General features: G+C 40.0%; 2 protein-coding genes and 2 long non-coding RNA genes across 4 annotated transcripts; 3 read left to right on the forward strand and 1 right to left on the reverse strand.

Annotated features, from left to right (window-relative positions):
- Positions 1–2842: 2842 nt before the first annotated feature.
- Positions 2843–11803, reverse strand: Bcl2a1 (BCL2 related protein A1). Its single transcript, XM_075965030.1, is given in 3 exon segments — positions 2843–3009; positions 3011–3094; positions 11225–11803. Coding segments are annotated over 3 exon segments (528 nt in total). The 5' UTR covers positions 11645–11803; the 3' UTR covers positions 2843–2985.
- Positions 11804–14785: 2982 nt separating this feature from the next.
- On the forward strand, positions 14786–61367 carry LOC142846974 (uncharacterized). The gene is made up of 3 exons (XR_012910102.1): positions 14786–14851; positions 15128–15268; positions 61278–61367. It is a non-coding gene; the product is annotated as an uncharacterized LOC142846974 (long non-coding RNA).
- A 1408-nt stretch (positions 61368–62775) lies between these two features.
- Positions 62776–65059, forward strand: LOC142846975 (uncharacterized). Its single transcript, XR_012910103.1, has 3 exons — positions 62776–62836; positions 63523–63547; positions 64961–65059. It is a non-coding gene; the product is annotated as an uncharacterized LOC142846975 (long non-coding RNA).
- A 3187-nt stretch (positions 65060–68246) lies between these two features.
- LOC142846732 (uncharacterized) lies at positions 68247–103189 on the forward strand. The gene is made up of 15 exons (XM_075967558.1): positions 68247–68255; positions 68899–68923; positions 70321–70434; positions 72974–73044; positions 73731–73755; positions 75171–75275; positions 78427–78500; positions 79144–79168; positions 80566–80679; positions 83086–83156; positions 83795–83819; positions 91711–91824; positions 96437–96550; positions 100627–100685; positions 103001–103189. Exons 1-15 carry the CDS (start codon positions 68247–68249, stop codon positions 103187–103189), a joined length of 1134 nt encoding a protein of 377 aa, XP_075823673.1.
- Positions 103190–122925: the final 19736 nt, after the last annotated feature.

The raw sequence follows: 122925 nt of genomic DNA on the forward strand, positions 1-122925 counted from the left end.
CCTTAACGTGGAGTGCAGGGTTGAAGAGGCCTCCGAAGGGCGACGCAAGCCAGATGGGTGCACATCATTGCCGGTGGACACTCGGCTCCTCCTGGTCAAAGGATAAAACATTCTGCTTTACCACAAAGTGCCTTTCTCCCCCTTTTTCAGTCATTGGTTCATTACTGATAGGCTGATACAACAAATGGCAGGCCGGTTCTGGAGAAGGACGTTCCTTCCCTGGGGAACTCAGGACTCAGTCACCCTGTTCATTATTATTGAAGAGTTTGCCAGCTGTTGCTGCTGTTGGAACCTGCCTTTCTCTAATGGCCTTTGACTGAGTGGGGAGCAGAGTAAAGTAAGTAGGTGTGAGAAGCGCGGACTCAGATTTATAGCACCCCCACCCCCATGTTACCCACGCCATAGCTGGGTACTGATTTTTTTAACACTTAATTCTCCAGAGCTGGGGAGAATTTTAGTTGGTAAAAATGCTTTCTACACAAGCATGAGGAGTCGAGTTCAGGTCTCCAGCACCCACGTAAAAAGGCATTTCAGTAAGATCTAAAGTGCCTGGAGATAATGCAAGGTGGGAGAGGGAGAACAAAGATGAACAGAATTCGTATGGACAGTAAAACAAGCACTGAATTCACTCACATCTCCTCTTTATGCTACCGACTCAAGTCAGTGTGGCCATGTCATCTATCCATATTAATGTTTGAGAATCACTACCATAAATCAATGTGTGTAGCAGGTATTAATCTGCAGGAAGAAATTCAAAACTTAGCGTGCAGGTGGTCCTAGGTTTTTATCACAGGCACCACACACACAGAATTGTACATGTTACTATTGATAAATTGCTGTTGCTGAATTCAGGTAAATTGCCTGCCTAGCATTCACAAGGCTCTTGGTTTGATCACCAGTGGTGCAAAAATGTTAATAGCTTTGTCCAGTGTGGCAGAGGAGAAAGAATTTTCTTCATTCCAGTCTTTGACACACACACACAAAAAAAAATACTTTAGTTCCATATGTTCATCTTCATCAAGGATATATTTGCACCTGTAAATGCATGCAACCTTAGGTGTAAAGCTCTTTAGAGTTATGAATCCTCAAAAGATTTCTGCATGTCCTCCACAGGTAAGGCTCCATGACAGAATCACTCATGTCTCCATTTCACCCATGCTTTCAATCCTCTGGAGCCTTTATGGCCAGCAGAAATCAAAATCACAGGAAGACTCAATAACATAAAGGTGGCAGACACTAAGGGAAGATGTTATACTTGGCACTGTAGGGTAGCTGACGCGAAAGAAGAGATCAAGCGTTCATGTAGGAAACAGGTTCTTAAAGATCTTGTAGAATATCTGAACCTTGAAGATTCTAGGCCATTTTGAGCTACATAGGTACATAGGAAGACCCTGACTCAAAATAAAGCAAAGCCAAAGAAGCCTCACATAGGACGTCTTAAAAGTGGTGGCACACACACATTCGAAGACTAAGGCAGAAGGATTGTGCTTCCAGGATCACCCTAAGCTACACACGGAGCCTGTCTTAAAACAAACACAGTTTCATGTTTAAATGTGAAATTCCCCCACCCACAGTCTCTTGTGTCTGAACACCTAGTCTTCATTTGGTGGAACTGCTTTGGGGTGCTTTGGAACATTTCTAACAAGTCAGTCACTGTGGGCAGCAGAGCTCAACGGTGCTATCTTGGTCTAACTCACCTCAATAGGATTTTAAGTAACTTCCTCCCTGGTCTTCAAACTTATTCCTTTTCCCTTCCTCAGTTTAACGGTGGAAATAATATAAATGTCCATGCTGTTTAGGATGAAGCGCCACTGCTAGAGTACTTGCCTTGCATGCACAAAGCCTGGGGTGTTGGTACTCTAGGACCACACCACAGGAACTGAACTGAACGTGTTGATGAGGCGTCTGTAATCCTAGCCCTTGGGATGTGGAGGCAGAAGGATCAGGCGGTACGGTCCTTGGTGACTTGTCCCAGTGTCTTTATTCCCTCAGTTAAGAATCACACCGCAGTAGTGTTGATAACTGAGGTCGCCTGTAAAGACATGCCTGGCCTTGAGAAAAGGGGCTCTGTCTTTATTGGATCTATTAATAGACTCAAGGGACGTGTAATGCTTATGCTCTAGACCAAAGCAGAGGATTTCTGTATTGCCATCAAACTTGATTTAAAAATTGAAGCATGGGCTAACAAAAGACAGTTTTCACACACACACACACACACACACACACACGTTTAAAAATGGCTTGATATTCATTTAATTGTTTTTGTTCAAACCGCTCCAGGTTCCTGCTGTAGGAGCAGGAAGAGAAGCAAATTCTTCCTAACTACTAGAAAGGCGGACTGATCATGTATAGTCTGACTATTGACTTGGTTTGGGGAAAGTGAATTCTGCTTTTTGTGTCTTGCCTGGGCAAAAATGGAGTGGGGGGTGCTGAAAGAAGAGAAGATCAGAGAGAAAAATGATTTGAGGCTGTGCTTTTAGGGCATCATTTTTGACCCCAACACTGTGTATCTGACTGCCCTATCCATTGAAGCCCAAATGAAAGGCCAGAGAGTAAAGGTTGGGGTGAGTACATCAATGAGAAACTAAGCAACCAGGACCTCTGAGGATAGAGGAAGTGTGGACTCGGGAATTGTTAGGAAGCAGATTTTAGCCCCCATATGGTTTAGCCTAGAATAACTTTGAATAACAAGCATCCTTGTATGGAAGTCTCTCCCTCAAGGAAGAGGTAGAAAAGACACTACCCTCCAGATCATCATCAGTCCTTACTTCAGTACCTGTCCCTGTGTTGAGTATTGTTGAAGTTCCAGGCAGACTCAAAACTTTAAAACATGAAGCACAAAAAGAAACAAATATCAGTAATTTATTCCATAAAGTGAGAACAAAACATCTGCAACTCCGGAAAGTCAAGTCTCGTCTGAGTTGTGTGTACATGGAAGTACTAAGTGCTGGTCACCATTGTCACAGGAGCCAGGGTTCTCTCTGGTCAATAGTGTTGCTTGAGAAGAAAAGAACATTTTCCAGATCTGTCCTGTCATTTCCAGAAGAGTCAGCCAGCCAGATTTAGGTTCAAATTTCTTCATGAAGCCATCTTCCTATGAGAACAAAGCAAAGATTTAAGAATCAGTGAAATAATCTTCTCTATATACTCTCCCTATGTGTAGTCATTTTATTCTCAGCATTGTTCACTACTCCAAAGCTAAACTCCTTTAGAAACTCTGCCCAATAGAAATACAGTTTGAGCTCTATATGTCTGTTTCAAGGGGTTTTGAAGCCATATATTAATGTGTCGTTGTAAACCTTCTGTTGCTTTGAAGAGACCATGACCAAGGTAGCTCTTAATTTCCTTGGAGGCCGGCTTACAGTTCCATTCTCATCGTGGCAGGGAGCATGGTGGCATGCAGTAGCTGCTCAAGAGCGACAACCTGATTTGATGCATAAGCACAGAGAGAGACTCTAGGGGGTTGGCATGGGCTTTGGAAACCCCAGTGACATATTTCTTCCAACAAGGCCATACCTCCTAATCCTTATCAATCCTTTCAAATAGTGCCACTCCCTTGTTAGTAAGCATTCAAGTACATGAGCCTATGGAATCATTCTTATTCAAAGCACCACAGAAGGAAAAAAGGAGAAAGAATTTGAACACATATCTAGTTCAATGTGTATTTAGTATATGAATATCTTTCAGGGTATAGACAGTATGAAGCCATTATTGAGATATACTAGACTTCCAAAGGGTAGGACTTTCATCTTCATTCAAATTAGCCTTGTTTCTGTTGCTCACTAGTTATAAGCTCCAGGGAAAGAAATTCTCTGGGGGTTTTTTTTTGTTTTATTTTTCTCTCTTTTTCTTTCAGTTGCATAGCACTAAAAAAATGAATTTATATTTATATTTATAAATTGTATTATGCTAAAAATTGTTATTATTATTTTGTTTGCTTTGTTTTCCAGACAGGATTTTTTCATATAACAGCTATGGCTACCCTAGAACTCACTTTGTAAACCAGGTGGCTTTAAATTCATAGAGATCTGCCTGCCTCTGCCTCCCAAGTGCTAGAATTAAAGTACCACTGCCCAGCTGTATGAGAATTATAAGGACTCATAGTAAATCCAGATTAAACCAATGTTCTTGATTCTAAGAGAATGTTGTGTATTTCCACCATAATTACTTTTGAAGCTGGTCTTTTTTTTTAATTAAGAAAATCCAGGCTGGTATAAATGCCTGTCTATGATATATGAATTCCTAAATTCAAGCTACAGAATACACACACACACACACACACACACACACACACACACCAAAAAAAAAACAATGAACTATAGCACACTGTAACAATATTTTAGCAACTTGAAATCTATAATTATATCTTCATTAGATATTGCTTCTAGCCTCATACTAACTTTTATTATCTAATGAGAATACTGACACTTGGGGAAAAGGTAGCTAAGATAATACAACTCATGGTGAGTAACAGTACATACTGTGTTCTCAATTCTTGGGAGATGGAGACAGGAGGATTACTGTAAGCAAGCCTTGACTACACAGTGAGTTTCAAGCCACCATGGGCTACACAGCAAGATGCTATACCAAAAAAATAAATAAATAAAAGATAATATAGTTTTTTGCCTGGACCAGCGTTAGGATGCAAACATTGTACTCTTTTCACTCCGTTTATTTCAAAACAAGCTCAAATGACAAACTGCTCGAAACACTTCTTTTATTTGTTTATTTATTTTTATTTATACCCATTTTATTGACGAGAACTTACAAAGTAGCCAGAGATACCCTTGAACTTTTGAATCTTGCGTCTCTATCTCCTAGCACTGGAGTTATAGCCATGCCCCATCATGCCTGGTTCAGGCAGTGCTAGGGATAGACACCAGAACCTTGTGCATGCTAGGCAGGCAACCTGCCAGCTGAGTTATATCCCCTGACTGTGCTCACACACTCTCTGTACCACCATCCCTGATAATTTTTTTTTGTTCATCTAAGTAAACATTTGCTTTGCATCTTGTAAGTTCCAGGATTACAATGTCTCCAAATGTTTATGTCATAATAGGACTAATACCGAAAAAGTGAATCAGGTGTAGCTTCTTGGGAGTCAGAGGACTCTGAAAATTTCTGCAGATCTTGAAATTAATAGTCGTGGAATCATCACCAAACCAGGCAGCCACCAGAGGGGAAAGTGTCTGTGTGTAGTGTGCAGAGTCAGCTGTGAGACACATGATGTCATGTTCCACCAGAAAAAATAAATTGCTCACTTCCCTGTTTCCTCTTCTTCTAACCTTATATTCTCACATAGTATCCACAGTGTTGGTATTTAGACATTTCTTGTTCCTCTTCCAAGAATAGATGTAATTTTATAGCAGATAGGCAAGTAATAATTTTTAAAATGTCCTTTTATTAACAGGAAAACTGATCATTTCTTGGCAGTTAACATGCTAACTTCTTACATATTTTCAACTTATAAGGTAAAGAAAGTAAAAGAAAAAGCTAAATGAAAATATAAAATAGTTACAAATCTATAAAAAACTAAAATTAAAAGAACTGACCAACCAGAAAAATATATTTATTAGGAAAGAGTTCATTCAAATATAAGAAAAATTAATCAGGCCGTAACAGTTAAAAAGAGAACTTCACTGAGACTTAAGTTATGAATAATACATAGGAAAACACTTTAAAATTATGAGCAATTAAAGAGCTTTACATTACAACAGAATCAGTTTTTTATAGCTATAAAAATATTTTTCTCAACAGGTTCTTTTAAAACTATTTCCTTTAGTGATGCAATTTGAATCTTAAGGGCATTACATAAAAATAAATATACAAATAAGAATTCATTATCACATCCGTAATGTAGTAATAAACAAAAAATGCCCATGTCTGGTTATTTCTTGGAGTAGTGAAATTTTGCTAAATTGGGTTACTCTGATTTTGAGAAACCCTAAAGCGTAAAGTAATATACCAAGTTGCCATGGTTTGTTCGTACTTTCCAAAACTCATGTTGAGTCTTAATTGCTATTTTGATAATATTAAAGTTGGAATCTTTAAGAAATGGTTTGGTCATGGAAGCACCCCCTCCATGACTATATCAAGACTATTATCCAAGGAGTGGATTTGTTAGCAAAAGATGTGTTCAGCCCTTTCCTTCCTCCTTCTATCCCTGCCTTTCTTCCTGAAGCCCTTCAATGCTGGTACCCTTCCGTGCTGGAGCCCTTGGATGCTGGTACTCTCATACTCCCCAAACAACTTCTTTTTTGTTATTATTTACTGTGTGATATTCTATTATAGTATTACAAAGCAGACTAACACATATTGTACCAATAACCCAAAGAAAATTAAAACCCCTGACTTCTTTTTAAAGATATAAGTGGGTATCATGGTCACTCCTCTAGAGACTATTAATTCAGTTATTCATTTGACAGCTGCTTCGGTGGGCTGGGGGTATCGCTTTATGGTGGAGTATGTGCCTAACATTTACAGGGCTTGGCTATTTAGACCTTTGGAAATGCCTTTCCTGAGAAGAATGATGAATCAATCACCTATACATCTCTGTGCATCTATCCACTCTGCCCATTCACTTTGTTACCAAACTTACTACACCATTAGAGCAAGAGGAAGAAGGTGGGAGGGGAGGAAGGGGAAGAAAAGAGGAGAGGATGGCTTAGCTTAACTCTTACTAATCTTACTATTCTGGTTACTTGAAAGGGGCCAATTCAGTATATCCCCACTTAAAAAAGGGATTTTTTTTTGTAGTTAAAGCAGTTTTTAAAACTGTATATTTAAATTTTTGGAATTTCCCACATAATCCCTCTATTTACATATTCATGATGTACTTTTACAAGAAGACTTTCTGGTTCTTTACATATAGGTGTTGTCTTAATTTTTATTATGTTTATTCAACATTATTATTATTATATTACATAAATTACATAATTATGCTATATTATGTTGTTACACATATGGCACAGGCAACCTGAAACTTGGAGTACTTCTTAGGTGACCTAACCTAAGCCATGCCTCTAATAAGCAGGTAATTTGGAGTTCAGTCCTCAGATTTCATTGTCAATTCCTGAGATATATAATTATTTGTCAGGTGCCTTCCGTGCAATAGACACTATGCTAAGCATAAGGACATAGTGATGTGAATAGTAGATGCAGTCCCCCTCTGTGGGACTAATGACCAAATATTCTTCTCTATTATACAAGTCTGGACACAGAAAAGTACTCATTCAAGAATATGGAAATAGGAAAGTAACCTGAATCAAACTAAAGTATGATTCCCAAGGGGTGAGCCGTTGAGTTCCATCTTAAGCACACTCTTTGTTTCACAGACAGGGTCTTGCTATATTACCCACACTGGCCTTGAAATTTTCCTGTGCTCAAGCAGTGTTCCTTTAGCCTTTGCCCTGTGTAGCTGAGACTAGAGACACCAGCCCCTAAAATCTATGCTAATAGCTTTAGGAACTATCTTTTCCTCCCAAATGCTCATGATAACTTAAAAAAAATCTCATTAAATATTTTACCACCTACTATGAGTCCAACTGTGCACATCAAACTGGTAGAGGGAACTAGAGAAAATAGAAAAAGTCTAGAGGATGAAGAAAAACGGGCGACAGGTTGAAAACTAAAGGGGATATGGAAGAGAAGGAAAGAACAGAGGAAGGGTGAGGGGGAAGGGACGAGATAGAAGAGTGAGGAGGGGAGGGAAGGAGGAAAGGTTCAAACTGATTTTTAAAAAAAGGAGGAATGAGTTTATGCATCCCATGATTAATACATTAGTCTCATGGTCTTCCCTTTAGTGGCGGAGGCCCATAGTGACTAATATCTAACTGAAGTGCACCATACGACTTTTGGTGTTGAAATATACTTGGGTTTGATAAATGGAAGCTACCCAATATTAGTATTTATTAGTAATAACAATAGTCTTGGAATTGAACTGAGTGCTCACTTGTAGGAATTGCTCTGGATGTTTGGTGTGTGTGTAAATCATGTGATCCTTGTGCCAGCCCCAGCTGATAGGCTGCAAGATGGCTTATTTTTACAAACAAGGAAGCAAAGTATAGAGAAGTTATGTAAGTTGTTCCAGTCACACGGAAGCACTGAGCCCTGAAATAAGCTCAGCCCTGCTTGAATTGGAGTTGGTGCTCCTAATATCTACGCTGTACTTCTCTATCACAACTTAATCTGAAACTTCTCATAGAGTTTCAGGCATATTTCAAGTGTGACAAAATCATAGGTTTCGTGTTTTGTGATCATTTTAGAGGTTTCTCTTTCAGAAAAGGAAAAAAGTGTAAAATACCCACTTCCCCTTTCTCCTAGGATCTCTGGATACTAGCATACACATAAGCATTTTCTACAAAATGAATCATTCAGAGTAAACTCATTCATCAGAGCAAATTTGTCAATAGCACTGTGGGGAAAAAAGGTATTTGTTTGCTATGCCTGTGTGTACTGGCTCACTATAACACTATTTGCCATGAGCAGAATCAGTGATTTCTCTAGGCTGGAATACAGTATTGAGATTGCTTAAAAGAATCTTAAAGAGAACTTCTATCATACCTACAGCATAAGATAAAAATAAAACCAATCTGTGAATTCACATAGGAGCTTTATGAAGGGTGAGGTGTGTGTGTGTGTGTGTGTGTGTGTGTGTGTGCATGTGTGTGTTGCATGAGATGTACTTTTGTATCTCCATTAAGATAAGTTTTTCCTACTGTATATCTGCTAATACCTTTATGATTCCCAGGCAAACACATTTCTAGAAATTCTAAGAGACCATTCCATACACTTCATTCATTTTTGAACTCTAAGAATTCACATAATATGATATATTAACATATATTTAAGTGACACATATTTTGTGTCTTCCTATGTGCTAGACAGTGGGAACATAGAGTAAACCTATAAAGCTTGTAAGATGATTCTCAGCGGACTTCTTTGTGGTCTCTATGCTAAAAGACGCTTGCCTTCACTTAAGGTGTACACAGTGCAGTGGAGATTTTTCTGAGTCCTTCCCACAGCCAACCAGAAGAAATATAACCAAACATCTGACATGCTTCACCTAGACCCAAATCAAGATCAATTAAGAAGAAGAGTTACAGGTAGTTGAAGGCAATTGAAAAGGAGGACTGCTTTACAGTAAGACATAGCACTGAGCAAGCAGACTTTGAACAAAAAGTAGAAATGGAACAAAGTCTAAGTTCAATAAAGTCAATTGCATCAAATGTTTAAACACTTGTAATTATTGAAAACATCTACAGTTTTAGAAGGTAATCAACAAACTAAAAGAAGTTTACCACATAAAAATAATTTGCATTCAGATTGTTCAAAGAATTCCTTTGTTAATAAAAAATAATTGGAAACTGAGCAAAAGAAATAAACAGTAAGAATCAGTCATTGAACACGGACTTGAGCTCAGCATGAAGGGAACTTTAATTGTACTAGTAACCAAGGGCAAAATTAATTAACATAAGAACACTAAGTATATGTTTGTATTTAGTACAACAACATGGCGAAATTACAGCTAATACCTCCTTGGACCAAGGAAATGTTGGATACTCTAACATGCTGCTGGCAGAACCACTATGGTGCCAAAAAAATCTAGTAATTTCAAAATGAATACACATCATAGAGTTTTCAACTCTATGGCCAAATATCCACCCTAGAAAAATCCTACACAAAGGAAGGATAGATATTGGTATATTCAAAGAAACATTGCTTGTGACAGAAAACTCTGGAAATAACCCAAATAAAAAACCAGCTCTTTGACAGCATGTACATTCAACAGAAAATATCAAGAACTCTCTTAATTTTTATTTATTTAATGTACTAGGAATTGTATTAGGGGCCTTGTTCATGCAACACAGGAGTTCCACAAAAAAAATTGATCCAGTCCCTAAAGTACTCTTTAAAGTGCTATTTTTAGTGCCCCGGGTTAAAAAGAAACAGTTACAGAATAAGTCCATATACTGTTTGAGGTGGGGGTTAAGCAGGACTTCCTATGGGCAGATCTGGCTTTCTACTGACTCTCTATGGAGTTGAAGATGACCCTGACCTTTTGGTCCTCTTCCGTTTTGTTCCTGAGCTCTGGGATTATAGATGGGCACTGCCGTGTGTAGCCCAAATACTAGTTTGTAAACTGTTTTTCAGAAAGACTATCATGAGCCTGAGGATACAGTGCAGTGATAGAGCATGTGCTCAGATTGTGTTAGGTTCTAGGTTTGGTCCCTGTGACAAAGGGCTGGGGGCAGGGTGGGGGTGGGGAGTCTTGCTAGCCAAGCCTGATGGTGTACATCTAGAATCCCAGATAAGAGGAAGGCCAAGGGTGGTAGAATCACTGTACTCTGGGGGTTGGAGGCCAGCCTGGGCAACATGGTGAGATCTCTCAAATGGGGGTGTTAGATGCGACAAGTATTTTCTTTGGGTGTGTTCAATAAACATGCCTTGTATATACAATAGTAACAGTGGACATTGCTTGAGAGAGATAAAAACTGGGGCTGGGAGAGAGACTACATGGGGATAGAAATGGTTTCCAACTCCGTGGTAAGCATATTAAGACACAAAGTTAAGCATCTAAGACATGCCAGGAAGGGCTTCCCAATAACCCAAGCTCCAAAACCTTGGCATAGTCTTGGCTTTCTGAGATACTGATTAGAAAATAAAAGCAAATTTTTATATTTGAATATGCTTTAAAAGGATTTCTTCCAGTGAGGCAACACATTATTTTATCATGAAACTTGAATAGCCTGTAATTTGTATATTATAGATGAGGACATGTCAGTGTGTAAGTAATGAATGTACAAAACCATGCAGCTGACTACTACCATACAGCAAAGTACAAATAACAAGATCTAACATCAGCTCTTTCTGTGCTAATTCTCCATTGGCGTGAGAATCCTAGCAAAAGGCAGACGCTTGGGGGTCTGCGCTGCTGATTCTAAAGATTCAGCAAAATGCTGCTGCTTTCAGGCCCAGACCTCATGAATGTAGTTCACAAGGTGAGAAGAAAAGCTGGAGACGCAAATGTTTGTCAACTATAAAGTTGTAGGGTCCACTGGAAATGACCCAGGAGGTTTTTGTTTTGTTTACTTTTAATTAAAAGCATCTAAAATAAGATATACAGACTGCAATCTTTTAGTTAGAATTTTCTCATTTGTTTTAACTAGTAAGGAAACTATTCCAATTTTGCAGAGAAATGTAAAAAGAATGTCATCACACATACCCAGCCTCCATTCTGACGTATCCATTCTCCTGTGTTATTCATTATGAATTCAGCCACAAAACTGGAAACTTGCTTGTAAGTGTCCACATCCAAGTCAATCTGCTCTTGTGGAAGTTTTTTAAGGAGAACACCCCCAAAAGCAAATATAGTCACAATCCTTCCCCAGTTGATGATGCCATCTTCAAATTCTTTTTCCATTACTTGATTGAATATTGTTCTGGCAGTATCTATGGATTCCACGTCAAAATCATCCAAGTATAATTTCAGATTCTTTTCGACTTTTTTCTGAACTGAGAAAGCAACTCTTTGTAGCACCCTGGATGTTTTGCTTGGAGCCGATTCAAAAGCAGGAACTTGCAGTACATACTGAAGATAGTCCTCAGCCAGTGAGTGGATATACATGAACTCACAGTCAGTCATCTTCCCTGGCAGAGCTAACTGGAACGGTCCACCCGAAGGCCAAGGCAGCAACTAATACAAAGACAAGGTTGGGCAGCGGATGGGGTGATCATATTTGAACACTGCTGGAATTTCTCTTTACGTATGTGGGCTGTGTGTGAAAGCAAAAGTTTGAACTGTGAAAGAGAAAAAAATGTTTCAGAGAAACACCACTTCCTCTTCCTCTTATGATTCAATTTAAGCATCAAGAATGAGAGGATGTAGAGAATCAGATCCCTGTAAGCTCCTGGGAACCAGAGGCCCTTCAGAGTGCCTGTGACAATACTACACTTGAAATGTAGATACACTAGGTTGAGAGGAGAAAAAAGTTAGCTCCTTTCTTCTCATATTTATAATTTCTGATAGCAAACAACCTAGCTTTATGCCCAACTTAGTAATATTCTCTTTAAAGTATCTACTTTTGTTTTATCCTGTGCCTGAGTTTATGCATGTGCAGCAAGCACTTGCAGTGTCTGTGGAAACTGGAAGAGGGTGTTGGGCTCCTTAGAACTGGAGTTGCAGGCTATGGGTGCTGGGATCTGAACCTGAGATACATTGAAACAGCAGAAAGTGCTCTTATCTACTGAGCCCCCTTTCTAGTCCTTCATACATATTCTTCAATCATATGTATTACCCTGTATCTGGGTCAGAAATCATGGGAGAAATTAGAAGGAGCAATGATGTTAGAGTCACAGTGCCTGGTATCAGGTGTAGACAAGTCGTTCTTCCTGTTTCCTGTGGTTTGGCTGGGACCTGTACTTGGAAAAAGGAAGCCATCTAGAATGACTTTAGAGGGTTGAAGTAACACTGAAGGAGATGGCCTAGATAACATGACTGCCACCGTGTCTGGTGAGATGTAGGGGCTCAGTGGTGTTGCCCTTCATTCTCTGATGAACTGGTAATGGCTCGGCTTCTCGGTTGGCCCCTGACCCAGTGAGTACAGAACTCCAGAGGTCCACCATTTCAAGTTAAGAGCAAATCTCGCATTTTGTTGAGCTTTGGTAGCGATTTGGAGAGAAGCTTGGTGGAGGTGGTGAAATCGGTGACTAAAGCAACGTTGCAGACTTTGGGTTGGAGCTTAAGTCTCCTCACCTAAGTATGTGTGTAGCAGTGAAGGCAGCTGCTGAATGCATGGAGGTGAGGAGCTGTGCTGACCTGACAGCTTCAAACTAAAGAGCCAGTGGTGGAGAAATAGAGACAATTATATCCCGGGAAAAATCAAATGTGTTTCTCACTCTCCCTCCATATATGCTGTAATTTTAATTCTTTGCAGCAGATTGTTATGAGCAACTGCAAACATGGAAGAAAAATACATTTGCAACTTGTATTTATGATCAGTCAATAGAGTTGAGGAGGAAGGGAGAGAGGTTGCTTAGGGTGCTCAGAAATAGAAATATGTGGTAGCCATGGAAACATAGGAGCTATCAGAGCCCCAGCTGATCTGTTTTAAACTTACCACCAACTTTGCCACAGGTCCCATAGTCTGTTTCTAGCCAGTGACATCAAGGCAGGACTGTGAAGCCACACTCCTATACAACAGGTTACACAACTTTCCCATACGACATGTACATTATATTATTCTACTTTCCTAGTGCTCTCAGAGCCTGAGCCTACTTCTTATACTTTGCTTCCTTCCTCACAAGGATCAGTCCTGGATTACTCTCTTGCAGCTTTGCCAGTTTCTTCTGGCTCCGTCCCCACCTCCTCTCACAGCATTTTCCTCGGCTATCTCCTCACATCTACTTAACATAAAGTCTTCTTTTTGGAGTACCATGAATTTTGGAACAATTCATGGTTATAGGGCCATTATATTTCTATAAAATTTTACCATGCAAAATTCTTCTGTGACTATTTCTGTTAGCCCACAGAATCACAAGGCCAAGGGCAAACTCCTTTCTGGCTTCTAATCAGGTTTGAGTAGCCTAAGGACCACTAAAATGATACAAGGTTTGTTTCCACCCCCCACATTCCTGTGATGCTCAGAATTTCTGACAAAGTAATGGAGGAATGTTGCTTAATAATTTCAATAAGTCTTCTGTGGTCAAGGGTACCTTTTGCATCTCTTATTGCTTATTGCTCCATCTATTGCCCAAGTCTGGACCCAGGAAAGGCAAGCGGTGGATATTTGTTGAATAAGTGAAATAGACTTACTTCAAAACTATAGGACTATTTAGATTTTATATTTCTAAAAAAAATTGATCAAAAATGAGCTATTTTTAATGTTTCTAAAAATGTTGTGCTTTATTTAATTTATTTTGGAGGGTTTCCAAATAATTGCATTTTAAGACTTGATAAAAAAGAGAAAGAAAAATTTTTACCATCCCCACCAAAAAAAAGAAGAAAAAGGAAGTTTATATATCAATAAAGTATAATATAAAAAGCCTAGGGGGCAGAGTAGCACCCAGAGGGCAATGAGGGTAAGAGGCATGTAGCTGACAGGAAGCACATACAAGAACATGGAAAATATTTTCCACTAACCACTACAGTCTGTGGCCATGAGTCTTCATTCCTTGCCGGGTCTATATGTAGGATTTTGTGTAAAATAGATCCTACCGCAATACACTCTGAGCAGGTCAGACATAACAGGTGGAAACTGAAAACCGTATGTTTATTGTATTACTCCATAAATTTAGACTAAGGAACAATGTACCAGGACTGTTGTGTACTAGATTAAACAACAACAAAACTTTCCAGCCTACAAGGAGTTTTATAGTCCAGGAAAAACTATAGCACGCCATGCATAGTCCAAGGATCTGTTGAATGAAGAAGCCACTCTAGTAGGTTCAAATATAGAGATACTTCCCAAATTAAAAGCTAAGGCAGCTGGACTCTGAAGCTGTGCGACAGTTGTGAAGCTCTGAATTTTATTCATTGTGAATTAAGTGGGGTAGGCTAATTGGGGAGATAGAGATGATAGGGAAAGATTTGCCAATATTTCCATATTTAATTCCTTTGACTTAGGACCTGGGATTTGTCATATCGGTAGGGCAGCTGGTTAGCATGCTTGCCTGGGTTCAATCTCCAACAACACAAATATGAAAGAAAAGCATCGATGGCCTGACTAAGTCTTTCTTTGTGCATATTTTATCTAGAAGCTTCTATTGGAGAAGTTTGAGAGCCCAGACAGGACTGAATGAACTACTAGTGATGGCCACGAAAACAGCAAGGAGAATATGTGTCATCTTAATAGTGAGTTAAGAACTTCATCTTTTTGCATGGTTTCTTTTTTTTTTTGCTGTTAGTGTTTTATTAGTGTGTTCATCCTTGTATATTTCCATTGTACTTGCAAAAGTACTCCTATGTCCAATTGTCTATGCTTATAATAAGCCACCCTCTCAATACTCATGGTTTAAAATAGTAATCAGGTGGCTTTCTACGTGTGTGGGGGTGTGGGGGTGTTTCTCGTGGCCCTGACATTTGAGAGGACCCAATAGGGCTAACTAGTATTTGTTCCTTAATGTCTAGGACTTGGCTGAAATGACCTAACAGTTGGGACTCTTTTCTGTTCTGACCAAGAAGAAGCGACGATTGTGATAGGAGACAAGAGGACAGAACTCTAAGATCCCAAGTGATGAGTATCCACGATGATACAAGCTGCATGACAAGGTAGGTGGGACAAGTGGTTTCAAAAGAAACTGCTGAGGTCAACTTCACTTTTCCCCAAAGGAGGAACCTGAAATTTTGCTGGGCTTTTTGCTGCTTCTTTGGAGATCGCATGGGGGAGTTCTCACTCTGTTTGGCTCGTTAACTCCTCTGAATTTAGCTACTTCCCTATTTTGAAAGCCTGACCAAGGCAGAGTCTCTGTCCAGAACAATAGTCTTTCATTATATAAAATGAGGACATGACGGCCTCTCCAAGGTATGGTTGAGGAAAAGTTTTGGGTTTATTATTATTATTATTATTATTATTGTAGATATGAGGGAGAGTACAGTAAAAAGTTTATGCACCTCGGTAAGCCTCTCCACCAAATCAGACAAAATCTTGCTCTGCAAATGAGACCAAATCAAACTAAATTAGAAAAAGCCCAGGTTTAATAGATACAATATTCCTGGATGGCTTTCCACCCCCTCTCTCCCAGAGATGAGAGGGGAAAGATGGGGAAACCACATGTCTGTTTTCTCGGGGGCGGGGTAGTTTGAATACCTTGTGGGAGTAGTCTTGAGCATCTCTGCGAGAGGGGTCATCGTTTGGTGGGCTTTTTGAGATGCAACAGGGTTTGGAGAGAGATGGGGAGGTGGCTTGGAGTGGAGCTTCCACCCCAACATTCCAGACTCTTTTGTTATATGGATGCCAGGGGCTGGGGTGAGGCTTTCCCCAGAACATCCCAGACTCTGGGTATATGGACACAGGTTCATGTCTGGCTGCTTCTTGCAGGCATAGGGTGACAGGGGAGAGAGGAGTTGGGATTTGGTGCTTTGGTGAGCTCACGCTCAGCAGGGGGTGTAGGTGGAGAAGCATCTGGTTAACTACCATTGTGGAGACCTCAGGCATCTTCTTTTGGGGGAGAACTGAGAAGGCAGGTTGCTAGGAGAAAAATTAGACTGTTATTATCAGTCCTAGGAATGGGGATAGCCGTGAGAAGGGTGATTACCTTCCAGAAAGAATGGAACGGAGGAGTACCCTGGTTGTACAGGAGAGCCATGGGTGACTAAGTGAGACAATAGAGAAGATATGCCCTTTAAAACCAGATTCTAGTTACTAGGAGGTGCCCATTGAGCCTAGAGAGGTGGTACCAATGGTGAAGTCTCAGGAACTGGTGCAGGTGCTGGCATATCTGGAGAACCCTCTGCAGGTTGGTCTTGGCCTAAATAGCAGGAGTGACCTGTAAAATACGCTCAAAAATGGGTGGGATCAAAATAGCCTCTGGAGACTGATAGAGTTTACCAGACCAGATTTCTTGATATAGCAGCAGAACTTCTCCCAGGAATCTGCAGGTATCTATCTGTAAGACAGCTGAAACAGAGTTACATCTTTGTGTCATAGCAAATGGCTATGGCTTTAGGTTAAAAGGCATGAACATTTTAGAAGACAAAGGAAATTTTAAAAGTCTGAATCTCTGAAGTTACATCTGAAATCTGTTAATCCTGGGCTATGAAACCTGTGAAAGAGGCACACCTGCCTTTATTTTTAGCAGGAAACTTAACTAATAAACTGAAGGGTCGTCCAAGAATAAGAATATAAAATGTAGATTCCAGAAATAGGAATGTAGAAATAAAGAAATATAAAGTTGTAAGCCTAGGAGAATGAGAACAGACTGTCAGCAGCTGTCTCAGCAGCTTGAGGGTTAACTCTTAACCATGGGTTATTTCATTTTATAACCCATAGCTCTATTTACAAGGCCGAAGCATCTCTCTGCAAACTGAGAGCTTAACACCCCAGGCCATCCTTGATTAATGACGGATATGAGCTGAGTTAAGTTTTAGGAGATGGATATATGACCTCTAGGTTACACAGTATCCCTGCTATATGAAACTGGCAGCATCAAAGGGGAGACCATAGGGCTTCAGTAATACTTTCTGGAGGTACCAAGGAAGACAATAGATTAAGTACAAACACTAGTTTAACTAAGAAACTCTGTTAATGGAGATTGTAAAGTAAAGCAATATGAGTTTTACCTTGAGATTATAAAAATTCCTTTGTTTAGACCTAATGCCTGGTTCCCCTACTATAAAAACGTGGAATCAGAAACCAGCCTTCGCCACAGCCTTACAAAATCTATCTCTGGCTGTGGTCTCTGCTAGCTGATAAGCTTTTTGTGCCCCATGGAGATTTTTTTTTATTTTTTATTTTTTTCCTGGATTCTGGTTTCTGGAATAAAGTTTGCTTCTGTTTATTAGACTTTCGTGGTCTGTCCCCATCTTCGTGCGACCCCCATGGACCCAACATAAACTAATGCGCTACCAGAACCCTTGGTCAGACGCCATCAGACAGATCTGAGAGGGATACGTAAATGAAAAGAAGTGACACAGTTTTTCCAGTTACCCAGGCAATCCCAAGTCTCTCCATGCTCCTGGCTAACACCAGTCTCAGAAGGGACTTGCCTTTAGCGGTTGAGCCCAGGAGGCCTGACAGGTTTTCCTGTGAGGGTAGGGTGTGGTCTACCTGTCTTTGCAGGATGAGGCAATCAAATTCCCAGTGTCCTGTTGTCTGCTCCAGGCAGGCTCCAGGCAGGCTCCAGGCAGGCTCCAGGCAGCTAATGAGATAAAAGGCAGGTGTTTTCTGTGTGACTGAATTTGTCACATCCAAAGCAAGCCTCCAGGAGGAAGTTCTTTTGCAGCCATGTGTCTTCTTAGAGGAGCTACAGGATACTGCAGGAGCTGGCATGTCTCTCTCACATAAGACGCTTTTTAAAAATTTAATGCCATACTCTCAGATCTGTAAAGGCAGTTGAGGATCAGGGCACCTTTACTTGTTGGGTATATCTAAATTAGACACATAAGTTAATTTGGACATACACTTTACCCAATCAGTTACAGCTTACCAATTTTAGTAAAGACAGGAGATTACAAGGAATATTTTAGTCTCTAGTTTTTAGCTGTAGTACTGAGATCCAGAGTATAATCCTAATCTGTAGAAAGCAGAAACAAGTTTTTTTTATTATTATTTATTTAAAAATTTCCACCTCCTCCCTTCCTCCCATTTCCCTCCCACTCCCTCCACTCCCCCTCCCTCTCCAGTTCTAAGAGCAGTCAGGATTCCCTGCCCTGTGGGAAGTCCAAGGTCCTCCCCCCTCCATCCAGGTGGAAGGTGAGCATCCAAATAGACTAGGATCCCACAAGGCCAGTCCATGCAGTAGAATCAAAACTCAGTGCCATTGTCTTTGGCTTCTCAGTCAGCCCTTATTGTCAGCCACATTCAGAGAGTCTAGTTTGATCACCTGCTCCATCAGTCCCAGTCCAGCTGGCCTTAGTGATCTCCCATTAGATCAGTGATCTCCCACCGTCTCAGTGGGTGGGTGCATCCCTCGTGGTCCTGACTTCCTTGCTCATGTTCTCCCTCCTTCTTCTCCTCATTTGTACCTTGGGAGCTCAGTCCAGTGCTCCAATGTGGGTCTCTGTCTCTATCTCGATCCATCGCTGGATAAAGGTTCTATGGTGATATGCAAGATATTCATCGGTGTGGCTATAGGATAAGGCCATTTCAGGCACCCTCTCCTCTGCTGCCAAAGGAACAAGCTGGGGACATCTCCTTGGACACCTGGGAACCCCTCTAGAGGCAAGTCTCTTGCCAACCCTAAAATGGCTCCCTTAATTAAGATATCTACTTCCCTGCTCCCATATCTACCCTTCCTTCATCCCAATCATCCCATTCCCCCAAGCTCTCACCAATCCTCCCCTTCTCCCTTCTCTCTCCCTTACCCCCACCCCACCCCCACCCCCGTGCTCCCAACTTTTGCCTGGCAATCTTGTCTACTTCCAATATCCAGGAGGATAACTATGTTTTTCTTTGGGTTCACCTTCTTATTTAGCTTTTCTGGGATCACTAATTATAGGCTCAATGTCCTTTATTTATGGCTAGAATCCACTTATGAGTGAGTACATACCATATTCTTCTTTTTGGGTCTGGGTTATCTCACTCAGTAAAGCATTTTCTATTTCCATCCATTTGCATGCAAAATTCAAGATGTCATTGTTTTTTACCGTTGAGTAAAACTCTAAAGTGTATATGTGCCACACCTTTTTTATCCATTCTTCTATTGAGGGGCACCTAGGTTGTTTCCTGGTTTTGGCTATTACAAATAGTGCTGCTATGAACATAGTTGAACAAATGCTTTTATAGTATGATTGGGCATCTCTTGGGCATATTCCCAAGAGTGGAATTGCTGGGTCCTGAGGTAGGTTGACTCCCAGTTTCCTAAGAAACCTCCACATTGATTTCCCAAGTGGTTGCACAAGTTTGCATTCCCACCAACAATGGATGAGCCTGGGGACCAACATGTGCTTTGATATGCTTAGAGGTACCACAGTTAGTCATTTGTCCCCAGTTTCTTTTGGACGTGACACGCTAACACTAATAACACTGTTGAAGCACAAAAGGAGTAAGAGAAATACACACAGAACCCCATCAGTGTGTCTCCCATGCCCTCCTTCAGTCTTGTGGGGTCAGGCCTGCATGGTCGGAAAAATCCACTGGAGAAAAACCAGTTCCCTGGGTTATTTTTTGCTTTGTTTGTTGAAGGGTCCAAGGATAAGAATATAAAAATGTAAATTACAGAAAAAGTAATGTAAAAATTGTAAAAATTCCTTTGTTCAGACCAAATGCTTGGTGCCCCTAAAACCCATAAAAAGATGGGTTCCAAAACCAGCCTCGGCCACAGCCTTACAAAAAAAAACCCATCTCTGGCTGTAGTCTCAGCTAGCTGAAAAGCTTTTTGTGCTCTATGGAGATTTTTTTATTATTTTATTTTATTTGGATTCTGGTTTCTGGAATAAAGTTTGCTTCTGGTTTATTAAACTTTGGTGGTCTGTCCCCATCTTTGCGCGAACCCCCTGGACCCAACATTTTGTTTAAACAAAAATTTTTTAAACATTTTTTGTTTTAAAAAATTTATTTTAAACAAATCAAAACAACACTAAACAAAATGTTGTTTTGATTTTGTTTAAAACAAAAACTAGAGGCTCAGAGTGACAAGGTTTCTGGTGGGAGCTGCTTTTCTCACTGAGGAGACTGAACTTCAGGCTATCTAATGAGCACAATTGCAAGCAGGAGTTCCCCTTATTTTCTTCCTGTGTTCAGGGGAAAGACTCAAGAGGGTTCTGGAGAGACCCAACTAGTTGTGAATTCAGTGAGTGGATTGATACCTGAGAAAGAGAAGTGTCATGCCACCTGGCTAGTGGGGTGGAGTGTTATCTAAGGATATAGAGGTGCAAGGGAATGGAACGGGAAAGGATAGGGGAAGTGAACCAAGGAGTAGGAAGCCAGGGGTGAGATTACCTTTGAGGATACAGTCCGGAAACCTCTGTTGTTGTACCATCAGCTTAGCAGCTGCATCTGAATCTATTGCTATTTTAACTACCGTCCGCAGCCCCACAGTCAATGCCCCTCTGCTCAAGCCGCAGCCTAGTGGGACTCTCCGCTTCCATTGGCACCAGTTTGGCCACTGCCACGAAATGTAGTTTTCAAACTAAGTCTCTATCACTCTATTTACCAATAAAGACCCAGGAGTCAGACACTGGGGTGAAAACCTACTAGCTCAGAGAGGCCTAAAAGCAACCAATTGGCCTTCATCTTTGGTTGGCGACCCAGCAAGAGAGTGTTTCTCCAGTTGTTCTAAACCAAAGAGAATGACAAAACTCCAAGTCTCCCTACTACTTCCTATGTGTCTCTCTATCTGTCTTCCTGGCTCCTTCATATTCTTTATGGCTAATTCCTGTCATCTAGTTGCTGGCTCTGTCTCCTGACCCAAGATCGATTTTATTAACACAATCTCCAGGTTCACAGTGCAACCAAATATCCCACAACAAACCAACAAACCTCTTTATATGTTCTGGATGAAAGCAGGTGTGCAGATAGCAAGTGCCACGATCTGTCTTATGCTGTGGTTACTGCACACTTTGACCTGAGATACAAGCTCATAGCTGGAAGACCTGGCTTAGAGACTGGTACATACAAAATACAAAATAAATATTCACTGGATTCTATAGTATGGTTGAGTATTTCATGTCCTGATATAAACTCAGGTTGATATTGTACCCAAAGCTATATTAGCTTTTCTGTTAAGTTTTGCTCAACAAAGCAAAAGGAAAATGCTCTTTTCCTCCAAATATCATCTCAGGGGAAGTACAAGGGGAAGGCCTCATTGAAGAGGACCTTTAAGTCATTGTGGTAGAGAGCCTTGGGGTTTCCACTGCCCAGAATGGAATGGCAAAAGGCACACATAACCAAAGAAGCAGAAGTGCCTGGTGACAGCAACTGAAACTGGGTCTCTCGAGGGCAATTTTCTACAAGGGTCAAGGCCTAAACATTCACAGAGGGGCAAAATACAGAGAATTGACAGCTGTGCACCAAGCCGTTTGTTGCCTACTGAGTACTTGCCACGTATCAGGTCCTGAGCTGGGCTCCGGGAACCTGACTCCTGGAGTCATTAACACAGTTCTCAGAATGTGAACCAACAAAAAATGCAACTGCAGAGTGTCACCGTACAATATAATACAAAAGACAAAGGTGGGGAATCTGAGAAGACTGGAGTTAAGTTGGCTTTTACAGATAAACAAGATGCCACCAGTCAGACAGTGCAGCGCTGTGAAGTGTGTAAGTGTGCTTCAACAAGAGTGCTTTGCACTGAGCTAACGTGTGGACTCTAGTGTACAGGGGGTTGTGTTAAGAGAAGAGGGCAATTCAGACCACAGTAGCCTTGAGGACCAGGTTATAAGCTTTGAGCACTGGGTTGTGAGCTGAAAATAAAAGGGACATTTGAAAGGCTTAAAATAGGACAGCAACGTGGTTAAATCTATATTTTGGGACTGCTAGTTGGACGATATTGTTTCTAGTGGTTTAGGTCCTAGAGAAGTTGGTGTCATGAGAAACAGATTTATGTGAGTCCTGCATACGAAAGTGTGGTACTGGGCTTTCAACTTGGAGTTCAACTTGTTTCACATCATGATTTCAGTTGTACCTGTTTTCCTGACAAATGCCATGATTTCATTTTTTATTTATAGAATCATAAAATTCTACTGTGACTATGTATCATGTTTCCTTTATCCATTTATTGTTGCCTGGTTCTATTTCAGGCAATTATAAATAGTACAGAAATAAATGTGGATGTGTAGGTAAGGTACTCTATGCTATGTTAACTTAGTCTTCTCCAAATATACACAAGAGCGGCATAGGAGGTGGAAATGATCATTCTATTTTTAGTTTTCTGGGAAGCCTCCGTACTTATTTCCACAGTGGCGGCACAGGTTTGATTTCCCACCAGGGTTTTCCTCCCTGGCCCATCCTCTTCTACATTTGTTTTCTTGATCATTGTCATTCTGGCTGGACTGAAATGGAATTTCGAAACAGTTTTGTATCTCTTTGATGATTTTGAACACTTTCCAAGTAGTTATTGTCCATTTGTATTTCTTCGTTTGGGAATAGTCTATTTAGTTCATTGACACATTTATTGATTTAGGTGCTTCATTTTTACACATTCCATTTTTGCAGTTCCTTATATATCTTAGAAATTAATGACTTGTCTTTTGTGAATTGATAAATTTTCCCCATTTAGTAGTTTATCTCTTCATTCTAGTGTTGTTTCCTTTGCTGTGAATTAGATGTTTTAATTTCACGTAATCTCCCATTTGTTACTTCTTAGAACTATTTCTTATATATTAAAGTCGTTTTCCAAAAATGCATATGCCTGTATCCTCAGGTGTTTTACTCAGAGTTTCTTCTAACAGTTGCAGACTTTCTCATATCATCTTGATGTCTTTGATTCATTTTGGATTGATCGTGTAGAGGGTGAGAAATAGAGATCTAGTTGTGTCCTTTTACATGTAAATCATTTCCCCCAAATCACTTTTAAAGGAGCTATTTTGTCTCCAATTTATATTTTGGACAGCTTTTCCAAAATGAGATGACTGTAACTATATGGCTTTATTTCCAAGTCATCTATTCTAGTCCACTGATCTACATATCTGGCTTTGTGGCAGTGCAATGCTATTTCTGTCACAATAACTGTGTAATACCATTTGAGATTGGATATTGTGACATTCTGCATTACTCTTTCTGCTAAGAGCTACAGTAATTATCAGGAGTTCCAGGCTTCCATATGAGCTTTAGGATTGTCTTGTTCTGTGAAGAATGCCATTTTGACAGGATATGTGCATTGCTTTCAGTAATATAGCCAATATACACAATATTCTGCCTATCCGAAAGAACAAGAAGTAGTTCCATCTTCTGGTATCTTCATCAATTTCTTTCTTTAGTTTCTTAAATTTTCCTCATTGGTCTTTTACTTTTATGGTTGGGCTTATTCCCAACTATTTCTTAAAAGCAATTATGAATGGGATTTCCCCTAACTTCCTTCCCAGTGAGTTTACTATTGATATATAGAAAGGGTACTATTTTGTGTGTTAATTTCTATATCCTGCTCCTCTACTGAAAGTGTTTGTCAGAGCTTGTAGTTTCCTGGTGAAGCGTTAGGGTCTGTTAAGTGTAAGGTGGTGCTGTCTGCAGATGGCAGGAATCCACCTGCCTTACAGTCTGTTTCCTCTTTCTCAATTCTCTGTCTTAATCTCTAAGATTTTGTATTTAATAACAACAGAAGGAATGTGCATCCCTTTTTCATTATAGATATTAGAGGAAATTCTCCCAGTTTTCCCAAATTAGTACAACAGTGATACTTGTATTCTACCTTTATTATCTTGAAATCATCATTTCTTCTGTTCCTAGTCTCTTTGGGGTTTTTTCATGAAGGGATGATGGACTTTTTCCAAGACCATTTTTTTTGATTACTTTGATTATGTGGTTTCTATCTCTTAGTCTACTTATGTTCTAAATTATACTTATTTACTCATGTTGAAACATTCATGCATCCTTGGTGTGAAACCAACTTGGTCTTGTATACGATTTTCTTTTTTTTTTTTTGTGGGTTTTTTTTTTCTGCCTGGGATCCTGTATTTCTTTCTTTCTTTCTTACTTATTTATTTATTTATGATTTCTGTCTCTTCCCTGCCACCGCCTCCCATTTCCCTCCCCCTACCCCAGTCAACTCCCCCTCCCTCATCAGCCCAAAGAGCAGTCAGGGTTCCCTGCCCTGTGGGGAGTCCAAGGACCTCCCACCTCCTTCCAGGTCTAGAAGGTGAACATCCAAACAGCCTAGGCTCCCACAAAGCCAGTACGTGCAATAGGATCAAAACCCAGTACCACTGTTCTTGACTTCTCAGCAGTCCTCATTGTCTGCTATGTTCAGCGAGTCCGGTTTTATCCCATGCTTTTTCAGACCCAGTCCAGCTGGCCTTGGTGAGTTCCCGATAGAAAATCCCCATTGTCTCAGTGTGTGGGTGCACCCCTCGCGGTTCTGAGTTCCTTGCTCATGCTCTCTCTCCTTCTGCTCCTGATTTGGACCTTGAGATTGCAGTCTGGTGCTCCAATGTGGGACTCTGTCTCTGTCTCCTTTCATCGCCTGATGAAGGTTAATATCCAGGAGGATGTCTATATGTTTTTCTTTGGGTTCACCTTCTTATTTAGCTTCTCTAGGATCACGAATTTCTTAATATGTTCTTCATTTTGGCTTGCAAGAATTTTATTGAAGCTACTTGGATCAATATTCATCAAAGAAATTGACTCGTAATTATTATTATGATTCTGTTTAAGTTCTATATAACTTCTTGTTTGGCTTTTGGTAGGTAATTTGTCTCCAAATTTATCCATTTTTCTATATTTCTCAGTTTGGGAAGGTATATACGTTTTCAATGTACCACTTAATGATTCTTGCATTTTACCTAATTTTTTAGTTTGAGTCTTTTCTCTTTTTTGAAAAGTTTGGTAGGGATTTGACAATCTTTTTTTTTCAGGCTTTTTATTGGTTCTCTATAATATTCCTTTCATCTCTGTTTCCTTATTTTCTGCCTTAATATTAATTATTTATTGCCATAGACTACTTTAGAGTTTGGACTTTCCTTGTTTTCTAAGACCTTGATGTATATCCTTAAGTTATATATTCTAGATTTTTCTGTTTTTTTAAAGTACTCAAAACTATATTTTCTGCATAAAACTGCCTTAGTTATATCCCAGAAGTTCTGATCTAATGTAGTTTCATTTTCATTTGGTTATAGGGCTTTTTGAATTCTTCAAAAGGCCTGCTGGTCATTCAAGAATGTTCTGTTCATTTTCTTTGTATTTGTGTCATTTTTTATTTGCCCTTGCTACTTTACTATAGGTTTTTCTTTTTTGCCCTGTAATCTGGTAAGACACAAGATATTATGTTGGTAATTTTATTTCTGCTAAGACTTGATTTATGGTCTAGAATGTAGTCTGAGTTAGAGAAGGCTAACAAACTCCTGAGAAGAATGTTTATACTGTCTGTTGATGAAATGTTCTATATACACCTGTGAAGTCCATTTACTTTAAGTATGGTTTAACTCAGAATTTTTTTAACCTTTAGTTTGAATGACTTACCTTGAAATAAAACTGGGGCATTGAAATTACCCAATATTATTGTATTGGGTTCCACCTGACCTTTTATGTCTATTAGACTTTGTTTTATGAATTTGGGGACACCAATATTTAATGCATATATTTTTACATTGCCATATTTTAATAAGTGTTCCATTTTTTACTATGAAGTAGTTTTCATTATCCTTTGTAAATTCGAATTTAATTACTTCATTTGGTAGAAGAGTGGCTGTGTCAGATTCATTTGTTTCCATTAACTTGATTGTTTTCTATCTTTTGGTTATTTGTCTGTGGTTATCTTATCAAATAAGTGTGTAAGTGTGTGTTTTTCCTAGTAAGGTGTGTTTCTTAGGGATAACAGAAAGTTGGATCTAGTTGGTTTTTTAAAAACTCAGTCAACCAGTCTTTTCTCTTCATTGGTGAACTGAATCCACTTGCATTTAATGTTATTACTAAACTATATTTATTCAGTCTGATAATTGTGTTAGCTGTTTATTTGATGGAGGAAGGTCATTGGTTATTAAAGAAACTGCTTGGCCTGATAGGTTAGAACATAGGTGGGTGGAGTAAACAGAACAGAATGCTGGGAGGAAGAAGAAGTGATGTAATTGCTATGCCTCTCCGCTCTGGGTCAGACGTAATGAAGCAAGCTGCCAGGTCAGACATGCTGAATCTTTCCCGGTAAGACTGGTGCTACACAGATTATTAGAAATGGGTTAGTCAAAATATGAGAATTAGCCAGTTAGAGGCTAGAGCTAGTGGGCCAAGCAGTGTTTAAATGGATGCAATTTGTGTGTTGTTATTTAGGGGCATAAGCTAGCCAGGTGGCCAGGAGCCGGGCGGCGGAACACAGCCCATAGCTCCTTCAACATTTATTGTTTGATTTTCTCCCTACTAATTATTTTAGGGGTTTCTGATTTATTGTGCTAGATATGATGAACTCTTTCTCAGCTCTTCTTTGTTTAGGTATTTTCCCTTGAAAAGCATTTCCTGTGCTCTTGTATTTGAGGCTGTCTTCCCTTCTCTGCCGTTTATGGTATTCCTCTATGTATCTTCTACAAAGATGAGGTTGGTGTTATAAACTGCTTTGGTGTGTGTTATATGTATATATGATTCTGCTCTTGATTAAGGTATTATGATTGTGTAGTCCATTTAAAAATGTAATGTATAATTAGGAAATATAGGTTGTTAATGGATAATCATTGATAATAATCATGTTAGTTAGATTTTCTAGATATATAGAGATATATTTCAGTTAAATAGGCATTCTCCGTATCTTTCAAAGACTACAGAATATGACATTTAATGTTTTAATAAGTTAGGGCTTTTCATGACAATGAGACACATCTGCTCCTGACAGCACCAATTTACTTCAAGAAGATGGGCATCGAAGAGGCTCCTTATGGAGTTTGATAGCCATTTGGGCAAGAAACTGCTCTTTCCTGGACTGATGCATGAACTGGACACAAAGAACCCACAGAAAGAGGACTGCTGAACTTGCCTAAAGGTGAGATGATCTTTTGGGGTTCCTGACTTATGAAAGAGTCTGCAAGACACAGCAGATAGTGACTGAACTGCCTTTGAAATGTTTTGATTCGTGGAAATGTCTCTGGCTACTATGGGCCTGTAGGCCAAAGATGGATGCCCCAACTGTACAAAGGAACTTTGGGTGATTGTTTAGGCAGCAAGATGTCTCTGTCATTTCTAGAGTTTGGAAGTTGTTTATTTCTTGTTTGCTTAGGTAATATTGTATCCTTCTGGAGTCTTTGATGGAGTTGAAGAATAGATAGTTAGTTATAGTTATAGTTGTATTCTTTTGTTATGATAAAAGATAAAATAGATATAAATATTGTAACTGTAATTCTTGCTTGATAACTGTTTTGTTATATGTAATTTTACTATGTTAAAGTAAAAGCCTTTCTTTCTTGTTTAAACAGAAAAAAAGGGGAAATGATGGAGGAAATGATGATCTGTCTATGTGTTACTCTCATTGGTTAATAAAGAAACTGCCTTGGCCCATTTGATAGGGCAGAACATAGGTGGGTGGAGTAGACAGAATAGAATGCTAGGAAGAAGGGAAGTGAGGTCAGACGCCATGGATCCTGCCACCAGATCAAACATGCTGAATCTTTCCCTGTAAGACATCACTTCGTGGTGCTACACAGATTATTAGAAATGGGTTAAGAAAGATATGAGAGTTATCCAAGAAGAGGATAGATATAATGGGCCAGGCAGTGTTTAAAAGAATACAATTTGTGTTTTGTTATTTCGGGCGTAAAGCTAGCCGTGCGGGAGCCTGGTGGGACAAAAAGCAGGCCCGCAGCTCCTTCTACACTATGGAGCATCACATCGAGCAGATGTCATATGCTGGATTCTCAGTAAGTACGCTGCCAGTGTTTTCTCCATCCAAATCCCCCTGTTCTCTTCTATCAGTGGTTAGAACTGAACTATACCTGAAGTTGCAATTCCCTATGGCCTAGGTGGGACTACCCTTGGAATTCCCTTCTTATTCTTATGTTCACAAAGTGAAGACATTGGATCCTTGCTGTTTTGCCCATGACTTGTTGGGTAATTTCTATAATTTACTGAACTGAACATTTTTCCTTTACTACTGAGACATCTTCACTAGTAAGATCAGTATTTTATAATTCATCTCATGTTAAAAAAAATAATTTCCCCTTGATTTGTAACCTCCTATAGCTTCACTGCATTTTCAAACTTGTCACAATAATTTTCTATATCATTTAATCTTCATGCTCCCATTTCTTCACATTCACTTTTTCTTTGAATTCTCACTTTGAAGCACCTTATATCCACCTACTCATCAATACTGCACTCAGGAAGGTGTGGCTGGCCAATGGTGAAATGAGAGGCAACAAAGAAAGTTCTTGGCTTCTAGCAATACAGATGTAGAAGGTAGAGAATGGGGAGGTTTGGTCCAAAAATGTGCTGAATTCTGGGTTTCCTATCCTTACCATTTCTCTAGTATTTGCTTCTCACAGACTCTATAATCATATATCCAGTTTGCTACCTGGATTTTCTACTTACATATGTAACAAGCATCTTAGACTTAAAGATCTTCAAATGAAATTAAACTTCCTATCTGTCTGTTCCCATAGTGTTCCTTATCTTATGAAAAGCATCACCCTCCATTTCATCCAAAATATTTAGAACATTTGTCTTTCTTTCCTATTAACCACATGCCCAAAGCTTGGGCTTAGAAAAACGGGAGAGAGAACTATGTCTCACAGAATAACATTCCCCATGGGCTGACACCATAGCCTCAGCCATTTCTTTCTGCCATGATATTCCAAAGGAAATTCCAATTTATAGGCTATCATTGTTTTGATGGTAAGAAAGCCAAAGGAAAGAAAGCAAAATTTTATTTAGAATATTTTTACTTTTGAAAGAATGGTTACATATAAAGTCTCTGCTTTCTATTACACTTGGGGGACAGCTTTCTACCCCCTTCCTTTGTCATTCTTGACATCTCAGGCACCAACCCTAGTTGCAGATAGCGTTAACAGCCATATGTCTTCACCTCCAGAAATTCTTGGGGGGTTTCCAGAATCTCTTTTTCCCACTTCCTATTTCTCAAGCCACCTTAACTCTCACATGTTTTTTAAGCAGGGAGGATAGACATAAAGCAGAAGTCTTAAACACTTGGCCAACCCTTCCACTGAGAGCAAAGTCACATCCTTAGATCTGAGTTCCCCTTGTAGATCTTAGTTTAGATGTAGGATTAATGATGCGTGGTATATTCTGTCATTTCATTGTGTGTGTTCTACTGTGCCATATGTGGAAACTATAGAGGAAGGAGGAAGTGTAAGGGCTCAAAGCAGTGGTTCCTAGTCACAAAGCATCATCTACTTCTATAATCATCCTGGCAGGCATGAAATAATGTAAAGAGACATGCTTAGTCCTCCCTTTGGTATAAGACAGCTGATACTGTTGATACCAAGAATCTCATGATGGGATAAAGGAACAAGCTAAGACCCTCGAGTAAGCCAAAAGAAGGACTTATTTTTTGGAAAGAAACTTAAAATCTGTCATATCACTTTCCAGGAGAGACTGAAGCTCAGACAATGGTAATGGGGGTCAGGAGGGAGGGAATACCTTGACCAGCACTGCTGAGATATGGACTCTTGACTTTGTTTAACACTAAACCTCATGATACCTGAAGATGGCCTTGGTGGAGGAGTCAATAAACCTCTTTGTTCCTCTTCCCGATGTACTATCATAAGTCAACATCAACAGGCCTTCATATGCTGGAAATGGCAAAGCATAGCCCCCTTCCATGTGCAGTTCCTGAAATACAGGAAGCAATTCCCTTCAGGCAACCCAGTGGCAGCTAAACACGCTTGTTACTTGAGTACTAGTGAGAAAACATCTACATGCCCCGAGGACTGTTTCTATAGCATCTGCATATGCATTTGGCAATGTTACAGATGATTCTGGTTATAGCAATTCTACCAGTGTACTTGTTCTTTATGTTCCACACCAGTGGCTTCTGAAAATATGGCTGTGCTCTACAATAGTTATGAGTCTTCCTGATCTGATAGGGTGGGCAGGCATTACGGCTGTAAAGCAGGTTTATGGGGGGGAAATCTGCCTGATGAAAGAATTGGGAAAAATGCAGAAATTGTTGTTGGCCCGATTATAAAACTTGGCAAAAGAATTATACTGAAACAGAAAAGAACTTAGCTATGATGAATTAAGTTTCTGAGATCCTAGGGCTTTAGGGCTGACTGCCTATGGCCTTATAAATCAAAAATTGGAATTGTGAGGAACACAATGGGAAAGATATGACAACGGAGTAAAACCCACTGAACTGTGCTTCTGTAAACTGCAAGCAGTTAGCCTCTGAGGTGCAAGCCTCAGAAGTTGTTTTATGATTAACTCAGCTAAGAATTGGGAACTGGCAAAATGTCATGATGAATACTGATGTTCTGATTTCAAAGAATCTTTATACTTCGTGTGAACTGCTTTGCCCATGTAATGATTAACCTGTGGCAAGAAAAAAAATAATCATTTTCCTTGTGTAAAATTTACAATAAAAGTCTGAGGTTTGAAGCTCAGGGGAGAAGAAGAACCTTCCCTGACGCTGATATCCTGTCAGCTTACATCAGAACCCTGTGTTTCTGTACTCATTTTGCCTTCCATACATCCCAGATTGGAGACCCACTTCTCTGCTGAGCTGGTCACCGCATTCATAGGGTGCCATCTTGTGTTGTTTAGTGGGACTACAGCAGAGCAGTCACGGCAGAATTCATGGAAAGTGATCTGAGGGACTGAAGCAAAGAGTTGATCTATCAATCTTTCTTTCCTGCTTTTCACTATTGGTTGTGTCTTTAATTTGTTAGGGAGTGTATTATTCTTCTATTTCTGTATTAAAGTATCATTTCCAAGGCAACTTATAAGAGAAAATGTTTAATTTGGGTCTTAAAGTTTCAGAGGGTACATGACCATCATGGCAGGAACCATGGCAGCAAGCAGGCAGGCGTGGTGCTGTAGCAGTAACTGAGAGCTCACATTTTGGTTCACAAGTAGGAAGAATACACACACACAAACACGAGAGGCACACACACACACACACACACACACACACACACACAGAATGGCAAAAGTCTTTTGAAACCTCAAAGCTTGCTCCAAGTAATAGCACCTCATCAAATAAGGCCACATCTCTTAATTTTTCTCAAGCAGTTCCAACAACTGTAGATGAAGTATTCAAATATATGAGCCTATGGAAACTATTCTCATTTGAACTATCACAGTGGGATTCAGAGCCATGGTTTTTAGATCCAAATGTAGCTACCACTTATATGTCAAGTATAGGAATTGTACATGAGGAATTGTTTGTAGATGAGGAAACCCTAAACAAATTGTCCTTTAATCTATTCTATTCCTCTGTTACAGCCTGTGTGTGAGTGGAGGGAGTGTTAGCAATTCTAAAGAGCTATACTGATCACCCTACACTTAGGAAAAGCCTCTTGAGGATATTACAGTCTTGTTCTCCGAGAAACAAGAGGTGCTGAACTCCAATACTTAAGACAGTCTAATCAAGAGACTAGCACTTCTAGCCATATGAGCACTGTCTAGAATATCTGCACTCTTGCCAGGATGGCTCACTACATGCCATGTGTAAACAAACCTTTGGGGTCATGGAGAACAAAAAGACCAGTCCAAGTTTTTAGCAGACTTTTCTCCCCTTTTGTGTTCAAAGAAAAAAAAACATGAAAACCTTCACCCTGACTTTGCCTCTTTTCCCTGGTCTTTAGTACCACTGTCAAGAGAATTCTGATGAGACAGCTAGAGTATAATACAGGAGGTAGACAGTCCTTACTACAGAGGAAAGTGTCATTTACTTTACCACTCTCAATAGGGGTAAGTGAACAGTGACTACAGATACTGTTATGCCAATTTATATTTTAAGAAGCCTTTATTTCAAAGCTCCCTGAGGGTGTTTTCCTGTGTGGGTTATCTCCAAGACCATTTTGACTCTTATGGGATGAGAATATGGTGTCTTTCATTATAAGAAGTCCTTTCGCTAGATAGTCTTTAAAAGATTTTTTGTAGCAGGTTGGGTGTTCAGCCACTACAGCAGCAGGGAAGGTTTGAATGTAGAGTTAACAAGTTCACTCTTTAGCCCAGAACAGGAATAATAGCTTATCAGTAGACTGCAGAGGACAGCCGAAGACTGAGAAGTAACCACAGTATCACCTATAGCACAGGGCAGTGGGCTGTGAGGCAGGTGGGGGGGGGGCATTCCTCCATTTGAGCAAAGTACTTTTATAGTAAGCTTGACTTTCTCCGTGTGTAGTTTCCTGGCATACGGTTCACCTCATGCACTGAAATGCAGTTCAGATTACCCCGTCTAGTATAAGCCGCAGTCTACACAGTCCTCAATAATACATTACTGGCCATGTGAATAGGGATTATACAAATCAGAGTCAAGCAAATAAGGGCAGTCCTGGTTGATTAAAATTTGGTTCTGGTTAAAGGGTGGGTCACAGAGCAACAGGCTGCAGCCCTATGATGCTAAATTGCAGCAATCTGTGGCTGGCAGTTTGAGATTTCAGGACCATGTTTTTGAAGATTCCCTAATGGGGATTAGATTGTCATCATCATTATCATTATTAATTACTATTATTAAGGTCATTTTCTCCCAAACCAGGTTTTGATAGTTACCAGGTTTCTCCAGAATCAGGTTTTGACAGTTATCAATTGAAGATTTCTTTAGCAGTTACTTTCCAGGATCAGAGTCATGACTCAGGTCCCATTCTTCCTGACCATTGATTAGCTGACTCTAGTTCTAGTCCCTGGTTTTAAACATTGTTAATTATGATAACCTTTAAGCTTGCCAATACTATAGTAGCTACACGACACTTAGGCCTGAGTAACTCAGCTTTCTCTCCCACTTCATAAAGGTTTTGGAAGTTAGAGTGTGGAGAAGGTGCCAATATGAGCTGTACGCATTTATCATTGTCTAACTGGAAGTTTTTTTAATGCACTGCTGCTAGGTTATGACTACTGACCTGAGTGATACAGAAAGGCAAGTCTGTGTGCCAGGAAGTCATACCAGGATGAGCAACAAGCTGTGTGCCGAAGCTTTGATTATGCACAGAATAGTAAGCAGTGTGATCAGTGCAGTCTATAATATACATAAGGACTTAAGGCAAGAACTCTGTGAATGCCATCCATTTTCCATGAATCTTGCTCTGACTCCTCTGCTGTATACCCACTGAACAACACAAGCTGGAACCTATGAAGATCTGTTGATACTAACTGGAGACAGTTTTTCTGGACAGGCTAACCCAGCCCAGAAGCACAAAGTCCTATGGGACTGGAGCTAAGAAAAGATATCTTTAGGTATTGATTGATAATCATTAAAATATTTGCGACCCTGCAGGGTTTTTTTTAACTTTCTTTTTTTTTTTATTGAGAAAAAAACAATTTCCGCCTCCTCCCAGCCTCCCACTCCTCCCCCCCACCTCTCCCCGTCCCCCCACTCCTCTCCCCCTCCCCCCACTCCTCTCCCCCTCCCTCTCAAGTCTGAAGAGCAGTCAGGGTTCCCTGCCCTGTGGAAAGTCCAAAGTCCTCCCCCCTCCATCCTGGTCTAGGAAGGTGAACATCCAAACTGGCTAGGCTCCCACACAGCCAGAACATGAAGTAGGATCAAAACCCAGTGCCATTGTCCTTGGCTTCTCAGCAGCCCTCATTGCCCGCCATATTCAGAGAGTCCGATTTTATCCCCTGCTTTTTCAGTCTCAGTCCAGCTGGCCTTGGCGAGCTCCCAATAGATCAGCCCCACTGTATCCGTGGGTGGGTGCATCCCTCTTGGTCCTGACTTCCTTGCTCATCTTCTCCTTCCTTCTGTTCCTCATTGGGACTTTGGGAGCTCAGTCCAGTACTCCAGTGTGGCGACCCTGCAGTTTTGAAGGAAGTTGGAAATAAAACATTGAGAAGAGGTAGAAGGACTAGTATTGTTTACCTATTTCCTCCAAAGCTCATCTGGAAAGAAGACTCGCAAGACTCTGGAACTAAATGAAACTTGCAAGGCTCAGGAAACTCCTGAAACTTAAAAGAGTCATTAAGCTTCCATGAAGTTATGTAAACAGTAATGATTGCCAAAAGAAGAGGCTTCCACAAGCCAAGATGCCTTCAAGATGAACAGAGAGCTCCAGGGATAGTTTTATGAGTTGTCACTCATGCTAGGATAGTTTTTCTGGTAATATAACTGCTTCTGAATTACCCACACTCATGTTAGTAACCCCTCACGTGCACTCCTACAAATAACTCCAGTAATCTCACTCACTCACTAAACTAAACTTGGGTAGAATTGTATTTCTGGTCTGTCACTGTTGCCCTCTCAAGGGTGAAAATATGTTTTTTCTATGACTCCTTTGGTGGCCCTACAGCAACCATACATGAGGAGTATAACAACTCCTGATGTTTTCTTTAAACTTCTGGAAAGTAGAACCTGAACAAGAAGGCAGGCCAAAAAACTTAGGAGTAAAAAAAAGGTATAGTATACAAGTAGAATATATATATCTAAGGGGAATAAAATTTCTCAAAGATAATCAGCTACAGAGCTTTGAGGGAATTTGTGCAGTTATTTTCTAAATATAATTGATATTTGAGTGAGCTACTATTTGAAGGTTTGAGCTGGCAGTTTTCTTTACTGGTGTCCTCTTTTATAATCCATGGTCTCCCACAATGGTGAATTGCTCCAAATGTATGAAACACTCTAAGGTGTGAAAATAAAGCATAGGTGGGGGTATTGGGAAAATTACTAGGTATCAGCCACGTGGTTGGCTTGATAGAGCTAATCCAGAGGTTGAAAGTATAGCTTCATGGTAGAACATTTGCTACTATTAAGAGACCTTGGGTTCAGTCCCCTGTAGTAATAGGGGCAGCGGCGGGGTTGCGTCCCCAAACACCCCAGCCGCCTGCCCTGCCCGGCTAGCTTAGCTTATGCCCGAAATAATTACACAGACACTGTATTCTTTTAAACACTGCTTGGCCCTTAGCTCTAGCCCTTACTGGCTAATTCTCACACCTGGACTAGCCCATTTCTAATCATCTGTGTAGCGCCCCTAGGTGCGCTTACCGGGAAGATTCTAGCCTAAGTCCATCCTGGGTCGGAGCTGGGGCATGGTGTGCGTCTTCCCTGGAGCAGGTAGCATGGCGTCTCTCCTGAGGCGTCTGCTCCGGAGAGGAGAGCTGCGGAGTCTGACCTCACTTCCTCTTCCTCCCAGCCTTCCCTTCTGTTTACTCCACCCACCTAAGGGTGGGCCTATCAAATGGGCAGTTTCTTTATTGCTTAAACAATGAAATCAACAGATTGATATATGACACTCCCACATCACTTCCCCTTTTTCTGTTTAAACAAAAAAAGGCTTTAACTTTAACATAGCAAAATTACATATAACAAAACAGTTATAAGTAAAAGTTACATCAGAAACATTTATACATATAACAAAATTGACCTTAAATCTCTATCAATGCAAATTATTCATACCTATATCATTTCCCCCTTTAAATGTAAAAGAACATTTATAAACAATATTTTGGGAACATGGGCGCAGTTTTTTCTCTCCAAACTGCTTCCTGCTGAATGGGGGCGTCGTTAATGATTTTAGGGTGTAACCTGTGTGTCAGGTTTATCTCAGTTGGCAGTTGAGCAAGGCAATTTTCTGAAGATGTTCACAGCAACCCTTCAGGAGGACGTGGTCCATCATACCAAATCGGAATTGAAGAAATGAACAGGGTCTCATCCTCTGTGAAAACAAAATAAGAAACTCCTTTCCAAAGCATCATGTCCTTAAACCCAAATTCTGAAATCATAATACCCTTATATCCATTCTGGTTTAGCTTGGCAGCCCAGGTAATGAAATGTCTCTCTGTACTTAGCTCCTTCACAGTCAAAAATTTTAAAGAAAACACAATGTACATAATCCAGACTCTCTGTGAATTTTCCATCTTTACGCGGCTTATTTTTATTTATATCTATAACTATCTGTACTCTGTCTCTTTAAAGACTTTACTTTTTTCTTTTTAAACCATTAACTTTATTCTCTATATTCTTTTTCTTCTCTCTTCCAAGCCTACGTACATTCATCCAACAGTGTGACTCATACAGTGGTCTGAATCTGTCCTATTGTGAATCTGCAATTTTTTACTATCCAGGAGCACTTTTGATTTGCGCCTTTAAATCACTAGGCGCTTAAGAATCTAAGCTGTGACATTTCTAGGTTAACTTTTTGCTTTTTGAGCGTACATCTTTGACCAGGCTGTCTTTGAACTCTCAGAGATCCGCCTGTCTCTGCCTCCCAGGCATTGGGATTAAAGGTGTTTGCTACTACACCTTGAACTCACAGAGACTCTGCCTTCTAGGCACTGGGATTAAAGGCGTGTGCTGCCACACCTTGAAGTCACAGATGTTTGCTTTAAGAATTTTAACTTTTAGTCTGCATATATTTTAACACTGTAAATCATTTAAAATTTTTTTTTGTCTTTGAATCTCTCTTTACTGTATATCTCTCTCTTTTTCTGACCACAAGAGCCTTTAAATTGCCAAGCAATATCAGTAGGACTAAAGGCGTGGCTTTGCCAGCTAGATCCAGTCCCTTCCTTAGCTTTCCAGCCTCATGGCTGAGGTATTGGCTGCAAGGTCCCTGCCAGCCAGCGAGCTACAACAGACAACACTCAAGTCCTCTCTCTGTAGCCGGCCCTCCTGCCTCAAACAGTCAGTTTTTGCCCTTGCAGGATGGCCCAGAAAGCTGGCATTTTAAAACGGCGCAGCTTTTTTCTTGCTAAGGCTGAAAACCGAAAAGCATGCGTTCAGCTTTTCGTCAACACCGTTTAAGTGTTTCGTGGCAGGACCTCTTAATGAGCTGCAGGGTTTTGCAGCTGAAGCTGAGTCAGGAAGCCTCTTGGGGCTACCAGGTAGGAGCGGCACTCAGCACTTTAATTCTGAGACTGAGCGTGCAGCACAGAAATTCTTTTCATCCAAGTAACATCCAAATCTGACAGGCAGAGCACTGCGCAGTCTAAAAACACGTCTCTGTATGGCGGCAGGAATCCGCCATGCTCTTCCGCCTGCCTAAGCCTGATTCTGCCTTCTGCCCAGGAGCAGGCGGGAAGCTCTGAGTTATCGCACCTTCTCAGAGCACTCTCCTTCCGATCCCAAGCGGGAACACAAACATAAAGCCAGAGTTTGCACTGGCGGCACAGCCCCAGGAAGCCACGCTTTGAAATGACACAGCGTTTTTTCTACTGCTGTTGCCGAATCAGGAAATCTCTCTACATCACGCCACCAACAAACAGCAAAAATCTGTGTTAAACTCTCTCTCCCTTATTTTTAAGCCTTCTCAGGTTTTTTAAGTGGATTTAGTTAGCCACACGTCTGGGCGTCATTTGTAGTAATAGGGGCAGCGGCGGGGTTGCGTCCCCAAACACCCCAGCCGCCTGCCCTGCCCGGCTAGCTTAGCTTATGCCCGAAATAATTACACAGACACTGTATTCTTTTAAACACTGCTTGGCCCTTAGCTCTAGCCCTTACTGGCTAATTCTCACACCTGGACTAGCCCATTTCTAATCATCTGTGTAGCGCCCCTAGGTGCGCTTACCGGGAAGATTCTAGCCTAAGTCCATCCTGGGTCGGAGCTGGGGCATGGTGTGCGTCTTCCCTGGAGCAGGTAGCATGGCGTCTCTCCTGAGGCGTCTGCTCCGGAGAGGAGAGCTGCGGAGTCTGACCTCACTTCCTCTTCCTCCCAGCCTTCCCTTCTGTTTACTCCACCCACCTAAGGGTGGGCCTATCAAATGGGCAGTTTCTTTATTGCTTAAACAATGAAATCAACAGATTGATATATGACACTCCCACATCAGTCCCCAGCACTGCAAATGATAATAGTAACAAAAAAAATCACCTGATGGTAATTTAAATTAGTTTTTTGGGAAAGTAAGGGTACTTTCTGTTTTGGTCTTTTTAGAAAGGATTTCACTAGTTAGCTCTGGTTGGACTAAAACTCTTTATAGACTGGGCTAGCCTCAATCCCATGGAGACTTATATGAAAGGAGTCTACAAAATTGCTATTGAGTGTATTATGTGCTGGCCAACCACTTCTGGGCATGGGGCCAGCCCTGATGTATAGTTACTATACCCAGGGATACACCATTGCAGACTTGGTTATGAATAGGAACCCTTTGCACTTCCCTCTCTCAGAGTTGACATCCTGTCTGACTTGCACCTATGAAGTCACTGTGTGTGCTGCTATAGGCTCTGTGACTTCATATGTGCATCAATCCTGTTCTATCTGGAGGGCAGTGTTTCTTTGGAGTCATTTGTCACTTCTGGTTCTAGACATCTTTCTACCTCCTCTTCTGCATAGGTCCCTTGTAGTAATAGGAGTGGCGGGGCTGTGTCCCCAGCACCCCGGCCGCCTGCTAGCTTATGCCCGAAATAACAACACACAAACTGTATTCATTTAAACACTGCTTGGCCCATTTCTATCTAGCCTCTTCTAGGCTAACTCTCACACCTGGACTAGCCCATTTCTAATAATCTGCTGTAGCACAGCTAGGTGTGCTTACCAGGAAGATTCTAGCCTACGTCCATCCTGGGTCGGAGCTTCATCGCATGTGTCTGCCCTGGAGACTGGAGCATGGCATCTCTCTGAGACGTCTGCTCCCGAGAGGAGAGCTGTCGAGTCTGAGCTCACTTCCTCTTCCTCCCAGCATTCTGTTCTGTTTACTCCTCCCACCTATGTTTTAACCTATGAGGGCCAACCAAGCAGTTTCTATATTTTTTTAACCAATGACCTTCCTCCATCAGTCCCTGAGCCACAAGGGGCAGGTTTGATGAGGACATTTTGTTGAGGATGAGTGTCCAAAAAATCCCTCTCCCTCTTCACATTGTCTAGTTGTGGTTCTATGTTTTAGTTCCCAAATACTTCAAAAATAAGCTTCTGTGATGATGGTTGAACAAGGCACTGATCTATTAGTACAGCAGAATGCCATTAGAGTGCATTCTAGTGTTGTGTTGCTTTAGCATAAGAATAGTATTTTGTTTTTTTTCTATAGCCATGGCCTATCCAGTCTCATGTTCTTGGCCACCTTCCACAGTGGTATCAGGCATGAGTTGCATCTCATAGGATGGGCCTTAAATCTGTCAGAGTAGTTGATTATTTCCACAATGTTTGTGCCACTATTATACCCGCATATCTCACAGGCAGATTAACATTATAAATCTCAGGGTTTGGAACTGGGTTGATAATTGGCTTCTAGTAATATGATTGCTATTTTTAGGGATGAAGCTTCTAGTTAGGAAAAAGTTTGACTTCTGTCTGCATGTCCAGTGAGATTTATAAATGTTATCTTTAACAGTAGGGCCTTACCATCAGTTTGTATAGAATAAGCCCAAAATGTTAGCAATAGCCTGAGAGCTTTGAGGATTTCTTTGTGACCCTCTTTGTCAGTGACTCAGCTGTATGTAACTTATTTGTGGCCCTAGAGATTTCATTTGGTGATGAACAATGTGTACTTTGCCTCCCCTATTATTTGGTGACTCCATTTATATTTCTTTCATATATGTAATGGTTTAAGAAACTTATATAATATTGGGTTTCCATACAACCCCTCACATAATCATTAGTTTTAGTTTTTCCCTCTTGTATTCGTTCGTTACCACCCCTTTCTATTTAATTCCCCCATTTAATATGTAAGCACTTGCTAGTAATATGCTATAGTGATTGGCCAAGCAGTGATTTAACTACTACAGTTTCTATGTGGTTATTTTGGGTCTGGGCATTTGGAAAAAAAACAAGCAGCCTTCTACAACAAATTAGTGCACCTATATGAGCCAGCTAAATTCACATAAAACCTGGGAAATCTTGGAAAGGAATTCTAGACACAAAAGAACAGAGTTAAGCATAGCTCAGTGCCATGGCTCCTTTAAGAGAGGTTTTCTTGATTTGGTAGTAGCAGGGGAAAAAAGCTGTGCTTGGTTTCAAACCAGCAGCACAAACCACTCTGGTTCTTTCAGGAGGCTGAGAACTTGAAAGGCATTTATAGGCCCAGGTGCATGTATGCCAACTCAGGGTCAGGAGGAAAGTAGATGAGACCATGCCCATGGCTCAGTGCTCCCTGCCTGGGTAGGCAGCAGAATCAGGTCTACTAGGCATGCACAAGCAGGAGAGCATGGCAGATTCCTGCTGCCATATACAGAGATATTTCTAGGCTGTGCAGTGCACTGCATAGCAGATTAGCTATTACTCAGATAAAAAGAGTTCATGTGCTGCATGCTCATTCTCAGAGTTAAAGTGGTGAGCACAACTCCTAGCTGGCAGTAATGGTACCCCTGCCATTTTGAAAAGCAGAGAGAGGTGGGGCCAGCATCCAGGGCCACTGTGACCAAGCTGCTTACCATTTTAAAAGCTCTCCAGGACATAAAAGGGTTACAGATATACAATAGGACAGATTCAGACATAAAAAAAATCTCTAAATAAGACAATGTGTTTTTAAAATGTACATAGGCTTGGGAGAGAGAAGAAAACGAGTAAAGAAACAATAAATGTAATATGAAAGAGTACAGACAGTCATAGATTAAAAGAGTAAAGACCATAAAATAAATATTAAACTTGTAGAAAAAGTAATAGAGTAAGAAAAATAAGCCATGTAAAGATGGAATATACACAGAGAGCCTGGATTATGTATATCATTGTGTTTTCTTTGAATATTTTGACTATGAAGGAGCTAAGTACAGAGAGATATTTCATTGTACAGGCTGCTAAGCTAAACCAAACTATATATCTTAAAGGTATCTTGTCTTCAAAATATTGGTCTAAGGATATGTTGCTTTGGAAAAGAGGTTCTGCTTTTGTTTCCTCAGAGAATGGAAACCTGTGGATTTTTTCCAGACTAATATGGTTTGATGGATCATGACCCCCCTGAAAGTGTGCTATGTACTCTTCCAAAAATACTTCACCCAACAAAGAGCAGGAAGCAGTTTGGAGAGAACTATCCCCATATTCCTAAATATTGTTTATAAATGTCTGTTTACATTTAAAGGGGGATATGCTATAGAGATTTGCATTAGCATGGATCTTTGTCTATTTATACAAATTTAAGGTCAGTTTTTTTATATGTGTATTTCTGCTCTTGATTAAGGTATTGTGTGTGTGCAGCTCATTTAAAATGTAATGTATAATTAAGAAATATAAGTTAATAGAGAATCATCTATAATAGTCAAACTTGTAGTCATGTTAGGTTTCTAGATTTTTGATGATAATATATTTTAGTTGGCTAATCCTCAAACCTTTCAAAGACCTACAGAATATAGCATTTAAAATGTTTTAATAACTTAGGACTTTTTATAACATGAGGCACCTGTGCTCCTGACAGCACCAATCTGCCTCAGGAGGATGATGGGCATTGAAGAGGCTCTTTATAGAGTTAGTTAGCCTTTGGGGCAAGAAACTGGTCTTGTTTGGACTCCTTGATGCTATGCTGTGTGAATTGGACATGCAGGACCCACAGAGAAATGACTTCTGAACTTGCCTAAAGGTGAGACAATCTTTCAGGATTCCTGCTTTATGAAAGAATCTATTAGAAATTCTTTAGGACTCAGAGAAAAGTAACTGACAAACTGCCAATATAGGCAGAACTGTCTTTGAAATTTTATCCTTTGTGAAAAAGTCTGCTGGACAATATGGGTCTGTAGGCTGAAGATGGATGCCCCAACAGTACAGAAGACCTTTGGGTGACTGTCCAGGCAGTGAGATGTCTCTGTCAATTCTAGAGTTTTGGAAGTTGCTTACAATGCACTGCCTGTTTACTTAGGTAATATTATTTCCTTCTTGGGTCTTTGATGGAGTTGAAGAATAGATAGTTACAATTGAAGTTTTTCTTAATATGATAAAAGATAAAATATATATAAATATACCTGTTTTGTTATATGTAATTTTACTATGTTAAAGTTAAAACCTTCCTTTTTATTTAAACAGAAAATGAGAGATAATATAGGAAGTCCCTCTTTATATGTGTTGCCTTTATTGATTAATGAATAAAGAAACTACTTTGAACCTATAGCATTGAAGAACAGAGATAGGCAGGAAAAATTAAACTGAATGCTGGGAGAAAGAAGGTAGAATCAAAGAGATGCCATATAGCCACCAGAGGGAAAAGATGTGAGCTGCCAGCAGGAACTGTGCTGGTAGGCCACAAGCCTCATGGTAAAATATAAAATAATAGAAATTGGTTAATTTAATATGTAAGAGCTTGCTAGGAATATGCTATAGTGATTGGCCAAGCAGTGATTTAATCAATACAGTTTCTGTGTTGTTATTTTGGGGCTGAGCAGCCAAAGAAAAGCAAGCAATCTCTTAAAACACCCCCTTCAGTCTTCCTTCTGTCTCACTATTACTATGTATTTCTCCTTCCTTGGGATATTGTCTATTCCTCTTAGTCCCTTACTAAGTACCTAACATCTGCTTATCTGTATTATAATTTGAACATGTAATGCTTAAAAACTGACATGCACATGTAAGAAGAAACATACAATATTTGTCTTTGGGATATAGATTACCTCATTTTGGATGATTTTTTAGCTCTATTCAATTAACTGAAAATTTCTAATTTTGTGTTTTTTTAATCTGAATAAAATTCCATTGTGTAAATATCCCCTCCTCAGTTCATGGACATCTAGCCTGTTCCCAGTTTATGATCAGCAGAATAGAACAGCAATGAATGTGGATGAGCAAGTGTCTCTGTAGGAAAATGTGGTTTCCTTTGGGTATATGCCCAAGAGTGATACATTTTGATCTTGAGGTTGTTCTTTCCCAAATTCCTCAGGAACTACCACACTGATTGACATTGTGGCTGTGCAAACTTGCACTCCCACCACCAAAGAAAATGTGTTCTCCTTTTCCCACATCCTTGCCAGCATTATCTGTCATTTGTTTTATTGATGATTTTGGTCATTCTGACTGATCTAAGATGAAATCTCAAAGTAGTTTTAATTTGCCTTTCCCTGATGTCTAGTGATGTTCAACATTTCTTTAAATGCCTTCCTCTGTAATTCAGATTGGTGAATACCCCAATAGAGCCTTCATTTAGTAACTGGTATGTTGCTATTTTTCTGAACATATTTATCAGCTATAGAAGTTTCCTGGTGGAATCTTCAGGGTAATTTATGTATACAATCATATCATCATAATTTGGATCATTTCCTATTAGTTTCCTCTTGGTCTCCTTCAGTTGTCTTATCGTTCTAAGTTTAAGACTTCAAATAGGATACTGAGCTATGGAGATAGTGAGCATCTTTGTCTTGTCCTTCATTTTGGTGAAAATGCTTTAAATTTTCTCTGCATTTAGGTTGCTGTTGGCTGTGGTCTTTCTGTGAGTCATCTTTATTGTGTTGATATATTTGTTTGGTATCCCAACTCTTCATGCAGGAGTGTTGGATTTTGTCAAGGGCCTTTACTGCATCTATTGAGGTAATCATGTGGTTTTATTCTTTCAGTTTGTTTATGTGGTTGGTTACACACACATACACACACACATATATGTATATATATTGAACCATCTTTTCATCTGTAGAATAATGTTAACTTGATTGTGATGGATAATCATTTTTATGCATTCAGAATTTGTTTTTTAAGTATTTTTAAAAGAATTTTTCTGGCTATCTTCATGAGACATATTGATCTATAATTTTGTTGTTGTTGTTGTTGAATCTTTTTGTGGTTTAGCTACTAAGGTAATATTAGCTTTATAAAAAGAATTGGAGTCGGGCGGTGGTGGCGCACGCCTTTAATCCCAGTACTCGGGAGGCAGAGGCAGGCAGATCTCTGGGAGTTCGAGGCCAGCCAGGTCTACAAGAGCTAGTTCCAGGACAGGCACCAAAAGCTACAGAAAAACCCTGTCTCGAAAAACAAAAAAAAAAATTGAATAATGTTCCTTCAGTTTCTATTTTTTGCAGGGGTTAGGAGACTTTTAATGCTTTTGTTTCACTGGGAGTTATAGGTCTGTTTAAATTGCTTATTTTATAACTTACTAAAGTATAATCAAGATAAAATAAAATATATATACTCAAACTCATCTATTTCTTAGGTTTTCCAGTTTGATGGAGTACAGAATTTTTAAGATATGTCCTTATGAGTCTCTCTATTTTTTGGTGTCTGTTACAATGTTCCTCTTTTCATCTCTAACTTTATGAATTTTGATCTCCTCTATATTTTAGCTAATTTGGCTAAGGGTTTGTTACTATTATTGTCTCTAAGAAGAACTCTTTGTTTCATTGATTTTTTTTATTTCATTGATTTTTTTGGTGTGTGTGTGTGTGTGTGCGCGCGCGCGTGCGCGCATATGTCTGTGCATGTGCTTCTGTCTCATTGATTTCAGCCATGAGTTAATTATTTCTTGATGTCTACTTCTTTTAGGTGTTACTATTTCTACTTCTTCATCCTCCTTCTTTTCTTCTTCTGTTGGTCTTTGTAGTCAGGACTGTCAACTCCCCAATAATAACACAAAAACTTAATAAGAATAAAAGCTCAGCCTATTGCTTAGTTTTGTTTCTTACTAGTTCTTATAACTTAAATTAACCCATTTCTATTAATCTGCATCCTGCCATGTGGCTCATATCTGTTACTTCTCCTCCTGTATGTCTTGTTTGTTTCCTGTTTTTTAGTATCTTTGCCCTTCTTCTTCCCAACATCCTCTGTGTTGCCCAAATCTTGCCTAGCTATTTGTCATTTAGATTTTTATTAAATTAATCACAGTGGTATATCCTTACACAGTATAATCAATTATCTTTCAATATTTCCCCCTTTTGTCTAAATAAAAAGAAAAGGTTTTTTATTCTAACATAGCAAAACTACATACAATTTTCAAGTGAGGATTACATTTATAATATCCAGTCCATTTGTATTTGGAAGGTTTAAAGAAAGTACTCCATTATTTATTCTATCATGGTGAGTCGAAATTTTTGTACCTACCTTATTTTCTTTAATAATTAATGAAAAATATAACTATAGCTATTTAGTCTTCAACTTCATCAAAGACCCCAGAAGGATATAATATTGCCTGAATAAAGAGGAAGTACAGTGCAAGCCATTTTCAAGCCTATAGAAACAAGAGACATCTAGGTGCCTAGACAATCATCCAGTATGCCTCTACAAATATTGGGGCATCCATCTTAGGCCTACAGACCTAGAATATCTGGAAGACATCTTGATGAAGCAGGAATTTTTGAAGGACTGTCATACCCTGTCCTGTCAAAGTTTGGCAGTTATATTTTTGTGCCTTGTGCTTGTCCAATTTGGACTACATAGTGTCACCAGTAAAGGCATGAGCAATTACTTACCTAAATGGGTAGCTTTTGTCACAAAGAAAGCAAACTCCAGATGGAGATTCTTCAGTGTTCATCATCTTTTTATTTAGTAGATTGTTACTGACAGGAGCAGATGTGTCTCACTCTCATGAGAAGCCTTATGTTATTAAAACATTAAAATGCTATATTCCATAGGTCTCTGAAGTGTTTGAAGACCATCTATCTGTTTAAAATATGTTTATGCTTGACTTTGAAAATATATCTAACTTGACTATAAGTTTGATTGTTAGAGATGGCTAACTACTAACCTGTATTTTTTATTACCCTAAATGGATTTCAAGGGCTAGAACTTTACATTTTTAAATTAACTGCAGATATGCAATAGCTTAAACAAGAGTTGAAGAGTACCTTAAGTATAATAAAAATAATTTTAAGTTTGTGTCAATATACTAAAATTCATACCAATGTAAAATATTTGAGGTTAATAGTTGTGTATTTACCCTATATTCTTTCATCCCTAATAAATGATGACAAACATCCACAACTACCAGATTATCATAAACTACCCACCCCACCACTTGGGAATGTAGGTGTTGTGTTCTCTAGACTTTTTCCTGTTGCCTGGGGATATTGGTATCTTTCAAGGATCCTGAGAAAATTGGAGATGGTCAAGTGCTGGCTATTATAGTTTGTGAGGTTGGACCATCTCAAACAGCAGCCTTGAAGCTTTTCTGAATGCAGAACTCTGGGAACTTCAACAGAAGCACCCTAAGAGGCTGGGTCACCTGGGCCATCCATTTTCATTGGTGTGTGGTTCCCTTTCTCAGAAAGTACATAAACTTATAAACATATATGCATTAACACAATTATGAACTATGTGGTGTGCACAAGTTAGTTAAAGATTTTTTTTTGCTTTATGTTTGAGCAGGTAAATATACATCATCTGTCTTGTAGGTTTTATAGGTTTTTTATGTTTGTATCCATGATTTCAGTGGGTCCTCCTTATCAAATCTGAGTTCTCTCAACCTTGAATGAATCCACAACCTTTCAGTTCCTTCTGGAAACAAAATATAACCTCTTTCCCAAAATAAAATATGTTTTGACTTTTATTATGAAGTTAAGACATTTTTAAAACATATAGGTTTGTTTAAACTTTAGTAGTTTTTATAACCCAATGACTTTCATCTGCTATTGTTTGCTTGTTATCAATCAAAAATTTCAAGTCAATACAACATCATGCAGAATCCAGTCTCCCTGTGTATTTCCCATCTCTACATAGCTTATTCTTTTTATCTTTACTTCTCTCTATAAAGACTTTATTATTTTTAAACTATTATTTTTTGTAACTGTCTATATCCTTTTTCTTTTCTTCATAAGCCTTTCTACATTGTTAAGCACGCTGTAAGCAGTTGAGAGGCATTTTGTGTGTGTTTGTGTGTGTGTGTGTGTGTGTGTGTGTGTGTGTGTGTGTGTGTGTGTTGGACCTGGCTTTACTAAACATGTGCAAAATTCTCTGATCATGTGCTATGAAGCTCAACTTAGCCCATGGCACTGATGCATGGTGCTGGTGGCTGACAGTTGGCTCTAGCCTGCAGGTAATATCTGGTAGCCATGTCTCCATATGTCACCAAGAACCAGCCTGCCTGAGAGACTGTGGGACTAGGAAATGACATCTGGCCTTAATTTTTCTTTTTCAGGCCCTGTGTTTGGCTATTCACAACCCCATGTTGGATGCCATTTGTAGGTAGATTTTTCACCAGGACCAGGGCTTCCCAATAATCACACAGAGACTTAATTATGAATGCTCAGCCTATAGCTTAGGATTGTTTCTTACTAGTTTTTGTAACTTAAATTAACCCATTTCCATTACTCTATGTCTTGCCATGTGACTCATTTCTGTTACCTCTCTTCCTGCATTCCTTGCTTGTTCCCTGTTTCTCAGCATTTCTGCCCTTCTTCCCAGGAGCCTCTATGCCCCCCCAAATCCTACCCAACTATTGATAATTTAGCTTTTTATTAAACCAATACAGTGTAATCAAATATCTCACAACACTTCTCCTCTTTCTCTTTCTTTTTTTAGAACTCTCAGGTCTACTATTGAGTCACCAATATGAGATCTCTTCATTTTTGGTGTTTATTTTTTTATATGTGGGCACTTAGTGCTATGAACTTTCCTCTTAGAATGCCTTCTATGTGGTCTCATAGCTTTGGGTATGCTGTATTATTTTCTTTTTTTTTTCATTTAAACACTGCTTGGCCCATTACTTCTAGCCTCTTATTGGCTAACTATCACATCTTGATTAACCCATTTCTAATAATCTGTGTAGCACTATGAGGTGGTGGCTTACCGGGAAAGATTCAGCATGTCTGACCTGGCAGCTGGCTCCATCGCGTCTGACTCACTTCCCTTCTTCCCAGCATTCTGTTCTGTCTACTCTACCCACCTATGTTCTGACCTATCAGGCCAAGCAGTTTCTTTATTAATTAACCAATGAAAGCAACAGATAGACAGATGACCCTCCTCCATCATTTCCCCTTTTTCTGTTTAAACAAAAAAGAAAGGCTTTCACTTTTACATAATAAAATTACATATAACAAAACAGTTATCAAGCAAGAATTACAGTTACAATATTTATATCTATTTTATCTTTTATCATAACTAAGTAAAACTATTACTATCCATTCTTCAACTCCATCAAAGACTCCAGAAGGATATAATATTACCTAAGCAAACAAGAAATAAGCAACTTCTAAAACTCTAGAAATGATAGAGACATCTCACTTCCTGGACAGTCACCAAAATTTTTTTGTACCGTTGGGGCATCCATCTTCAGCCTACAGGCCCATTGTATCCAGCAGACATTTCCATGAAGCAGGAAATTTCAAAGTCAGTTCTGTCACTATCTTCTGTGTCCTGCAGAAGGTCTCACAGACTCTTTCATGAATCAGGCACCCTGAAAGACCATCTCACCTTTAGGCAAGTTCAGCAGTCCTCTTTCTGCAGGTTCTCTGTGCCCAGTTTGCATTTACTGGCTTTATGGGAGCCTAGTCTTTGCGGGATGCTCACCTTCCTAGACCTGGATGGAGGGGGAAGAACCTTGAACTTCCCACAGGGCAGGGAACCCTGACTGCTCTTTGGACTAGAGAGGGAGGGGGAGGGAAATAGGGGGAGGGGGAGGGAAATGGGAGGAGGGGAGGAGGTGGAAATATTTAAGTATAAATGAATAAATAAATGGAAAAAATGTAATGTATAATTAGGAAATATAGGTTGTTAATGGATAATGATCAATAATAGTCAAGCTTGTAGTCATGTTAGTTAGATTTTCTAGCTATGTATAGATATATTTCAGTTTAATGGGCATTCTTCATATCTTTCAAAGACTACAGAATATGGCATTTTAAATGTTTTAATAACTTAGGGCTTTTCATGACAATGAGACACATCTGCTCCTGGCAGCACCAGGTACTTCAAGAAAAAGATAGGTATTGAAGAGGCTCCTTATGGAGTTTGATAGCCATTTGGGCAAGAAACTGCTCTTTCCTGGACTGATGCTGTATTATTTTCATTCAGTTTTAAAAAGTTTTAATTTTATTATTGAATTCTGTCTTGACTCAATTTTCACCAGTAGTTAGGTGTTCGGTTTCCATGGTTTTGTACACTTTCTGTTATTTCTGCTATTGTTGATATCTAGGTTTAAATACATGGTGTTCAGATAAGATAAAGAGTGTTATTTAAATTTGCTTTTATCTTTTCAGACTTTCTTCATGTCCAGTTATATGGTAGATTTTGTAGAAAGTTCCATGAGCTGCTGAGAAAAAAAATCTATTCTTGTGTGTGGGTGAAATATTACCTAGCTATCTACTAGGTACATATGGTTTAGGATCTAATTTAACACCATCATGTCTCTGTGCAGTTCTTATATAGATGACCTGTCTATTGAAGAGAGTGTGATGGTTAATTAATAAAGAAACTGCTTGGCCCTGATAGGTTAGAACATAGGTGGGTGGAGTAAACAGAACAGAATGCTGGGAGGAAGAGGGAGTGATGTAAGACACCTCAGACAGATGCCAGGGCTGCTGCTCTCTAGTGCAGACACGATGAAGCAAGCCGCCAGGTCAGACATGCTGAATCTTTCGCGGTAGGACTGGTGCTACACAGATTACTAAAAATGGGCTAGGCAAAATATGAGAATTAGCCCATAAGAGGCTAGAACTAGTGGGCCAAGCAGTGTTTAAATGAATATAGTTTGTGTGTTGTTATTTTGGGGTATAAGCTAGCCAAGTGGCCAGGAGCTGGGCTGTGGGAAGAGGCCCGCAGCTCATACTACAGAATGGTGCCCGATGTGGTAGCAGCAATTTCTCGGGTCTGCTCTGTTTGCTAAAGGCAAGCAAGTGCTCTCATCTAAGAGAGGCTTCCTGACTCAGCTTTAGCTGCAAAACCTTGCAGCTCTCTTAAGAGGTCCTGCCATGAAACACTTAAATGGTGTTGATAAAAGCTGACTGAATGCTTGTTTGTTTTCAGCAGTAGCAGGAAAAAAGCTGAGTTGTTTTAAAATGCTGGCTTTGTGGGCCATCCTACCAGGGCAAACTCTGACTCTTTGAGGCAGGAGGTCAGCTACAGAGAGAGCATTTGAGTGTTGTAGCTTGTTTGCTGGCAGGGACCTTGAACCACCATAGACTTGTGGCAATAAACATGGCTACAGCCAGTATCTCTGTCATGAGGCTGTAAAGCTAAGGAATGGGCTGGATCCAGCCGCCAAAGCCATGGCTTTAATCCTACCTGTATTGCTCAGTAATTTAAAGGCTCATGTGGTCAGAAAAAGAGAAAAAGATACAGTAAAGAGAAATTTTAAAAAAAAACCTTTAAATGATTTACAGTGTGTTAAAAATATATGCAGGCTAAAAGCTAAAGTTCTTAAAGTAAAAAACACAAAAAAAAGGAAGAAAGAGAATAATTAGGTGTGGTAGTACACACCTTTAATCCAAACACTTGGAAGGCAGAGGGAGATTGATCTCTGTGACTTCAAGGTGTGGTAGCATACACCTTTAATCCCAATGCCTGGGAGGCAAAGACAGATGGATCTCTGAGAGTTCAAGGACAGCCTGGTCTACAGAACTATTCCAGGACAAAGATATACAGAAAATGTGTCTCAAAAAATAAAAGTGGCTGGCGATGGCTCAGAGGTTAAGAGCATTGCCTGCTCTTCCAAAGGTCCTGAGTTCAATCCCCAGCAACCACATGGTGGCTCACAACCATCTGTAATGGGGTCTGGTGCCCTCTTCTGGCCTGTAGGCATACACACAGACAGATTATGATATACATAATATATAAATAAATATTTTTAAAAAATAAAAAAATAAAAGTAAAAATAAACAAAATAGAGGTTAAAATAAAGCCACACAAAGATGGAAAATACAATGAGAATTTTGATACTGTATGCTATTATGCTCTCTTTGAATTGTTTGAATGCTGAGGAAGAAACATCAGCTGCTAAAAGATACTTGTTTATAAATGCTGCTGAACTAATCCAAGACAGATATTTTGAAAATACCTTGGCTTTAAAATTTGGATCTAAGGACATGATGCTTTGGAAAGGAGTTTCTTCTTTTGTTTTCACAGAGGATGAAACCCTGTGGATTGCTTCTATCCCAATATGGTATGATAGACCAAGGCCTCCTGAAAGGTTGCTGTGAACACCTTCAAAAAATTACTTCACTCCACTGCTGACTGAGATGAATCTAGCACACAGGTTATACAATGAAAGACCTAAATAACAGCACCCCCATTCAGCAAGAAGCAGTTTGGAGGGAAATAACTACATCCATATTCCCAAATATTGTTTATAAATATTCTTTTACATTTAAAGGGGGATATGATATAGGTATGAATAATTTACATTGATATGGATTTTGCTTTAGTGATTTAAATTTAAGGTCAATTTTGTTATATGTGTTTCTGATTTTGATTAAGGTATTGTGATTGTGTAGTTCATTTTAAAATGTATATAGGTTGTTAATGGATAATCATTAATAATAGTCAAGTTTATAGTCATGTTAGTTAGATTTTCTAGATATATAGATATATGTTTCAGTTAGATAGGCATTCTTCATATCTTTCAAAGACTACGGAATATACTATTTAATGTTTTAATAACTTAGGGTTTTTTATGACAATGAGACATGTCTGCTCCTGGAAACACCAATCTACTTCAAGAAGAAGATGGGCATCGAAGAGGCTCCTTATGGAGTTTGATAGCCATTTGGGCAAGAAACTGCTCTAGCCTGGATTATTGCATAAACTGGACACAAAGAACCCGCAGAGAGAGGACTGCTGAACTTGCCTAAAGGTGAGATAGTCTTTCAGGATTCCTGATTCATGAAGGAGTCTGGAAGACATTCTGCAGGACACAACAGATAGTGACTAGACTGACTTTGAAATTTCCTGCTTCATGGAAATGTCTCTGGATACTATGGGCCTGTAGACTGAAGATAGATGCCCCAACGGTACAGAGGAACTTTGGGTGACTGTCCAGGCAGCAAGATGTCTCTGTCATTTCTAGTGTTTGAAAGTTGCTTATTTCTTGTTTGTTTAGGTAATATTGTATCTTTCTGGAGTCTTTGATGGAGTTGAAGAATAGTTAGTTATAGTTATAGTTTTCCTTAGTTATGATAAAGATAAAATAGATGTAAATATTGTAATTTTTACTTGATAACTGTTTTGTTATATGTAATTTTGCTAAGTTAAAGTTAAAGCCTTCCTTTTTTTGTTGTTTAAACAGAAAAAGGGGAAATAATGGAGGAAGGTCATTGGTTAATTAATAAAGAAACTGCTTGGCCCTGATAGGTTAGAACATAGGTGGGTGGAGTAAACAGAACAGAATGCTGGGAGGAAGAGGGAGTGAGGTAAGATGTCTCAGACAGATGCCAGGGCCGCTGCTCTCCAGTGCAGACACAATGAAGCAAGCCGCCAGGTCAGACATGCTGAATCTTTCCCAGGAAGACTGGTGCTACACAGATTACTAAAAATGGGCTAGGCACCTGAGGGGTGTGGGAGTCACTAGCAACTCTTAAGTACTGTGCCAACCATCAGCTTCTTGAAGGATGAGTCCTGGGTACATTTGTTCCAGTAGAGCACTTTCTGGAAGAATCTAACCTGAGCCCCATGAGGCGGAAACAAAGGGTGAGAAGAGGTGATTTTTCTCTGGCTCAATATCAGGATTTGTCCCTGAATCTTGAGGTGAGATGGAAAACTCTTACTGGAAAATGAAAATATTAAAATTTAAAGGCTAGAACTGTGATGAGTAAACGTTAGTACTTTTTGAAACATGGTATTGTAGTAGCTGGGGCAACCGTGTTTTCTACTCAGTGGTTAATGCTGGGAATGGACACACAGGTCTGATGGCTGAGCCAGACCACCTGGTACCTGGATGACATCACATACACAGAGGGTCAGAAGCACAAAAAATATCACTCTCAAGCCAGAGCTGAAGCAAAGAGAATGAGGAAGGAAAAGGCTGAGACTCCAGTCCCTCAGCTGGTTGTCAGGAGCTAGAGCAGGAAGTGCCAAGACTGGCCCAGCTTCAGTCTCAGAGAAGTGCACAAACACTGTTGTTCCCTGTCTTCATCCTGTTTCTGTCTTACATTCACGTTGTTGGCAGTACTGGAGGAGGGCAGGAGTAAGCTGCTGTAGTCAGGCTGAGTCAAGGAAAGCAGCATCTCCTGGTCTCCTCCATCACTCTATACCCCAAACCCCTCCCAGTATGACTGAGGGTTATTGATGGCCTCCTTCAGCCAGTGGCCTTCGAGAGACTGGAACAGGTTGGGTGTGACTTTGGGTACTCAAAAGTGCACACCTGCCTCTTTCTCGCTCTCTCTCTGCTCTCACACCTGGATGCTGGATTCTGTTCTTGTTCCCCATTGTGATCTGCGAGTCCCCCCTTAAATAAAGAACCCCATTATTATACTCAAAAAAATGGGCTAGGCAAAATATGAGAATTAGCCCATAAGAGGCTAGAACTAGTGGGCCAAGCAGTGTTTAAATGAATACAGTTTGTGTGTTGTTATATCTGGTGTAAAGCTAGCCGTGCGGGAGCCGGCTATGGATGAGCTGGATGAAAGCAGGCCTGCAGCTCTTACTACAAGAGTGTAATGAAAATCACCCACTATTGTTGTGTGAGGGTCAGTATGTGATTTTAGCTGTAGTAGTTTTATAAATATAGCTACCCTTGTTTTTAGTCCATAAATATTTAAAATTGCAGTGTCCTCCTGGAGGATTGTACATTTAATGAGTATGTATATTTTGGTTTTAGATTTTTGTTGTTTTGTATGTGTGTTTATTTGAGAGAATGAGAGAGAGAGAGAGAGAGAGAGAGAGAGAGAGAGAGAGAGAGAGAGAGAGAGAGAGAGAGAGAGCGAGCATGGACTTGGGTTGGTAGGAAGGTGCAACAGTTTTGACTCACCCTAGCCAGTGAGGTTGTCTCTTTAGTTTGAAGGAAATGCCAACGACCTGATTCATTTTGGATTATGAATTTGGGATTTGTTACATTTGTTTGTGCTGTGGGATATTTAATGATACAAGATGTGTTGCATTCTTTTATGTTGCGTTTGTTTAACTCAGTAAAGCTGTGTTACTTTGCTTGCCTAAAACACATGATTGGTCTAATAAGGAGCTGAATGGCCAATAACTAGGCAGAAGAAAGGATAGTTGGGGCTGATAGGCAGAGAAAATAAATTGGAGAAGTCAGGGAATAAAGATCAAGGAGTGAGAAAAGGAGGAGAGGAGGACTCCAGGGATCAGCCACCCAACTTCAAGCAAGCCACAGAGTGAGAAGGAAAGAAAGTTATATAGAATAGAGAAAGATAAAATCCCAGAGGCAAAAGATAGATGGGCTAATTTGAGTTGAGAAAAGCTGGCTAGAAATAGCCATATTAAGGCTGGCAAAAATAAAAATAAGTCTCCATATTGGGAAGCTGCGTAATAGGCCACCAAAGAACAATAGTTAAAAAAAATACAGAGATCTTTTCTGAGGAAAAAAACATAATATAGAGAAGCTAGGACTTTGGTGAGGACAGCATAATCAGTTATGGTACACTTTCAGTGATCCTGTAGTCATTTCTACTATCTAGCCAAAACAAAAGTTGTACAGATAGCCAATGAGAATGTAACCATGAAAGTGATGTGTAAAGTCACTGGTGGTTATATTACCAATACACCTGGCTGCTGCTCCTGCCAATTCATGATAAGGGAATATCCAGGCTTGGCTACTTGGAGGGAAGTTTCTAGTCATCCTAAACATCATGTGACCACTTTGCTTTGAGTGACTTTGAATCTGAGTATTTCTAGAAAACATGCCTTATTTTAGAGGTCCTCTAATCAGAGAATGGCTCACTCAGGGGCACCAAGGTAGTTGAAACTTTTGGAGGAAGACCACATATTTCTGCTGAGCTAGGGCCTTCCTATAGATTCTTATATAAACAGTGAAGGTAAACAGGGAAAATACACACATTCTCTACTGTTGGTTACATGAGTAGCCAACAGAAACCTCATGCTACCTGGATTCACTCATATATAGCCGACTCTTCTGCCATTTAACAGAAACCACAGAGTAATTCTGTACTGTGTCCATTTCCTTGAGGATAGGCTTTCTTTCTGGGAGGAGGGGGACATTTACTTTATACTTGACCATTCTTAAGTACAGTACATTGGCATTTGTAGTAACCCATACTGTAGTCTTGGACATGTAGGAACAGACCTGCCTGGATAGCAGCTGTTGGATGTCATAATATGGAACTGACCTCACTTTGGAAGTTCTATGACACGCTGCTGACTTGTACTTGCCTCAGTTCTGAGTGCCAGTATACTTTGAGAGTTTGCTCGGAGTACATGCATAAAAATTTGAGATTGATAATTGTGTTTGATTTAGAGTATAATGGGGAACTGTTGTGCCAGTCGAGGTATGTCATTTCTAGCCTTGGAGTACTTCTTCATTTAGACTGGTTAATATTTCTCAAATTATCTTTTTTAAATATATATAACTTTGGCAATGTTAGAATAATGTTTTATTATATATTGTGTTATTATATTTTCTGTGAAATATTTGACTTTAGAGTTTAATGTGTGTATAGATATATGAGTGTATTTTATCTATCTCTCACTCTATATATACACACACAAATTCATATTCCATCCTTTGAGCTTGTTCTTAAGATTTACCTATATATAAATACTGTAGCACTCTTTCATAGATATACTGTGCAATAAGTAAGGTTCTCTGTATTGAAATTATTTAATCTCAAAGAATTGGAGAAGTAGAGATATTATTATAAATTTCACACTTGTAATGTGATTGTTTTGTCTTGCCTGAATGATCACTATTTCAACAAAAGAAGTAGAGACTCAGATGACTGATAGAGACTGGTGAACTAACTAGAGAGTTAATATTGTTTTACAATCATCAATGCATATAAAGAGTACATATATAGCGAACAAAAGGAATTGCCTGAAAAGGTCATTGTGCTCTGTGCATGTGCAGCTCTGAGACGATGTGTTAACTCTTATTGTTGTTTTCATGTGTTACATGGTTTAGTTATTGACCTGCTTTCAGAGCTCTTTCACAAAATTGAGCTATATATGTCTTCATGAATCGATCAAAACCTAAATATAGAGGTGCTCATATTTGTGAAGAGTCTACAAATCCTGACACATCACTTCAAGGGAGGGCTGAGGCCTTCCAAATAGGGAGATCTTTAATTGATGTCTAATGGCAATACACATGTGGCCTTTAGAAGTGCAGAGACCTTGTGAGCTACACTCTCTGAAAGAGTAACATAAAAGTACTCAGGATATCTACCCAGTTTCAAGAATATGCATCATCCTTGAGCAACTCTTATGTAGAGCTATGTTAAAGGACTTGAATGGTCAACAGAATCCAGACTCTTATTCTTCACCAGTGCAGCTCCTTCTGAATTGGTTGCCACAAAACACCTGAATACAAAAGTTCATAGAATTAAAAAGAAAGACTAGAAGATGAAAGAAGACACAGTGTGTTTATTACTGTTCTCCACTCTTGAAAAAAATGGTTGTTGTATGTCAAAGAATGAATGGATTAAGAGTTACACATATGCCTCATGCTAAATTGACTTCTTCAGTAAAATGTATATATTATCAAAGCTAAAATTATATGTTCTTTATGATTAATACAGAATCAGCAAATATCAGTTGATGGGGGTTGAAATATGCTTGTGAGATATGCTGAAGGGATTGTCAGTTCTTCCGGGTTTCAAAATGATCTAATAATTGGTGGCAATATGATTTTCAATTGCAATATGTATTTTAATGGGGAGAGTGAGATGGCTCAGTAAATATTGGTACTTGTCACCGGACCTGATGTTCTGATTCTAACCCTAGAACCCACCTAATGGGAGGGGAGAACTGGACACAAAATGTCCTCTGATTTGTTCCCTTCCAAACTAAATAAATGTATATGTTTTTGAGGTATGTATTCAGTAGTTACATACTTAAACAAATTCTCACTTTGCTTTTTTGTTTAATGTACCACAGTAAGCAAAACCACAGGTATCAATTGACAGTTGGGAGTTTGATTTAAACAGAATGATGCCTCAAGTAAGGAATCAGTCATGTGTCTACAGTTGCTGCATTTAGCTGTGACCTCTTTAGTTTGGGGTTTTGTGTTCCAGGCTGTGTCTAATCTTATTTTATTTAAGCAGATATCCATGTCACCTAGCTCCATTTCCAAAGAAACTGCTATGAAAAAAATCAGGATTCAAGCCCCTGTGTCAGCTGGCTATAAGTCAGCCATGGAAGACCCAGTCCAGGCTCTGTCCTTGTTCTGGGATCTTTTCTTCCTCCTCCTCCTCTTCCTCCTCCTCCTCTTCCTCCTCCTCCTCTTCCTCCTCCTCCTCTTCCTCTTCTTCTTCCTCTTCTTCTTCTCCTCCTCCTCATCCTCTTCTTCCTCCTCCTCCTCCTCTGTTCTTCCTCCTCCTCCTCCTCCTCTGTTCTTCCTCCTCCTCCTCGTCCTCCTCCTCTTCTTCTTCTTCTTCCTCTTTTCTTCTTTTTCCCCTTCCTCTTCCTCCCCTTTCTCCTCCTCCTCCTCCTATTTTCTTCTTCCTCTTCCTCCTCTTTCTTCTCCTCTTCCTCTTCTCCTTCTCCTTCTCTTTCTCCTCCTGTTCCTTCTCCCTCTTCTTCTTCTTCTTCGAATTCTTCTTCCTCCTCCTTCTTCCTCCTGGAAATGAGCCTTATGGGGTGAACTTCAACTGATTTTTATTAAAATTGTAAATTTTAATATTCAGAAGTTACGAAAACAGTGTGTTTAAAGCTCACCAAACCCATATTAGTGGGTTGATTTGTGATTTCCAAAAGTGATGAATAAACTAAGGCTCAGAATAAGTGATGAGGATCCTTACATATGCAGTACAAAAACTGCATTAACACCACCAAGGGCACAATAATCATGGGAGAGCATCAAAATTTCCAAAATCTGCCTGCAATAAGTCAAAGCAACAGGAATTCCCACACACTGCCATGACTACCACAGTGGTCAGAATGCCTGGGTAGTGAAATTCACCTGCTTGCAGAAATTAGCAAGTATGAAAGAAAATAGTCCATGCTGTGGTACAGATCCCAGATTCTGTGCTAACTACTCCTGTATTGAGATTGGATGGATGTGTGTGAACTGGATTTGTGCCAGATTCAACTGGTTCCTTCCAATAAAACCTGAAAAGCTTTAAGGTGTTTAGCAACATTAATATAGACACAAAATCAACACAATTTGGACACTGTGTCCACTAAGAATTCCAGTCTCTACATAGATGTTGATCTATACTATATGACTTTTCAGGCAATAAGGGGTTTTTGGTTTTGGTTTTCGCTACTTTTTTTGAGACAAGGTCTCTGCATGTCTCTCCCAGAACTATCTACATATATACCTTTCTGACCTAAAACTCACCTCTGCCTGTAGAGTACTCTTAAAAAGGGGGTTCACTATCACACCCAGTGACACTATGCATTTAACAGTGAGGTGTACTCTCTGTGCTCCAGGAGTTTTCTTCTTAGTTGTGATTGGTCCACATATTTTCAGTGTGACCACTCAGATACATATATTCAGCAGTGAACCACATATGACTTATTTCAAAAGTATTTTATGCATAGTGCAACTACACTTTCAGTACTTGGTTGAACTGTAGTTTGATTAAGGGAAGCAAGTATTCTAAAATGGGATGGAGCTTCTGACCCAGTTGCCTCAGTGCATGCTGAGCATGTCTAGGACCTCAACTTTGATTCCTAGTTCTGCTTAAAATGAACCCAGGGTGAGTCAATCCTATTAATCCTTGTCCTTGAGATGTAGAAGGAGGAGGAACATATGTTCAAGGTCATTCTTTGCTATGGAATGAATTTCGGGATAGACTAAAGTAGAGATCTTTCCTGGAAAAAGAAAACATAACAATATAGACAAGGTATGAATTTGGTGAGCAAGGCATGAACAGGTATGGGTTCACTCTCTGTGCTTCTGTACATAAGGAACCAACACAAACCTTATGCTACCTGGAGTCACTCATATGTAGCCGGCTCTTCTGCCATTTAACATACACCACATGCAATTTTGTAGTATAATGTCCATTTCCTTGAGGGCAAGCTTTCATTGTGTGTGTGTGTGTGTGTGTGTGTGTGTGTGTGTGTGTGTGTGTGTGTGTGTATGGATGAAAGAATATATACTTGTGTGTCCATGTTTTTAAACTGACAAATCCCACAGTATGTCAGTGTATAGCAGCCTAGTGTACACCACACAGAAATAAGGGAGTTTATAAATTTTATTGTGTTTATGTGACTCTAAGACAGATTTATATGCTCCTTATAAGGTACAAAGACAACACAACACAGCCATGTTGCTCTTCTTTTTTTAATTAATTTATTTATTTATTAAAGATTTCTGCCTCCTCCCCACCACCGCCTCCCATTTCCCTCCCCCTCCCCCAATCAAGTCCCCTTCCCTCATCAACCCAAAGAGCAATCAGGGTTCCCTGCCCTGTGGGAAGTCCAAGGACCACCCACCTCCTTCCAGGTCTAGTTAGGTGAGCATCCAAACTGCCTAGGCTCCCACAAAGCCAGAACGTGCAGTAGGATCAAAAACCAGTGCCATTGTTCTTGAGTTCTCAGTAGTCCTCATTGTCTACTGTGTTCAGCGAGTCCAGTTTTATCCCAGGCTTTTTCAGACCAAGGCCAGCTGGCCTTGGTGAGTTCCCGATAGAACATCCCCATTCTCTTAGTGAGTGGGTGCAGCCCTCGCGGTCCTGAGTTCCTTGCTCATGCTCTCTCTCCTTCTGCTCCTGATTTGGACCTTGAGATTGCAGTCCGGTGCTCCAATGTGGGTCTCTGTCTCTGTCTCCTTTCATCGCCTGATGAAGGTTAATATCCAGGAGGATGTCTATATGTTTTTCTTTGGGTTCACCTTCTTATTTAGCTTCTCTAGGATCACTAATTATAGGCTCAATGTCCTTTATTTATGGCTAGAAACCAATTATGAGTGAGTGTATCCCATGTTCCTCTTTTGGGGTCTGGCTTACCTCACTCAGGATAGTGTTTTCTATTTCCATCCATTTGCATGCAAAGTTCAAGAAGTAATTGTTTTTTACTGCTGAGTAGTACTCTAATATGTATATATTCCATACTTTCTTCATCCATTCTTCCATTGAAGGGCATCTAGGTTGTTTCCAGGTTCTGGCTATTACAAACAATGCTGCTATGAACATAGTTGAGCATATACTTTTGTTGTATGATAGGGCCTCTCTTGGGTATATCCCAAAGAGTGGTATTGCTGGGTCCAGGGGTAGGTTGATCCCGAATTTCCTGAGAAATCGCCACACTGCTTTCCAAAGTGGTTGCACAAGTTTACATTCCCACCAGCAATGGATGAGTGTACCCCTTTCTCCACAACCTCTCCAGCAAAGGCTATCATTGGTGTTTTTGATTTTAGCCATTCTGACAGGTGTAAGATGGTGTCTTAAAGTTGTCTTTATTTGCATTTCCCTGATCACTAAGGAAGTTGAGCATGACCTTAAGTGTCTTTTGGCCATTTGAAGTTCTTCTGTTGAGAATTCTCTGTTCAGCTCAGTGCCCCATTTTCTAATTGGGTTTATTAGCATTTTACAGTCTGGTTTCTTGAATTCTTTATATATTTTGGAGATCAGACCTTTGTCAGTTGCGGGGTTGGTGAAGATCTTCTCCCAGTCAGTGGGTTGCCTTTCTGTCATAGTGACAGTGTCCTTTGCTTTACAGAAGCTTCTCAGTCTCAGGAGGTCCCATTTATTCAATGTTGTCCTTAATGTCTGTGCTGCTGGGGTTATATGTAGGAAGTGGTCTCCTGTGCCCATGTGTTGTAGAGTACTTCCCACTTTCTCTTCTATCACGTTCAGTCTGTTCGGCATGTTGCTCTTCTTTTAACACTTTCACAGTGACATGAATTTATGACTTAACTACACCATCAGTGTAAAGCATGCTGAAGCATACACTGCACTCAGTGATCTTTCTGAAACACCACTGACTCTGATAACAGTGCCTGATACGGTCATGAGATAATATGTATAAAAACAGAATCATTGCTGTTTTTCTCTGTTTTCCATTATTGAAGCTTATAAAACTGTCTCTGCTGTTATTACATTACTAGTATCCAATAGCTTGGGAAAACAACATCAGACGGATGCTGAAGGACCTCAAATCCTAGCTGGCACTTCAACAGATAAACCTAAACATCAAATAGAAGGTACTGTTGTAATGTATTAATTTAATTGAATGATATTGGGTAGTTGTACAGATTGATATTGTATTGCATGGGGGGAAAGATGATGATCTTAGCAGTAGTTTCTTATGTAGATATGTTAATTTTCTTAATTACTCAGTTGAAATTTAACAAAAAAATTAAAAATAAATTTGAAGTTAGCCTATTAGAGTCATTGAGTAACAAGAAACATAGGAAAGGAGACTTGATCTTGTGTTTGCCATTGTCACTTCACATGATGCCTACAGGAATAGGTGAGCCACCCTCTCTATTACTTTCTCCCAGAAATCTGTAATATAGATGAGGTGAATGTAACAATCTCTAGGTGGACATGGTGATTGTCAAGATTGTCAAGAGTTTGAATAAAATTTGAAACAGATAAGAGGATTTCTGGCCTGACCCAAGGCTTGTTGGTCCCTGGAGTAGTGTGTCACACCCTGTGCTTATGAGAAAGAACAGTAGAGACACGGAAATGGAAGGAGGGCTCTGTGCTTTTCCTCTTCCAAAGGCATCATGGTAGTGTTGTCTTTGTCAGCTTTAACTCGAACACTTTGTCTAGACAATGTTCTCTAACTCCCAGATATCCAGACATTTTCTGAGCCTTAGTCATGGGTGTTTTATGTCTTTCATTAACCCGCAAGTATCTCTCTCTCTCTCTCTCTCTCTCTCTCTCTCATGAAATGAAATGAAATGAAATGAAAATGACCAATGCAGATAACAGAAAAGAACCATTTTTAGAAAAACATGCTAGGAAATGCCGGTGAGACTCTAGTGGAGTTGTGGATCAGACCTTTACTTCATGTACATATGACATAGTCCACTGCTGGCCAGCTAATACTGAAGAGAGTAAACATTATCCTAGCACTCAAAATCATCTAAGGGAATGAGTGTGCTTCATGATTTTTATCATAAGAGTCAGTGATATATAAGAGTCAGTGATATGGCTCAGCAGTAAAGGTACTTGGTGCAAGACTGCTGACTAGAAAATGAACTTGGTGGCTTCTGTGCCTAAGAGAACCAGACACAGAAAGGTCAAATCTTCTGCATGCACAGCCAGATTTGGGGCCTCCCAAGCAGAATAAATGCATAAAGAAATTTTGAAAGATTTATTTCAACTTTTCAACGTATTGCAGATTCTTTGACAATGCTTTAGCCTCCCAATCCCTAGAAGAAAAAAAATCTGTTCCTCATTTATCTGCATATATCTTATCCTTTCGTTATCTTCATGGAAGACAGTCCCACAATAAGCAAGCCTTTTCGGTCATTAGGTTTAGTCACCTGTACTGCTAATTCCATGCACTTTCCCCCCCATCAAGCAAAGGTCCTCTGCAAATAATATTCAGTTCTCAGAGCTAAGAGTCGCTTTCTGTCCCCTAGTGTCACCTGAACCTTCTAAGAGTTCAGCTTCACCAGTGGAAGAGAAAAAGCCACCAGTGAAAATGGCGAAGGTAAGAGGGTGTTCCTTTCTCTAAGGCAAAAGGCTTACCTCAGTGGTGCCCTTATATTTCAGTGGGTATCACATTTGAAACCTGAAACTGGTCTGAGGTGACATGGATATTAGAGGTCTTTTTAGCTAGAGGGGGACTGGAACTGTATCAAACTGGTCTTGATTCAAGACGGCATATGCCACTTATGTCACAACTTTGTATTCTGCTTTATGAGCAATCCCACCAAGGTGTCAGCCGCTAATTTACACTGGTCCTCATGTTTTTAAAAATGTTACTGGCTGAACACTGAACATCCTCAATCTGGACACAGTAAGCTTCTACCACTTCAAACTTTGGATCTTATACTCGTTATTTCTAAACCATAGTCTCTAGAAACATCTTATTAAAAAATACAAGTTTTCATAAGTGGCATGTGATAAAGGTTGTGCCCCTCTCAAGGCCAAACAGGTTTGCCTGATGTGCCATTGAGTAAGAAAAGAATGAAAGGAGCTAGCTTTTGTCACAAAGAACATAGTCTGACATTTTCTATGACACCACCAAATAATGTACCCATTAATAATCTTTACTGATCTACTCGGTTCTGATTACAATTATAGCATATCAGTAGGTGCTATATCCAATGGTTTTGTAAATGATACTCAGCATGATCATGGCATTAAATATTTTTCTTTCTTATTTATTGGCAGGGGAAATCCAAAAAACGCAGATATGGTATGTATTGTGAGATCACTTTTCTAAGACACGATTTAGACAGGAATTTTGTAAACAGTGGTTGTATTTTGTAGATTGCAACACTCTGGTCTATGATATTTAATGATATGAGAATTGTGGTTTTAAAGTTTGTTAGTTTTTAGGGGGTGGTAGGAGAAGGTTTATACCATGTAAGAAATGATGGATATGTCTATTGTCCTTCTATTGAACAGCAATCCTTTCTTATTTTGGGAAAATGTGCTACAATTTTTGTCTAAATCTTTGTTACCAGGAAAATAGCATTCCATCTCCCAACCCAATTTCCAGCATCTGATACGTAAATTACATTCAGAATACAACTTACCTACACAAATGTGTTCAAGCCTCATCACAGATATACAGGGTCAATTCTATATTGGTGCCCCTCTATAAATGAATAAACCAGAGCTCAGAGATAATGATGAGGCTTCTTAGCTATGTATCTCAAGAGCCACTTCTTATGGCCTCAAAGGAACAATAATCCCCTTGGAAGAAAGAAAGAGTTCTACCTTCTTGCAGCTGCCTGCACTAAGACACATTAATAGGAATCCACACACGACATTATCTGCAATAGTAGTTAAAATCTTAGGTAGTGTCACTCAGTAGTCATCAGTCACAGCTTTGAAAGTTATATATGCACACATCTTCTTTTCAAAGTACAGATCATCAAGATTAAATAAGTACACAGGAGATTGTTGTGAATAGTCCAAAACTGGTTTTTATTAGCCATTCTAATTCTTAATGTTTTTCTCCAGAATATACTGGAGAAAAACATTAAGAGATTAGAAAACATAAGAATAGGCAAAGGGAGGCCTACAATTTAGGGATGGTGTACACTGAGAATTATAGTCACCAATTACAGGATTACCTGAACTATCTCATTCCTTGAGAATACAGTGTTTTGTTTTGTTTTGTTTTGTTTTGTTTTTGAGACAGGGACTTACTGTGTGTCCATAGCTATCCTGGAACTACCTAATGTAACCACTGGTCTGGATCTCACACTACTTCACCTGCCTTTGCCTACGGAGTGCTGTAACAAAAGAAGTGCATCCATTGGGAATACATCTTTAAAAGTTGCTTACACTCTATCCTCCACGAGTTTTTCCTCTCAGGGGTGGTCAGTCCCCATGATCTGAATGAGAACATTCATTAGGTACATATGTTCAGCAGAGAAAACACCACTGTCAGACTAACAGGAGTTTATGACTTACCCAAACCATCAGTGCAATGCATATTGGAGTATGCAGTACACTCAGTGATCTTCCTGAAACACCACCATAACTCTCAAGTGTGTCTGCAGAAGCGTCATGAGATAGCATATAGAATTAAAAAGACTTTCTTCTATTTTTTGCTATGAAAATCACATAACTGTCTCTGCTGTAAATGTGTTCCCAGTGTACAGAATCTGGAGAAAACTCAGCCGTAAACACCGTGTTGTTCCTGAAGGATCTCAGGTCCAAGTTGATACCTCTGTAGTAAGACCACAAAGTAAAATGGAAGGTACTGTTGTAATGCAATTATTTCATTGAATAATATTGTATAGTTGTATTGTATTGCACAGGGGAAAAGATGATGATCTTAGCAGTAGTTTCCTATGTAGATAGGGTTAATTTGTTTACTTCTTTTGTTGAATTTTAACACTACATTTAAAAATAAATTGAGTTTTTTTATTACAGTCATTGAGTAGCAGGAAACATAGGAAAGGGGAATCAATCTTGTCTCTGTTCTTGTCATTTCACCTTGTGCAGACAGGAATAGGTGAGTCACCCTCTCTACTACTTTCTCCCAGAAACCTGTAATGTAGATGGCCTGAATGTAACAATTTCCAGGTGGACATGGTGATTGTCAAGCGTTAGGACAAAATTTGAAACAGATAAGAGCATTTCTGGTCTGACCCAAGGCTTGTTGGTCCCTGGAGTAGTGTGTCACACCCGGTGCTTATGGGAAAGAACAGTAGAGACACGGAAATGGCAGGAGGGCTCTGTGCTTTTCCTCTCCCAAAGGCATCATGGTAGTGTTGTCTATGTCAGCTTTAGCTTCGCTTTGCTTCTGGCTCTGACATTGAAGGCAGAGTTTTAACACCGAACACTTTTCAGCATTTGTCCCTACCAAATGTCCAAGGCTATGACTGTGCTTAGTAGCTCTCCATGGAAATTGTGCCTAAGTTGTGTGATGGAATACTATGACCAGACACAATAAGGAAGGGGGTTTTCTTTGCTATAATTTCATGAATGTGATGCACATACTTGCTGAGAAACCATAGATACAGGACCCTGAGGCAGAGCGTCAATGAAACAAGAATAAATAAAGGAATGTTATGCTCAGCTCACCTCTCCTTATTTAATCGTGGATCACAGCCCAAGAAACTATACCACTAACAGCAGAACAGTTTGCTTCCTCAGTTAGCCTTGTCTTATATATAGTCAGACTTCAGGAACGGAATCTTATCAACTCAACTATCGATATTCACTGTCCTAGTCATAAAGTATTGTGGTCATTTTAGGCTTTTGATATTGTGTGATATTTGAACACTGTGTGAAGCTGTGTCACTGTGATTGGTTTATAAAGAGTTGAATGTGAAATAGCCAAGGCAGGGAGTTGTGTGGGAATTCCAGGTACAGAGAGAACTCTGAAAAAAAGAGAAGTCAAAGTTGCCAGATAGAGGTGGAGAGGAAATAAGAGATGCAAGATAGAATATAGGTAATGCCTTGTGATAGAACATTTATTAAAATAAATGGATTAATTTAAGTTAAAAGAGATCATTAGGAATAAGCCTAAGCTATAGGCTGAGCTTTCATAATTAATAAGAAGTCTCTATTTCATTATTTGTGAGCTGGCAGCCCAAAAGGAAGGAACAGGAATGATGTAGAAAATATTAGGGAGCACATTTTAAGGTTTCTATGTCAAGATCTAATTTGATTACTCAGATATCCCAGCACTAAGAATGAAAATATAAGACTCCCAAAAGAACAAGGAAATGAAATCATGGAGGATGAACTTAGTACATTGCTGACATTTTCCTAGTAAACAGAGTAGAATAAAGACAAAAGAGAAAATTGGAAGGAAATCATGCCATGAGGGTGTTCCTGGCTGACTCACCAGAGTAGCTGCCTGTGTGGTCCAGTTATTAGCAATCAGCATTCTCACCACCAAGGTGTGGCTAGCTCAATCCGTAGAGTATGAGAATCTTAGTATCGGCGTAATAGGTTCCTTTCCCAGGTTGGATGCCAGATGTGTCAGATTTCTTGGGGAGGACATCCAGACATGAGCAGATTAACTCTCCTGGCACCAATAATATGTCCTAACACTTCTGTTGTCAGAACTTTAGTCCAAACATCTTGGCATGGTCTGACATTTCTCATCTTTCCTGGGGCATAACCTTTAGATCCAAGGAATCTCTCCTTCAAGCAGCTTCACTGTCACTCTCCAGCAGGCTCCCAGAAAGGCTCATCAGAAGTATGTTTGCCTCTCTTGGAATCTTTTATTCTGGAGATGGATATGGTTCCCTTTCATATACAGACTATATCTGTAGGTTCAGCTCAGTTCTACCTAATTCTGAGCTATATGTGTGACAGAGACAGTGGAATCCAGTTATGGCACCTGCCCTTCAGTTTTTCTTCTTATTACCTCTCACGCCATCCTTCACCAACCACTTCTCTTTCATAATTGCCATGTGTTTTTTGGGCAAGCTGTGGAGGCCTATGTGGTTTATTCTGCCAGTTACAGTCTTGGAGAATCTGTGTACTTTGAACACTTTGTTCGGAAAATGTTCCCAAACTCACACACATGTTCTGAGCCTCAGGCCTGGGTCTATGTCTTTCATTAATCACCAAATGGCTCTCTTCTCTCTCTCTCTCTCTCTCTCTCTCTCTCTCTCTCTCTCTCTCTCTCTCTCTCTCTCTCTCAATCTCTCTCTCTCTCTCTCTCTCTCTGATCTCATGAGCTGAAAAAACCACTTGGGAGAATAGAAAAGAACCCTTTTCAGAAAATAATGCCTATAAAGACAGTTGAAACTCTAGTTGAGTTGTGGATCAGACCTTTACTTCATGTACATATGACATAGTCCACTGCTGGCCAGGTGACCCTAAAGAGATAGAAATTATCCTGACACTCAAAATTATCTAAGGGAATGATTGTACTCTGTGATTTTTATCATAAGATTTTTTATGGGGCCAGTGATATGGCTCAGCAGTAAAGGTACTTGCTGCAAGACTGCCAACTAGAAAGTGAACTTGGAGGCTACATGAGAGACTAAGAGAGCCAGGTTCAGAAGGTTTAAATCGTCTACATACACAGCCAGATTTTGGGCCTCCCAAGCAGAATAAATGCATAAAAAATGTTTGATATATTTATTTCAACTTTGAAACATATTAAAGATTCTTTGACAATGATTTAGATTCCCATTCCCTAGAAAGAAAAAATATGTTTTTCATTTATTTGGATATACCTCAGCCTTTTGTTATCTTCCTGGAAGACAGTCCTACAATAAGCCAACCTTCGCAGTCATTAGGTTTAGTCACATGTACTAATTCCATGCACTTTCCCCGCCATCAAGCAAAGATCCTCTGCAAATAATATTCAGTTTTCTGAGCTGAGGTCGCTTTCTGTCCTCCTAGTGTTACCTGAACATTCTAAGAGTGGACCACATTCACCAGTGGACCAGAAAAAGCCATCAGGGAAGATGGTGAAGGTAAGAAGGGTGTTCCTTTCTCTAAGATAGAAGGATTAACTCAGTGGTGCCCTTATATTTCAGTGGGTATCACAGTTGAAACCTGAAACTGTTCTGAAGTTGCATGGATGTTAGAGGTCCATTTAGCTAGAAGAGGACTGTAACTGTACCAAATTGGTCTTGGTTCAAGACAGCATATGATATGCCACTTATGTCTCAACTTTGGGTCCTGCTCTATGAGCAATCCCATCAAGGTGTCTACCTCTAATTTACACAAGTCCTCATATTTTAAAGATGTTACTGACTGAACATTGGACACCTTCAAGCTAGACACGCTATTTCTAACACCTCAAACTTTGTGTCATATAGTCAAGTTATTTCTCAACCATAGTGGTAAAGGTTGTGCACCCCTCTCGAGGCCAGACAAACTTGCCTGACATGCCATTGAATCAGAAAAGGGATGAAAGTTGCTAGCTTTTGTCACAAAGGACAGAGTCTGACATTTTCTGTGACACCATCATATAATGTACCCATTAATAATCTTTGCTGTCTTCTCTGTCCTGATTGCTGGTATACCATGTCAGGCAGTGCCAAAACCAAAGGCTTTGTAGACATTACTCAGCATGATCATGGCGTTAAATATTTTCTTTACTATTTGTTGCAGGTGAAATCCAAAAAACGCAGATTTGGTATGTATTGTGAGATCACTTTCCTAAGACAAAGTTTAGACAGGAATTTTGTAAACAGTAGTTGTATATTGTGGATTTTACAATTGTATTCTGAGTTACTTGATGATATGAGAATTATGGTTTTAGAGTTTGTTAGTCTTTTGGAGAGTGGGGGTAGGGCCGAATGGCCACACCAAGCAATAAATGATGGCCACTTCTATGGTCCTTGTATTCAACAGCAATCCTTTCTTATTTGGAAACAATGGGCTCCAATTTTAGTCTAAATCCTTTTCACCAAAAATATAGCATGCCATCTCACGACTCAATGTTCAGCAACAGATCTATGAATTAAATTCAGATTACAACTTACCTACACATATGTGTTCAAGCCTCATCACAGATATGCAGGGTCTGTTATATGTTTGGGTGCTCCTATATAAATGAATAAACCAGACCTCAGAGATAATGATGAGGCTCCTTATTTGTGTATCTCTGGAGCAAGTTTTTATTCCCTTAAGAAACAATAATTCCCTTAGAAGAAAGAAAGACTTCTGCCTTCTTGCAGCTGCCTGCAAAAAGACAAATCAATAGGAACCCAAACACTACATTATCTGCAATACTAGTTAAAATCCTAGGTAGTGTCACTCAAGAGTCATCAAACAGTCACAGCTTTGAAAGTTAGATAAGCATGCATGCTTCTCTTCAGAGTACAGAGCATCAAAATTAAATAAATTCAAGGGATATTGGAGTGAATATTATAAAATGTGTTTATTAAGCCATTATGCATTCCAGTAAGTTCTGAAGAATATCATTAAGAGATTAGAAAACATCAGAATAGGTAAAAGGTTGCCGAAAATTTAGGGATAGCATACACTGAGAATTGCAGTCTCCCATTGCAGGATGATCTTTACTATCTCATTCCTTGATAATACCGTGCTTTGTTTGATTTTGAGACAGGGACTTACTGTGTGTCCATAGCTATCCTGGAACTACCTAATGTAACCACTGGTCTGGAACTCACACTACTTCACCTGCCTTTGCCTACAGAGTGCTGTTACAAAAGAAGTGCATCTATTGGGAATACAACTTTAAAAGTTGGTTACAATCTATGCTCCACGAGTTTGTCCTCTCAGGGATGGTCAGACCCCATGATTTGGATGTGAACATTCATTAGGTATATATGTTCACCAGGGAAAACACCACTGTCACACTAACATGAATTCATGACTTATCCAAACCATCAGGGCAATGCATGCTGGGGTGTGCAGTACACTCAGTGATCTTCCTGAAACACCACCATGACTCTGAAGAGAGTGTCTGGAGAAGGGTCATGAGATGGCATATAGAAAAAATGACTGCTATCCTCTATTTTATGCCATAAAATCACATAACTGACTCTGCTGTTAATGCATTCCCAGTGTCCAAAATCTGGAGAAAACTTAGCAGAAAACACCGTGTTGTACCGAAGGACCCTGAAGATGCTCAAGTCCAAGTTGGTAGTTCTATAGAAAGACAACATAGTGAAGTAGAAGGTACTGTTGTAATGCAATATTTTTTTAAATGATATTGGGTAGTTGTAGATTGATATTGTATTGCACGGGGAAAAAGATGATGATCTTAGTAGTAGTTTCCCATGTAGATAGTTAACTTGCCTGGTTCTTCAGTTGAATTTTAACAAAACAATTAATAAGTAAATTGAGTTTTTCTACTATAGTCATTGAGTAGCAAGAAACACAGGAAAGGTGGACACAATCTTGTCTCTGTTCTTGTCATTTCACCTCGTACAGACAGGAATAGATGAGCCACCCTCTTTATTACTTTCTCCCAGAAACCTGTAATATACATGAACTAAAAGTAACATCTCCAGATGGACATGGCTATTGTCAAGATTGTCAAGAGTTGGAATAAAATTTGAAACAGATAAGAGCATTTCTGGTCTGATCCAAGGCTTGAGGGCTATTTACTGAGAAACCATAGATACAGGAGCCTGAGGCAGAGCTTCAATGAAACAAGAATAAATAAAGGAGTGCTTATGCTCAGCTCACCTTTCCTTATGCAGTCGTGGATCACAGCCCAAGAAATTGTACCACTAACAGCAGAACAGTTTGCTTCCTCGGTTAGCCTTGTTAATTGAGGAAAACATAATTCTCTATGGGCATGTTCCAGAAATCTGGCCCTTATCACATTGTCTTTTGAGATCGACCATCACAGTGAACGTTACTGTTGTGAATGGTTTGTGGTTTCAATCTGTGATAAAGCCAGTCTTTCTGCTCCTGTGTACTCAAATGTCCATATAAATAAAGGACTTACAAAGTGGTCCTGGTGATGCAGAATAGGAAATCATGTCCCTGTGTCCTTTGGGACTTTTAGAGTAGTGCTTGCTTGGTCCTCTACTGATCATTTAGTCCTTCTTTAAATGACATCCACAGGTCAGACTACTAAACACATAGCATGATCCCTAGTATGGCCTCATTGTAACTCTAGCAGTGGTCTTTAAGTAGAGACCTCATGGATATGTTTAGCTTTTAGCAGTGTATGCTTCTTAAACTTAACTGGCATGCTGGTTGATTTGTGTCAAGGGAGGTTACAGGCTGATATCCCTTTGAATTAATGGATGATGACTGAAGAAACGATCTGTACTCATGCCCATACCTGATACTTTTATAGGCATCTTGGCTTCAGTCTCTATGGTACATAGACTGAGTTTGAGGGTTTCCCTAAAGTACTGCTGATACATATCTGAGGAAAGGATATAGACGGGAGGAGATTAGCTCTCCAGGCACCCATAGTATTTGTCTGTCCCTTGTGCTGTCCACACTCTTGGCATAGTCTGACTTGTCTCATCGTTCCTGAGGACAAAAGTTATAATCGAAGGAGTCTCTCTCATAAAAGAGACTTCACTGTCACTCTCCAGCAGGCTCCCAGCAAGGCTCATCAGAAGTATGTTTGCGTCTCTTGTATTCTCTTATTCTGCAGTTGGATATGGCTCCCTTTCATATACAGACTATATCTGTAAGTTCAGCTCAGTTCTACCTAATTCTGAGCTATACGTGTGACAGAGACAGTGGAATCCCGTTGTGGCACCTGCCCTTCAGTTTTGCTTCTTATTACCTCTCACGCCATCCTTCACCAACCACTTCTCTTTCATAATTGCCATGTGTCTTTTTTGGGCAAGCCATGGAGGCGTATGTGGTTTATTCTATCAGTTACTGTCTTGGTGATTTTGTATACTCGAACACTTTGTCTAGACAATGTTCTCTAACTCCCAGATATCCAGACATTTTCTGAGCCTTAGTCATGGGTGTTTTATGTCTTTCATTAACCCGCAAGTATCTCTCTCTCTCTCTCTCTCTCTCTCTCTCTCTCTCTCTCTCTCTCTCATCTCAGGAAATGAAAAAGATCAATGCAGATAACAGAAAAGAACCATTTTTAGAAAAACATGCTAGGAAATGCCGGTGAGACTCTAGTGGAGTTGTGGATCAGACCTTTACTTCATGTACATATGACATAGTCCACTGCTGGCCAGCTAATACTGAAGAGAGTAAACATTATCCTAGCACTCAAAATCATCTAAGGGAATGAGTGTGCTTCATGATTTTTATCATAAGAGTCAGTGATATATAAGAGTCAGTGATATGGCTCAGCAGTAAAGGTACTTGGTGCAAGACTGCTGACTAGAAAATGAACTTGGTGGCTTCTGTGCCTAAGAGAACCAGACACAGAAAGGTCAAATCTTCTGCATGCACAGCCAGATTTGGGGCCTCCCAAGCAGAATAAATGCATAAAGAAATTTTGAAAGATTTATTTCAACTTTTCAACGTATTGCAGATTCTTTGACAATGCTTTAGCCTCCCAATCCCTAGAAGAAAAAAAATCTGTTCCTCATTTATCTGCATATATCTTATCCTTTCGTTATCTTCATGGAAGACAGTCCCACAATAAGCAAGCCTTTTCGGTCATTAGGTTTAGTCACCTGTACTGCTAATTCCATGCACTTTCCCCCCATCAAGCAAAGGTCCTCTGCAAATAATATTCAGTTCTCAGAGCTAAGAGTCGCTTTCTGTCCCCTAGTGTCACCTGAACCTTCTAAGAGTTCAGCTTCACCAGTGGAAGAGAAAAAGCCACCAGTGAAAATGGTGAAGGTAAGAGGGTGTTCCTTTCTCTAAGGCAAAAGGCTTACCTCAGTGGTGCCCTTATATTTCAGTGGGTATCACATTTGAAACCTGAAACTGGTCTGAGGTGACATGGATATTAGAGGTCTTTTTAGCTAGAGGGGGACTGGAACTGTATCAAACTGGTCTTGATTCAAGACGGCATATGCCACTTATGTCACAACTTTGTATTCTGCTTTATGAGCAATCCCACCAAGGTGTCAGCCGCTAATTTACACTGGTCCTCATGTTTTTAAAAATGTTACTGGCTGAACACTGAACATCCTCAATCTGGACACAGTAAGCTTCTACCACTTCAAACTTTGGATCTTATACTCGTTATTTCTAAACCATAGTCTCTAGAAACATCTTATTAAAAAATACAAGTTTTCATAAGTGGCATGTGATAAAGGTTGTGCCCCCTCTCGAGGCCAGACAGGTTTGCCTGATATGACATTGAGTAAGAAAAGGATGAAAGGAGCTAGCTTTTGTCACAAAGAACATAGTCTGAGATTTTCTATGACACCACCAAATAATGTACCCATTAATAATCTTTACTGATCTACTCAGTTCTGATTACAATTATAGCATGTCAGTAGGTGCTATAACCAATGGTTTTGTAGACGATTCTCAGCATGATCATGGCATTAAATATTTTTCTTTCTTATTTATTGCAGGGGAAATCCAAAAAACGCAGATATGGTATGTATTGTGAGATCACTTTTCTAAGACACGATTTAGACAGAAATTTTGTAAACAGTGGTTGTATTTTGTAGATTGCAACACTCTGGTCTATGATATTTAATGATATGAGAATTGTGGTTTTAAAGTTTGTTAGTTTTTAGGGGGAGTGGTAGGAGAAGGTTTATACCATGTAAGAAATGATGGATATGTCTATTGTCCTTCTATTGAACAGCAATCCTTTCTTATTTTGGGAAAATGTGCTACAATTTTTGTCTAAATCTTTGTTACCAGGAAAATAGCATTCCATCTCCCAACCCAATTTCCAGCATCTGATACGTAAATTACATTCAGAAAACAACTTACCTACACAAATGTGTTCAAGCCTCATCACAGATATACAGGGTCAATTCTATATTGGTGCCCCTCTATAAATGAATAAACCAGAGCTCAGAGATAATGATGAGGCTTCTTAGCTATGTATCTCAAGAGCCACTTCTTATGGCCTCAAAGGAACAATAATCCCCTTGGAAGAAAGAAAGAGTTCTACCTTCTTGCAGCTGCCTGCACTAAGACACATTAATAGGAATCCACACACGACATTATCTGCAATAGTAGTTAAAATCTTAGGTAGTGTCACTCAGTAGTCATCAGTCACAGCTTTGAAAGTTAGATAAGCACACATCTTCTTTTCAAAGTACAGATCATCAAAATTAAATAAGTACACAGGAGATTGTTGTGAATAGTCCAAAACTGGTTTTTATTAGCCATTCTAATTCTTAATGTTTTTCTCCAGAATATACTGGAGAAAAACATTAAGAGATTAGAAAACATAAGAATAGGCAAAGGGAGGCCTACAATTTAGGGATGGTGTACACTGAGAATTATAGTCACCAATTACAGGATTACCTGAACTATCTCATTCCTTGAGAATACAGTGTTTTGTTTTGTTTTGTTTTGTTTTGTTTTTGAGACAGGGACTTACTGTGTGTCCATAGCTATCCTGGAACTACCTAATGTAACCACTGGTCTGGATCTCACACTACTTCACCTGCCTTTGCCTACGGAGTGCTGTAACAAAAGAAGTGCATCCATTGGGAATACATCTTTAAAAGTTGCTTACACTCTATCCTCCACGAGTTTTTCCTCTCAGGGGTGGTCAGTCCCCATGATCTGAATGAGAACATTCATTAGGTACATATGTTCAGCAGAGAAAACACCACTGTCAGACTAACAGGAGTTTATGACTTACCCAAACCATCAGTGCAATGCATATTGGAGTATGCAGTACACTCAGTGATCTTCCTGAAACACCACCATAACTCTCAAGTGTGTCTGCAGAAGCGTCATGAGATAGCATATAGAATTAAAAAGACTTTCTTCTATTTTTTGCTATGAAAATCACATAACTGTCTCTGCTGTAAATGTGTTCCCAGTGTACAGAATCTGGAGAAAACTCAGCCGTAAACACCGTGTTGTTCCTGAAGGATCTCAGGTCCAAGTTGATACCTCTGTAGTAAGACCACAAAGTAAAATGGAAGGTACTGTTGTAATGCAATTATTTCATTGAATAATATTGTATAGTTGTATTGTATTGCACAGGGGAAAAGATGATGATCTTAGCAGTAGTTTCCTATGTAGATAGGGTTAATTTGTTTACTTCTTTTGTTGAATTTTAACACTACATTTAAAAATAAATTGAGTTTTTTTATTACAGTCATTGAGTAGCAGGAAACATAGGAAAGGGGAATCAATCTTGTCTCTGTTCTTGTCATTTCACCTTGTGCAGACAGGAATAGGTGAGTCACCCTCTCTACTACTTTCTCCCAGAAACCTGTAATGTAGATGGCCTGAATGTAACAATTTCCAGGTGGACATGGTGATTGTCAAGCGTTAGGACAAAATTTGAAACAGATAAGAGCATTTCTGGTCTGACCCAAGGCTTGTTGGTCCCTGGAGTAGTGTGTCACACCCGGTGCTTATGGGAAAGAACAGTAGAGACACGGAAATGGCAGGAGGGCTCTGTGCTTTTCCTCTCCCAAAGGCATCATGGTAGTGTTGTCTATGTCAGCTTTAGCTTCGCTTTGCTTCTGGCTCTGACATTGAAGGCAGAGTTTTAACACCGAACACTTTTCAGCATTTGTCCCTACCAAATGTCCAAGGCTATGACTGTGCTTAGTAGCTCTCCATGGAAATTGTGCCTAAGTTGTGTGATGGAATACTATGACCAGACACAATAAGGAAGGGGGTTTTCTTTGCTATAATTTCATGAATGTGATGCACATACTTGCTGAGAAAGCATAGATACAGGACCCTGAGGCAGAGCGCAATGAGACAAGAATAAATAAAGGAATGCTATGCTCAGCTCACCTCTCCTTATTTAATCGTGGATCACAGCCCAAGAAACTATACCACTAACAGCAGAACAGTTTGCTTCCTCAGTTAGCCTTGTCTTATATATAGTCAGACTTCAGGAACGGGATCTTATCAACTCAACTATCGATATTCACTGTCCTAGTCATAAAGTATTGTGGTCATATTAGGCTTTTGATATTGTGTGATATTTGAACACTGTGTGAAGCTGTGTCACTGTGATTGGTTTATAAAGAGTTGAATGTGAAATAGCCAAGGCAGGGAGTTGTGTGGGAATTCCAGGTACAGAGAGAACTCTGAAAAAAAGAGAAGTCAAAGTTGCCAGATAGAGGTGGAGAGGAAATAAGAGATGCAAGATAGAATATAGGTAATGCCTTGTGATAGAACATTTATTAAAATAAATGGATTAATTTAAGTTAAAAGAGATCATTAGGAATAAGCCTAAGCTATAGGCTGAGTTTTCATAATTAATAAGAAGTCTCTATTTCATTATTTGTGAGCTGGCAGCCCAAAAGGAAGGAACAGGAATGATGTAGAAAATATTAGGGAGCACATTTTAAGGTTTCTATGTCAAGATCTAATTTGATTACTCAGATATCCCAGCACTAAAAATGAAAATATAAGACTCCCAAAAGAACAAGGAAATGAAATCATGGAGGATGAACTTAGTACATTGCTGACATTTTCCTAGTAAACAGAGTAGAATAAAGACAAAGGAGAAAATTGGAAGGAAATCATGCCATGAGGGTGTTCCTGGCTGACTCACCAGAGTAGCTGCCTGTGTGGTCCAGTTATTAGCAATCAGCATTCTCACCACCAAGGTGTGGCTAGCTCAATCCGTAGAGTATGAGAATCTTAGTATCGGCGTAATAGGTTCCTTTCCCAGGTTGGATGCCAGATGTGTCAGATTTCTTGGGGAGGACATCCAGACATGAGCAGATTAACTCTCCTGGCACCAATAATATGTCCTAACACTTCTGTTGTCAGAACTTTAGTCCAAACATCTTGGCATGGTCTGACATTTCTCATCTTTCCTGGGGCATAACCTTTAGATCCAAGGAATCTCTCCTTCAAGCAGCTTCACTGTCACTCTCCAGCAGGCTCCCAGAAAGGCTCATCAGAAGTATGTTTGCCTCTCTTGGAATCTTTTATTCTGGAGATGGATATGGTTCCCTTTCATATACAGACTATATCTGTAGGTTCAGCTCAGTTCTACCTAATTCTGAGCTATATGTGTGACAGAGACAGTGGAATCCAGTTATGGCACCTGCCCTTCAGTTTTTCTTCTTATTACCTCTCACGCCATCCTTCACCAACCACTTCTCTTTCATAATTGCCATGTGTTTTTTGGGCAAGCTGTGGAGGCCTATGTGGTTTATTCTGCCAGTTACAGTCTTGGAGAATCTGTGTACTTTGAACACTTTGTTCGGAAAATGTTCCCAAACTCACACACATGTTCTGAGCCTCAGGCCTGGGTCTATGTCTTTCATTAATCACCAAATGGCTCTCTTCTCTCTCTCTCTCTCTCTCTCTCTCTCTCTCTCTCTCTCTCTCTCTCTCTCTCTCTCTCAATCTCTCTCTCTCTCTCTCTCTCTCTCTCTCTCTCTCTCTCTCTCTCTCTCTCTCTCTCTCTCTGATCTCATGAGCTGAAAAAACCACTTGGGAGAATAGAAAAGAACCCTTTTCAGAAAATAATGCCTATAAAGACAGTTGAAACTCTAGTTGAGTTGTGGATCAGACCTTTACTTCATGTACATATGACATAGTCCACTGCTGGCCAGGTGACCCTAAAGAGATAGAAATTATCCTGACACTCAAAATTATCTAAGGGAATGATTGTACTCTGTGATTTTTATCATAAGATTTTTTATGGGGCCAGTGATATGGCTCAGCAGTAAAGGTACTTGCTGCAAGACTGCCAACTAGAAAGTGAACTTGGAGGCTACATGAGAGACTAAGAGAGCCAGGTTCAGAAGGTTTAAATCGTCTACATACACAGCCAGATTTTGGGCCTCCCAAGCAGAATAAATGCATAAAAAATGTTTGATATATTTATTTCAACTTTGAAACATATTAAAGATTCTTTGACAATGATTTAGATTCCCATTCCCTAGAAAGAAAAAATATGTTTTTCATTTATTTGGATATACCTCAGCCTTTTGTTATCTTCCTGGAAGACAGTCCTACAATAAGCCAACCTTCGCAGTCATTAGGTTTAGTCACATGTACTAATTCCATGCACTTTCCCCGCCATCAAGCAAAGATCCTCTGCAAATAATATTCAGTTTTCTGAGCTGAGGTCGCTTTCTGTCCTCCCAGTGTTACCTGAACATTCTAAGAGTGGACCACATTCACCAGTGGACCAGAAAAAGCCATCAGGGAAGATGGTGAAGGTAAGAAGGGTGTTCCTTTCTCTAAGATAGAAGGATTACCTCAGTGGTGCCCTTATATTTCAGTGGGTATCACAGTTGAAACCTGAAACTGTTCTGAAGTTGCATGGATGTTAGAGGTCCATTTAGCTAGAAGAGGACTGTAACTGTACCAAATTGGTCTTGGTTCAAGACAGCATATGATATGCCACTTATGTCTCAACTTTGGGTCCTGCTCTATGAGCAATCCCATCAAGGTGTCTACCTCTAATTTACACAAGTCCTCATATTTTAAAGATGTTACTGACTGAACATTGGACACCTTCAAGCTAGACACGCTATTTCTAACACCTCAAACTTTGTGTCATATAGTCAAGTTATTTCTCAACCATAGTGGTAAAGGTTGTGCACCCCTCTCGAGGCCAGACAAACTTGCCTGACATGCCATTGAATCAGAAAAGGGATGAAAGTTGCTAGCTTTTGTCACAAAGGACAGAGTCTGACATTTTCTGTGACACCATCATATAATGTACCCATTAATAATCTTTGCTGTCTTCTCTGTCCTGATTGCTGGTATACCATGTCAGGCAGTGCCAAAACCAAAGGCTTTGTAGACATTACTCAGCATGATCATGGCGTTAAATATTTTCTTTACTATTTGTTGCAGGTGAAATCCAAAAAACGCAGATTTGGTATGTATTGTGAGATCACTTTCCTAAGACAAAGTTTAGACAGGAATTTTGTAAACAGTAGTTGTATATTGTGGATTTTACAGTTGTATTCTGAGTTACTTGATGATATGAGAATTATGGTTTTAGAGTTTGTTAGTCTTTTGGAGAGTGGGGGTAGGGCCGAATGGCCACACCAAGCAATAAATGATGGCCACTTCTATGGTCCTTGTATTCAACAGCAATCCTTTCTTATTTGGAAACAATGGGCTCCAATTTTAGTCTAAATCCTTTTCACCAAAAATATAGCATGCCATCTCACGACTCAATGTTCAGCAACAGATCTATGAATTAAATTCAGATTACAACTTACCTACACATATGTGTTCAAGCCTCATCACAGATATGCAGGGTCTGTTATATGTTTGGGTGCTCCTATATAAATGAATAAACCAGACCTCAGAGATAATGATGAGGCTCCTTATTTGTGTATCTCTGGAGCAAGTTTTTATTCCCTTAAGAAACAATAATTCCCTTAGAAGAAAGAAAGACTTCTGCCTTCTTGCAGCTGCCTGCAAAAAGACAAATCAATAGGAACCCAAACACTACATTATCTGCAATACTAGTTAAAATCCTAGGTAGTGTCACTCAAGAGTCATCAAACAGTCACAGCTTTGAAAGTTAGATAAGCATGCATGCTTCTCTTCAGAGTACAGAGCATCAAAATTAAATAAATTCAAGGGATATTGGAGTGAATATTATAAAATGTGTTTATTAAGCCATTATGCATTCCAGTATGTTCTGAAGAATATCATTAAGAGATTAGAAAACATCAGAATAGATAAAAGGTTGCCGACAATTTAGGGATAGCATACACTGAGAATTGCAGTCTCCCATTGCAGGATGATCTTTACTATCTCATTCCTTGATTATACCGTGCTTTGTTTGATTTTGAGACAGGGACTTACTGTGTGTCCATAGCTATCCTGGAACTACCTAATGTAACCACTGGTCTGGAACTCACACTACTTCACCTGCCTTTGCCTACAGAGTGCTGTTACAAAAGAAGTGCATCTATTGGGAATACATCTTTAAAAGTTGGTTACAATCTATGCTCCACGAGTTTTTCCTCTCAGGGATGGTCAGACCCCATGATTTGGATGTGAACATTCATTAGGTATATATGTTCACCAGGGAAAACACCACTGTCACACTAACATGAATTCATGACTTATCCAAACCATCAGGGCAATGCATGCTGGGGTGTGCAGTACACTCAGTGATCTTCCTGAAACACCACCATGACTCTGAAGAGAGTGTCTGCAGAAGGGTCATGAGATGGCATATAGGAAAAATGACTGCTATCCTCTATTTTATGCCATAAAATCACATAACTGTCTCTGCTGTTAATGCATTCCCAGTGTCCAAAATCTCGAGAAAACTTGGCAGAAAACACCGTGTTGTACCGAAGGACCCTGAAGATGCTCAAGTCCAAGTTGGTAGTTCTATAGAAAGACAACATAGTGAAGTAGAAGGTACTGTTGTAATGCAATATTTTTTAAATGATATTGGGTAGTTGTAGATTGATATTGTATTGCACGGGGAAAAAGATGATGATCTTAGTAGTAGTTTCCCATGTAGATAGTTAACTTGCCTGGTTCTTCAGTTGAATTTTAACAAAACAATTAATAAGTAAATTGAGTTTTTCTACTATAGTCATTGAGTAGCAAGAAACACAGGAAAGGTGGACACAATCTTGTCTCTGTTCTTGTCATTTCACCTCGTACAGACAGGAATAGATGAGCCACCCTCTTTATTACTTTCTCCCAGAAACCTGTAATATACATGAACTAAAAGTAACATCTCCAGATGGACATGGCTATTGTCAAGATTGTCAAGAGTTGGAATAAAATTTGAAACAGATAAGAGCATTTCTGGTCTGATCCAAGGCTTGAGGGCTATTTACTGAGGAACCATAGATACAGGAGCCTGAGGCAGAGCTTCAATGAAACAAGAATAAATAAAGGAGTGCTTATGCTCAGCTCACCTTTCCTTATGCAGTCGTGGATCACTGCCCAAGAAATTGTACCACTAACAGCAGAACAGTTTGCTTCCTCTGTTAGCCTTGTTAATTGAGGAAAACATAATTCTCTATGGGCATGTTCCAGAAATCTGGCCCTTATCACATTGTCTTTTGAGATCGACCATCACAGTGAACGTTACTGTTGTGAATGGTTTGTGGTTTCAATCTGTGATAAAGCCAGTCTTTCTGCTCCTGTGTACTCAAATGTCCATATAAATAAAGGACTTACAAAGTGGTCCTGGTGATGCAGAATAGGAAATCATGTCCCTGTGTCCTTTGGGACTTTTAGAGTAGTGCTTGCTTGGTCCTCTACTGATCATTTAGTCCTTCTTTAAATGACATCCACAGGTCAGACTACTAAACACATAGCATGATCCCTAGTATGGCCTCATTGTAACTCTAGCAGTGGTCTTTAAGTAGAGACCTCATGGATATGTTTAGCTTTTAGCAGTGTATGCTTCTTAAACTTAACTGGCATGCTGGTTGATTTGTGTCAAGGGAGGTTACAGGCTGATATCCCTTTGAATTAATGGATGATGACTGAAGAAACGATCTGTACTCATGCCCATACCTGATACTTTTATAGGCATCTTGGCTTCAGTCTCTATGGTACATAGACTGAGTTTGAGGGTTTCCCTAAAGTACTGCTGATACATATCTGAGGAAAGGATATAGACGAGAGGAGATTAGCTCTCCAGGCACCCATAGTATTTGTCTGTCCCTTGTGCTGTCCACACTCTTGGCATAGTCTGACTTGTCTCATCGTTCCTGAGGACAAAAGTTATAATCGAAGGAGTCTCTCATAAAAGGGACTTCACTGTCACTCTCCAGCAGGCTCCCAGCAAGGCTCATCAGAAGTATGTTTGCGTCTCTTGGATTCTCTTATTCTGCAGTTGGATATGGCTCCCTTTCATGTACAGACTATATCTCTAGGTTCAGCTCAGTTCTACCTAATTCTGAGCTATATGTGTGACAGAGACAGTGGAATCCCGTGATTGCACCTGCTTTTCAGTTCCCTTCTTATTACCTCTCACACCATCCTTCAGCCGCTTCTCTTTCATAATTGCCATGTGTCTTTTTTGGGCAAGCCATGGAGCCCTATGTGGTTTATTCTATCAGTTACTGTCTTGGTGATTTTGTGTACTTGAACACTTTGTCTAGACAATGTTCTCTAACTCCCAGATATCCAAACATGTTCTGAGCCTCAGTCCTGGATGTTCTATGTCTTTTATTAACCTGCAAGACTCTCTGTGTGTGTATGTCTGTCTGTCTGTCTCTCTCTGTGTCTCTGTCTCTGTCTCTCTCTCTCTCTCTCTCTCTCTCTCTCTCTCTCTCTCTCTCTCTCTCTCTCTCTCGTCATCTCATGAGTTGAAAATCTAGTGGCATGGTGGATTAGACCTTTCACCACATGTACATATGTCATGGTCCACTCCTGGCCAGCTGATCCTGAAGAGACTAGAAATTACTCTGGTATACAAAATCATCTAAGGCAATGATTGTGCTTTGTGATTTTATCATAAGATATGTTTTAAGGCTCAGCAGTAAAGGCACTTGCTGCAAGATTTGCCGACTAGAAAATGAACTTGCAGGCTACATGGCAGACTAAGAGAACCAGGCACAGGAAGTTCAAATCCTCCACATACACAGCCAGATTGTGGAACTCCAAAGCCAAATAAATGCATAAAGAAATGTTTGATATATTTATTTCAACTTTTCAACATATTACAGATTCTTTGAAAATGCGTTAGATTCCCATTACCTAGAAAGAAAATTCCCTACACCTTTATCCCCATCAAGCAAAGATCCTCTGCAAATAATATTCAGTTCTCTGAGCTTAGGTCCCTTTCTGTCCCCCTAGAGTCAACTGAAACTCCTAACAGTACAACTTCACCAGAGTACCAGCGAAAGCCTCCAATTAGGAGGGTGAAGGTAAGAGGTTCTTTCTTTTCTCTAAGGTAGAAAGCTACTTCAGTGGTGCCCTTATATTTCAGTGGGTATTGCATTTCAAAACTGAAACTGGTCTGAGATGGCATGGATATTAGAGTTCCATTTAACTAGAGGAGGATTGGAACTGTACCAAATTGGTCTTGATTCAAGACGGCATATGCTACTTTTGTCTCAACTTTGTGTCCTGCTTTATGAGCAATCCCATCAAGGTGTCTACCTCTAATTTACACAAGTCGCCATGTTTAAAAGATGTTACTGGCTGAACTCTGAACATCCTCAAGCTCGAAACACTAAGTTTCTAATTCCTCAAACTTGTGTCATATATTCAAGTTATTTCTCAACCATAGTGGTAAAGGTTGTGCACCCCTCTCGAGGCCAGACAGGTTTGCCTGATGTGCCATTGAGTCAGAAAAAGGATGAAAGTTGCTAGCTTTTGTCACAAAGGACAGAGTCTGACATTTTCTATGACACCATTATATAATGTACCCATTAATAATCTTTGCTGTCTTCTCTGTCCTGATTGCTGGTATACCATGTCAGGCAGTGCCAAAACTGAAGGTTTTATAGATATTGCTCAGCATGATCATGGCGTTAAATATTTTCTTTCCTATTTATTTCAGGTGAAGTCTTCAAAGCACAAATATGGTATGTATTGTGAGATCATTCTCCTAAGACACAGTTTAGGCAGGAATTTTGTATGCAGTGTTTGTTTTTTGTGTATTACACAACTATGATCGAAGATGATGATATGAGATTATTGTTTTAGATTTTGCTAGTTTTTTTTGCGGGGTAGTACAGAAGGAGTTTATGATGTAAGAAATGATGGATATGTCTTTGGTTTTTTTTTGTTGTTGTTGTTCAAACTTTGACACCCTGACACCAGGAAGTTTATTTTAGGAATATATAAGTACAGCAGAACTTGCAATCGTTTCCTGCTGATAATTTTTTTTTATTGAGAAAAGGAAAAAAAAAGTATCCGCTTCCTCCCAGCCTCCCCTTTCCCTCCCCCTGCTCCCACCCCCTCCCACTCCCGCAAACTCCTCTCCCCCTCCCTCTCCAGTCCATAGAGCAGTCAGGTTTCCCTGCCCTGTGGAAAGACCAAGGTCCGCACCACTCCGTCCATGTCTAGGATGGTGAACAACCAGACTGGCTAGGCTCCCACATAGCCAGAACATGAAGTAGGGTCAAAGCCCCGTGCCAATGTCCTTGGCTTCTCATCAGCCCTCATTGTTCGCCATGTTCAGAGAGTCCGGTTTTATCCCATGCTTTTTCAGTCACAGTCCAGCTGGCCTTGGTGAGCTCCCACTAGATCAGCCCCCTTGTCTCAGTGGGTGGGTGCGCCCCTCGTGGTCCTACTTCCTTGCTCATGTTCTCCCTCCTTCTGCTCCTCATTGGGACCTTGGGAGCTCAGAACAGTGCTCAGGTGGGTCCCTGTCTCCATCTCCATCCATCACCAGATGAAGGTTCTATGGTGGTATGCAAGATATTCGTCAGTATTGCTATAGGATAGGGTCATTTCAGGTTGCCTATCCTCAGCTGCCCAAGGAACTAACAGGGGACATCACCATGGGTTCCTGGGAGCCCCTCTAGGGTCAAGTCTCTTGGCAACCCTAAAGTGGCTCCCTTAACTAAGAATTGTGGTTCCGTGCTCTCCTATCCAACCTTCCTTTATCCCGATCCTCCTGTTTCCCCAAGTCCCCCCTCCTTCCCTTCAACCTTTTCTCTCCCCATCTCCCCTAACCCTCATCCCACCCCACCCCTAAGATCCCAATTTTCTCCCCGGCAATTTTGTCTACTTCCCATTGCCAAGAGGATAACTATATGTTTTTCCTTGGGTTCACCTTCTTATTTACTTTCTTTAGTTTCATCTATTGTAGACTCCGTGACCCTTATTTATGGCTAGAAACCAATTATGAATGAGTACATCCCATGTTCCTCTTTTTGGGTCTGGGATACCTCACTCAGGATAGTGTTTTCTATTTCCATCCATTTGCATGAAAAATTCGAGAAGTCATTGTTTTTTACCGCAGTGTAGTACTCTAATGTGTAGATATTCCATACTTTCTTCATCCATTCTTCCATTGAAGGGCATCTAGGTTGTTTCTAGGTTCTGGCTATTACAAATAATACTGCTATGAACATAGTTGAAGAAATGCTTTTGTCATATGATAGGGCATCTTTTGGGTATATTCCCAAGAGTGGTATTGCTGGGTCCAGGGGTAGGTTGATCCCGAATTTCCTGAGAAACCGAAACACTGACTTCCATAGTGGTTGCACAAGATTGCATTCCCACCAGCAATGGATGAGGGTACCCCTTCCTCCACAGCCTCTCCAGCAAAGGCTATCCTTGGTGTTTTTGACTTTAGCCAATCTTACAGGTGTAAGATGATATCTCAAAGTTGTTTTGATTTGCATTTCCCTGATCGCTAAGGAGGTTGAGCATGACCTTAACTGTCTTTTGGCCATTTGAAGTTCTTCTGTTGAGAATTCTCTGTTCAGTTCAGCGCCCCATTTTTTAATTGGGTTAATTAGCATTTTAAAGTCTAGTTTCTTGAGTTCTCTATATATTTTGGAGATCAGACCTTTGTCTGTTGCGGGGTTGGTGAAGATCTTCTCCCAGTCAGTAGGTTGCCTTTGTGTCTTAGTGACAGTGTCCTTTGCTTTACAGAAGCTTCTCAGTTTTAGTAGGTCCCATTTATTCAATGTTGCCCTTAATGTCTGTGCTGCTGGGGTTATACATAGGAAGCGATCTCCTGTGCCCGTCTGTTGTAGGGTATTTCCCACTTTCTCTTCTATCAGGTTCAGTGTGTTCGGGCTGATATTGAGGTCTTTAATCCATTTGGACTTGAGTTTTGTGCATGGTGATAGATATGGATCTATTTTCATTCTTCTACAGGTTGACATCCAGTTGTGCCAACACCATTTGTTGAAGATGCTTTCTTTCCTCCATTGTATACTTTTAGCTCCTTTATCGAAAATGAGGTGTTCATAGGTTTGTGGGTTAAAATCCGGGTCTTCTATTCGATTCCATTGGTCGACTTCTCTGTTTTTATGCCAGTACCACCCTGTTTTCATTACTGTAGCTCTGTAATAGAGTTTGAAGTCAGGGATGGTAAATCCTCCAGAAGATCCTTTATTGTATAGGATTGTTTTGGCTATCCTGGGTTTTTTGTTTTTCCATATAAAGTTGATTATTGTCCTCTCCAGATCTGTGAAGAATTTTGATGGGATCTTGATGGGGGATTGCATTGAATCTATAGATTGCCTTTGGTAGAATTGCCATTTTTACTATGTTGATCCTCCCAATCCAAGAGCAAGGGAGGTCCTTCCATTTTTTGGTATCCTCTTCAATTTCTTTCTTCAATGCCTTAAAGTTCTTGTCAAATAGATCTTTCACTTCCTTGGTTAGATTTACCCCCAAGATATTTTATGCTGTTTGTGGCTATCGTGAATGGTGAAGCTTCTCTGATTTCCCTCTCTGCTTCCATATCCTTTGTGTATAAGAGGGCGACTAATTTTTTGGAGTTGATCTTGTATCCTGCCACATTACTAAAGCTGTTTATCAGCTGTAAAAGTTCTTTGGTGGAGTTTTGGGGGTCGCTTAAGTACACTATCATATCATCTGCGAATAACGAAAGTTTAACTTCTTCCTTTCCAATTCGAATCCCCTTGATCCCATTATGTTGTCTTATTGCTATTGCTAGAACTTCAAGCACTATATTGAAGAGGTATGGCGAGAGTGGACAGCCTTGTCGTGTTCCTGAGTTAAGCGGGATGGCTTTGAGTTTCTCTCCGTTTAATTTGATGTTAACTGTCAGCTTGCTGTATATAGCTTTTATTATATTTAGGTATGACCCTTGTATCCCTAATCTCTCCAAGACTTTTAACATAAATGGATGCTGAATTTTGTCGAATGCTTTTTCAGCATCTAATGCAATGATCATATGGTTTTTTTTCTTTCAGTTTATTTTTATGCTGGATTACATTGATAGATTTTCGTATGTTGAACCAGCCCTGCATCTCAGGAATGAAGCCTACTTGATCATAATGGATAATTTTTCGGATGTGTTCTTGGATTCAGTTTGCCAGTATTTTTTTGAGGATTTTTGTGTCGATGTTCATGAGTGAGATTGGCCTGTAATTCTCTTTGCTGGTTGAGTCTTTGTGTGGTTTTGGTATCAGAGTAACTGTAGCTTCATAAAAGGAATTAGGTAATGACCCTTCTGTTTCTATATTGTGGAATACATTAAGGAGTATAGGTATTAGCTCTTCTTGAAAGTTCTGGTAGAATTCCGCATTGAAACCATCTGGTCCTGGGCTTTTTTTGGTAGGGAGGTTTTTGATAACAGCTTCTAATTCTTCGCGACCAACAGGTCTGTTAGATTGTTCACCTGGTCCTGGTGTAACTTTGGTATATGGTGTTTATCTAAAAAAGTGTCCATTTCTTTTACATTTTCCAGTTTTGTGTTATACAGGCTTTTGTAATAAGATCTAATGATTCTCTGAATTTCCTCTGTGTCTGTGGTTATGTCCCCCTTTTTATTTCTGATCTTATTAATTTGCATATTCTCTCTCTGCCGTTTGATTAGTTTGGATAGGGGTTTATCAATCTTGTTGATTTTCTCCAGGAACCAGCTTTTTGTTTCATTGATTCTTTGGATTGTTTCCTGTGTTTCTATTTTGTTGATTTCAGCCCTCAATTTGATTATTTCCAGTCTTCTACTCCTCCTAGGTGAGTGTGCTTCTCTTTTTTCTGGAGCTTTCAGGTGGGCTGTTAAGTCTCCAATATGTGCTTTCTCTGTTTTCTTTAAGTGGGCACTTAGTGCTATGAACTTTCCTCTTAGCACTGCTTTCATAGTGTCCCATAAGTTCGAGTATGTTGTTTCTTTATTTTCATTGAATTCAAGGAAGACTTTAATTTCTTTCTTTATTTCTTCCTTAATCCAGGTATGGTTCAGTTGTTGACTGTTCAGTTTCCATGAGTTTGTAGGCTTTCTGGGGGTAGCATTATTGTTGAATTCTAACTTTAATCCATGGTGATCTGATAAGACACAGGTGGTTACTAATATTTTTTTGTAACTGTGTAAGTTAGCTTTGCTACCAAGTATGTGGTCAATTTTCGAGAAGGTTTCATGAGCTGCAGAGAAGAAGGTATATTCTTTCCTATTTGGGTGAAATAATCTATAGATGTCTGTTAAGTCCATTTGCTTCATTACCTCCATTAATTCTCTAATTTCTCTGTTAGGTTTCTGTTTGATTGACCTGTCCATTGGTGAGAGAGGAGTGTTGAAGTCTCCTACTATTAGTGTGTGTGGTTTGATGGCTGTCTTGAGTTTTAGTAATGTTTCTTTTACGTACGTGGGCGCTTTTATATTAGGGGCATACATATTCAGGATTGAGACTTCATCTTGATGAATTGTTATGAGTATAAAATGTCCCTCTCCATCTCTTCTGATTGATTTAAGTTTGAAGTCAACTTTGTTAGAAATCAGTATGGCCACACCTGCTTGTTTCTTAGGTCCATTTGCTTGATAAGCCTTTTCCCAGTCCTTTACTCTGAGTAGGTGCCTGTCTTTGTGGTTGAGGTGTGTTTCTTGTAAACAGCAGAATGTTGGATCCTGTTTTCGTATCCAATCTCTTAGCCTGTGCCTTTTTATAGGTGAGTTGAGTCCATTGACATTAAGTGATATTAATGACCAGTGGTTGTTAACTCCGGTCACTTTTTTAGTAGTAGGGTTTGTGTGTTTCCCTTCTTTGAGTTGCACTGGTGAAGGGTCTCTAGATGTCTGAGTTATTGTGGTCATTGTTGGACTCCTTGGTTAGTGATTTTCCTACTATTATTTTCTGTAAGGCTGGATTTGTGGCTACCTATTGTTTAAATTTGTTTTTATCCTGGAAAATTTTGTTTTCTCCATTTATAGTGAACGAAAGCTTGGCTGGATATAGTAGTCTGGGCTTGCATCCATGGTCTCTTAGTTTCTGCAGAACAGCTATCCAGGACCTTCTGGCTTTCATGGCTTCCATAGAGAAGTCAGGTGTAAGTCTGATAGGTTTACCTTTGTAAGTAACTTGGCCTTTTTCCTTTGCGGCTCTTAATATTCTTTCTTTATTCTGTATATTTTGTGTTTTGATTATTATATGGCGAGGGGATGTTTTTTTTTGATCCAGCCTATTTGGTGTTCTGTATGCTTCTTGAACCTTCATAGGTACATCTTTCTTCAGGTTGGGAAAGTTTTCTGCTATAATTTTATTAAGTATATTTTCTAGACCGTTGAGCTTCACTTCTTCTCCTTCTTCTACTCCAATTATTCTTAGGTTTGGTCTTTTTATTGTGTCCCATATTTCCTGAATGTTTTGTGATTAGAGTTTGTTGGATTTGCTGTTTTCTTTGATCAGTGCGTTTATTTTCTCTATGGTATCCTCAGAATCTGAGATTCTTTCTTCTATCTCTTGTATTCTGCTGGTTATGCTTGTTTCTGTAGTCTCTATTCGTTTACCTGGATTTTCCATGTCCAGCCGGCCCTCTGTTTGTGTTTTCTTCTTTGCCTCCATTTCAGTTTTCAAGTCATGAACTGTTTCCATTATCTGCTTGATTGTTTTTCCTTGGTCTCCTAGGGTATCATTCACTGATTTATTCAATTCCTCAAACTTTCTGTTATACTTCTCATCCATTTCTATAAGGGCATTTTTCATATGCTGTTTAAGGGCCTCTATCACTTTCATTAAGTCAGTTTTTTCTACTTCTTCTTGATTAAGGTGTTCATGTCCTTCTGTTGTGAGGTCTCTGGTTTCTGGTGGTTTCATGTTGTTTTTCAGATTGTTGGGTGAATTCTTGCCTTGGCGCCTGCCCATCTTTTCCTCCGAGGGCTCCCCTATGGATCTTCCTTTACAGGATCAGGTCTTCTTGCCCACTGATGTACCTTCCCAGTGATGTCACTCCCCTAGATGTTTCTCCTGGTGTCCAGATTGGATCTCTGTGCTGCTTGTGTGGCTCGCAAACAAATGCCCACCTTGCTTGCTGCAGGCAGGCTATGGAGACAAAGGAGCTACCACCCTCCACTTTGCCCTCCGGATTCGGGTTCGGTCCCAGCGCCCGAGCAGGCTGAGCTGGGAGGTGCTATGTCGCCAAAGAAGGGAGAGAGGGAGGGAGACATGGGGTGGGGGGATCTGGATGTAAGCTGGGTGGGATAGGAAGAGAGAGGAGGTATCGGGCAGTATAGCCCTTGTAGGATGACCAGGAAGTGTAGGAGGGATGAGGAACGTCTGAGTCCCCTGTTCCTGGCTGCCGCAGCACTCACTCACCACAATGATGTTTCCTGGTTTTTGTATTCAACAGCAATCCTTTCTTATTTTGGGACAGTGAGCTACAATATTTTTCTAAATCTTTTTTTTTTTACCAAGAAAATAGCATGCCATTATCCCAACTCCCAGCAACAGATACATAAATTAAAGTCAGAATTAACTTACTTACACAAATGTGTTCAAGCCTCATCACAGATATGCAGGGTCAGTTATATGTTTGTGTGCTCTTCCATAAATGAATAAATCAGAGCTCAGAGATTTTGATGAGGCTCCTTAGCTATGAATGCCAAGAGCTACTTCTTATTCCCTCAAGAATAATTCTCATAGAAGGATGGAAGATGATCTGCCTACAGTAAGACAAATCAATATGAATCCAAACACTACATTATCTGTGATAGTAGTTAAAATCCTAGGTAGTGTCATTCAGTAGCCATCAAACAGCCACAGCTTTGAAAGTTAAACATGCATGCTTCTCTTTAGAGTACAGAGCATCAAAATTAAATAAGTACTTGAGAGATTGGAGTAAATAGTCCAAAATGGATTTTATTAGCCACTGTGCATTCCAGTAAGTCCTGGAGAATATCATTAAGAGATTAGAAAACATCATAATAGGCAAAAGAAGGCTCACAATTTAGAGATAGTGTACACTGAGAATTGCAGTCTCCCATTGCAGGATGAGCTGTACTATCTCATTCCTTGAGAATACAGTGTTTTGTTTTGTTTTGTTTTGTTTTGTTTTGTTTTGTTTTGTTTTGTTTTGTTTGAGACAGGGACTTACTGTGTGTCTATAGCTATCCTGGAACTACCTAATATAACCATTGGTCTGGAACTCACACTACTTCACCTGCCTTTACCTACAGAGTGCTGTTACAAAAGAAGTGCATCCATTGGGAATACATCTTTAAAAGTTGGTTACAATCTATGCTCCATGAGTTTTTCCTCTAAGGGGGGTAGGTCAGTCCCCATGATTTGGATGTGAACATTCATTAGGTACATATGTTCAGCAGGGAAAACACCACTGTCACACTAACATGAATTCATGACTTATCCAAACCATCAGGGCAATGCATGCTGGGGTGTGCAGTACACTCAGTGATCTTCCTGAAACACCACCATGACTCTGAAGAGAGTGTCTGGAGAAGGGTCATAAGATATTATATAGAAAAAAAACTGCTTTCCTCTATTTTCTGCCATGAAAATCTTATAACTGTCTCTGCTGTTAATACATTCCCAGGTCGCAAAATATGTAGAAAATTCGACTGGAAATGCCATCGTATTCCTAATTACTCTAATGAGGCCCAGGTCCAAGCTGATACTTCTATAGCAAGACAACGTAGTGAAGTAGAAGGTACTGTTGTAATGCAATAATCATTGAATGATATTAGATACTTGTAGATCAATATTGTATTGCATGGGGAGAAAGATGATGATCTTAGCAGTAGTTTCCTATGCAGATAATGTTAATTTTCTTAATTCCTCAGTTGAAATTTAACAAAAGAATTAAAAATAAATTTTAAGTTAGCCTATTACAATCATTAATAACAAGAAACACAGGAAAGGTAGACTCATTCTTGTCTCTGTTCTTGTCATTTCACCTCGTGCAGACAGGAATAGATGAGCCACCCTCTTTATTTCTTTCTCCCAGAAACCTGTAATATAGATGAAGTGAATGTAACAATCTCCAGATGAACATGGTGATTGTCAAGATTGTCAAAAGTTGCAATAAAATTTGAAACAGATAAGAGCATTTCTGGTCTGACCCAAGGCTTGTTGGTCCCTGGAGTAGTGTGTCACACCCTGTGCTTATGGGAAAGAACAGTAGAGACAAGGAAATGGCAGGAGGGCTCTGTGCTTTTCCTCTCCCAAAGGCATCATGGTAGTGTTGTCTATGTCAGCTTTAGCTTCGCTTTGCTTCTGGCTCTGACATTGAAGGCAGAGTTTTAACACCGAACACTTTTCAGCATTTGTCCCTACCAAATGTCCAAGGCTGTGACTGTGCTTAGTAGCTCTCATGGAAATTGTGCCTAAGGTACTTTCCCAGTGTGTGTGATGGAATACTATGACCAGACATGACAAAGAAGCAGTGTTTGCTTTGCCATAATTTCATGAGTATGGTGTGCATATTTGCTGAGAAGCCATAGATACAGGAGCCTGAGGCAGATTGCAATACAGGAAGAATAAATAAGGAGTACTTACCTTCAGCTCACCTCCCCTTTTGCAGTTGTGAATCACAGCCCAAGAAACTATACCACTAACAGTAGAAGAGTTTGCTTCCTCAGTTAACCTTGTCAAGATAGTGTCTTATATATAGTCAGGCTTAGGATCTGAATCTTATCAACTCAACTATTGATATTAACTGTCCTAGTACCCATAAAGTATTGTGGTCATTTTAGGCTTTTGATGTTGTGTGATATTTGAACACTGTGTGAAGCTGTGTCACTGTGATTGGTTTATAAAGAGTTGGATGTGAAATCGTTAGGCAGGGAGAAGTTGTGTGGGAATTCCAGGTACAGAGAGAACTCTGAAAAAAAGAGAAGTCAAAGTTGCCAGATGGAGGTGGAGAGGAAATAAGAGATGCAAGATAGAATATAGGTAATGCCTCGTGATAGAACATTTATTAAAATAAATGGATTAATTTAAGTTAAAAGAGATCATTAGGAATAAGCCTAAGCTATAGGCTGAGCTTTCATAATTAATAAGAAGTCTCTATTTCATTATTTGTGAGCTGGCAGCCCAAAAGGAAGGAACGGGAATAATGTAGAAAATATTAAGGAGCACATTTTAAGATTTCAATATCAAGATCTAATTTGATTACTCAGATATTCCAGCACTAAGAATGAAAATATATGATTCCAAAATGAACAATGAAATGAAATCATGGGGGATGAACTTAGTGCATTGCTGTTATTTTTCTAGTTAGTCAGGTAGAATAAAGACAGAGGAGAAACCTGGAAGGAAATAATGCCATGAGAGTGCCTGGCTGGTTCACCAGTCTATCCTCCTGTGTGGTAGAGCAGTTAGGAATCATCACTCTCACCACCACAGTCTGGCTAGCTCATTCCGTAGAGTATGAGTATCAGGGTTATGGATTCATGCACCATGTTGGATGCCAGGATGTGTCAGATTTTTTGTGTGAGGTGGGGAGGAATCCAGACATGAGGGGATTAACTCTCCTGGCACCCATAATATGTGTTATCCCTTCTCTTGTTAGTATTTGAGTTCCACCCTCTTGGCTTATCTGATTTTTCTCATCTTCCCTGGAGACACGAGCTTTTAATCTAAGGAGTCTCTCTCCTTTAAGGGGTTTGTTTCACTGTTGCTTTTTCAGTAGGCTCACATCCTAGGCCTATCAGAAGTATATCTGCTTCTCTTGGATTCGCTTACTCTGCAGGTGGCATAGACTCCATGTCATAGAATGTATCTGTAGGTTCAGTGCACAGTGTCTACCTGCTTCTGAACTTTGTATGACAGAGACATAGGATTCCACATCTAGCCCTCACCCTTCAGTCTCCCTTCTTATTTCCTCTTGCCCCTTCCTTCTCCAGCCACTTCTCTTTCATAACTGCGTCGTAGATTCAGGACTATAGCTCTGTAAAACCAGGGAAGCCCATGTTGTCCTTTCTTCCAGTTACCTTCTTGGTGATTCTTTGTACTGGAACACATTGTCCAGACAGTGTTGATGATGGAGGAAGGTCATTGATTAATTAATAAAGAAACTGCTTGGCCTGATAGGTTAGAACATAGGTGGGTGGAGTAAACAGAACAGAATGCTGGGAGGAAGAGGAAGTGAGCTCAGACGCCATGCAGCTTCTCTCCATGGCAGACGAGCTGGAGCTCCAGCCCAAGATGGATCGAGGTTAGAATCTTTCCAGTAAGCCTTGTGGTGCTACACACATTAATAGAAATGGGTTAAAGCAAGATATGAGAGTTAGCCACTAAGAGGCTAGAGCCAATGGGCCTGGCAGTGTTTAAATGAATACAATTTGTGTGTTGTTATTTCAGGACATAAGCTAGCCAGGTGGCTGGGAGCTGGGTGGCAGGAACGCGGCCCGCAACTCCCACTACACAATGTGACCTAACTCCTAGATATGTTCTGAAGTATACGTTCTGGGTATTCTAGTTTTCTCAGTAATCTCTAAATGGCTCTCTCTCATATAGCTCATGAGACTGAAAAGATCTGTGAGAAACAAACAAAAGATGGGGAGTGGGACTTTGCCAGTTTCCCCTTTTGGGTCTGTGTATGGAAGAAGATTTTGTAGAAAAAGAATTTTCATGAAGAATGGGTGAAAAGCTGCATCTTGCATACACACTCACAGAGAGAGAGAGAGAGAGAGAGAGAGAGAGAGAGAGAGAGAGAGAGAGAGAGGAGAGAGGAGAGAGCAGTAATGTAGGCTACCATTTTCTTAGCTAGACTCAGTTTAGGCTATCTACACAGTTTCATGGGTTTTTGTCACCCACAATGACACTATTCTGCTTTTCCAATCTCTTCCTGTTGAGGGCTTATCCAGGTTTGACCAGATTAAAAGAATTTTCTTTTCTCCCAACCGTCTGTCGGGATCCGGCCTTGATGAAACCCACATGTTCCATGTAGAAGCGTGAGAATTAAAATTAAACAAAAGGAACAGAGATGTAAGAGAAATAAAAGACACAAACACAGAACATCATTGGGAGGGATATTCAGTGAGTACTTAACTGCCCAGCATTTATTTTCCACATGCCTATATACTTCACTCCAAAAGGGAAGAAGGAAGGCAACAGACTTCATTAACATGATATAAAGAATAGACCAAGTATCCTGCAGGCAGCTACTACCTGGAACCTCCTGCCAATCTCCTTTGAAGGAGCAGGAATAGCAAGGTGGAGGGGATCCATTCCTATACTCAAAATACTAATTAACCACACTCTAGGTCAGGACCACTTGTTTGTGGCCACACCTGTTATCAACAGTTTGAAAGAGCAAAAATAAGCTCACACTCCGTGACCTTTAGTCAAGGTGGAACAGACTTATATTTCTGGGCCACTGCGCCACACTCAACCTTTACCTGACAACTTGGTTTAGATTGACTGAGAGTCTGAGTCATCATGGGATGTCTGCAAGCATTGGTACCCTCCCAGTTTTGTTCTCTGATCTCCAGATTGAATCCCTGAGAGGCAGGTTGCTGGTTGAAGGTGACAGTGGAGGCTCTATTTACTAATCCAGGAATGCTGCAGCTTCTGTTGGAGGAAATTTGCACTTTGAGGCAGGGGTGGCAGGGTAGAGCATGGCTGCCTTCAGCTGTTGGTGTCAGTGGGTGGTCACTGACACAGGAATGCAGCTGTTACTGTTCCCTTGTGTGAAAAGTCCCAAGTTTTCACAGCTTCTTACTGTCCTACCTCCCATTAGGCAATATCACACATTGTCCCTGAGATGTATTATATAATTATATACAGGGTAGTCAAAGAATGAAGGGTAAACAGCCGTTCTCTAGTGTTCTGGAATAAATGCAATATTTGCTCTGAATTCAGTTACTCCTGTGTAGCTGAGGTCTCCTGGCATCTCACAGACATCACAGGGCACTTGTGCAATAGCTGTGCTCTTCCCTACAGTATACATTACAAAGATCTTTTTTAGCCTAGTGAGTCTCATGGGTAGTCCTTAACAATTTCTTAGTGTCCTACTAAGCAACTGGTGAATGGGTGTCATTGTGCCCATGTGGCTCTAAGAAGGCACCACGCTAACACAATGTGTTCAGTCATGTGACTAATCCTTCTGTATTGTCACATAAATTTAGCCTTTACCTGTCATGTCCATGCAGTGCTTGACTGATTGTACATTGCATCCAGTGATCCTCCTGAAGCACAGTCTCACTATCCCTGGAAACGAGCAATCTTATCAAATGTACAAACACTCACCATTGTTAGTTTCCTCTGTTTTTCTGCCATGAGACTGACATGACTCCCTGTTTTGATTGCATTTCCAGTTTCTGCTCTATTAAAGAGAGTTCATCGGGACTCTATGATGGCCTCTAAAGAAATGCCAGAGCCAAATGCATATAATGCTACTACTGCAAACACAACTGATAAGAAAACGGAAGGTATTGTAGGAATTCTATAATTCTGTCAAGTTGTGTATAGTGTTGATAATTATCTTGTTTCATATGTAAATCTTTAGAGATGCTTAAAACTATTTTTCCTTTGTAGATAATACAAATGTATCTTACTCTTCTATGTAAATACAACCGCAGAATTTAAAAACACATTTACTGTCATCTTGGGTTCTCATTCAATAGCATGGACCAGAGGAAAGCTGAGGCTCATCCTGTGTGAACAGTGTGGCTTCCTCTGGTCTAGACAGCGATGGGCAAACCACCCTCTCTAATACTTTCTCTCTTATGTGGGTGTTGCGGATACATCAGCTCTGATGTTTCTCAAAGTCACCTGGCAAATGTCCACTATCTCATGACTGGGGGTAAAATTCAAATTAGATAACAGCATTCCTGGTTTGATCCAATGAGCAAAGGTCCCAGGAGTGGTCATGTTATACCCTGTTCTTGGAGTTAAGAATGTGGGAAAGATGTCATTAAGAACAAAGAAAATGGGATGTTTCTGTGTTTTTCCTCTTACAGCATCATAATGGTAAGTAGTGCTTGATGTGAAGTGTGCTTTGTTTATCCTCCTGTCATTTGTAATAATTTCCCTCCCAGAACAATTACTCTTTGCAGTCTGCAATAATACCAAATCCAGGGTTTTGGATTCAGTCACTAGCTCTGCATTTTAATTGTGCCTGTCTGGATAATTTTTGCAGGTGTTACAAAACACTGTGAAGACAACCTAAAAAGGGAATGATTTATTTTTTTTAATGTAGTTTAAGCTTACAGGCTGTAAACATAGGGAAATTACATATACAAGCAGGAGTTTGAGGCAGAGTCCCATTACAACCTTACAACCTGTCAATAACCAGAAGAATTAATATTTGTGCTCAGCTCACCTTCATATAGAGTCCATGATCCCTTCCTAAGCAATGATGTCATGCAGAGTTCATTAGTCTTCCCACCTCAGCTAACCTAATCACTACAATCTTATACTCGCATGCCCAGGATTGTATATCATCCAGTTGACAGTTGAGATTAACCGTGACAATGCCCATGAAGTATTGTGTTCACTTGGTGTACTAACCTGTGATAGAGCCAATATGTCTGGTGAGGGACAGTGTTCTCTCCTGTACTCTCAGGAACCTGTAGGTGATAGTCTAGCAGTGTGGGCCCAATGATGCAGGAAGAACTGAGCCCTTCCCTTTCATCTTCAGGGCTTGTAGCAGTTCATGCATAGTCCTCTGTCTATTGGTCTCCTGCTTCAGGTGGCACCGACAGGGTAGAGTGACTAGATGGCGAGATCTCCCACATCTGCTGTGCGCTAGCAAGGAAGGCCCTAGTGCTAATGTGCAGTCCCTCCCAGCCTGCGCGCCTCATCCTGGGCTGCCATGCAGGATGACTGCCTCTGACCTTGTGAGTGAGGAGGGATCTGATCACTGGCTTCTGCTTCGGCTCTTCTTCATGCATTCTTGATTCAGGCTCCAAGATGAAGAGGGTGGCTTAGGGCAGTCCCATAAAGTAATACCCATGTTCCAAGAGGTAAAGGACATGGGCAATTGGGGATCGGCTCTCTTGGCACCAATCATGCCATCTGCTGTGTCTGTCCTGTGTCTTTTGCTTATTTGTAACTTTCTCCTGGGAATAGCTGACATGCTTGTCTTTGGGTGGAAATGAGTTAGTAAGTGAGAAGTGTGTTTCCTCCAGTCTTTCTGTCCTTTGGTAGGTTCAAGGACCTTGATCTTCGTAAGTCTGTCTGGTTCTCCTGCATTCTCTTGTTGAACAGCTGGGCTTGGATCCTTTTCATAAACAATCTCAGTGGCCTTAATGCATTGTGTCTCCTCTCCTTAAACTTAGTGGCTATTACTTCTGAGCAAAGTGCCCCTCATAGATCTAGGAGAAATCTATAACCCCGTAACCTTCTATCTCTCTTCTCTCACCTTTTTATTTTATTTCTGGAGTGCCATGTGGTCTCTAGACTCTGTACCTGGAAATGTATCAAGGTGTGGCAATTCTTTTATATCAGGAAACTTGCACTTGATATTCAATATTATAAAGCATTGCTCAGAGGTGTCCCCAGAGTGACTATGTGTCATATTTTATATTCCATAATTTCTCTCTTTCCCTTGCTAAACTCATCAGAATCACAAGACCATTATGAGAGAAGAGGACAGAACAAAAAACTTCTTATGGACTGCCTTCCCAGAATGACAGTAGGACCTTTGTAGGTCATCTGGCTCATTCCTTTCCCTGGGCAGAGGTGAAAGACTTGTCATAAACAGCCACGACACTTGAACATGTAAAAGATGGAGGAGTTAACTAAAGGCAGCCAGAAGCAGTCACATAAGCAGAATGATACAAGATACAGTTAAAAACAAAACAAAAAAAAACAAAAAAACAGCAAGGGGAAAACACAGGTGCACGCACATAGACACAGACACACAAATCAGAAAAAAATGTCGGGATCTTAGAGTGACGAAGAACAGTGAAGTCACTGACATATGATCATCAATTTGGTCCAAAAACCTGAAGCTGTGACACCAATTAATGCAATATCTGTTCTCTACAGTGACCCTGTCTTGACCTTATCTGCATCTGTATACTGGAGGCAGCCTCATGTTCACAGGCCTTCTTTATGCATAGAAAGGCATCGCCTTCTAAGAACTGTCTACCCTTTGTGCCTTCTCTAAGAGAAGTCTTGTGTCCTTGGCCTTTACCTTTCCCAAACTGCACAACTTATAATCATTATTTAGGAATTTTGATGAGTTTAAAAGGCTTGCAGACATATACTTCACAAAGCAGAAGTGATATAAAGACCAGAAAACTGTATATTCATAAACACATAAAAACACATGTAGATTATCTGTTTGGCAATGTTCTTCCAAAAATATACACCACAAATGATGAATTATTACAATTTACCAAAATTGTATCTTTCTTTAATTCTTTAAGAAATTAGAAAAGTTTAAAAAGTTGTAAAAAAAAAACAGAGGTAAAGTTAAACACAAGGTGTACAGATAGCTCAGAGGGTGCTAAGACTTGTACCTACACATAAGTACCCTGTTTTGAGTCTCCAGTGCACATGAACAGCCAGGTAGTTCTGTACAGACCAGTAACCCAGCATATTCAGGAGCAGAGCAAAGAGTATTCTGAGTCTTGATGGCTATCGGTCTGCGTCTAGCTTCACTGAGAGACCTTGATTGAAGGAAAATAAAAGTAAAAGAAATGGGTTGTTTTAATTTACACTTATAATCTTGGACAGTTTAATGTGACTACTGTGTTTATATCATTCTTTCATATCCTCTTCCCAGTCCAACTCATCCCATGCCCACCCTTCAAATATATGATTTCTTCTATGGTAACTAATACAGTTACATAAGCAGATGAGCTCTTGTGTGTACCTATGTATGTTCTTGTGTGCTTAGTGCCGTTAATTTGGGGTTAGATAACTTATGAGGGGGCTCACCCTGGGAGAATTGATTCTCCCTCTCTCTGCAACCATTGATTGCCTGTAGCTCTTGGTCTAGGGTGGCCTATCGGGGCTGTCATGATGCAAGTCCTAATTGGGAACCTCTATGGAGATTTCATGGGCTGTATCAACCCTGCCACATCTAGAAGATACTAGCAGCATATGTCCTTTCCCTCTGGTTCTTATAGTCTTTCCACTTCTCTATGAAAATGCTCCCATAGCCTTAAGTGTAGGGGTTAACTTGTACATGTACAATTTGGGATAGTACAATCTGTTCTCTGACCTCTACATGCAAATTGAGGTACACCAGTGGACCCTCCAAAGAGAATACATGTGAAGATGTATATTGAATAGTCAATCAGATATATTACTTTCTGTTGCTTTAGGTTCCAGCTGTTTGGAAATGCAGCCGTTGTTACCAGTTTCTTTCCATATCTTTCTCTTCTTTAATTTCCCTTCAAAGGAAGGCAGTTCAGCAGCTGCCTAACCATCCTGTTCATTGGGTCTGGTCACATGTACTAGGTCCATGCACCTTTACCCACATCAAGCAGGAATGTTGTTGCATAAGTAGTAAGCAGTACCATGCGCTGACAGTCACTTTCTGTCCCCCTAGAGCTACCTGACCATGCTGACACCCCTGTTACACCACATGGCCCAGGAACCATGGTGAAGGTAAGGCAACTTTTCTTTTCTCTGAGATAGAAAGGTTACTTTAGTGATCTTATGTTTCAGTGGATACCCCATTAAACAACAAAATTGACCAGGGCATCATGGGTATTAGGGAGTTAGCTTGGGAAGGGGAGGAAGTGAAATTGTATGTGCCCAGTCCAGACAAATATTCCAACATCTACTGTTATAGTGTCTGTGCAGGAGCTTTTCTTTTAGAGAAAAGGGGTTCCTCTATGGACCAATTGTGTAATATTTATTCGGAAGTTAACAGACATATTATCTATAAAAATGAGTATTTCTCCTTAAGGGTCCTCTCCTATTTGTTTCTCCTGCCTAGATAGAATTTGACTTGTTCCCTTAATATCTACGTGGTGGGAAGCTTCATGCATCCAATATTTGAATATCAAGGGTATAATACATTTAAAATATGTACACTCATAAAAAATAATCAGAGGCCCCTCATAGAATGAATTGATCTTCCAAATCAGGTTGTTAAGTTGATCTGTCATGTTGTGATGTAGCTAGGGAACCCTCAGTGAAGGCCAAAAAGAAGAGATGTTCGGCTCACTATTTGAGTGAGCATAAGTGTGCAATGTATTAGTTTTTATTACGAGGTACATAGCCCTGGTTTTCTGTGACATCATCATATAATATATTGATACCGTCTTCTTATGCCTCTTTCCTATCTTGCTTTACACCATGCTGTGTCACAGTGAACCAGAGAGCTGTGCAGAAAGACTCTATGACCTGAACCTCAAAGTGGTTTCTTTTCTTTCAATTACAGGAGAAGTGTAAAAAGGTCAACTGGAGTATGTATTAAAGAATCTCTTTCTCAAGACACATTTTAGATAAGAATTATTTAAATGCTGTTTGTCTTTTCTGTGGTACACCAATGTGATGATATAAGACTCTTATTAGAAGTGAAAATTAGTTGGGGGGGGGGAAGCAATGCCCTAAGTAACCAGTCATACCCATATATCTACAATCACTGCATTTGGCTCTGATGACTTTAGTTATTTTGGCATTTTGTGCACCAGGCAGTGTCTAAATAGAATTTTTTCCTAAGACAGTTATTCCTATTACACAATTCATTTTCCAGTGACAAAGTTGTCAATTCAAAAAGTAAGATAAGATACACATTTCACCTACAAAAAAATGTGTTCAAATCTCACCATACAGATATGTGAGATTTGTTTCTTTGTGCAGCTCTCTGAAGAATTATAGCCCAAAGTGTAGAGCTAGGTCATCAGTCTTTCTAGATACAGATCTCTGGAAGCAAGTTTACTGTGCTCCTAGCATGCACAAAGCTCTGGATTTGGATCCAAACAACTGTATAACGTGTGTCCATGTTGGCACACTTCTGTAAACCTAATTCTTCAGAGCTAGAGTGAGGAGAATCATAAATCAGACTCATTCTTTTATACATAGGGTTTTTCAGCCTAATCTTCGATTTAAGGTATTTCCAGCAGTTAAAATAGAACATACAGGGAGTGAACTTGACTCAGTTGCCCTGTAGTACCTGTGGATGAAGAACAGTGTGTAGAAACTAGACTTTGATGAATCAGAGCAGAGCAGATATGGTGTGCATGTAGTGCTAATATAGACTCTGCCCTTCTATGTGCACTCTATCTCAGTTGCCCATATAGTGCCCAAGGATGTTTTTGATCCAGAAAGCCACGTGATCACCCAAATGCCAGACTGCTTTTCTTACATGGTTATATCGAAGACATCAAGGTTTGGCCAGTTTAAGGGAAGTTTCCTTTTTGTCAAACCATCATGCGATAATATGATTTAGAATGATTTAAAGTCTGAGTATTTCTAAGGAATATGCAATAATCTATATTCTCTGGGTGTGGTTTCCTGGCAATCAAAATTAGTCACTAAGGGAGATGTGAGAGGTTGAAGATGCAGGAGAAAGGTCACATATTTGTACTAAGCTAGTACCCTCTACTTCTTTTGGAATTTTGAGTCAGGGATTGAAAGGTAGAGAAGATCTTTCTCAGGCAGCTTCTGTCACGGTGACAGGACTATAACTAATATGGTACCCTAAAGGTGAAAAGGAAGGGGTGCACACAGTTCTTTACTTCTCAACTCATCTAAGGCAATACCATATGTTCTCCATGTGTGGTTAAGTGCCATGGTTAAATAAAGAATTAAAATCAACAGCAACCATGTTCCCCATCCTGGGTCCAATGAACTGTTCTGAATTCAGACACTACATTCTAGCTCCTCTGGAATTTAACAAACATCATTAGAGCATTTCTCCTGTACATGTGCCTTTCCTTATGGTTTACCCTTTGTAATTCGCTTTTAGACAGGAAGTATCATGGGAAGTCCTTCTGAAACTTCCAGTGTTTGGAAAAAAGAGGAATTGTATGAACAACAATGTATTCATGCAGTTCTCAGAAGGATGTGGCTTCCATCTGGCGCCACACCGCTATAACATGTTCAGCCTTGCTGCTCTTTATGGATTGCCACAGCCACGCAAATGTAGGCATTACCTGTAGTGTGTGGGTACTGCTTAATCACAAAATTCCTGAGGCAACATTCTGAGTCTGAGGACTCACTGGAAAGAGAAAGTTAGATCGTATTTACAAACACGTATCCATGATTAGTTTTCTGATTTCCTGCTGTAAAACTAACATGACTCTCCCTGTTGTGAATACATTCCCAGTTTCTTCGCTATACAAAAGATTTTGGAAGAAGACACCTGTCACTTCACAGGACGTGGAGGTATCTTCAACTGAAGAGGAGACTACTTTAGTAAGAACTCCAGAAGCACAGACGAAAGGTACAACACATACTGAGGCTTTGCTTCCATTATATGTAGTAGTCAGTAAAACTTTGAACAGACTTAGCACAACTTTTAATATGTGAGAAATGCTAATGTATCTATTTCACCAGTAGAAATACAACCATAGAATTTTAAAATGTATTTATTTTTTAATTTATTTATTTATTTATTTTTAATTTATTTATTTATTAAGGATTTCTGACTCCTCCCCGCAACCGCCTCCCATATCCCTCCCCCTCCCCCGATCAAGTCCCCCTCCCTCACCTGCTCGAAGAGCAATCAGGGTTCCCTGACCTGTGGGAAGCCCAAGGACCGCCCACCTCTATCCAGGTCTAGTAAGGTGGGCATCCAAACTGCCTAGGCTCCCCCAAAGCAGTACGTGCAGTAGGATCAAAGACCCACTGCGATTGTTCTTGAGTTCTCAGTATTCCTCATTGTCCGCTATGTTCAGCTAGTCCGGATTTATCCCATGCTATTTCAGACCCGGGCCAGCTGGCCTTGGTGAGTTCCCGATAGAACATCCCCATTGTCTCAGTGTGTGGGTGCACACCTCCCGGTCCTGAGTTCCTTGCTCGTGCTCCGTCTCCTTCTGCTCCTGATTTGGATCTTGAGATTTCTGTCCGGTGCTCCAATGTGGGTCTCTGTCTCTGTCTCCTTTCATCGCCTGATGAAGGTTAATATTCATGAGGATGCCTATGTGTTTGTCTTTGGATTCACCTTCTTATTTAGCTTCTCTAGGAACATGAATTATAAGCTCAATGTCCTTTATTTATGGCTAGAAACCAAATATGAGTGAGTACATCCCATGTTCCTCTTTTTGGGTCTGGCTTACCTCACTCAGGATAGTGCTTTCTATTTCCATCCATTTGTATGCAAAATTCAAGAAGTCCTAGTTTTTTACTGCTGAGTAATACTCTAATATGTATATATTCCAAACTTTCTTCATCCATTCTTCCATTGAAGGGCATCTAGGTTGTTTCCAGGTTCTGGCTATTACAAACAATGCTGCCATGAACATAGTTGAGCATATACTTTTGTTGTATGATAAGGCCTCTCTTGGGTATATTCCCAAGAGTGGTATTGCTGGATCCAGGGGTAGGTTGATCCCAAATTTCCTGAGAAACCGAAACACTGCTTTCCAGAGTGGTTGCACAAGTTTGCATTCCCACCAGCAATGGGTGAGTGTACCCCTTTCTCCACAACCTCTCCAGCAAAGGCTATCCTTGGTGTTTTTGACTTTAGCCATTCTGACTGGTTTTAGATGGTATCTCAAAGTTGTCTTGATTTGCATTTCCCTGATCGCTAAGGAAGTTGAGCATGACCTTAAGTGTCTTTTGGCCATTTGAACTTCTTCTGTTGAGAATTCTCTGTTCAGCTCAGTGCCCCATTTTCTAATTGGGTTGATTAGCCTTTTACGGTCTAGTTTCTTGATTTCTTTATATATTTTGGAGATCAGACCTTTATCAGTTGCGGGTTTGGTGAAAATCTTCTCCCAGTAAGTGGGTTGCCTTTTTGTCTTAGTGACAGTGTCCTTTGCTTTACAGAAGCTTCTCAGTCTCAGGAGGTCCCATTTATTCAATGATGCCCTTAGTGTCTGTGCTGCTGGGGTTATACGTAGGAAGTGGCCTCCTGTGCCCATGTGTTGTAGAGTACTTCCCACTTTCTCTTCTATCAGGTTCAGTGTGTTCGGACTGATATTGAGGTCTTTAATCCATTTGGACTTGAGTTTTGTGCATGGTGATAGATATGGATCTATTTTCATTCTTCTACAGATTGACATCCTGTTTTGTCAGCACCGTTTGTTGAAGATGTTCTCTTTTTTCCATTGCATACTTTTAGCTCCTTTATCGAAAATCAGGTGTTCATAGGTTTGTGGGTTAAAGTCAGGGTCTTCTATTCGATTCCATTGGTCGACTTCTCTGTTTTTATGCCAATACCAAGCTGTTTTTAATACTGTAGCTCTGTAATAGAGTTTGAAGTCAGGGATGGTAATTCCTCCAGACAATCCTTTCTTGTATAAGATTGTTTTGGCTATCCTGGGTTTTTTGTTTTTCCATATAAAGTTGATTATTGTCTTCTCCAGATCTGTGAAGAATTTTGATGGGATCTTGATGGGGGATTGCATTGAATCTATAGATTGCCTTTGGTAGAATTGCCATTTTTACTACGTTGATCCTCCCAATCCAAGAGCAAGGGAGGTCCTTCCATTTTCTGGTGTCTTCTTCAATTTCTTTCTTCAAAGACTTATAGTTCTTGTCAAATAGATCTTTCACTTCCTTGGTCAGAGTTACCCCAAGATATTTTATGCTATTTGTGGCTATCGTGAATGGTGATGCTTCTCTGATTTCCCTCTCTGCTTCCTTATCCTTAGTGTATAGGAAGGCAACTGATTTTTTGGAGTTGATCTTGTATCCTGCCACATTACTAAAGGTGTTTATCAGCTGTAGGAGTTCTTTGGTAGAATTTTTGGGGTCACTTATGTATACTATCATATCATCTGCAAATAACGAAAGCTTAACTTCTTCCTTTCCAATTCGAATCCCCTTGATCTCCTTATGTTGTCTTATTGCTATTGCTAGAACTTCAAGCACTATATTGAAGAGGTATGGAGAGAGTGGACATCCTTGTCGTGTTCTTGATTTTAGTGGGATTGCTTTGAGTTTTTCTCCATTTAATTTAATGTTAGCTGTTGGCTTGCTGTAAATAGCTTTTATTATATTTAGGTAGGACCCTTGTATCCCTATTCTCTCCAAGACCTTTATCATAAAGGGGTGTTGAATTTTGTCGAATGCTTTTTCAGCATCTAATGAAATGACCATGTGGTTTTTTTTCTTTCAGTTTATTTATATGGTGGATTACATTGATAGATTTGCGTATGTTGAACCAGCCCTGCATCTCTGGGATGAAGCCTACTTGATCATATTGGATAATTTTTCTAATGTGTTCTTGGATTTGGTTTGCCAGTATTTTGTTGAGGATTTTTGTGTCAATGTTCATGAGTGAGATTGGCCTGTAATTCTCTTTGCTGGTTGAGTCTTTGTGTGGTTTTGGTATCAGAGTAACTGTAGCTTCATAAAAGGAATTAGGTAATGACCCTTCTGTTTCTATATTGTGGAATACATTAAGGAGTATAGGTATTAGCTCTTCTTGGAAGTTCTGGTAGAATTCCACATTGAAACCATCTGGTCCTGGGCTTTTTTTGGTAGGGAGGTTTTTGATAACAGCTTCTAATTCTTCGCGACCAACAGGTCTGTTTAGATTGTTCACCTGGTCCTGGTGTAACTTTGGTATATGGTATTTATCTAAAACAGTGTCCATTTCTTTTACATTTTCCAGTTTTGTGTTATACAGGCTTTTGTAATAAGATCTAATGATTCTCTGAATTTCTTCTGTGTCTGTGGTTATGTCCCCCTTTTCATTTCTGATCTTATTTATTTGCTTGTTCTCTCTCTGTCGTTTAATTAGTTTGGATAGGGGTTTGTCAATCTTGTTGATTTTCTCCAAGAACCAGCTTTTTGTTTCATTGATTCTTTGGACTGTTTTCTGTGTTTCTATTTTGTTGATTTCAGCCCTCAGTTTTATTATTTCCAGTCTTCTGCTTCTCCTGGGCGCGTGTGCTTCTTTTTTTTCTAGAGCTTTCAGGTGTGTTGTTATGTCCCCAATGTATGCATTCTCCGTTTTCTTTAAGTGGGCACTTAGTGCTATGAACTTTCCTCTTAGCACTGCTTTCATGTGTCCCATAGGTTTGAGTATGTTGTCTCTTTATTTTCATTAAATTCAAGGAAGACTTTAATTTCTTTCTTAATTTCTTCCTTGACCCAGGTGTGGTTCAGTAGTTGACCGTTCAGTTTCCATGAGTTTGTAGGCTTTCTGTGGGTAGCATTGTTGTTGCCTTCTAACTTTAATCCGTGGTGATCAGATAGGACACAGGTGGACACTGATAATTTTTTTGTATCTGTGGAGGTTTCCTTTGTTTCCAAGTATGTGGTCAATTTTTGAGAAGGTTCCATGAGCTGCAGAGAAGAAGGTATATTCTTTCCTATTTGGGTGGAATGTTCTATAGATGTCTGTTAAGTCCATTTGCTTCATTACCTCCAATAATTCTCTTATTCTCTATTATGTTTCTGTCTGATTGACCTGTCCCTTGGAGAGAGAGGTGTGTTGAAGTCTCCTACTACTAGTGTGTGTGGTTTGATGTCTGCCTTGAGTTCTAGTAATATTTCTTTTACATAAGTAGGTGCTTTTATATTGGGGGCGTAGATATTCAGGATTGAGACGTCATCCTGATGAATTGTTCCTGTTATGAGTATAGAGTGACCATCTCGGTCTCTTCTGATTGATTTTAGTTTGAAGTCAGCTTTGTTAGAAGTCTGTGTACTGCTTAATCATAAAACATCCTGAGGCAACATTCTGACTCTGAGGACTCACTGGAAAGAGAAAGTTAGATCGTATTTACAAACACGTATCCATGATTAGTTTTCTGATTTCCTGCTGTAAAACTAACATGACTCTCCCTGTTGTGAATACATTCCCAGTTTCTTCGCTATACAAAAGATTGTGGAAGAATGAATCTGTCACTTCACAGGACTTGGAGGTACCTCCAGCTGTAGAGGAGACTACTTTAGTAAGAACTCCAGAAGCACAGACGAAAGGTACAACACATACTGAGGCTTTGCTTCCATTATATGTAGTAGTCAGTAAAACTTTGAACAGACTTAGCACAACTTTTAATATGTGAGAAATGCTAATGTATCTATTTCACCAGTAGAAATACAACCATAGAATTTTAAAATGTATTTATTTTTTAATTTATGTATTTATTTATTTTTAATTTATTTATTTATTTTTTTTAATTTTTTTATTGATAAAAGGAGGATAAAGAAAAGAAAAAAAAACAAACTTCTACCTCCTCCCACCAGCCTCCCATTTCCCTCCCCCTCCTCCCACTCTTCTCTCCCTCCTCCCACTCTTCTCCCCCTCCTCCCACCCCTCTCCCCTTCCCCCCACTCCTCTCCCCCTCCCTTTCCAGTCCAAAGAGCTGTCAGGGTTCCCTGCCCTGTGGTAAGTCCTAGGTCCTCCCCCCTCCATCCATATCTAGGAAGGTGAACATCCAGACTGGCTAGGCTCCCACCAAGCCAGCACATTGCGTAGGATCAAAACTGCGTGCCAATGTCCTTGGCGGCTCGTCAGCCCTCATTGTTCGCCATGTTCCGAGAGTCCAGTTTTATCCCATGCTTTTTCTGGTAACAGTCCAGCTGGCCTTGGTGAGCTCCCAGTAGATCAGCTCCACTGTCTCAGTGGGTGGGTGCACTCCTCGTGGTCCCGACATCTTTGCTCATGTTCTCACTCTTTCTGCTCCTCATTGGGACCTTGGGAGCTCAGTCCAGTGCTCCAGTGTGGGTCTCTGTCTCTATCTCCATCCATCGCCAGATGCGAGTTCTAGGATGATATGCAATATATTCGTCAGTATTGCTCTAGGGTAGGGTCATTTCAGGTTCCCTATCCTCAGCTGCCCAGGGAACTAACTGGGGACCTCAGCTTGGGCACCTGGGAGCCCCTCTAAGGTCAAGTCTCCTGCCCACCCTAAAGTGGGTCCCTTAACTAAGAATTGTGGTTCCGTGCTCTCCTATCCAACCTTCCTTTATCCCGATCCTCCTGTTTCCCCAAGTCCCCCCTCCTTCCCTTCTACCTTTTCTCTCCCCATCTCCCCTAACCCTCATCCCACCCCACCCCCAAGATCCCACTTTTCTCCCCGGCAATTTTGTCTACTTCCCTTATCCAAGAGGATAACTATATGTTTTTCCTTGGGTTCACCTTCTTACTTAGCTTCTTTAGATTCGCCTATTGTAGACTCTGTGAGCCCTATTTATGGCTAGAAACCAATTATGAGTGAGTACATCCCATGTTCTTCTTTTTGGGTCTGGGATACCTCACTCAGGATAGTGTTTTCTATTTCCATCCATTTGCAGGCAAAATTCGAGAAGTCATTGTTTTTTACCGCGGTGTAGTACTCTAGTGTGTATATATTCCATACTTTCTTCATCCATTCTTCCATTGAAGGGCATCTAGGTTGTTTCCAGGTTCTGGCTATTACAAATAATACTGCTATGAACATAGTTGAACAAATGCTTTTGACATGTGATAGAACATCTCTTGGGTAAATTCCCAAGAGTGGTATTGCTGGGTCCAGGGGTAGGTTGATCCCGAATTTCCTGAGAAACCGAAACACTGACTTCCATAGTGGTTGCACAAGATTGCATTCCCACCAGCAATGGATGAGGGTACCCCTTCCTCCACAGCCTCTCCAGCAAAGGCTATCCTTGGTGTTTTTGACTTTAGCCAATCTTACAGGTGTAAGATGATATCTCAAAGTTGTTTTGATTTGCATTTCCCTGATCGCTAAGGAGGTTGAGCATGACCTTAAGTGTCTTTTGGCCATTTGAACTTCTTCTGTTGAGAATTCTCTGTTCAGTTCAGCGCCCCATTTTTTAATTGGGTTAATTAGCATTTTAAAGTCTAGTTTCTTGAGTTCTCTATATATTTTGGAGATCAGACCTTTGTCTGTTGCAGGTTGGTGAAGATCTTCTCCCAGTCAGTAGGTTGCCTTTGTGTCTTAGTGACAGTGTCCTTTGCTTTACAGAAGCTTCTCAGTTTTAGTAGGTCCCATTTATTCAATGTTGCCCTTAATGTCTGTGCTTCTGGGGTTATACCTACGAAGCGATCGCCTGTGCCCATCTGTTGTAGGGTATTTCCCACTTTCTCTTCTATCAGGTTCAGTGTGTTCGGACTGATATTGAGGTCTTTAATCCATTTGGACTTGAGTTTTGTGCATGGTGATAGATATGGATCTATTTTCATTCTTCTACAGATTGACATCCAGTTTTGCCAGCACCGTTTGTTGAAGATGCTCTCTTTTTTCCATTGCATACTTTTAGCTCCTTTATCGAAAATCAGGTGTTCATAGGTTTGTGGGTTAAAGTCAGGGTCTTTTATTCGATTCCATTGGTCGACTTCTCTGTTTTTATGCCAATACCAAGCTGTTTTTAATACTGTAGCTCTGTAATAGAGTTTGAAGTCAGGGATGGTAATTCCTCCAGACAATCCTTTCTTGTATAAGATTGTTTTGGCTATCCTGGGTTTTTTGTTTTTCCATATAAAGTTGATTATTGTCTTCTCCAGATCTGTGAAGAATTTTGATGGGATCTTGATGGGGGATTGCATTGAATCTATAGATTGCCTTTGGTAGAATTGCCATTTTTACTACGTTGATCCTCCCAATCCAAGAGCAAGGGAGGTCCTTCCATTTTCTGGTGTCTTCTTCAATTTCTTTCTTCAAAGACTTATAGTTCTTGTCAAATAGATCTTTCACTTCCTTGGTCAGAGTTACCCCAAGATATTTTATGCTATTTGTGGCTATCGTGAATGGTGATGCTTCTCTGATTTCCCTCTCTGCTTCCTTATCCTTAGTGTATAGGAAGGCAACTGATTTTTTGGAGTTGATCTTGTATCCTTCCACATTACTAAAGGTGTTTATCAGCTGTAGGAGTTCTTTGGTAGAATTTTTGGGATCACTTATGTATACTATCATATCATCTGCAAATAACGAAAGCTTAACTTCTTCCTTTCCAATTCGAATCCCCTTGATCTCCTTATGTTGTCTTATTGCTATTGCTAGAACTTCAAGCACTATATTGAAGAGGTATGGAGAGAGTGGACATCCTTGTCGTGTTCTTGATTTTAGTGGGATTGCTTTGAGTTTTTCTCCATTTAATTTAATGTTAGCTGTTGGCTTGCTGTAAATAGCTTTTATTATATTTAGGTAGGACCCTTGTATCCCTATTCTCTCCAAGACCTTTATCATAAAGGGGTGTTGAATTTTGTCGAATGCTTTTTCAGCATCTAATGAAATGACCATGTGGTTTTTTTTCTTTCAGTTTATTTATATGGTGGATTACATTGATAGATTTGCGTATGTTGAACCAGCCCTGCATCTCTGGGATGAAGCCTACTTGATCATATTGGATAATTTTTCTAATGTGTTCTTGGATTTGGTTTGCCAGTATTTTGTTGAGGATTTTTGTGTCAATGTTCATGAGTGAGATTGGCCTGTAATTCTCTTTGCTGGTTGAGTCTTTGTGTGGTTTTGGTATCAGAGTAACTGTAGCTTCATAAAAGGAATTAGGTAATGACCCTTCTGTTTCTATATTGTGGAATACATTAAGGAGTATAGGTATTAGCTCTTCTTGGAAGTTCTGGTAGAATTCCACATTGAAACCATCTGGTCCTGGGCTTTTTTTGGTAGGGAGGTTTTTGATAACAGCTTCTAATTCTTCGCGACCAACAGGTCTGTTTAGATTGTTCACCTGGTCCTGGTGTAACTTTGGTATATGGTATTTATCTAAAACAGTGTCCATTTCTTTTACATTTTCCAGTTTTGTGTTATACAGGCTTTTGTAATAAGATCTAATGATTCTCTGAATTTCTTCTGTGTCTGTGGTTATGTCCCCCTTTTCATTTCTGATCTTATTTATTTGCTTGTTCTCTCTCTGTCGTTTAATTAGTTTGGATAGGGGTTTGTCAATCTTGTTGATTTTCTCCAAGAACCAGCTTTTTGTTTCATTGATTCTTTGGACTGTTTTCTGTGTTTCTATTTTGTTGATTTCAGCCCTCAGTTTTATTATTTCCAGTCTTCTGCTTCTCCTGGGCGCGTGTGCTTCTTTTTTTTCTAGAGCTTTCAGGTGTGTTGTTATGTCCCCAATGTATGCATTCTCCGTTTTCTTTAAGTGGGCACTTAGTGCTATGAACTTTCCTCTTAGCACTGCTTTCATGTGTCCCATAGGTTTGAGTATGTTGTCTCTTTATTTTCATTAAATTCAAGGAAGACTTTAATTTCTTTCTTAATTTCTTCCTTGACCCAGGTGTGGTTCAGTAGTTGACCGTTCAGTTTCCATGAGTTTGTAGGCTTTCTGTGGGTAGCATTGTTGTTGCCTTCTAACTTTAATCCGTGGTGATCAGATAGGACACAGGTGGACACTGATAATTTTTTTGTATCTGTGGAGGTTTCCTTTGTTTCCAAGTATGTGGTCAATTTTTGAGAAGGTTCCATGAGCTGCAGAGAAGAAGGTATATTCTTTCCTATTTGGGTGGAATGTTCTATAGATGTCTGTTAAGTCCATTTGCTTCATTACCTCCAATAATTCTCTTAATTCTCTATTATGTTTCTGTCTGATTGACCTGTCCCTTGGAGAGAGAGGTGTGTTTAAGTCTCCTACTACCTGTGTGTGTGTGGTTTGATGTCTGCCTTGAGTTCTAGTAATATTTCTTTTACATAAGTAGGTGCTTTTATATTGGGGGCGTAGATATTCAGGATTGAGACGTCATCCTGATGAATTGTTCCTGTTATGAGTATAAAGTGACCATCTCGGTCTCTTCTGATTGATTTTAGTTTGAAATCAGCTTTGTTAGAAATTAGTATGGCCACACCTTTTTTCTTAGGACCATTTGCTTGAAACACCTTTTCCCAACCCTTTACTCTTAGTAGATGCCTGTCTTTGTGGTTGAGATGTGTTTCTTGCAAACAGCAGAATGCTGGATCCTGTTTTCATATCCAATCTCTTAGCCTGTGCCTTTTTATAGGTGAATTGAGCCCATTAATATTAAGTGATATTAATGACCAGTGGTTGTTTACTCCGGTTATTCTTATTGCTTTTGGTAGTAGAGATTGTGTGTCTCCCTTCTTTGAGATGTGCTGGTGAAGGGTCACTAGATGCCTGAGTTATTGTAGGCAGTGTTGGCAGTGTTGGATTCCTTGGGTTGCGATTTTCCTTCTATTACTTTCTGTAGGGCTGGATTTGTGGCTAAGTATTGTTTAAATTTGTTCTTATCCTGGAATGTCTTGTTTTCTCCATTGATAATGAATGATAGCTTGGCTGGGTATAGTAGTTTGGGTTTGCATCCATGGTCTCTTAGCTTCCGCAGTACATCTATCCAGAACCTTCTGGCTTTCATAGTTTCCATAGAGAAGTCAGGTGTAAGTCTGATCGGTTTACCTTTATAAGTTACTTGGCCTTTTTCCTTTGCAGCTCTTAATATTCTTTCTTTAACCTGCATATTTTGTGTTTTGATTATTATATGGCGAGAAGATGTTTTTCTTCGATCCAGTCTGTTTGGTGTTCTGTATGCTTCTTGAATATTTAAAAGAATGTCTTTCTTTAAGTTAGGAAAGTTTTCTTCCATAATTTTGTTGAAAATATTTTCTGGGCCTTTGAGCTGTGACTCCTCTCCTTCTTCTATTCCTATTATTCTTAGGTTTGGTTTTTTTATTGTGTCCCATATTTCTTGAATGTTTTGTGTTGAGAATTTGTTGGCTTTGCTGTTTTCTTTGATCTGTTAGTTTATTTTCTCTATGGTGTCCTCAGCATCTGAGATTCTTTCTTCTATTTCTTGTATTCTATTAATTATACTTGTTTCTGTAGACTCTGCTCGTTGACCTAGATTTTCCATAACCAGCTGGTCCTCAGTTTGTATTTTCTCTCTTGTTTTCATTTCAGTTTTCAATTCCTGAACTGTTTCCATTACCTGTTTGATTGTTTTTTCTTGGTTTCCCAGGGTATCATGTACGTATTTACTCATTTCTTCAAACTTTTTGTTATACTTCTCATCCATTTCTATAAGGGCATTTTTACATTTTGTTTAAGGGACTCTATTGCCTTCATGAAGTCAATTTTTTCCACTTCTTCTGTGTTAGGTTGTTCAAATACTTCTGTTGTAAGATCGTTGGGTTCTGGTGTTTTCATGTTGTTTTTCAGATTATTGGGTGAATTCTTGCCTTGGCGCCTGCCCATCTCCTCCTATTGATCCTATCTAATGGTTCTTTTAAAAACCGGATCAGGTTTCCCTGCTGGCCAAGGGCTCCGCTTACAAAATGCCCTCACTCTGTTTCCTGGTTCCTGCCACAGGCCAAGAACCCTCTCACCCCTCCGAAGGGTCTTCAGGATCAGGACCAGGCTCCCCGTTTGCCAGTGACCTGGCCAACCAAAGGCCTACCTCTTTGATTTAATTGTAGTAGGGCGATCTGCTCTCCTTATTGCACGCCTGTCCCTGCCGCTTGCGTCTGCCGCCGCTCTGGTCTCCCAAAGCCTCTTCCTGAATGCGGTGTCGCTCTTTTCCTAAAATGTATTTAAAGTCACTGTGGCTCTCTCTGAATACATGAACTAGGAGAAAGCTGAGACACATATATAAGTTAGTGTGGCTTCACCTGATGTGGGCAGGAACAGGTGTGTCACACTCTCTACCACTTACCGACATGTGGGTGATGCAGATGGACTAGATCTGAAGAGTCCCCAAAGGACAGATGAAATTTGAATCACATAACAGCCTTTCTTGGACTTTGATGGGAAAGGGTCCCAGCAGTGATCATGTCATGCCCTGTGCTTGGGAATGTGGACAGTGGGAAAGAGATCTGTAATTACAAGAAAAATGGGAGGTTTCTGTGCTCTTCCTCTTCCAGGGGCATAAGGAAAAGCAGCACCTCTCCATGGTAATGGTGCCTAAATTACTTTTCTACTCTCTTTACCAAAATTGTTTAAGAAGGTTTATTTTACCTTGTAGCTTGAAAATTTAGTTCACGAGTGCAGGGCATCTATAGAGAGAGAAGCCCAAAGTGATGTCACACATTGTAACCGAAATCAGAGAGCAGTGGAAAGTTAATGGTGTTGCACTGCTCACTTTCTCTTATTTTTACCATCCAGGATCCCAGTCTAGGGGACGATGACTCCGCAGAGCTGGCGGGTCACCCCATCTCAGCTCTCCTCGTCAATAAAATGCCCCACAGATGTGCCCTGAGGATCTGGACCTCATTAACTTGATGATTGAGATGAATCATCACAGTGGCCATGAAGTACTTTGTTAATGGTCAATGTGCTAACCTATGGTAGAGCCCATCTCTCTGCTTAGGACAGTTCTCTCACATGTGTGTATACATATGAACCTGGACATGAAAGTTTCATAGTGTTGGCTCGGTGATGCAGGAGAAACTGATCCTCTTCCTCTAGAGCTTGAATTACATCTCTTCAAGGTTTCTCTCTTCAATGCTTAGACCTGTTTTAAAAGATACCCAGAGAATGACATAGCTAAATAAAGGCTTTTTAGTCTGACCTCGGTCTTGGGAAGTAAGTGTCAAACATGTAAGTTTAGCTCATTTGAATTATCTGGTTGGTGTGCAAGATGACTGAGTCAATGGAGATTAGAGAGCTGGCATATGTGGGTGAGGAAGAACCAGCTTTGGGCTTTTTTAATTCATGCTGGGTTCAATCTACAAGATCAGAGGGCTTGGGACTTCCCATGAACTCCTCCTACCCATATAGTACAGCTTGGGAACATGATTTCAGGCCTCCTGGGACCTTCTGGACATTGTCTGTATCTATCCTTTGTCCTTCACCATACGTGTATGCTTCACTCTTGGGATAAGAAGTCCATTTCCTCCAAGTGTCCAGTAGGTACAAGACCTTAGCTCATCACAAATATATCTACTCCTGAATTCTCATTGTCCTGCTGACTTTGGACCACTGTTTATAGGCCATATCTTGTAAGTTTCATGTCTTTTGTCTTCACTGAAATCTCAGGGACTTCTGCTTTTAAGCAGTGTGCTTCATGGAGACCCAGGATTCTACCTTCGCTCTGACACGCTTCATTCTTCCTTCTCATTAACAGCTCTTACACATATCTTTTCCCTGTCTTTCTCAGGTTTCCTGAGTGCCATTTGACCCTGATCTCTGTGCATAGCAGCACATGGCATCTTGGGTTTCCCTGGCACCTGCCTCAAAATCAAAAGCAGAAAGTAAAGAAAAACCAAAAAAATCCAAAAAAAACCCTCAAAACTATACTGTGTGTCCTAGAAATATTATAGTGTTCAGAAACATTTATAAAATAAATAAATTATGATTCATTTTTATAATTCTATAAAATGTATGAGGTGATGTGGGAGTCCGCTCTCTGTGTTGTGATCACCATTAATGAATAAAGAAAATGCTTTGTACCTATAGCAAGGCAGAACTTAGGTAGGCAGGGAAAGCTAGGCTGAATGCTGGGAGAAGGAAAGGTGGAGTCAGAGAGAAGCCATGGAGCTGCCGCCAGAAATAGATGTGCTAAAACTTTGCTGGTAGGCCATGCCCTCATGGTGATGCACAGATCAATGGGGATAGGTTAAATTAAGATGTAGGAGCTAGCCAATAAGAATGGGCCAAACAGTGATTTAAGTAATACAGTTTCTGTGTGATTATTTTGGGTCTAAGATAGCTGGGTTGTCGGGATGAACAAGTGGCTCACTTCTTCAACAATATACAAAATATCAAAAAATCAAAATATTTCCTTATTTACACACACCCAGCATATATAGTGCACAAGAAAGATATGACATCGTTGTGCAGTATGTAGATAATTTCTTGATAGACGAATGCTTGGAGTGAAAGCAGTGAGACCTGCATCTGAATCCATAGGACACACATAAAAAATCAGAAATATGTGTGTGTACCTGTAACAGTAACAATGTCTGCCCTAGAGACAAGAGTACAGCTGTGATATGATGTTTGCTAGCCTAGCTTTAGCTTCAGTGAGAGACCCTGGCTGAAGTAAAGAAGGCAGGCAAAGGATGCTACTGTGCAGCAGGGTAGTGGATACCCTGTTGTGGCCTCTGTGAAAATGGACAGATGCAGGTGTTCACACAAAGGCATGAATGAACCACATGCCACACATGTACACAGACCCTGGGCTTCAAAAGTAATTTAGCCTTATTTTGTCTCATGTATATGAATGTTCTGCCTGCGTGTATTTGTTAGTTCACCACATGAGTACCTGGTGCTCTTAGAGGTCAGAGGACAGGTCAGATTTTCTGGAACTAAAGTTACAGATGGTGATGAGCCACCATGTGGATTCTGGGAATCTAAACCAGGTCCTCTGCAAAAGCAACAAGTATTCTTTACCTCTGAGCCATCTTTCTAGGCCCTAGCACTCAAGTGTTTATATGGCAAGACATGGATGGCTTCTGGGATAATTCCCTATATGGAGTAATTCCAAGTATACACTCTTGTATGAAAATATGTGAATATATTTGATCTTATAATTTTCCATTTACCCTTTTCAAACATCCCTAGTGCTCCCCCTCTTTTGTTCTACCTTCCTAGCCCTTTCCCCACTCAGACCTCCCTCCCATTAGTCCTCTTTCCCCTTTGTAATCACCTGTGTCCTACCTCGCTCCCCCTTAATACTTTTCTTACTCCTCCCTACCTACTAATGTTCCCTTTCTAGTCTCCTGGACTCTACAGGTTCTTCAAACTAGTACCTAAATCTCAAGTTTTATCCTAAGACGGGATGGATATTATGATAATGTCCCTTTAAAGCTACCAGTTAAAAACTTTGAGTTTTAGTAGCGTATTTCTACAGATGGTCATATTTCATAATTTCAGATATACCTTATGGTTTTTCTTATTTATCAAGCATTGCTACAAAATGAATGGTTTTGTCCACCTTGAAATTGATTATTGCTCCTCTGGGTGTTAAATCTTTAGTTTCTTCCATGACTTTGTGAATGAATTGTTTATGGTGATTATCTTTCTCATGTGTTTCCAGACCAGGAGGTTTTGTGTAATAGTGAATTAATTATTAGAATGAGTTTTAACTACATAAAGTCAACCGGTTTCCTAATCTTTGTCATGAGATTCTATCGGTCTGTGGGAGGTAGGTTCAATACACTTGAGGATATAGAATTCTTAGTTTTACCTTCCTATATGAACAGAGCTTCACTGTCAGTGGGAAAAAGAGATAAAGCCTCATGTCTTGATTTACTCAGAACCTTGTATGTGTGTACATTGTGCTCCATGAGTGTGGATCTTAGATTACCAAAAGAATGTAGGAAGTATGTAAATCATCTCCATGATACTCAATTTATTGTGATATCATTTTATGGAATGTTTGCCCCAACATATGCCTATTACAAGAAAACACCAGAAAATACATGCTCTGTCAGTGCTTTCAGCAGATGACTTGGGAATATGCTTTTCTATTCCAAGGACAGAAATTACATAGCTCTATTAGTTATTCTAAAAATAGTATGTACTCCAGAGAGAAGCTGTGCAGGAGCCCAACTCCAGTCCTGCTCCAACACACCAGCCTTTAAGGTTTTTCTGCCCCTTTGGAGTTCATGCACCAAACTAGGGTGTGGAGCACAATGCCACTAAAGGTTCAAATACTACATAGTTCTTTGAATCAGCTCCTGGATTGCTGTGAGCCTTACTTTGTTTCCAGCACTCTGAAGTACCCTGACGTGCTGCAGAGGGAAGACATTATTATGATCTTTATTGTCTTATGTTCACCAATACCACTCCATAAATCATATTCATTCAGGTACCTTGGATTATCTGGTCTCTTTGAGATTAGCCTTGAGAGTGTGTACTTAGCATAAATTAAAACTCACATTGTTTCTTGGTTTGCGAAGACTGTCTCTCTGGTCTTCAAATGACTGATAGTAATGGGAGACTTGCACCATTGGAAGCCTATCCTTTTGTCTTTATTTCCATCAGCACAGTGGCAGTGTTCCATTTTCCATTTCTTCCCTGTTCCTTGTTGACTCAGTGCTTCCAATGGGAGTGCTCCAGAAGCCACTCAGCCATACATATAAGCCTGTTGTGTGAGTTAAACAGTGTTCTCTAATGAAGCCATGGTCCACAGCACAAGTAATTAACAGTCACTCTGTCTTCCTAGACTTGAGAAATGTCCCGGATATTAAACAGATTTTTTTTAGAGAGGAAGAATTTGACCATTATAATGAGGTAAGGTGACCTTTCTATGACTAAAATAGAAATGTTGCTGTCTGAGTTTTCTATTTCATTTGATTTTGGCTATTAAAATATGATAGTGTATGTTATATATACTATGTTCTGTTTTCTGGAATAGTAGAACAGTCCCTTGCCAATAGACACCTTATTAGAAAAAGCATTTGTGAATGCCACAGTCAGAGAACAGAATAGATGCTATCACCTGTCCTTCTGGGAGACAATGCTTCTTCCTTGGATTAACTATTTTGTGGCTGGTGTCTGAAAGGGAGATAGAAATACGTCATTCAGAAAACGATCATGGGTTTGTCACAGATATATCGTATCTTTGTTTTGCCAGTCAATGTTGGCAGTGATTGCCATGCCTTTTCTTTTATAATTTAATTTAATTTATTTTTTTAAAAGGAAAATGAACTATCTTTTTTCATTTTACATACCAATCCCAGTTCCCACTCCCTCCCCTCCTCTCATTCCCTCCACCTTCCCCTCTGTTTCTCTCCCCATCTACTCCTCAGAGAGGGTAAGGCACATTGCTTTGAGAAAGAACCAAGGCCCTCCCTACTATATCTAGGCTGAGAAAGGTATCCATCCAAAGAGAATGGATTTCTAAAAAGCCAGGACAAGCAGTAGGGATAAATCCTGGGCCACTGCCAGTGGCCCTGAAGTCTGCCCCAGTCATTGTCAACCACATTCAGAAGGTCTAGTTTGGTCCTATGCTGGCTCCTTCCCTGTCTGGCTGTAGTTGGTGAGCTCCCAATAGCTCAGGTAGACTGTTTCAGTGGGTGAACCCATCATGGTCTTCACCTCTTTGCTCATATTCTCACTCTTCAACTGGACTTTGGGTGCTCAGCCCAGTGCTCTGCTGTGGTTCTCTGCCTCTGTTGCCATCAGTTGCTGGATGAAGGTTCTATGGTGACATTTTATCTGACTACAGAGCAAGGCCAGTTCAGGCACCCCCTCCTCTATTGCTTAGAATCTTAGCTGGGGTCATCCTTGTGGACTCCTGGGAATTTCTCTAGTGCCAGGTTTCTTGCTAGCCCCATAATTCACCATGCCTTTTCAATACTGAGGCAAAAACTTAAAGACATGAGCCTATATATCACATGATGTTAATATCATAATGTCTTTGTTTTTGTAATTGCAGGGAGCCTGGGAAGACTATCAAAGTTGTGAGTATCATTTCACTTTTTGGTGAGGAAAAATGTAAATGCTAATTTAGGTATGGTGTCCCTTATTGTCTCTGTTGTCTCTTTGAAAGGTCCCCCAACTTGTTGCAAATGGCCAACAAGGTTTTTTAAAAGGTGTTTTGAGGTCCCCTCAATATTGGAGCAATCTGCCTTCCAGGGTTCCACTGAGGGCAGGGTGCCTTGTCCTTTCTTAGGATTGGAGGGGAAGGGGTGGGAAGGTGTGTGGAGGGAGTATGAGGAGGGGAGGGGTGGTAATTTGAATTGATATTTTTTAAAGTAATTAAAAAATAGACTTAAAGGTTTTGTCAAAAAAAAGGTGCTTCTATACCATTTTACAGCCAAGTTCTGCATAGATTTCTGTGAGGCTGTGTACATAAAGGATGCTAGTGTTTCATATTCTTCAGTATCTTGTGATTCTAAGAGAATGTGATTCTGTATGGGGTGATGGTTCATGGAGGGATATTGTTCATACTCCCACACACACTTTAAATGAACTTTATACTTCATTAGCTGGTCTGGTCTTCATATTTGATTTAGAACAAAAATGAAGAATCCCTGACTCAAAATTGTATGTAGAAACTAAAGACATGAATCCATATGGGTAATCCAATGCTCTTGCTTCCATGGTTGAGCCTTAAATTCATCTAAAAGAATCTGAGAGCATCATCAGAATGGCTGAGTGTTTATTATGTGGATCAGAGATGCTGCCCATCTATGGAAGATTGCCTCCATGTCCTATCAGCTACACATACTTAAACTATGCTGTTTCCACACATGCTTGAAGTCACTCATGTGAAAATACAGTTAGAAATTATGCTGTTTTAGTATATATTTTTACTCTGAAACAGGAACACATTTATCCCAGGCTAGCCTCTATCTCATTATATGATTGACGCTGACCTTGAACCCTGATTCTCCTTCCTCTACCTCCTGAATTCTGGGATTATAAGTAGATACCACAAAGTATGAATCATCTGGATTTATTTTATATTGTTTAAATGAGGATCAAGGATCCTAGGTCTCATTTTTTTCTGTTTCCCCCGCCCCCGGGGAACATCCTTCTACACTGGAGACTGGAGGATGGCCCAGCAGCACCCCAAACTGTCTCCATACACTCACGTGCACATTGAAAATGCTCCCTGAGTGTTTTAGGATTATTAGTTGCTGATCTCTTCACAGTTACTCTGTTTTCTCCTAGACTTCCCAGATGGCATACCTACTCCAGAATCCAGAGATACCGTAAGAGCACCTTTGTGTGTCTCCTATAGAAAGACAGCTCTGTTTGGGTTCTGTGTATGTTATGCTTTGAAAGACAGTTTCCTTTGTGGAGTTCAGGTGGCTTTCCTGTCCAGCTCTTTGGTGTCGTTGACATCACTTTCATTAAATTGAATCATAAAAGCAGTTCCCACAGAAATGGCACTCCCTATTAAGGATTGCGTGCTTGCAGTGTTAGTGAAATTGGGAAGTACAGTGCAGGAAAGGCTCACTCCATCTCTGCTGGGTCATTTGCAGCACCAGAGGAGCTATATGCCCGCCCTTTGTTCTCTAAGCCATCCAGAGAAAGTCAGACCATTGTGGAGTATACAAAAAATCCCGATTCTGACAGTACTTTCTTTTCTATAATTGCAGATGTTTTCCACCATGGCAGGGAGCTGTAAGTATCTGAAATCCCTCTCTTGTTCAGGAAATACCTTGGTGTTTCATTCCTGAGAAACCTGACTCAGAATTCTTGTTGGGAAGGGGAGTTGAAGGTTAAGTGAGAGGAAATAATTCTGTGATAGAGACTCCATGGAAAATCTCAAGTAGAACTGGGGTTAATTTTGTGTGATCCAGTGTGGCTTCCCCTGGTACAGTCTGTCCTAATGTTCTTGCAGACATAGCCCAAGTGGGAGATACCGATATAGAAGATCAGCAGAACTTTGATAGTACAGAAAGTTTCCCTGGTAAGTAACAGCATGCCCAGTTGAAATCGACAGGAGAGGATTGTACATTCTGTTTGGCAAGCTGAGGCAATGGGAAAGTTATCATTGAGATGGAGATTTGGGTACTTTTCCTTCCAGGCATAATGGTTCAAAAAGGGGTAGAAGCAAAGCACACCAAACCCCCTGTCCATTAAGATGATCTGGGGGTGTGGGAAAGAAGGCTCTTGGATTAAGAACACTGACCGGATTTGCATCTCAACACCCATATAGCTACTCACAACCATCTGTATCTCAGTTCCAGGGTATCTGATGCCCACTTCTGGTCTTGGCTGGCACTGCATTCATGTGGTATACAGGTATTCATTCATATGCCAGCAATACAAATGAAATAAACTGAAAAATAAAAAATATGGTCTTTACCAGAACACCCATCCTTCCTGCCTCTGTTGCTGCCAAAGCTCTTAGCCTTTGACTGTAATTAGTAGCTCTCCTTGGGAACTGTGTGTATTCTGA

Source organism: Microtus pennsylvanicus, chromosome 3 (assembly GCF_037038515.1).
Source record: "Microtus pennsylvanicus isolate mMicPen1 chromosome 3, mMicPen1.hap1, whole genome shotgun sequence".
Classification (NCBI taxonomy): domain Eukaryota; kingdom Metazoa; phylum Chordata; class Mammalia; order Rodentia; family Cricetidae; genus Microtus; species Microtus pennsylvanicus.

What these genes read in the sequence shown, in the direction of transcription:
- LOC142846732 (XM_075967558.1), top strand. An exon ending in CATCAGGGAAGATGGTGAAG is followed by an intron (nt 78,501 to 79,143) that starts GTAAGAAGGGTG and finishes TATTTGTTGCAG; the next exon opens with GTGAAATCCAAAAAACGCAG. An exon ending in GCCCAGGAACCATGGTGAAG is followed by an intron (nt 100,686 to 103,000) that starts GTAAGGCAACTT and finishes GCTTTTAGACAG; the next exon opens with GAAGTATCATGGGAAGTCCT.